The sequence below is a fragment of the Camellia sinensis genome, chromosome 5 (assembly GCF_055761805.1).
Source record: "Camellia sinensis isolate YWXY chromosome 5, ASM5576180v1, whole genome shotgun sequence".
NCBI lineage: Eukaryota > Viridiplantae > Streptophyta > Magnoliopsida > Ericales > Theaceae > Camellia > Camellia sinensis.
In genome coordinates, this window is record NC_138965.1 from 209,555,519 (window position 1) to 209,699,697 (window position 144,179).

General features: G+C 35.9%; 7 protein-coding genes and 1 long non-coding RNA gene across 43 annotated transcripts; 4 read left to right on the top strand and 4 right to left on the bottom strand.

Moving 5' to 3' along the window:
• Positions 1-8,074: 8,074 nt before the first annotated feature.
• Positions 8,075-15,189, top strand: LOC114297017 (valine--tRNA ligase, mitochondrial 1-like). Of its 2 annotated transcripts, XM_082868087.1 has the most exons (5): positions 8,075-8,718; positions 10,917-11,042; positions 11,795-11,840; positions 14,574-14,870; positions 14,945-15,189. In XM_082868087.1, exons 2-4 carry the CDS (start codon positions 10,937-10,939, stop codon positions 14,812-14,814), a joined length of 393 nt encoding a protein of 130 aa, XP_082724213.1. In that variant the 5' UTR covers positions 8,075-8,718; positions 10,917-10,936; the 3' UTR covers positions 14,815-14,870; positions 14,945-15,189. The 2 variants fall into 2 exon arrangements, with proteins under 2 accessions (XP_082724213.1, XP_082724215.1); XM_082868089.1 differs by lacking the exon at positions 8,075-8,718 and having other exon boundaries at positions 10,807-11,042.
• Positions 15,190-17,645: 2,456 nt separating this feature from the next.
• Positions 17,646-20,099, top strand: LOC145790343 (uncharacterized). Its single transcript, XR_014329027.1, has 3 exons — positions 17,646-18,128; positions 18,681-18,722; positions 19,826-20,099. It is a non-coding gene; the product is annotated as an uncharacterized LOC145790343 (long non-coding RNA).
• A 39,616-nt stretch (positions 20,100-59,715) lies between these two features.
• Positions 59,716-64,741, bottom strand: LOC114297014 (uncharacterized protein At4g28440). The gene is made up of 3 exons (XM_028241361.2): positions 64,487-64,741; positions 63,272-63,492; positions 59,716-60,160 (listed from the first exon to the last, which is right to left on the bottom strand). The coding sequence occupies exons 2-3, from the start codon at positions 63,477-63,479 to the stop codon at positions 59,973-59,975; spliced, it is 396 nt and encodes a 131-aa protein (XP_028097162.1). The 5' UTR covers positions 63,480-63,492; positions 64,487-64,741; the 3' UTR covers positions 59,716-59,972.
• A 5,639-nt stretch (positions 64,742-70,380) lies between these two features.
• Positions 70,381-103,161, bottom strand: LOC114297011 (carbonic anhydrase 2). Of its 7 annotated transcripts, none has more exons than XM_028241352.2 (9): positions 101,979-102,097; positions 82,419-82,486; positions 81,801-81,941; positions 80,198-80,246; positions 77,835-77,951; positions 75,093-75,146; positions 73,323-73,408; positions 71,657-71,762; positions 70,381-70,769 (listed from the first exon to the last, which is right to left on the bottom strand). In XM_028241352.2, exons 1-9 carry the CDS (start codon positions 102,027-102,029, stop codon positions 70,614-70,616), a joined length of 828 nt encoding a protein of 275 aa, XP_028097153.2. In that variant the 5' UTR covers positions 102,030-102,097; the 3' UTR covers positions 70,381-70,613. The 7 variants fall into 7 exon arrangements, with proteins under 7 accessions (XP_028097153.2, XP_028097158.2, XP_028097159.2 ...); XM_028241357.2 differs by lacking the exon at positions 101,979-102,097 and adding an exon at positions 83,121-83,420; XM_028241358.2 differs by lacking the exon at positions 101,979-102,097 and adding an exon at positions 82,997-83,144.
• A 3,872-nt stretch (positions 103,162-107,033) lies between these two features.
• Positions 107,034-110,003, bottom strand: LOC114297010 (2-methylene-furan-3-one reductase). The gene is made up of 3 exons (XM_082867856.1): positions 109,535-110,003; positions 107,322-107,645; positions 107,034-107,155 (listed from the first exon to the last, which is right to left on the bottom strand). The coding sequence occupies exons 1-3, from the start codon at positions 109,946-109,948 to the stop codon at positions 107,117-107,119; spliced, it is 777 nt and encodes a 258-aa protein (XP_082723982.1). The 5' UTR covers positions 109,949-110,003; the 3' UTR covers positions 107,034-107,116.
• A 1,146-nt stretch (positions 110,004-111,149) lies between these two features.
• AMSH2 (associated molecule with the SH3 domain of STAM 2) lies at positions 111,150-118,027 on the top strand. Of its 29 annotated transcripts, none has more exons than XM_082867857.1 (9): positions 111,181-111,410; positions 111,533-111,590; positions 113,125-113,286; positions 113,505-113,594; positions 114,594-114,656; positions 114,758-114,832; positions 116,232-116,294; positions 117,113-117,165; positions 117,604-118,027. In XM_082867857.1, the coding sequence occupies exons 2-9, from the start codon at positions 111,549-111,551 to the stop codon at positions 117,776-117,778; spliced, it is 723 nt and encodes a 240-aa protein (XP_082723983.1). In that variant the 5' UTR covers positions 111,181-111,410; positions 111,533-111,548; the 3' UTR covers positions 117,779-118,027. The 29 variants fall into 29 exon arrangements, with proteins under 29 accessions (XP_028097141.1, XP_082723983.1, XP_082723992.1 ...); XM_028241341.2 differs by having other exon boundaries at positions 111,291-111,410; positions 111,527-111,590; positions 113,011-113,286; XM_082867862.1 differs by having other exon boundaries at positions 111,297-111,410; positions 111,527-111,590; positions 113,016-113,286.
• A 1,635-nt stretch (positions 118,028-119,662) lies between these two features.
• LOC114297020 (uncharacterized) lies at positions 119,663-120,448 on the bottom strand. Its single transcript, XM_028241370.2, has one exon. The coding sequence runs from the start codon at positions 120,446-120,448 to the stop codon at positions 119,663-119,665; it is 786 nt and encodes a 261-aa protein (XP_028097171.2).
• Positions 120,449-127,699: 7,251 nt separating this feature from the next.
• On the top strand, positions 127,700-133,940 carry LOC114297015 (protein FAR1-RELATED SEQUENCE 6-like). The gene is made up of 3 exons (XM_082867881.1): positions 127,700-131,870; positions 132,331-132,727; positions 133,104-133,940. Exons 1-3 carry the CDS (start codon positions 131,672-131,674, stop codon positions 133,744-133,746), a joined length of 1,239 nt encoding a protein of 412 aa, XP_082724007.1. The 5' UTR covers positions 127,700-131,671; the 3' UTR covers positions 133,747-133,940.
• Positions 133,941-144,179: the final 10,239 nt, after the last annotated feature.

The window sequence follows — 144,179 nt, forward strand, 5'->3', positions numbered from 1 at the left end:
ATCGAATAATTGCAAAAAAATGAGATCTGTGCAAAGTGAGAGAGAAAGGAAAATTGTAGTTTTGTAATTTTATAAAAGATTTCCACTTATTTGCAATTACTAGTAACTTTTTATAACTAGTTTTTTTTTTTTTTTTTAAACAGTTGTTCTAACTATTATTTCAACAACAATACTACCAAAACCGCTAAAAAAATTGAATGTGATAAATATCAATAAAAGTAACTTATCACTTCGATAAAATGGCGAAAGATATTTTTTTTAAAAATTGTTGAGTTTTTCTCAGGTTGAGATCTCAATATGAGAGAACTTGATGGGCCTATAGAGGTTACTATAAGTTCCGTTTCGATAATCCGAATCATTTATTTCCTAGGACCCTCAATATATATTATTCATGAAAAAAATTAGTTCGATCCAATAACCGTAAATTTTTTATTTTATCTCATTAGTAGTGATATTTTTATAATTAATAGTCAATTTGATAAATTTTTTGTTTTCAAGTGATAGGGCCATCATGTTACCAAGTCATCCTGTCATTTTTTTTTGTGTGCATATTTTACTATTTATATTGGAGTGATATAATATCACTCCAATATAAATAGTAGTTCACTCTAATTATATAGATTTAATTTAATAAGATGAACGGTTTAAATTATGAGTGCAAAACGTGTAGTCATTCAACTATATTGTAGAATCAACAGAACTACGAACACAAAATTAATCATAGAATTAACTATATAGAATAATTTTAACCATACAATTTTACTGAGAAATTTTTATTTTTGAGAAGCCAATGCCTTGTTGTTATTATATGCACAAAAGCTGAAAATCAGTGTGATTCCGCGTCTAATGAATGAACTACATTCAAATGATTTCAAAATCAGACTCGTGAACCTATCAAATATTTTGTAATTTAGTCCTCACCTTTTGGCCTTTAGGCTTTGTTTGGTTGTGGTTACACAATTAATTTATTAACTAAAAAAACTTTTTTTTGTTTAAAAAAAATTACTGTTCATTGGACAAACCAATTTCCTACCAAAATCCCATTTTAAACACTCTAAAATATCATTAAAATGTATACTAAATAAATTAATTTTTTTTAAAAATTTATTTAAACAAGTTAAGAGTTAGAAATGATCTATTCAGATATGTAGAGCAACTTGTGTTGGACAAATGGTCTCCATGTGGCCAGGACTCTGCACTACCAACACTTGCGTTTTTAAATTGGTCATACAGATCCTCAATCCACTCTCACTCTCTCTCTCTCGCTCTCTCTATGAGACGCATACACACACGTCAGTCACAACACTGAAAGTAAGTAACCTTTTTATATATATATTAGATGTTGTGTTGTGTTAGAAATTTTTGTGTGGCTTGGAAAGTTACAAGTACTAACAATTAGAGAAAAATCTCTACTTACTAACATGCTTATTTAGTCATTCAATTGTAATAGGAATAAAAAAAAAAAATTACATAATGGGATGCAAATAATAGACAAAGGGGTGAGATTTATACAATTCTTATCATTTGTCTCTCACATTATGTTTATTTTTTATATATTTTTGGACTTTTTGTTTCGCATTGTACCTCTAAATCATGTGTGAAAAACTAAGAGTGTTTTTTTTTTTTTTGAATGGGAATTAAATTCATTAAGGATAAGTTAAACGGCACTTGCAATGAACTCCATACCTACACAAATAGAACTTACTCTAAATAAAAGGAAAATGAGCAAAGAGGCACACAGACAAAGCTATAATAATATAAAAAATATGATCATTCAAGATCTTAACCCATGCAACATAGAAGCGATCATAAGAGATCATAAGAGTCTCTTTTTGTTTAATAGATGTCAACTACTCTCACTCGTATCCAAATTTAAAAGGGAGAGGATTCTCACCTATGTATCCACTATGTCGTATCATGGATTCCAACAATATCTCTAGTTCACTGTGTGAATTAAAAGTGATACTCTTCCAACTAAAAATAGTTAGAAAGAGAATTATCTTGTCGTAATTCCTTGAGTTTATAACAAAGGTAGTCATACATTTCAGACGATAAAGCCCACTTTAAAGATGTTGCTCTATTCACATTAATTCATTTATAATTTTCATGATTAATTTTGTGATTGATTCTACATCCATATAATATTACCGTAATATTATTGGTATTGTGTGAATGATTTTCCGATCACACTGCCCAACTCAGTATTCAGCTGGAGAACACTGGTAGAATAGATGACACCTGACTAACCTGTAATAGAAAGAGAAGATTCCGGTGATGGTTCGTCCATCCGGAGACACTCCGACGATCAAGTCAGTATATCTCTCAAAGATAGTCAAAAGGGCTTAACTCACTAGACAGAATATCAAAAGCATAAAAGACATACCTTAGACCCATGAGGGTACCTCTCTTTTATAGCCAACATAATCTTAGTCCCAATAGAAGCCTAACTCCAATGGACTTAGGATTACTGCTAATTTTGAACTCCCAGTAGTATTAGGATAAACTCTCTAAAAGTTTTATCTTTACCCAAAATGAAGTCTTCTCCCATTCTAGGACTCTTGTCCCTTATCCGCTTATCTCGGATTCCGACATTCTCGCAGATAACCTCGGCCTAGCCGAGATTACCTCGGCATCATGACCATGACACGTAGAATCTCGAGTGGCACTTCGGTGACACCTCGGCCACGTGTCGTCATTCAAAAAATATGTCTCAACAACTGCCTCCTAGGTTCTATTACCTCGGCATCCTGAGGTGATGGAACCTATATCATTCCTTCCTTTAATCATGACCCCGGTTTAACTTCAACTTGTAAACTTTTCTTAAGTTTCAACAAGTGTTAAACATAATCTCGGTTTAACTTCAACTTGTAAACTTTTCTCAAGTTTCAACAAGTGTTAAACAATAAATTCGGTTTAACTTCAACTTGTAAATTGTCCACAAATTTCAACAAGTGTTAAGCAATGATCTCGGTTTAACTTTAACTTGTAAACTTTTCTCAAGTTTCAACAAGTGTTAAACAATGATTTCGATTTAACTTCAACTTGTAAATTGTCCACAAATTTCAACAAGTGTTAAACAATGATTTCGGTTTAATTTCAACTCGTAAATTGTCCACAAATTTCAACAAGTGTTAAACAATGATTTCGGTTTAACTTTAACTTGTAAATTGTCCACAAATTTCAACAAGTGTTAAACATCATCTCGGTTTAACTTCAACTTGTAAACTTTTCTCAAGTTTCAACAAGTGTTAAACATCATCTCGGTTTAACTTCAACTTGTAAATTGTCCACAAATTTCAACAAGTGTTAAACAATAATTTCGGTTTAACTTCAACTTGTAAATTGTCCACAAATTTCAACAAGTGTTAAACAGTGATTTCGGTTTAACTTCAACTTGTAAATTGTCCACAAATTTCAACAAGTATTAAACAATGATTTCGGTTTAACTTTAACTTGTAAATTGTCCACAAATTTCAATAAGTGTTAAACATAATCTTGGCAAGCTCTTCTCTTCTCGGACATAATCATCTTAGGCCGAGATCTTGTCTTCTGGAATCTCGGATCCGAGATCTGGAATCCGGGATCGGCTTACTTAGGCTGAGCTCTTGTCTTCTCATATCCAGTGTTATCTCGGCTTGACAGGTGAGGTCACCTCGGCATCTTATCGCTTTCTCTGGAGGTAATCCCTCAAATCCTCCTTGGTTCGTCCAAGAGCTCGACTATCTCCAGATTTCAGCCCCTTTGGTGCACTACTTCCTGTGTCATTGCGAGTCCTTTTGGACCTCCCTCCATTGGTTGCGTCGAAACAGAGATCCTTCCCCTGAACATGCCGATGTTCATTGGAGTCAGCTTCCTTGGTGCGACGTGTCCTCTATGAATCTCCCCTTCTTGATTCTCCTCGTTCGACCTCCCTTGAAGGCCGGTGAGAATGTTTCTTGGTCCTATCGTGCTGAGGAGGCGTAGGAGTTGTCTTCTGCCCCCCTGCCTGGGCATCTTTCTTGGCTGCTGGAATCGGCGTGTCTTGTGACGAGAACGGTGGCTGGAGGTCGTCCTCGTTATAATACTTACTTCGGTCTAATTTCTTCGGCACGTCGCCCTCCTGGCCGACGCCCTCTTCTCCGTGATTCATATCACGAGTCTCTTCGTTGCAGTTGTCTTCTTTGACGTCAAGGTCAATATGTTTCTCATTCTTAGTAGGGGTGTCGTTTCCAACCTTCTCTTTCTGTCTGTCTTTGGCCATCTATTCTCCTTTCTTTCCCACAGACGGCGCCAAATTGTGTGAGTGATTTTCCGATCACACTGCCCAACTCAGTATTCAGCTGGAGAACACTGGCAGAATAGATAACACCTGGCTAACCTGTAACAGAAAGAAAAGATTTCGGCGGTGGTTCGTCCACCCGGGGGCACTCCGACGATCAAGTCATATATCTCTCAAAGATAGTCAAAAGTGCTTAACTCACTAGACAGAATATCAAAAGCATAAAAGACATACCTTAGACTCATGAAGGTGCCTCTCTTTTATAGTTAACATAATCCTAGTCCCAATAGAAGCCTAGCTCCAATGGACTTAGGATTACTGCTAATCTTGGACTCCCAGTAGGATTAGGATAAACTCTCTAAGAGTCTTATCTTTACCCAAACTGAAGTCTTCTCCCATTCTAGGACTCTTGTCCCTTATCCACTTATCTCGGATTCCGACATTCTCGCAGATAACCTCGACCTAGTCGAGATTACCCCAGCATCATGACCATGACACGTGGAATCTCGGCTGGCACTCCGGTGACACCTCGGCCATGTGTCATCATTCAAAAAATATGTCCCCACAGGTATACATGTTTCTTTTGGCATTGGACCATAGTTTAATGTTTGTAAACAGTGTGTGGAAAACTAGGAGTATCTCCTATTTTTGTAATAGCCTTACAGATTGAAAGTTTGAAACATGCTCAGAGAAGTGGAGATTCATTTTGTGATTATTATGGCTAGGATTGAGTTTATAATATAATTATATACCCACATTTCTATGCGAAAAGATGCTTCATGTTTGGCTCCCCAGAACTCTCTCGTAGGAATCATCCATTAGACTATTTCACAATCTTAACGACACAATACAGAATTAGATATAGAAAACATATCATTTTTCCAAAAATCTCATATATTCATTCATAATATTCTTGATTGATTCCGTATTTGATTTTTGTATTTCTAAATTTATTGTAAATTAATACAACTCATGTGATATATCAATCCACTTCACATGCTCTGAGTTGATGCACAAATTGGGTTTGCTTGCAAGAAGTTAATTAACCAAATAAAATATCACTTATATCTCTCTCCCCCTATATATATAAATAAACAACATGTGCATGTATATGTAGAAATATTGATGACAATTATATATATATATATATATATATCCCACTAGTTCTTGATGTAGGCTTTCTTTCGTTTCATACATATCAAATAAGTATTAGACATAATGATTCTAAAAAATCAAACTTTTATGATATTTTTATATTTTATGTAGAAACGTTTCATGAAATTTAAACTTCTAATTTAAGATGATTATCATGACTAAAATTATCATTTGGCTAACTCCATGTATACAAATACTTCTCAATATATTTCATACGTTGACCACATGAGATCTTCATTTTTCTTTTTATCAGCAATTTTTATTTTTATTTTTATTTTTATTTTTTTTAATTTTATTGATGAGCACATGAGATAGGCATAGTTCAATTTGTTTGACCTCTGTTTGTATCGAGGTAATCAACATTAATAATCTTATAAAATCACTATATCACTACAAGAATTTACACATTTGGCGACCACTTTTGCCGACCAAAAAAATTTTGGTCGCAAAAAAATGACATTTGGCGATCAAATATTAATTAGTCACGAATGATCAATATTTTTGGCGACCAAATATGAGTTGGTCGTAGAAGGTCACATTTTGGCGACCAAAAATGAGTTAGTCGCAGAAATTGGTATGCTTTTCGCGACCAACTACAAATTTGGTCGCCAAAGGTTACATTTTGGCGACCAAAAAAATTTAGTCGCCAAATTTGTACTTTTAGCGACTAATATTTTAGTCGGCGTTGATTGAGATTTAGCGACTAAAAAAATTTGTTGCCGAAGGTACCTTTTTTGCGACTAATATGATGTTTTGGTCGCCAAAAGTGTTTGGGAGGGAAATTTCAAACAGGGAGGGGGGAAATGAAATTTTTTGGCGATAAAAAAAATTTGGTCGCCAAAGTAAAAACGACGTCATTTTGTACCTGGAAAAGAAAAAAAAATTAAAAAAAGGCCCTGATCTCCTCTTTGTCTCCAACTCTCCCTCTCTCTGTGTTCTCTCTCTCAATCGGCTTGCAACTGCTCAAGAATTGTAGCCAATCCCAGTCCAGAATCCAACATTTCTTCCTCAATCTTCTCTCTCGTCTCCTGATCCTCGGCCCTGGCTAGAGGAGTACACCACACAATCTTCAATCGGTTCTGCAACAAACACTTAACAAGGCTGAAATTATCGAATTGGAGATGACCCAAAAGCTTGGTCTCAACTTTAAGATCATCATCATCAAAACCATTCTGTTCTTCTTCCTCGTCAAACACAACAGTAAAACCCATTCTCTTCCTCCTGTTCTTCTTCCTCGTCAAACACAACAGTAAAACCCATATTATCATCAATCATAACATTGTCTTCTTCTTCTTGGAAATTAGTGATTAGGTTCCCAATACAAACCATCTGATCGAAATCATGAATCGAAATAGGGTTCAACAATTTCTCAATCTCCTCCCTCTTATTGGGGTTATTGTTCTTCAAAACACCCAAAACCTCATTAGCGGCGGCGGCGACTGTTCCGGGAGGCTGACCACCGCCCAATTGCTGCTGTACGAGGCTAAGCATGGCCTCATAGGGACATTACAACAAAAAAGGTCTTTGGTGACGAAAAAGCATGACGAAAAAAAATTTCGTCTCCAAATATATATGTTTCAGAGATAAAAGTAAGATTTCGTCTCCAATTGTAGTATTTTTAGAGAGAAAAACCAAATTTCGTCACCAAATACTTAAAATCAGTAAAACAATAGGAGACGAAAATTTTATTCATCTCTATATTTTATTTTTCGTCACAAAAAAATTCCCGCCCTTGAAAAATTTCGCATAATATTTGGGCGCCATTTTAGAGACAAAAATTTTCGTCACCATTGTACAAATTTTTCCGCGAGGAAATAATTTCGTCTCCTATAAATTTATTATGCAAAACAACTTCATTTCATGCTATAATTGAGAAACACTCTTTGTTTGCCCAAATCAGTCCCTATTTTGCAAAGCCCTCTTTGGGTTAGACATGAATACCTGTTTAAATGGATTTTTCTACCACCATTGCCACCACTCCAACACCACCACCATTTCTGCCGCCATGGATCCATTACCACCGCCGCTACTACTACCACCACTCCACCACCACCTCTCTTCCGCTTTCATGTCGCCATTACTTCACTACCGTTGTGACTCTACCATTATTATCACTACTACCACCACATGTCTTCCACTACCGCCATCACCACTGTACCACTGCTACCACTAACTCTCTTCCACCACCACTCCTACCGTCGCCACTTTACCACCACCACCATCACCTTTATATCACCACCGCTACTACTTCACCACCACCATTACCACTATTGCCACTACTTCATCACTGCTGCCCCATCACCACCACTACCACCATCACCTTTCCACCACCACCACTATCACTGCCACACAACTACCATTACCACCGCTGCCGCTACCATTTTTCTTCCATCACCACTGCTTTACTTTACCACTACCGTTGCTGCCACTCCACTTCCACCGCCGCCGCTCCACTACTACCACCACTAGCACTCCACCTCAACCGAAACCATTTAAATCCCTTTATTAAATAGATGTGTTTGAATCGATTTCGTTTGGTTTCAATTTCAAAAACTAATTTTCAAGTTTCAATCCTTATTTTTTAAAATTTTTAGTAAACTTTTTAAATATTTTAATCATTTTTTTAATTGATTAAAATATTGAAAAATTTCACTAAAAATAATAAAAACAAAATATTAATTAAAAACTCAAAAACAATTTTCAAAAATTGAAATAATTTTTTAATACAAAAGTTATTTTAACTCGTTCGAACTGTGCCCATTTGCCATGTCTAATGAAAAAAAAAACCAACAAATTATTCCCAAAATTCCCCCCAAAATTCCCCCCCGTCCTTTTTCTTTTCCTTCTCTTGCTCGCAGTCGCTCATCTGTCTCTCAGTCGTGCTCAACGGCGTAGGGCAAGAGAGGCGGCGGCATGTAGCGGCGTCCAGCAGCGGCAGCATCTCTCTCAGTCGCTCATCTCTCTCTCTCTCTCTCTCTCTCTCTCAGCAGCATCTCTCTTTCTCTCTTACAATCTACATCCGACTATGAACTGATCTCCTCTATTCTCTATTCACCTCGCCTTCTAGCGATCAATATTTCTCTTTGCTCTCATCCCTATTGCGTCTCTCTCGTGCGAGCCAAGTTGAGGAGGAGATGGACCCTCGATCGACTGAGAATGTGTGGTGGTCCTGTCGAAGGTTGGTGTAGTCGATTCGAGAGTGATGCCAGAGGAAAATTGATGGCTAGAGGAAAATCCAGGGCTACACCAACCACCACCACCACCACCACCACCACCACCACTATATCCACCACCATTACATGATGGTAAGCCCTCTTCCTCTCTCTCTCTCTCTCTCTATATATATATATCCTCAGTTTCTTGGTCACTCTCTTTCTCATCTCCCTCCCTCTTTCTCTCTCTATGTTGGAACTTTTAACTTCATATATTAAAATGTGAATGCGTTGATTATTGCCAGAGTTTGAATTTTATTTTGTGCCCATCAGTACGCTTACATGTAGGGGTGTGCGCGATGCGGGTCGGTGCGGTTTGAGAGAAAAATAGAAATCGTATGGCGGGTGGCGGATTGATAAAAGTGTCACTAGAATTTGCCATTTTTCTTATCAAAAACCGGCGGTTCGGTTGGCAAATAATGGCGGATTTGCCTTGGAGGTTCGGCCGGATTGGCGGTTTATAAAAAATATAATTCAAATTACAAAACTTAAATCAAAGAGTAAAAAAAAGACGAGAGATATCGTGATGTTAAGCATCTTGCAAAGCTTTCTTCTGATGCAGCAAGTGTAGCAACAACATAATAATATCAACAACTATGCCATCAGTTCATTACAAGCATCTGTGGAAGCTACAATGATCAAATACAATACATAAAATTCCCCTCGAGCAGTAATGTAATACTATATTCTAAGGTATAGAACAATAAGCAAACTTAAGTAAAAAAAAAATTTTAGAATCCTATAAAACATGATTTAATAGTGGTGCGGGTCGGTGCGGTTTGGAAGAAAAATAGAAACCGGCGGATTAATAAAAGTGTCACTAGAATTTGCCATTTTTCTTACCAAAAACCGGCGGTTCGATTGACAAATAATAACGAATTTGCCTTGGCGGTGCGGTTCGGTGCGGTTTTGGCGGTTTCGGCGGTTTCAGCGGTATTATGCACACCCCTACTTACATGTGGATGTAAAAAACAAAAAATTCAAACAGAGCAATAAAATTAAGGAAGATCAGATTTTCTGGAGGAATAGAGAACTCTTATAGGACATAATTTAGCTCTACCCCAAGATTGGGTTTGTGTAACCTCCTCCATCAAATTGAATTTTGATCTCAACTCAGATCTTCGCCTTGTATGGCATTTGTTTAGTGGGTTTGGTGCTTTGTTCTTTGGATTTGTTTCCTTGTCTGTTTGGTCTGTATACATGATGTATATATAATATATATGCACAAGGTTAATTACATTTGTAATCTCTAAATATGAGATTTGTGTATTTTGATCCCCTTTGTTTAAACTGTGTCAATTTAGTCCCGAATACATAAAAAGAGTTTCAATTTGGTCTATATGTGTAATTTAGATATTAAAATGAGACAGATCACATACTTTGCTGTCAAAGCCCTAGGTTAGATCTCCCTCTTTGTATTTCTTAAAATCTAAAGATGATGGTACCAGGTTTGAGCGCCCCAATTTAAAAAAAAAATCATATATATATATATATGTATATATTCCTACATATACCATAAGGTGTATGTGTGCTTGTGATGAGTTTCTATATGATCTGCTTCTTCGATCTTTATGTCTCGTTTTGCTTATCTACATATTGTGATCTGCTCATCATTTTTATTTCAATCACTTTAGTTGTTTTTAATTGCTATCTAATTGATATCCCTCATCACAAACCCTCATCAGTATGATTCTATTTGTATGTTTATGTATAATTGTTTCAACTATGTGAAAAATGTGTACAATAGTATATGTGTGTGTATGTGTGTGTGTGTGTGTGTTGAGGAATGGTGCTGTAAATCTATATGTATATCAAAACTTGGTTGGTTCCACAAGATATAAATCCAAATTTGTAGATCAAAACTTACTGCACCATTCCTCTATAGAGCTTTACATATATACGTAAATATATATACACACAAATGTACACACCTTAGTTCCACAATGTTTTCAAGTTTGTATTAAATTATACAACCCACTTGAGTTAGTGGGTTCAGCTAAATTTCTCTGGACTTCGAAAAAAAAGTTTTAAAATATATGAGATTTTACTGTGCTAAATAGGTGTTGGGCAAATGTGAACGCTATTATGGAACTTTATGGTAATAGGAAGAGATCAGATGTAGATTGTGTATGACTATTATTGCTGCTAACCAACTCTGAGCCTTTTTTTTTTTTTTTTTTTTGAGTGGAGAGAATAGGAGATTTGTTTAATAATACTAAAGTTGGGAAAAGAGGTCTATTATTATAATTTGAATATAGCCTTTTTGAGTTTTAATTTGCTTTTATGAACAGTTCTGATAAAGAGGAGCCTGATGTTGAAACAGTTACATCCATGTTGGGTTTCCAAAGTTATTGGGATGCCACTTTTGCAGATGAATTGGCAAATTTTCGTGAGCATGGCCATGTTGGTGAAGTTTGGTAAGTTTTGCTCTGACTATTGTCACTTCTCTTTGATCTTCTTCTTTAGGAATTGTAAGTGGTACTTTACTATCTTTATACAATTATTAAGGTCTTTGTTTTGTACCTGGCGGAAAAGGAGTATCCTTGGTAGTTGCTATTAACCATATATTCCCACATTAGAATTCTTTTTCTTCTTTTTGGTTTGTTTTTGTTTGAGAGAGGAAGTTCAACTTAGTTATCACTATAATGTAGTAATAAATTATTTGAGGATGGTATCAATTTGTAAGTGTGAGAATAAGGTTCTTGTTGTTATTGGCTTGGAGCTAAAGGGTAATCACAGGGCTCTCACTAAATACTCTAACAGCATGATTGCTGTTCTAAGCTTTTGTCATCTTTGATCTAGACTCATAAACAACATGGAAGTTATTGGTTTTAGAATTCCTAAAATAAAAAATTTTGAAGTAGAGAGATTAATAGGTATAAATTATAGTAATTTTTTTTCAAAAATTATCATTACATCCCAAATTATATTCTTCAAACTTTCAATGTGTTTAAGTGATAACCATGTGTGTCCCCCAATTGTTGGAAGCGTGTTTGACACAAACGTGACACCTTAGAATTGTCTTGTGTGTTCGTTTTGTTGAACATTATTTGTTTCTATATATAATGGGGAATGTTGGATTTAATTTTTCTGTCAACCCAATACTTGTACAAAATACCCTAAATACGAAAAATAATTTAAGTACTTTCATGTGAAATGATTTGAGCAGGCTTTCGGACAGCAACCAACTCAGTGGCAACATCCCTCAACTACATGTAAGTAGTTACCATGTTGTTTACTTAGGAAAAAGCATCAGGATTCTCGAGCACTTTTCTAATGGATATGTAATACCCCTATTCCGTAATATGTTAATTGGTCCTTAATATGATGTGATTATGTGTTTGTTATGGTTTTGTATGCCATTATGTGAAAATATGTGGTTTTGAATTTCTATCTGTTCACCGTAGGAATATCTGTTTGATTTTACCACTTCGGAAATTAAATTGGAGGCCTTATCGGCCACAGAACCCGAAATTGATTACGCCATTGTGGTTGGCATAATTTTTAGATCCTACGGTGAAATTTAATTGAAAATTGATTCTGGTCAATTTAAACTGATTAAATTGATAAATTAAGTACCCCATTATTTTATATTAAAATATTTGTTAGTGGGGCTTGTTGTATATTTGCATTGCACTCTCCTTTAGCTCTCTTAAAACTCAACATCTGAGTTAGACAATTGAGAGTGAGAGAGAGGTCGGCCTTAGAGAGAGAAGGGAGAGAGTTGTGTGGTTTTGGCTCAAGGCTTGGGAATCTTGAAGATTAAATCCAAGAATTGACTAGAGTTTGGAAGATTAAAGCTCCTAGGTGAGTAACCAACCCCTAACTTATGAATTTGAGTTGTGATTTCGTGAATTGAAGATTAATTTGTGATCTAGACCATGAAAGGAGTTGGTTTTGATGAATTTGAAGACTATATATGCATGCCTGTATGTATTGTTTTGAATTTGCATATTTGAGCTTGAATTACATAAATTATGAAATTGAGCTTCAATATGTTGTAATTCTATGTTTGTACCATGTTAGTACATGATTATGTGAAGTTTGGACCGAAATCATGCATTTAGAGCCTTTGAATGTCGAGATGAAGCTCAAGAACTCAATCTGGAAAACCCAGATTTTTGATGTCCGCTCGAGCGGGGTGATTGCCGCTCGAGCGGGAAAATCGTGCTCCCAGCACTTTTTGCAGAGTTGGATGTCCGCTCGAGCGTAATATTTAACGCTCGAGCGGGGAGCTTTTATAGACAAGCCTTCCGCTCGAGCGCCCTAATTCACGCTCGAGCGTAATTTTGAGGTAACCAGTACTTTTGCAGGCTCAAGGGTCCGCTCGAGCGGGGAAGTCCACGCTCGAGCGGGGACCCTGTTTTCTGAAACTCTGAAAATGCATTCTGTGTTATATTTTTCCGTTCTCCTTCACTTGTAAGCACTCTTAGGCATGCATTGAGCATTGTAAATGAGTTAACGAGTTAAGAATAAAGCCTAAAGAGGAATATGTGAATTAAAGAACGGATTGAACTGTTAGTGACCCTTTTGTGTTCATGAAATGTGTAGGGTCAAGCTCCAGGGCAAATCCACAAGCCGATCACTGTGAGTAATATCGATATTTGAATGCTTGTGAATGTCCAATTGTCTATTCCCTTATAAGCTTTATGAATTGCTAATTGGGATTATGGACGTAAGTCTGATATGAATAAACATAAATGGACCCAAGGTCGTTTTGATAAACATAAATAGACCAAAGGTCGTTTTGATGAACATAAATGGACCAAAGGTCGTTCTGATGAACATAAATGGACCAAAGGTCGTTTTGATAAACATAAATGGACCAAAGGTCGTTCTGATAGAAATGAGTGGACCGAAGGTCGTTTTGACATGAATGAGTGGGCCGAAGGCCGTTTTGACAGAAAGGAATGGACCGAAGGTCGTCTTGATAGAAATGAGTGGACCGAAGGTCGTTTTGACATATATGAATGGACCGAAGGTCGTTTTGATAGAAATGAGTGGACCGAAGGTCGTTTTGACATATATGAATGGACCTAAGGTCGTTTTGATATGAATGAGTGGGCCGAAGGCCGTTTTGACGTAAACGAATGGGCCGAAGGCCATTTTGATAGAAATGAATGGGCCGAAGGCCGTTTTGACGTAAATGAACGGGCCGAAGGCCGTTTTGACATGAATGAAAATCTGAATGGGCCAAAGGCCAGAATGTTTGGAACTATAGTCACTTAATTTGAATTTCGTATAGTTATATAATTGTTAAATAGAAATAAGAATTGGGCCCAAGGCCGTTTGGAACATGTTGTTCTACATTGCCATGTAACTTTTGTATTTGATTTGATATTATTCACTGGGCGTTCGCTCACGCTCATTCATGTCTTTGTAGGTGAGTCAAGAGAAGTCCCAACCGAGCCCTAGTGAAGTCTGTGAGGAGCAACAAAGGTTTTGGAGAGTCAGCCCTCGTGTCTCACGTATGAGACCCGTCTTCGCCCTTGTGTTATGTATTTATATTTGGTCATGTTGGCGAGGACTTTGTGTATATCTATGCATAGCTGTGATGGGTTGACTTAGTTTTGAATGATCCTGCTTGTATAGAACTTATGTCACTATGTTTCTGTCGTGAGTTATTAACGTACATGTGTCTGGAATGTTATGATGTGCATATAAGCACAGCTCTATGGATAAAGTTTTAAATTTTGCTTCCCTTTTGGCTCCTTTACTCTGATGTGTTAAGTCTGTTTTGGTTTGAGGCCGTAGGTAATCTTAGGATTACTGGCCGGTTACGTCCTTAACCCATGGGGGCGGGTTCGGGTCGTGACAGGATATCTTATTAATTCCGTGTTTTTTCCTTCCTAAGAAAATTTACTTTTCTTGCCATCACCTTGTTTTTGTTGTTATATTCCATACATGATACATACCAATTTATTTATTGACTAAAATGTGACTTGCAGGTCTATTAGCAATAACTGCCAGTGGATTCTCTCCGTGTTGAACAAGGCCATATCAAAAACTGTGACATCACTGGACTCGTATGAATTTTCTGATGCTGCTACTGCAGTATATTCATGGTGGCAGTTCCAGTTGTGTGATGTGTTTATTGAAGCCGTCAAGCCCTACTTTGCCAGTGATGCTCAAGCATTTGCTTGTGAAAGGAGTTCTGCACAAGACACCTTGTCGGTGTGTCTGGAATAACTAATTGGATGATGGGTTCTATTGCTATTTGTTTTGGTTGTTTATCATTTATAATGGTAATAAGCTGTCTTAATACTGGAAAGTAACATCAATTAATGCTGCTCCTCAACCTTTGTTTTACTATTTGCAGTGCTGGACAAATGAGAAAGTAGAGTCTGAGATGGATATGGTTGAGTCAGCCGTGAAATCACTCAGGTCACTCAGGGCATTGATGCCTGCAAAAGAAAGGCAAGAAAGGTAAATGTTTAAATGATATGTTCTTTTGTTTTTCATTTTATTGTAATAGAATTTTTATTTTTGGGTTATTTATTTATTTTTTTTCACTCATGAAAAGCATCTAAGCTTTAGTTGTTTATTCTTTTTTTATTCCTCATATTTTAGGCCAGCGAAATATTCTAATGTTTATTTTATGAAATACCTATTTGCTATGTATACAGTTCCATTTCTGATTATACTACTGTGTAAGCCAAAATTCCTTTCCTTGGATTGTAATGACAATGTTTAAATAGTGAATAAGAAAATAAATCGATACGTAGGAGTGAGATTTTTTGAATTGTTACCAACAAATACTTTGGAAATAATATGTACTTGCCTTTTCATAAAGAAAATTCTATGAGGAAACATGAAGACTGGTTAATACTTGGTAATGGGACATGTCCTATACAGAATTTTGGTCATGGAACATTCTGTGAGGGGACATTGATGAGAATGTTCATTATTATTGTTTATATTTATAGTGCTAGTTAGAATTTGATTTGAATTTTTCCGAATTTAAGTGGTCATATGTTGTAGTAGTGACTGACCTTCCAGCATGATTGACATGTGTTAAACAAAGATGTTGGTGGCCCATCTGAGAAGTTCTGGGGTTTACTTCCAGCATGACTGATTTTGGAATCTGATCATTTTGTTTTCTTTTGAGCCATTGAACAGCTGCGTATGCAGCAAGCTGGTCCTGGTTACCTTGCTGTGGCTACTCGAATGCATTTTCAGAGGTATATTTATCTCAAGTCCATCAGATGAAGTTGTTATCATTAATATTTTTTTTGGTAGGTGTGCGTTGGCATTATCTTTTCAAATTGGAAATAAGAATGCATTGTGAATTTATCCCCCTCATTAGGACAGTTGGCTTGGAGCAGGAGATTGAGAGCTTGAAAAAGAAGTTAACTGCTTGCACTAGAGAGAAGTTAAATCTCCAAGAGGAGCTTTCGGAAGCTTACCGTATCAAAGTGAGGCTCCTTACCTTTTTTCACTTTGTTATTTTTTATTTTTATAAGCACTTGCATAGTCCTACTGCCAACAATCTTTTTGATGGGGCTGACATTTATTTGGACTTGTAAAAACATAATTATCAAAACTTGGTTCATAATAATGTTCGTAGACAACTCCTTTTCAGAAAGTGACTTTGCAACTAAGAAAAGGATTAGAACATTAAAGGTTTTAAGGTCCAAAGCTATATAGCAATGGTTTTTCACTGTTTTATTTCCCTAGGTTCATTATTTTTTTAATGATTATTTCCAAGGAACCTATGTAGAGAAGATACAAAATGGTGTCAATAAATCGACATTTAACATTTTTCTTTTCATTATACTCTTTTTGTGTAATACAGAATATATTTTTTGTTCTCACTCTCTCTCTCTCTCTCTCTCTCTCTCTCTCTCTTTCCTTTGTACCTTAGGATCTTCAACCGTTAGAAGATGCGCTATGTGAGCTGGTTACTGCAAATACGTTGACCATTTCTAAGCTCGTCAGCAAGTTTATATACAAAGGGCATGCAAAGCAAGATAGCTTTCATAAAAGGTAACTTAGTTATTGTTGTTTTACTTCAACCTTTTGTTGGCTCTCATTCACCAATTTGTTTTTATATGCATTTCTAGTGCTTTTGTTGTGGATTTTTATATATAAGACTGTATCATGGACAAAGCTCTTGATTTTAGTGAAATTTATTGATGAGCAGAGTAGAGATCATCAACAAGTGTTTTTCTAGAAAAACAGTTCAAGAAATCTTATCATCACTAGTAAGTAAACATGTCAAAAATTATTCCATTTGTTATATATCTATCCTTCTCAGAAAAAAGGTTAATTATACTTTTGATTCCTAAACTATGCACTACGGATCATTTGGTCTCCAACATTTTCATTATGTCAATTTCATCCCTAAAGTATTAAATGTTTCCTAAAGGGGTCCCGTGCTCGACACCATTTGTATTAGCCATCAGAATCAAAACTCAATTTGGAAACAAAATTGAACTTCGTCATCCAAAAAAGTTATCGCAATAACCTTTTTGCTGAAGTATATCTTTTGTTTCCAAATTTATCCTTGATTCTGAGCTTTTATGGATGATGTCAGCTCGAGAACTACTTTAGGATACATTCAATACTTTGGCAATGAAATTAGTACAATTGAAATGTTGAAAACTCAAATGACAAAGAGCATGTACTTTAGGAATCGAAAGTGCAACTAACCCAAACAATAAGTTTTCACTGGTTCTTTTCTTTTATTTAGGAAGAATAAATGGAAACTGGAACAGAAAAGTGGATTGTTGAGGCAATAAGTTCTTTGAAGTCAGCTTCACCAACAAGTCTTAAAATTACTTTACGATCTGTAAGAATAATAATAAAAGTTCTCTTATTTTCATTGAATTCATTTGGAAAATTCCTTGTTACAAGTGCATTATAGCAACACTTAAGATGAGAGGGCACACTTGTTTGTGTCCCAGTTTGTATTGTGTACCCTCTTACAAGTGTACATAAGAGTAATGCTATACAAATAAAAAATTCATATATAATTTTCATACATAATGATGTGGCTTGTTGTGGATCTTTCATTTCAAAACAAAACACTATTGAAGATAGATTTATTTATAATAATGGCAATGTCACATCATTCTTGTCTAGTTTTTTGTATAAATTTTATGTATGAATATAATTTTTTTGTACATAATGAGCATCTATTTCAATTATGACAAGATGTGGGCACATTTACGATACAATTTTATTGAAGTTACGATCCAATTACATCTGATCATAACTCCTAGATAAGACTACGTCACTAATGGTTGGAGTTATGGCCTGATGTAATTGAGTTGTAATTTTGCATACATCAAACCATAAACTTTGAGGTGTGCATCATGCACTCCCTTGGAAGGTGCGCACTACAGATTCAACCATTGTTTATTTCACTCTTAACATAATCTTGTTTGGTTCTTGATTAGATTAGAGAAGGAAGGGTGCTAAAGCTTGAACATTGTCTCAGTCGTGAATTTACTCTCTGTCGTCATTTCATGCGAAGAACTGTGAACAATGATTTCTATGAGGTATATAGAATCTATCGTTTTCATATATTCTAAAGGATAAAATAGGTGTATGATCCTTAAAACATGTATTTGGTATCATTTTTTATTCTTGAAATTTTAATTTTGTTTCTTTTTTTTTAATCGAATTAATTCTATTTCAAATGGACTATTAAAATCATTAATGCAGTAATAATAAAAATCTACATATAATCCTCGAAGTATGTGTTCCGTGTCACATTAGTTCCCCAAGTTTTTTTTAATTCCGTCACTTTAATTCTTATACACTAATGAAGAAGATAAAGCATATTCTTACAATTTTAGGTATTAAATTAATAAAGTTGTCACTTTACAAAACTCAAATTTTAGGAAACATTTCTGATTTTTATTATTATCCTTTAATGATTTAGATGGTCATCTAAAATTGGATAAATTTGACTCAAATTAGGAACTTTATGAACAAAATTGACAAAAAAGCAAAAGTGACACAGAATACGTACAGAAAGGATATAATTTTATTTTATCTTATTGTAAATTATAATTTTATTTTTCAATCATGTAACATCAAACTTGCAGCGTGCCAGAGCTATGCTAATTGACAAAGATAAAAAGCCCAAGGTACGCACCCAAAAAAAAAAATAATAATTTGCGTGTTACCTTTAGCATTCCTATATTAGGCTACTTGCTTTTGTTTCAACATTAACATTGGATCTTGAATTTGTAGAGAAATTTATTAAGGGAAAAAAAAGAAGAAATAAAAGTTATTTTTCTATTTCTTTTTTCATCCATAAATTTCTCCACAAATCTGAAATCCAAGCAAAGCCTATAACATATATATATAACCTAAGCAAAGGAATGGAGGAAGAAGGCAATTTTATCACATGAAACTTGGTATTATATTAAAAAAGTCAACCTATACCAAACTCATATTTCATAAAAAGTCAAAAAGTACACTTATTTAGAATATTCCAAACCACCTATATGTTTTGGGCTAGTAGCCTAACATGCTATTTGGTAGTCATATTGATTGTTTCTGATCTACATCTCTACAGTTATTTAGAAAAACTAATATTCAGTGTAGAATATAAAGATTGGAATCTTAGAATATAAATGATCATGTAGTATGTAAAGTACTTCAAAGCAAATCTGTAATCAGATATGTAAGTTAATACATGTATTAGTAAATTTGATAAAATCATTAATTATGATCATACGCTCCCTTAACTCAGTTGATTGGGATGTCAAATGTTCCTGACTGGTGAACATTATTGTCATGACAGAGTATATTAGAGAAAACATTTGCTTTACATAAATTTTATTTGACATATATTTTAGAAAAACAAAATGCGGAAGCAGTTCAAGAAAAAAAACCTACTTGTTTATTGTTCTTCTTGACAGCAAACGTAAGAATGACTTATGTTCACTTCTTAATTTGTGCTGTAGTTTCACTTTAATCAAACAATACCATCATACCATGAATCCACAGCACAACAAAAGCTCTCATACACTGAGAAAATGTTAGAATTTTCCCCTCAACTGAAGTTTGAACAAATAGTTATCGTTATTTAGGTTCTTTGGATTGTAGAAGTAATTACAACAATGAAGAGGATTTGTCTACAATATGCCTGAAAAATATGAACTTGTACTACTTTGAACCGTGCTTGTAATTTGATTGTTACTATGACTTGTTTCTTCTTCTTCTTTTGTTTTTGTTTTTACAGTGGGAGCCTCCATAAAAAAGGAGCTGGATGCCCTACATAAAAAACAACAACAATACTGAACAATACTCAACCTTGTTAACACCAGATGTTCTTTTTTTTTGAAATTGATGCTAATTATGTTAGATTTTTGTTGGAATGAATTGTTTTTTATTTTTTGGGGTTTAGAATAGGGTTTTGTGAATTGTTCCTTGTTTTTGGAATCAATGTTGCTGCTGCTGAGTTATGTGTTGAAACTTGGATATAGAAAATTTTATAATAAGACCTGTTTTGATAATGAATTCGTCCTATTTTGATTATGAATTCGCTAAATATTACAAGTGTATTATTTTCCTGCTTTGGCGACCAATTTATTAGTCGCGACAAATAAATTATTTTTTTTGCAAAAAATGACAATTGCCGACCAAGAGTTTTGGTCGCAAAAAATACATCTATTGCCGACCAAAAATTTTGTTGATCGTGGAAACTCACTTTTGCCGACCAACAGTTTTGGTCGCGAAAAGTAACAATTGGCGACCAAACTAAATTTGGTCGCACAATGTCACAGTTGGCGACCAAAATTTTTGGTCGCGAAATGTCACAATTGGCGACCAAACTTTTTGGTCGCGAAATGTGTCAATTGGCGACTAAGAAATTTGGTCGGCAAAAGATGACTTTTCGCGACCAAAGTGTTTTAGCGACAAAATGAATTAGTCGCGGTAATTAAATATTTAGCGACCAAAAATTTAGTCGGCAAATCCAACTTTTGCCGACTAATGAAAATTTTGGTCGCGAATTACTTTTGCCGACCCTCAATAGGCGACCAAACTAGCGACCAAAAAAATTAGTCGCAAATAACTTTTGCCGACCAAAAATAGACTTTTAGCGACCAATTTTTTTGTTGCTAAAAGTGTTAATTGTTGTAGTGTATGCAGATCAATTTAGTCATGCTAATTATAATAATAAAAAAACAGAAGATTTTTATAATAATGTCCTTTTGAAGGTTTTTTTTTATTATCCATTTTGAGTTTTCTGACACAACAAGAAAACTAGTAACGTGTTTGTTTTCTCAAAAAATCAGGGAAACTGTCTCTATCACTCCAAAAATTATTAAATACTTCCCAATTATCTACGTAAACAAGAAATTGTAACACTTAGGCGTCGTTTGGTAACACTTACGTTTTCAGTTTTCTATTTATATTTACAAAAATTTTAAAAACTCAAATAAAAACTTGTTTGGTGAAATTTTTGATTTATAAATCAGTGGTCTCAGTTTATAAATTTGACCAAAAAATGAAAACACAAAAAATGTGTTTCTGTTTTTAGTTTTCAGTTTTTTTTTTTTTACCACCCAACACTAGCCACCACCCGCCACTATTTTCCACCACCGTCTTCCGCCACCACCACCCACCCCCCACTACCACCTGCCACCACCACTCACCACCCACCAGCCACCACCCACTCGCCACCACCACTACCACCACCACCACCACCACCTGCCATCCACCCACCACCCACCACTCGCCACTACCATCCACGGCCCGCCACCACCACCCGCCACCTACTTGCCACAACCACTCACCACCCACCTGCCACCACCAACCACCCACCACCACCAGCCACCTGTCACCCACCCGCCACCACCCACCACCACCACCACCACCATCACCTGCCACCCATCCGCCACCTACCCACCACCACCTGCTATCGTCACCCACCTACCCACCCACCCACTACCACCACCACCACCACCACCACCCGCCACCACCCACTACCACCCGCCATCTGCCACCCGCCACCCACCACCCGCCACCGTCACCCACCCACCCATCATCACCACCCACCACCCACTAACCGCCACTCACTTGCAACCGCCACCCACCACCGGCCACCGCCACCCACTCGCTACCACCCTTACCTGCCACCGTCACCCACCCACCACCACCACCCGCCATCTATCCGCCACCACCACCCACCCGCCACCACACGCTATCCGCCGCCGCCACCACCACCACCACCACCACCCACCATCCGCATCTGCCGCCACCACCACCACCACCCATTCGCTACCACCCACCACTCGCCACCGTCACCCACCCACCCACCACCACTACCCATCACCACCAGCTACCCACCACCCACCGTCACCACTTTCCACCACCGTCTTTCGCCACCACTTGCCATTTCTCACTATTTTTTATATTTTTAAATTTTTTTAAATATTTTGTCAATTACCAAACGTGTTTGTAGTTTATGTTTTTCTAAAAATAAACAAAAAATAAACAAAAACCAGTTTATAAAATTTTTGTAAATATAAACTGAAAACATAAACGTTACCAAACACACCCTTATTAAGTTGGTTATCACTTGTTTTATTTTTATTTTTTATTGATGAGCACATGAGATAGGCATAGTTCAATTTGTTTGACCTCTGTTTGTATAGAGGTAATCAACATTAATAATCTTATAAAATCACTATATGCAGATTAATTTAGTCATGCCAATGATAATGATAAAAAAATAGAAGATTTTTATAATAATGTCCATGTGAACATTTTTTTTTTTTAATTCATTGCAGGTTTTCTGACACAACAAGAAAATTAGTAACGTGTTTGTTTTCTCAGAAAATTAGGGAAACTATCTCTATCACTCTGAAAATTATTAAATACTTCCCAATTATCTACTTAAACTAGAAATTGTAACACTTGTTAAGTTGGTTATCACTTGTTTCTCAACTTTCTAACAAATATAGGTCAGCAACATATTTCGCTTGTAAAAAATTTCATTATTTTGTTAATTAATAACATTATATAAATAATATCATATGATAATTTCTGAGACTACTAAATAATTAGTTGTATAATTGGTTCTCAATGAGAAATTAATAAAGATTTTTGTGATGACCTCAAAGTCTTGATTAGATTCTGAGAATCTCACATGTGCAGTCATTTTCTTCTTAAAAAAAGCCAATTGTGATCTTAATTTGTATTATAGAGAACCCTAACAATTATGAAAATGAATTTACATTATCATATTGCTTTGGAGTTTCTTTAGATGACCAGAACTTCAGAATATCTCAGTGAAGTGTCTCTTGTTAGAGAGAGAGAGAGAGAGAGAGAGAGGAACCAAGATTTATCTGTCAAACAAAAAAGAGGACTTGAACCTTCAATAATACAAATTAAAAAAAAAAAAAAAAAGGGTTCATAGACAAGAATACACTATTTATTTATTTATTTTCAATAATAACAATTGTAACTAAGTTTAGTGAGTTCAGTTATTTAAAAGTTATATTTGTTGTTTTTGTCCATCTCCAGATTAAAGACCTGCAGAGTAGAGGAGAAGAATTAAAGTTCACTACCGTTATACTCTTCCCATGCAAAATTCAAAATTTGGGACCATGCAAGTTTGGAATGTTTTGATGTACTGAAATGTTAGACCTACAAAATTAAAACATTATACTCTTCCCATGCAAAATTCAAAATTTGGGACCATGCAAGTTTGGAGTGTTTTGATGTACTGAAGTGTTAGACAAATTAAAAAACAAAAAGCGTACAAAAAATAGTGTATTATATGATTGAGATTTATTGAGATTTTTTTTAAAATGAAGTGCGCAAAAAATGTACAGTATTCATTGATATCTATTTACGCTGCATTTAATTAGCGGAAAATATTTTTTGAAAAATCTTTGTTGCATTTTTTAATGTTTGGTACTGTAGAAAACGAAAATCAATAGAAACGTTTTCCAAAACAATGAAAATAAATTTATTTGGTCGAAAATATTTTTAACTTTTGCAAGTTAAAAAACATTTTCCATATTAAAACTTACCAATGCCACACCACCATCACCATCGCCATCACCATCACCAATACAACCACTGCCACCTCCACCACCACCACTACCCCGCACCCTTGCAACCACCCCCTCTACCTCCTCACCACCACCACTACCATCACCATAATTGCCATCCCACTGTCTCCACCAATCCACCACCACCACCACTAATACAATCATTACTAGTACATTAATTTTAAGGTTGCAATAAATAAATAAATAAATAAATACTTATTTTTATGCAGACATTATTCGAAAGAAGTTTTTTGCCAAACAAACAAAACGATAGCTGATGGTGTTTTTCTGTATTTAGGATCAAATTGCCCAATCCAACTACAATTTGATGATATAAACACAAATCTTTCTTGCACTAGATATACATAAACTATTTTATTTAATTTTCATTGTTAGACTTGTCTTTTGATTGTGGTCACAAAAGTTGAATGTTTGTATAATTCAACAAAACAGAAAACTGACTACTCTCAAGGTAGAGATGATCTTGTGGGTGATATAAATTAAAAGGAGTTGGTAATATTTCAAAATCAGATTTCCATAACAAAGAAAAAGAACAATATGTGATTGCATGATTATATTTACGCTTTTTTTTCTGTTGTGGGTTGCCTCTATGAATTGCTTCCTTTAAAAAATACATTGGCACATGGTCTGATAGATATGGATTGATTAGAAGACATCAAATTATTGCTATTATTCCGATAAATTGGCGTGACAGTGGAGTTGTTCTTTTTGTTTAATTTTAGGACGCGCATTTTAAATATCAAAATTTTATTACTGCAATGTTCTGTTAATTTGAAAATAATTTGTCAACAAACTTGTTTGTGAAGCTTTTTTTTTATTATTATCATGTTTTTTCTATCACCCATTTGGCATTTGGAGAAGTTATGAACTGTGAAAGGAAAGAATTTTTACGTCTAGAACTATACAAATTAAAAATATATACAAAACTTTTATCCAGAGCAATGGTATGACAGCATTGGATCCTATCATTTGTAAAAAATTATCAATGTGGCTGTATTTTCAAGAAAATTCACATCATTTTAATATGAAATTTTGTACAAATTTTCTATTTGTCAATAATTTTTTATATAATAAATTGGTTGTTTGTTGATAAAAAATATTTGTCTTGTCAATGTATGGCATATTTAAGAGATGAGGCATAATAAATCATTGCAAAAGCATACTAACCTCTCTTGATTAAGGATGACGTAGGCACAAGATGTCACCGAAATCCCTCATCCACATGTCTCCAATGTATGATATGATGAGAATCTCATAATATAATAATTCTTATGCACAATCGATCGTGCGATGAGACTGAGATTGTATTGAAATAAATAAGATTTTGGAGAAGGAAACTTTGTGTTGAAGTTAATTGATGTAAGTAATTATGCTTCTCTCTAGATTGCATTTTTTTTAATACAACTTGTACTACTTTATTCATCAATTATTTTTTTTGGCTAGTAAGAAACAAAAAAATTCAATTAAATATGAGTTGTAGGGTTACCCTCCTATGGAAGGTGACAAAGTAGTACAATAATTCAGAAGTGAGGACCTAGGCTTCATTTTTTTCGGCTGTAAAAAACCCTAGGACTTTTCTTGATGTCATTTTGAGACATGCATGGTCAACCCTCAAGTTTATCATAGCTCACGAGGTTTGTCCAAGCACAGATAAATGCCCTGCCAGTATGAATGAAGACCATAGAAGTTATAATACAGCAAAACTATGTACTCAAAAAAAGAATAATAATAATAATAATAAATTAAAAATTATTTAGAAAAAATAAATAAATTAACGGTCTATATTTATTATAAGTATAACTCACATTCGACTAACTTTAAATTCACATTATAGATATTTTTGAAATAAAATTTAAGAAATTTTTTTTTATGAATCATAACATTTTCGGTTATAATATGATGTATTGTATATTTCATTCATGAAGTGTCAGAACTTCAGGTATTAATGAGCGGTGAAGTATCATGACAATAGATAAAGAAACAAAATAGTACCTCACCCAATATTAATAAGTAGGAGGAATGAAATGGACAACACTTCCAACCTAAGATTATGGTTGTGGAATAACTGATAGGGAGAATTTATTGATCAAAATTTTTTTTTTTATTATGTGGAGAAAATTCATTTTAATTGAAATAACTCAAAATAATTTCAATTTTTATGGATACGCAAGTCGATGTGCCTTGTGTAAGTAAAAGTGTGAGGTGGGGCTTTCACAGAGTAATTTGCATCTTAGTAAAAAAATATAATTATTTATAATTATTACCACTATAATGGATTTTTTTCCTATTTATTAAAAAAAAAACATTTGTATGGACTTGTACTATTATAAAAGTGTATTTATTTTGAGATATTAGTACTAAATTGTATTTTTTTTTCTTTTTTAATCTCGGAAGAAACTGTGTAGCCGTTGGCTACATATTTTGTATAGGCCAATCACAGTTCAACACATGGTAAGATGAGGGCAATACAGGAAGACAATTCTGAAAATCCTATGTGATTTATGATTAGATCAAGATTAACATATTCCAAATCCCAATAAAACAAAACACTCAACCTAAAATCATCAAACACTTACGAGAGTGATTTTAGTTTGTTTGTTTTTGAGAATAAACAATAAATTGACACAAACGATTTTTTACGTGGAAAAAACCACAATTGAAGAGCCTTCAATTGTAATCAAAAACCACGGGCGAACCGCCACTATCAATCCACTACTGAAGTACAAAAAGATTACAAAGAAATCATACAAATCACCCAACACTAGTCAATTTGTCTCTGAATCTTCTGTAACTCTTTTCACCACACCTTCGTCACGGAATTGATTCTGAAGTTGATTCCACACCACAACTTCGCTTGTCGAATTAACGACTGCGTAGACTCAAACGCCTTTTGAATCCTACGCTTTGATCTTCGGAATCCACCGAAGAGAACTCACTTGAAACTTAAGAAGCAACCTCCTTGATATATAAATCTCAATGCATAAGTTCAGAACTCTCTTAAGAACATCAAGGAAAAAGATCAAAAATCTCCCAAGAAGACTTTAAACACAACCCTAGTTTGTTTTGATCAGATCTAGGAAAAAAAAAACCTCTCAAACAAACCAACGTCAGCAGCTTTAAATAGGAATCTGAATCGCGATCTCCGCTCGAGCTCAACATAGCCCGCTCGAGCGGACTGAACAAAAAACTGCATACGAAGAAACAGCGATGCGCTCGAGCGTAGGAGTTTCCGCTCGAGCGTCAAATCACACCCACCAGTATCTGTGCTTGCCCTGTCAAACTACTGTGACCTGCTAATCTACGCTCGAGCTCAAGAGTCTCCGCTCGAGCGTACAGTATAAAAACAGAAAAACAAAGTTTTGAATCAACACAAGATTTTGTCTCCGGATTTGACAACACAGGGACCTAACAATCTCCCCCTTTGTCAATTCCCGGACAAAACTTTTCTAAACAAAAGTCCTTAAACACAAGCACTAGACAAAATTCAAAAACCAATACTAATAACACTCAAAACAACTCTATGAACCAACAAGCTTTCCAATCTTGCCATATATCAATCCATCAATCCAATTCATCATCCACCATTCACCTGTGAAAAAACGAGCAACATACCAGAAAAACCAAAACTTGTGGAACTATATAAGAATATAGCAATGGAACAAAATATCAAAATATCCATTCAATAGAACCAACGGAACAAAATATCTCGGAACAAAATATCTCAACAATATCCAAGTACCATCAACAAAAGATAAGTACCAATATATCAACAATATCCATGTATCAGCAATATCCAGCAATGTCCAGCAATATCCAAACTCTCCCCCTTTTTGACCGGGAATGAAGAAAGCAACATATCAAGCACCAGATGGAGGAGGGGGCGGCTGAAGCGTCAGTAAGGAAATGATGTGATCCAGCTGCGAAGTAGTGTGCACAGCAGTCTGCTCCAGCTGACCAAGACGACCATCAAAAGCGTCAAAGCGAGCATCAAGAAAGTCTAACCTCCGAGTCATAGCCTCCTCAAAATACCGAAACTGATCAGGAAACGAGCTAGGTGGAACAGGTGGAGTAGGATCCTCCTCACCCCCGGCGGCAGCAGCATCATATTCAGCCTCCTCAGCAAGACCAGCAGTGGTACCTGTAGAAGGACCAGCCCGAGAGGACTCCCCCTTAACATGAGCCCGACTCTGTGAGACAGTTTTCTTTGTGAAAGGGCGAGAGGGAGAGGCAAACTCATCATCATCGAGGATAGGAGTCCCAAGGTCAGACAAAAGGCGGTTGATCAAGCAACCGTAAGGAAGGCCAAGCTTGGAATGGCCATGAGCACTGATCATCTTGGTGATAATAAGAGAAGCGAGATCAATAGAGCGGTGATTGGCAATACAAGACAAAATGAATCCTTGGTCTTGTTTGACCTCGGAAGAATGAGTGGTGACAATGATGTTGGCGCAGACAATCAAATTAAGCAGTCTGAACTCCGGAAGAAGTTCAAACTGTTTAATCAAACCGCCCTTAGGCCAATGACGGGCAACCCCACAAAGTTCCAAAGACACCTCATCAAAGTCACAAGTAGGACGATCAGGTACAGGAAATGGATAGTATTGAGGAAAAACTTGCTCAATCTGTAGAAGTTGGCGAATCAAAGCAGGGGTGACAGAAATGGATTTGGATCTAACCCAAGTGGTGAAAGATGGCTCATAATCCCGAATACCCTCCATGTTACAATAGAATTCTCGAACCCAATCGAGATTCTGACGCCCCGAAAATAATAAAACATGGTCACCACCGAGAGGGTCGAACAAAGGACGAATCTTGATGGACTCAAATGTATCGGGTTGAACATTACGTTCTAAATGAACAGTTCGAGTCACAAAAGATTTATGGAATGACTTGGATTGAGAGGCCGACTGAAACCTCTCAGGGTTATAGGTAGGGCGAGAAACGGTAGCCTTTCGGCGTTTTGGAGCAGAAGCAGACATACCGAAGAAGACACTATGACACCCAACAAACCAACAAACCCAAAACCCAACCCACACCAAAACAAAACATTAGTACAATAAACAAAGTAAAAACAGGGCATACCAAAAAACAAGGCATGACAGCATGGTATTGAAGAGCTCATAATTAAGACACAAAATGTGAGAGAAATTGCACAGGATAAGTATGAATCATGAGTAAATCACAGCAATGTATCTAAGCCCAAATTGATACCCACGCAAGGAGACCTCAACACAGATAACTTCAAATACCACAGACACAACACAGAAAAAAAAACACAAAAAAAAACAGACAATCAGACAAAGAAAAAAAATGAGAGAGAGAGAAACACAGACACGACACACAATACCCCACAAAGATACAAACCCAACAAACAATCGAACCAAATAGAACAAAAAAACGAGAAAATAAAAGAGGGTAAAACTTACCAAAGAGTAAATCAGTGGGAAGGAGGATGAAGGGGAGGAGAATCGACCACAATGCAGCCACGCGACAAACCCTAGATCGAGAGAATGAACCAGGAAGAGAACAAATAACTCGAAGAGTCGAGAGAGGGAGTTAAGTATGAAAAAGGGACGCTCGAGCGTACATAATACCGCTCGAGCGTACAATACTGCAAGCAGACTCCCGCTCGAGCGTGAAAAAGGCCGCTCGAGCTCAAAAAACCATCTCTCAGAACTGCCAAAACACGAACAAACTGCTGCAAGAGTGAAAAACACGCTCGAGCGTAAAACAGTCCGCTCGAGCGGAACAAAACCCCCCCTTTTTTTTTTTTTTTTTTTTAAATAAAAAGAACAAAACACACCTAGAAGGTCCTGTAATCAAGCAAGGAGAGCAAGTGAGACTAACCACAAGGACAAGAAAATCCATCAAATGATAAGTCCTGCAAATTTTGAGAAAAGAGATGAAACACCAGCTCAGTAACAACACAGATAGTATGAAATCAAAGCCACACGCATCATGAGAATGCATAACTCAAAAACACACATGAGAGCTCATGTAAAGATGTGTGTGTGTGCAATCCTTGAGAGTCACAAAGCTAGAGTTAATCCTAGTAGTGATCGGATGGCTGGACCTCCGACACGAGTAACTGACTATCACAGAGAAAAGTCAAACCACTAGGAATCACGGGGTATGTGTTAAGTAAAAGCGGAAGCTCCCCCTCAGTTTAAAATTTTTTTTTTTCTTATGGGCACTCACTGGTGGCATGCACACTCAAGAGTATGGATTCCAACCAGAGAAGAATGAAGTCAAAATGAAGGCCTGGTTGGTGCCTCTGAGGTAGCCTTTTCCTAATGCCCGGAGATCATGTACTGAGGGAGAAACCATGGAAGTGAATAAAAGGCGGTAGATGGTTAAGAGACTTAACATCACCCATGATGTACTAGTATGGGTCAATTTCTCCGAAAAAGTACAAGAAACACTGTCAGTGGTCCATAGAGAACTTTGATCACTTATGCGGAAACCCCTGCAACAGTTTAGCTCAAGAATGTGTACAGAATGAGATCACGTAGTAAATGGGTATGGGCATTCAGCATGAGCTATGAACTAAGATATGAAACCAATCTTGTAAGAAACATGAGCAGTGTTCATTTAAAATTTTGATGCAAAAATTACCAGGACTCAATCACAATGAGATTACCACATCTTAAGAATAGGAGTCAGCCACTCACACTCACCTCACGACCATAGGAACCAATCTAGTTACTGAGCATTACACCTAAGGTCTTTCTAAGAAACTCAAATCGAAGAAGATCAAGGGGTTTTGTAAAAATATCAGCTTTTTGATGCTCAGTGGGAATATGCTCAATAACAACAAGGCCCTCTTCCACTAACTCTCGAATAAAATGATGACGAATGTCAATGTGTTTGGTGCGAGAGTGTTGGACAGGATTTTTTGAAATGTTTATGGCACTTGTGTTATCACAGAAAAGAGTAAGAGTGTTCTGTTCTATCCCATAATCATGAAGCATTTGCTTCATCCACAACATTTGAGCACAACAACTCCCTGCAGCAATGTACTCAGCCTCAGCAGTGGAAAGAGAGATGGCATTCTGCTTTTTACTATGCCAAGAAACCAGATTATTCCCAAGGTAAAAACACCCCCCGGATGTACTTTTCCTATCATCAGCACATCCTGCCCAGTCGGCATCAGAAAAACCAGTAATTTCGGCTGTAGTGTCAGTGGAAAACCAAACCCCATACCCCAAAGTCCCATTAACATACTTGATGATGCGTTTTACCGCAAGGAGGTGAGACTCTTTAGGACTGGCTTGGTAACGAGCACAGACACCGACACTGAAGGAAATATCAGGACGACTGGCTGTAAGATACAGAAGACTCCCTATCATACTCCTATAAAGGGTAGGATCAACATCAATACCAGAGGAGTCTTTGGAGAGGTGAAGACTGGTGCTCATTGGAGTGCGTGCATGCTTGGAAGACTCAAGACCAAACTTAGACACAAGATTTTTCGCATACTTAGACTGAGACACAAATATACCTGAAGGAGACTGTTTAATCTGAAGGCCCAAAAAATAAGACAACTCTCCCATCATGCTCATCTCAAACTCATGTGTCATACAATCCGAAAAATATTTCACAAGATGTTCAGCAGTGGATCCAAACACAATGTCATCAACATAAATCTGAGCAACAAGAATATGAGACTTAGTATGTTTCACAAACAAGGTCTTATCCACACTACCCCTTTGAAAATCATTGTCAAGAAGAAATGTAGTAAGTCTATCATACCAAGCTCGAGGGGCTTGTTTCAACCCATACAAAGCCTTGTCTAACTTGTAGACATGATTAGGACATTTAGGGTCCTCAAACCCTTTTGGTTGCTCAACATATGCCTCTTCTCTCAAGTACCCATTCAAAAAGGCACTTTTCACATCCATTTGAAACAATTTAAAGCCAAGAAAACATGCAACACCAAGCAAAATACGAATAGATTCGAGACGTGCAACTGGGGCAAACGTCTCATCATAGTCAACACCCTCTACTTGTGTGTAGCCTTGAGCAACCAACCTAGCTTTGTTCCTAACAACTGTACCATTCTCATCAGATTTATTTTTAAAGATCCACTTGGTACCTATCACATTCATGTCTCTAGGTCTGGGAACTAGAGTCCAAACCTTGTTACGTTCAAATTGACCTAATTCTTCATGCATAGCATTGACCCAACTATCATCTAGCAAGGCCTCTTTAAAATTTTTAGGTTCAATTAAAGAAACATAACACATATGTGATACCTCATCCCGAATCTGTCTTCGGGTTTTCATTCGATCCGAGACACTTCCAATCACCTGTTGAGCTGGATGATTTAGTTTCACCCTAGCTGATGGTTTAAGCTCAGGACTCGCAGTGACAGGGGCAACAGGAGTTATGTCCCTTGGAGCACTCTTTGGACTTGACCTTACCTGTGAAGATGGTTCTGTAACCATTTCTTGTGATGGGTCCACACCTTCTCCTTGATTTTGTGATTCCGCGTCCAAGATTGGAGACTCATCATTATCATCCTCATTTGTTGCTGGAGTAGGTGCACCTGTGTCATCTATAACCACATTGATAGATTCCATTAAAGATGAAGTTCGCAGGTTATAGACTCTAAAGGCCCTACTAGTGGTTGAATACCCTAGAAAAATACCTTCATCACTTCGGGAGTCAAATTTGCCCAAAGGCTCTCTATCTTTGAAGATGTAACACTTACTCCCAAAAGTTTTGAAGTATTTTACATTAGGTTTCAACCCCTTCCACAATTCATATGGAGTTTGTAAAGTGCCGGGCCTTAAATACACGCGATTTATAACATAAACAGCAGTATTTAAGGCTTCAGCCCAAAACTTAGGAGGAAGTTTCTTACTAAGGAGCATGACCCTAGCCATTTCTTGAACAACCCTGTTCTTCCTCTCAACAACTCCATTTTGTTGTGGAGTAATAGGAGCAGAAAATTCATGCTTGATTCCATGCATATCACAAAAATCCGAAAACGAACTATTTTCAAATTCACGACCATGATCAGTTCGGATTCTTATGATACGCCCAATGGAAACACCCTGTTCATTTTGGATTTTAGGGACTAAGGCCTGGAAAGCATCAAATGCATCAGATTTTTCCCTTAAAAAATTTACCCACGAAAATCGAGTAAAATCATCAACAGTTAAAAAAATGTATCTTTTACCTCCGATGCTTTCAGTCCGAGTAGGACCCATTAAATCCATGTGAACTAATTCAAGAGGACGTTTGGTTGTAAAGCTGTTCACCTTTTTATGAGGAGCACGGGTTTGCTTTCCAAGCTGACATGGTCCACACACATGGCTCAAATTCTTACCTAGTTTAGGTATTCCCCTCACAAGCTCTTTGTTGGCAATCTTAGTTAGGTCATTGAAATTCATGTGACCTAATCTTTGATGCCACAGGTCAATGTTACTAATGATGGCAGAGTGACAAGTGAGATCATTAGTTGTAACAATCCCATAGCAGTTATCAGATGTGCGAACCCCATGTAAGACAGTATTTCCTTTTTTATCCAAAATTTCACATTTATTTTTAGAAAACAATACTTCATGATGGGAATCACACATTTGACTAATGCTTAAAAGATTAGCTTTAAGACCATCAACTAGTAGAACATTATCTAGCTTGGGAAGACCAGCAACACTTATAGAGCCCTTACCAATGACTCTCGAAGTGCCGCCATCTCCAAAGGTAACAATTCCTCCTTCATATTTTTCAAGGGAGGTGAAGTAGGATTTGTTACCTGACATATGACGAGAACACCCACTATCAAGATACCACATGTGTGAATCACGTGCTTTTAGAGCAGTGTGAGCAACAAAACAAGTCAAATCCTCTTTTCTAATCCAAATCTTTTTAGTCTTGGTGTTCAGCCTAGACATGTAAGGTTGTCTCCTAACCCAAAAAGTATTAGAATTTCTACCCTTTTTAGACACCTTACCAAAAAGTTCAAAACAGTAAGGACGAATGTGGCCATACCTACCACAGTGATGACAAATAAAAACCGGTTTTACCTCCTGTTTGTTGATTTTTCCAGCTTTCGGTAGACGGAGAGAGAGATCAGCCTGGTCTACCTTCAATTTTCCCTTTGCTTGAGTCTTCTTGTCATGTGAAGTAGAGGCCTGTCCCTTGTGTGCTGTTGCACCATAGCCTAACCCGCTTTTGTCGCAACCCATTTGTTGAGACCCGAGGATGTCTTCTAAAGATTTTGAACCTTTGTTCCACATCGCAATAGTGGCTCTAGCAACCCGAAGCTCTTCATCCTTTTGACAGATTATCTCTTCCAATCTGGCTTGTGACAGCTCAAGACTTTCAAGTTTTTCTTCATATGTGGAATACACCTTCAGAAGTTCATTCCTTTCAGTTTCAGAGGATAGTAATTTTCCACATAAGTCTTGCCTGTCACTCGAGATCTTGACGATATTCTGCTTTGCTGCTACAAGTTCTCCTTTCAGCCTGACATTCTCACTCTCACATGTCTTGAGCTTGAGAGAGAGTTTGTCGTTGAGTTTGGACAAATTCAAGGATTCCTCGTACAGCTTTTCGTAGGCTTGTTGTAGTTCATCGCCATTGATCTCCTCATTATCCTCAGATGTTTCATCATCCTCTTTTTGCTCTTCATTCTCCTTTGCCTCCTCCAATCTTGCAACTAAAACTGAAAAGTCGCTGGATGGTGATGAATGTGAGTTTCCTCTTTCATGGAATTGGCTCAAAATTTCCCATGCCTCTTTAGCCTTTGTGCAACGAACAATCCGTTGCTGTTCTTCAGCAGAAATTGCTCTACGAATAGTACTAAGGGCTCTCAGATTGCTCGGACTGTCAACACTTTCTGTATCTTCTTCAATGGCCTGCCAGCCTTCTGGATCAAAGGCTCTCAGAAAAGCCCTCATTCTGATTTTCCAAAACAGGTAGTTACTCCCATCAAAAGTAGGAGCATGATGCAAGTTCTGACCACGAGCTAACTCCGCTGCCTTTGGAAGAGTTTGAGTGAAAGTGGACCAAAAAGCCATAAAAGCACTATCCCCGTCTTCTCCAGATTCAGGTTCTTCGGGTTCTTGCTCCGACCCGCTTTCATCATCCCAAGTTACAGTGTAGACTTTCTTTCGATTTTTTTTCGAAGGACATTCAAGGGCAATGTGGCCAAACCCTTGACACTCATAGCACTTGACCCCTGGTCCCCTTACAATCTTTTTTTCAGTAGTTTGAGCAAATTTTGGTGGAACAGTTTTGGGTTTGTCATTACTCTTATCTTTTGAAGTAGGGGCTCTGAAATTCGGCTTCTTTTTCAAAAATTTTTTAAACTGTTTTGTAAGCATAGCCGTCATCTCAGACTCTAAATCAAATTCAGTCTCCGGAGGTTTTGCAGTCTCATGAGCACTCGTGAAAGCCATATTTTCTTTTTGCTTTTTCTTAGAAATTTGGTGGGCTTCATAAGTCTGCAAATTTCCAACCAATTGATCGAGCTTGAGGGTATCAACATTCTGAGCCTCCTCAATGGCTGTCACCTTTGGTTGGAACCTCTCGGGAAGGGACCTCAAAATTTTTCCAACAACTTTTGCTTCCGGGATTTTTTCACCGAGAGTGAAACAGGAATTCACGATATCACTGAGTTTTGCATAAAATTCATCGAACGTCTCATCGTCGCGCATAAAAAGGGTTTCAAAGGCGGACGTGAGACGTTGAAGTTTTGCCCTTTTAACAGAGGTGGTACCTTCGTGAATCGTTTCAAGAATATCCCACGCCTCTTTTGCTATTTCACACGTGCAAATTCGACGGAATTCTTCAGGTGTGACAGAGCAGAAGAGGGAGTTTAGTGCTTTGCTGTTCCAACTCGAATTCTGGTAATCGATTGTGTCCCATTTATCAAGGGGTTTAGGAATATCAATCCCATCAACGGTGATTGTAGGTTCACTCCACCCAAAGATTACGGAGTGCCAAACTTTCTCATCGATGGATTTTAAAAATGCTCTCATACGAGCTTTCCAATAAGAATAGTTTGTACCGTCAAGTAATGGGGGTCTATGAGTGGAGTTACCTTCACGAATAGAATCCATGATACTAATCACACAAAATCACACTCCTATAGTTTTTTTTTAAAAAAAAAACAAAGAGTGACCTGCTCTGATACCAATTGAAAATCCTATGTGATTTATGATTAGATCAAGATTAACATATTCCAAATCCCAATAAAACAAAACACTCAACCTAAAATCATCAAACACTTACGAGAGTGATTTTAGTTTGTTTGTTTTTGAGAATAAACAATAAATTGACACAAACGATTTTTTACGTGGAAAAAACCACAATTGAAGAGCCTTCAATTGTAATCAAAAACCACGGGCGAACCGCCACTATCAATCCACTACTGAAGTACAAAAAGATTACAAAGAAATCATACAAATCACCCAACACTAGTCAATTTGTCTCTGAATCTTCTGTAACTCTTTTCACCACACCTTCGTCACGGAATTGATTCTGAAGTTGATTCCACACCACAACTTCGCTTGTCGAATTAACGACTGCGTAGACTCAAACGCCTTTTGAATCCTACGCTTTGATCTTCGGAATCCACCGAAGAGAACTCACTTGAAACTTAAGAAGCAACCTCCTTGATATATAAATCTCAATGCATAAGTTCAGAACTCTCTTAAGAACATCAAGGAAAAAGATCAAAAATCTCCCAAGAAGACTTTAAACACAACCCTAGTTTGTTTTGATCAGATCTAGGAAAAAAAAAACCTCTCAAACAAACCAACGTCAGCAGCTTTAAATAGGAATCTGAATCGCGATCTCCGCTCGAGCTCAACATAGCCCGCTCGAGCGGACTGAACAAAAAACTGCATACGAAGAAACAGCGATGCGCTCGAGCGTAGGAGTTTCCGCTCGAGCGTCAAATCACACCCACCAGTATCTGTGCTTGCCCTGTCAAACTACTGTGACCTGCTAATCTACGCTCGAGCTCAAGAGTCTCCGCTCGAGCGTACAGTATAAAAACAGAAAAACAAAGTTTTGAATCAACACAAGATTTTGTCTCCGGATTTGACAACACAGGGACCTAACAAATTCAAATATTCAATTGTAATCACACACATAGCGATTAGAATTGGTTATTGTGGATCTGCATAGCACTGGATCAGCAAAGAGAAGCAAGATGACGTGGCTTTAACAGTTACTCGTATATTTGAATTCAAAATTAGGAGGGAAGCCTAACTGCAGACATGGCGTAATGGAGCTACCTATGAGAAAATATGATCAGCGATCATGAAGGAATGATTCGAGGGTTAGAAACTCATTTTGACGATTATCATTGAGAAGTATAAATAACAGAGAAGGTCCCAAAAAGAAGCCCCAAACTCAAATCCAAAGAACCAGTTTTTGTCTATTTTATTTCCCTTTCAGTTTACATTTCTTGTTTTTTACATTTTCTGTTCTTCAAATTCCTGCACTACACTGCACTTCGTTTATAGGAGTAGTTTCAAGTAGTTTGTTGCTGTAAACCTCTACGAGGCTGTAATTTGTTGCTACAAATCTCTACGAGGCTGAATTGGATCATTGTAAGTTTTTCATTTTTACTTAATGAAATGCTACAATTGCTCTTCATTTAATTGTTGTTTGCTTAATTCTCCTAAACAAAGCCACCAGTAAAAGTCATCTTCGTTGAGGCTGAAATTACTAAAACATAATCGTCTAATAATTGGTTGGCAATTAATCTTCTGTAAGGACTGATTGATCCTTACTGGCACGCATAAAATTACAATAATAACCTTCGAAAGTCACAAAAAAGCAAACATATATTTTTAGCACGCCCAGTGGGACTAATTGAAATGGCTAGACGTAGGAGACAAGGAGAAAATGAACGCTTGGAAGAAGGTGTGGAAGGAGAGGTAGAAATACCTAATCTATAGGATAATGTGGTAATACATCCTGTGGAAGTACCTGTCTTATCAAAACCTATGGTCGAACAGACCAGCACTTCGGAGCAAGCACCACATGTTCAAAATATTGGACGAGGCCATGGAGTTAGACCATCCACTATTCCATCTACTTAACCAATAAATCCATGGGGAGGCCTAGTAGATGCCATGGGACAACAGTTAATGAACACAATGGAAAGATGGGCAATATCCTTTATGGATCGAATGAATATCCATCAACCAACTAACGCAAGACATATGGAGGAAATTTCAAATATCCCTCAGCAAAGATTGGCTAGAGATAAACAGCCTATGCAAAATAATGGACATACTAATGGTCAAACTAGTAATCAAAACTATGAAAGACCATCACCTCAGTCTTGGTATGAGCCTCTTTCGAGGCCTGTGACAAATCAAAATGCCTCATTAGTTAACAGTGAAACCATGCAAATTGGTGGATCTAGGCCAACACAAGAAAATTGCATAAGGATGTTTCCAAATCCCATGTTTGAAGCCATACCTGGTACGAGGGGATTCACTAATCCTTTGTTCGAATTTATACCCGGGGGGTTGGAAGGGTTTCCTGCAACTAGAAGAGACACAACACCTGTTCCAGCACCTTTCGCAGGATAGGCTCAGAGGGGTCACATTTTCTCTCAACAGCAGCTAGCACCACAGGGACAACCAATCCCAAATATACGTCCTTATGGACCAAGAGGACCTTAGACACAAGGTTTTCCACTAAATCCTGTGTTTGTTCCTTCAGTGGTGATTCAACAAGCACAAAATATGGTCCCTAAGGACCAAATTGTTGATATTGTAAGAGAAATGTATGGACCTATGACTCGGGGGGTTCAAACTCCTGTATATAGGAAACTATATCCAGAATGGGTAGATAGGGTACATGAATACCCAAGAGGGTTTAAAATACCAGACTTTGCTCTTTTTTATGGGAATGGAAACCAGTCAATGGTAGAACATATTGTTAGGTTCGCTGTCCAATGTGGTAAATTTACCAATAATGATTACATAAAGTTAAGACTGTTCCCAAATTCTCTAACTGGGGCAGCTTTTGTATGGTATATTAACCTTACATCTGGCTCTATCCAAACTTGACAACAAATGGAGAAGGCATTTCATGCCCAATTCTTCCAAACGAAGCTAGAAGTTTCTATGGCAGACTTGGCAAGGTTGAGTCAAAGGCCTGATGAGAAAGCTGTTCAATTTATTGCTAGATTTAAAAGAACACAAAAAAAGTATAGAGTCATTCTTCTAGAGCCTGAATTCGAAAGAAGTTTGACTCAACTGAGTTTAGTGACTTAGTGGAATTAACCTATAAGGTGTCTAGGTATAAATCATTACTAGAGGAAGAACAAGATCGAAGTAATGCATCATATAAGACTTATTATAGAGATTCTAACTATGAAATTGATGCAGCACAGATCGTAGGGAAAGAACCTGTGATCTATGAGACATTAATTCATAAGGACATTACAATAGACCAGCAGTTTAAAAAGAAAGACCTTCATAGGAAATATTCTTTCGATTTAACAAAGGCAGATAACATTTTTGATCAATTGCTTGCTGTAAATTTCCTAAAACTACCAAAGGGGGTCAAAATTCCTTCCCTACAAGAACTTAAAGGAAAAATGTATTGTAAATGACATAATTCTTGATCCCATTCAACTAAAAACTGTATTATTTTTTGGGGACAGGATCCAAGAGCAGATTCGAAAGGAGAGTTTAAAATTTCCAGCTAAAGTAGAAAAGGCCATGGGGATTGAAACTAATCAATTCCCAGAAATTGGAGAAGTTGCAGCCAATGTTATTGTGCCAGACTTCCAGAAGATATCCTTGAAGGAATTGGAAGAGGTTAATGTATAAATGCATGTTGCCAGCTAGACTACTGTCAAGAAAGATGCTAGAAGTTCACCAACTGATGGACAGGGCTTTGCAGACCAAAAGGAAGACTCTGATAAGAAGGCACTGGATGGTGACTCTTTAGAGGCAGTTGTTATGCAAAGAATGTGTCCCAGATGCAGGTTGAGCTATAAGTGGCTGAAAGGGCTTCTGATTAATGGGAAGCAGTATTACAAGGATATGCAGAGGCGTCCTAAACCAACCAGTGCCTATAACAAGAGGCCATATCTAACTGGTACTAGGTAGCAGTCATTCATGGCTGAGCCAACAGCCACTAGAGTGCACTCCAAGGGCAAGAGACCTCTACATGAATTCAGACCACCCAACTATTACACAATGGAGGGCAATTATCCTAAGAGGAGACTTGAAGTAGGCTCAAGTTATGGGATTAAAGCCAGAGATTGGCCCCCTAGACTAGCCTCACACAAAAAAGAAAGTGGTCACCTTCATAGAAGGCCTGAATTAAGCCCAAAACAGGGAGTTAGGGCCAAGCAGTGGCCTTCACTACCAGCTTCGAAACTGGCTTCAAAGGAAGAAAAAGACAGTTCGACAACTAAACTAGTGGGGTCATGGGTACCTGGAGTTCTAGATTGGTTTGTCATGCAGAACAAACCTAGAGAAATGTCTACCCAAAGAAATATTGTTGGAGACCAAGGTAGGATGGTTAAACCTCCCTTGGTGGCTCCAAATAATTGGGTGTTACTAAAGTATCCAAAAACAAAATAACCAAATATGGTCCCAGTGATTTCTAGATCCCAAAAGAGGAAGATCTAGCGAAGGTACACTTAGAACCAGAAGGATCTGAAAGAAAGTGGAGAAAGCTCTTTATTGGTCCAGCCAAAGGGCTAGACAGAGGGAAGAAAAAGTCCAAAGTTAGATCATAGTCCAAAATCGACTCCTCAAGACAAAAAGAGTTGCAGCAGAGAGCAATTGGCCAAAGTTCACTCCAAACTGAAAGCCAAAGAAAGATCCAATTTAGCAGGATTGTAAAAGGCTTTGATGGAAAGCGATAGTGAGACAGAGGAAGAAGTTGGCCTAGGCCATAGGAAGAAGATGGTTGAGGAGGAAATGTTTGAAGCCTTCATGGCTAAACAAACATTTTTGGTCGAAAAACCAGCAAAAATAGACCATTCGAAGGAGGTCATTAGTAATAAAGTGCCAGAATGCAACATGGAAGATATTTCTGAAGTAATTAAACAAGTTAGCTTGGAAAAGAAGCAGATACAGCCAGTGGTCCAATTTGGCTCGTTTCCTCTAATGTTAGTGAATATGGTGCATATACTACCACAGGAGTTCCAGGCTGAGGATGAAAACCAAGAAGGTCAGGAGATTGACCCAACTCTAGTTTCTAGTGAGGACTCCCAGGTTCATATGATGCAAGACGAATCCGAAGTGGCCACACCAATGGAAACCTGAGACGAGAGTGAGGAAGAGGTGAGTATTAACCTTTCATACTTTTTTGAGTATCCTATGACATCCATGACACAGCATGTCAAACCCTTGTATAGTAAGGCCTTCTTCGATGGGATACAGATGAACCGGGTATTGGTGGATAATGGAGCAACGGTAAACCTGCTTCTGAAATCTTCCTTAAAGAAACTAGAAAAAAGGAATCCCAGATTAATCCCAACCAGCACAACCATTGCTAATTTCGCTGGGGACAAACAGATGGCTTAGGGTATTTTGCCCATCAACTTGAGTGTAGAAACCAGGGACTGCATGACGACATTCTTCGTTATCGACAGCAATGCTAAGTATAATGCTCTACTTGGTAGGAATTGGATTCACACCAACAAATGTGTGCCTTCCTCTCTACATTAGAAGATAATGATGGCCTTGTGCAATGGAGAGACAGATGAGATCAATGCAGACTCTCAACCCTTCATAGCTTGTGCAGATTTTGCAAAGGCCAAATTGTATACTGAAGAAGTGACACCACTTAGTATACTGAGAAAACCTGATGGATCAGGCGAAGTGACGGCTGATGAGGAATTAGCACACCTGAAGCACTTAGTCCAAGAAAGTGCTAATGAAGAATTTGTCGCCAAGGATGACAATGATGCCTGGTTGTAGGCAAAAAGATAGAACCTAGGAGGCCAGATCTTTGGCTTCAATTAAGTTCTCAGTATTGGACATAAAATCAATAGTCTAAAAGGTGCAAGAGCAAGAGAAAGAAGCTATGGTAGTTGGCAAGCAAGAGCAGCAACAGATCAGGTTTTTTGCCTTTGATAAAAACTGTGCTTTGGACATTGAAACAAAAGTCCAGGAGATACAGGAAGAAGAAACTTTATGGACAGACTTTGTCTGTGAGGAGGAGGGCAAAGATGTTGAATCAAAGAAACTGGGAGCAGGAAAAAGCAAGGAGATTGCTTCGAAGACAGAAGAAATAAAAAAAGAAGCATCAGTGAGTTCTCAGATGCAAGACCCCTTGGAAGAAGTGAACTTAGGGAAAGGTTCTATACAGCAACCCACATATATAAGTACTTGGTTAAATGCTCTTAACAGGGACCAGTTGTTTGTGGTTTTAAAGAGATATAAAGATTGTTTTGCATGGTCTTATAATGAACTACCAGGATTGGATAGGTCATTAGTAGAACATAAGCTCCCTATGTGGCCTAATTTCAAGCCATACAAGCAAAAACCAAGAAAGATGAGTCCTGAAGTGATTCAGAAGGTCAATGAGGAAATTCTTAGGCTCCTCAAGGCAGGCTTTATTAGGACAGCCAGGTATATTGAATGGCTATCCAATATTGTGCCTGTAGTTAAGAAGAATGGCAAAATTAGGGTATGCATTAATTTCAAAAACCTGAATTTAGCAACTCCAAAAGATGAGTACCCTATGCCCATAGTAGATTTATTGGTGAACAGTTCAGCAGGGCACAAGATTTTATCAATGATGGATGGACACTCTGGTTATAACCAAATCTGTATTGCAGAAGACGATATCCACAAGATAGCATTCAAATGTCCTAGGAACATTGACACCTTCAAATAAGTTAAAATGCCATTTGGTCTGAAGAATGTTGGGACTACATATCAAAGGGCTATGAACACTATCTTTCATGGTCTCATTGGATGATATTTAGAGTGTTACATTGATGACATTGTAGTAAAATCTCAATCCATGGAGGAACATTTGTTTCACTTGAAAGCAACTTTTGAAAGAATGAGAAAGTTCAAGTTGAAACTTAATCCTCTCAAATATGCTTTTGGCGTATCAGCTAGAAACTTCTTGGGCTATGTAGTACACAAGAAGTGAATACAGATTGATCAGAACAAAGCCAAAACTATCATTGAAGCCAAGCCTCCATTAAGTAAGAAAGGAGTACAAAAATTTCTTGGATAGGTTAATTTTCTTCGAAGATTTATTTCGAACACTGCAGGGAAAACTAAAGTATTTTGTTCCTTATTAAGGTTGAAAGATGAAGAGGATTTTGTGTGGACAGCAAAGCATCAAACTGCTTTCAAAGGAATCAAAGCCTACTTGGCCAAGCCTCCAGTGCTGATGCTACTAAAGGGTGATAAGCCCTTGAAATTGTATATTACTGTGGCAGAAGATTCACTGAGAGTTTTCTTAGCCCAGGACAATGAAGAAGGCAAAGAGCAAGCAATTTATTACCTAGTAAGTTTCTAAATTCTTGTGAATGTATAAATTCAGCTGTAGAAAAGCTGTACCTTGCATTGTATTTTGCTGCAATGAAACTAAGATACTATCTTTTACCTACAACTGTCTTGGTAATTGCAACCACAGATTTGGTTAAATATATGTTATTTAGACCTATATTGAGAGGAAGAATTGGCAAATGGATACTAGTTTTATTAGAATTTCATCTAGAATATGTCTCCCAAAAGGCAGTAAAAGGATAAGTTTTAGCTAATTTCTTGGCAGATCATCCATGTCAGACAGAAAGCCAAGAGATAATGGAACTTGGTATGGTTAATGTTGAACCATGGCAAATGTGGTTCGATGGATCAAAAGCCAAGGGTCTAACTGGAATTGGTGTGGTGATTAAGTCACCACAAGGGGTAAAAACCACACATGGTTTTAGAGTGCATGAAACTACTTGTTCCAATAATCAAGCTGAATATGAAGCTTTAATAATGGGACTGGAAATACTTATTGGATTACAAGCTCATGCAATTGATATATTTGGAGATTCTCAATTAGTAGTTAACCAGGTAAAAGGAATTTTCAAGTGTCAAAGTCCAAGCTGTAGACATCCCATTTTTGACCGCCCTTAAGACTTGGGCACCACTGATGGTTTACTTGGCGGTGAAAAGTGTGCAGGGCAAAGGTTTAATTTCTTCGGCAAGGAAAGAGCCAAATCCCAAATTCATACCCCCTTTGGACCAAAAAAATATTGACCAAAAGATTTTAGACCTTGAAACCCTCTCTTTCAAAATATTTTTGAAAAAAAGTTCCTACAATGTTCCGAGGCTCGCATTTCGTTAAATGTTGCGCTTTTCGGTAAACTGAGCGAGGACAAAGTGAAAATGAACGAAAGAAAGATGAAATCTTTGAAAAATCTTTCAAAACACCTTTCTTAGGGGTTTAGAGTTGAAGAAAAGAAGAGGAGAGAGAAGAAAACTAGTTGAGGAGAAGTTCGGCATAAATCCGGGTAGGACCAAAACTGCGCGGCTTCACCAAAACAGGCATAACTTTTTTCATAGTTGGAATTTTGATGCAAGGCTTCCACCATTGGAAATCTTACTTCTGGGGCTTCAATTTGGACATAAGAATGACCTGAAAAAGAGTCCAGATGAAAGAATTATGGCCATTTAAAATTGGACTTGGAAAGCAGAATTTTGGCTGCCGACCAGAAAAATGAGCTGGCCGACCACTTAGGTGTCAAAAGTGGTCGGCCGACCACTAAAAGTAGCTGGCCGACCACTTCAACTGGTCGGCCACTTTCCAGCAGATTCCTGAAGATCTTTTCTTGCCAGTTGTGCCAGCTGGAGGGCACAAAAACCATTCTCCATACACGTGTATGAAGGGATGCCTTGGAGCTTCAAACTTCCTCAACAAGCTTGAACTTTGTTTTTTCTATATAATGGAACCTCCTCCCTCATGCCTTAGGTTCAGAAAAATCTTGCTTGAGATATACATATCATCTATATCTATACATCTTCATTTCTCTCTTGTTTTGTGAATTAAAGTGTCATTTATCACACTTTTGCACACAAACACCATACTCTTGGAGCTGAGGTCCCTTGAAGTTGTTTTTGAAGTTTTTGGACTGGTTTTGGTTCGAAAAGTGTGCTGGAGTTGTAGCTTTGAAAGTGTTCTTCAAGGGTGAGAAACTAACCCTTTAAACCCTTATTTTGCTTAAGCTTTTGGACCTATTTGCATGATGATTTAAGCTTAAATTTCTACTGCAAAAAAATTTGATTTTTGGTCCTTAAAATGTTTGTTTCAGGTCATTTTTGTGTTGGGAGTAGTCTACCCCCTCTTAAGCCTTGTTAGGCCTTGTTTTGAGCCATCCCTTTTGGCTCTTGTTTTAGCCTTTGCATGACCTTTCTACCACTGAATTCTAGAGGAATTTCAATGGTGGAAATGGTATTTTGAGGTCCCAAATAGGAGAGGGTCATCCCCTCTCCTTATGTCTTGAATACTTGTTTCATATGCCTTATGTTTGAGCATGTTTGTTCAGCTTATGTTGGCTCCATCTTAGCTTGTATTTGGGGTTATTTCAGCATGGCATACCACAGTTTTAACTTGGTTTTGTCACCTCATGCATGCATAATACACTTGTAGTGTAAATGTTGCAAACTAGTCTTGTATGCTTTATGAAGTAGCATATCTTTCTTAGCTTGTTTTGAGTCTATTTCAGCATGTTTTTGGTGTTGTTTTACCATGTTATACCTTTGTTAAGGTTTGGTTTAATGGCCCCTTGCATGCTCCATACACTTGTAGTGTAATTCCATGAAATAGCCTAATGAGTATCATGCTTTAACATGTCATTCTAGCATGATTTTAGCTTAACTCTAAGAAGCTTTTGTCCATGTTTTAGCATGCTCCAGCTCTGATTTGTGTTGTTTTGGTCATGCATGCCATGCTTTGTATAGCTATAGTGCATTTTAGCTTGTTAGCTTTGTGTATCAAATCCACTAGCATACAATGCTTGGCCTATTTGAATGATTTGGCATCATTTCATATGTGATTTCAGTCCATGTTTCATGGTCATATACTTGCATCTATCACTCTTTCATTGCGCTAGAGGTTTTGTCCTTTATGCCTTAAACATGAATCATTGCATATGCCTTCATGCCTAAGCTCGCGAGCTATCATTTCAATGTGTTTTTAGGGTTATTTTGTCATGATATAACTCTGATTTTTGTTGGCGAAGCCATCTCATGCTTGGTCTTGGTAGATGTAGTGTAATCCACCTTATTTGCCTTACATGATCCATGCTTTATGCCCTTCATGTTAGCTTATTTTGGCTTTCTTCCATACATGTTTTAGACTCATTTTGACATGTTCTAGGACTGTTTTGAGTTGCCTTGGTCATATGCTTCATGTATTGCATAGGTATAGTGCAATTGGCCTTGTTAGCCTTGTGTTTTGATGTCTCTTGCATGCTATCTTTGAGATATTTAGATGATTTGGCATCATTTAATACTTGAATTCAGAGCATGTAACATGGTCATATTCTCATGCATATCACTCTCTAATTGTGGTTTAAGAGTTGTGCATTGTTGCCTCATTTGTGGCCTAGCATGTATGCCATCTTGCCTAGGCCTTTGAGCCCTCATTTTAGCATGTTTTGGTCCTTGTTTTGACCTACTTGAGCTCTGTCCATGGTTGGTTCATGCATTTATGTCATGTATTGCATACCTCCTTTACAGTCCTCTTTACTAGGTTCTTGCTTAAGGACCATAGCATGCGTTGTTTGTGTTGATTGAATGATTTGACATCATTTCATACCTTATTTCAATGCACTTAGTGTTGTTACGCTTCCACATTTGTCACTCTTTGAGCACTCTTGAGAGTTGTGCTCTTATGCCTAGTCAATAGGCCATTGCATTGAGCATGCTTGTCTTGATCTTCATGCCTTAGTTTCATCATTATAGCCACTGATTTGGGCATGACTGAGGTCTGTCCATTTTGGTTTAAGTCCATCGAGCATTGTGTATACCATGTTACATTGCGTTGAGTATGCCATGTTGCCTTGCATTGTGAATGCCATGTTGTTATTTGCATTGTGTATGCTATTTTATTGCTTTGCATTGAGTGTGCATGCCATTGGCATTAAGTATGCTATGTTACATTGCATTGCATGTTTGCATGCTTGCCCCTTGCATGATTGGTTGCATGCTAATGTTGCATGCTTGAGTTACATTGCATTTGTTTGGATTAGGTGTTAGTCCAAACACGAGAAGCGAAGAACATTTTATACTTGAAATGATGAAACGTGCTTTAATTTCCGATCGCCGACGCTCTTGATCATACATGATAGAGTTTTAGGCTTTATGTGATTATGTGTGCATTCATTTCATATTGAATTGTACAACTTCGCCTCTCGGCCATCATGCATCGAGATGCGTGATTGGTGGCCCGAGGGTCGAGAACCACACTCCCTTGAGCTCATGAAATGATAGAGAGGGTGGTTGTACACACATATCTTGCAAATACATTGCCATGTCCTTTTTTGCTCTCTGTTGCAGCAAACTGGAGAAGTGCAGCAAAAAATGGCTGGCCAGCCAGAAAAACTAGTTGGCTAACCACTTTATCTGGTCTGCAGCAACAAAAAGTGGTCGGCAGGTGGTCTTGCACATCAACAACTGGTCGGCCATCCTCCCACAGGTCCCCAAGGTGAGTTGGAAGCTTTCTGGAGCTTGGTGCAAGGTTCTGAGAACAGTTGCAAACAGAGGTAAATCGGGACATTGTGTTGGATTTCTGAACGAGGCGACAGAGCATGCATGCACTCTTCTTCCTCTGAGGACATTATTTTACTGCTTTACTTAGCTAATTTGCTTAGCTAGTTTATGCTTTGGATTCTGTACTTAAGTAGTTAATGCGTTTAGCTGCTTAATTGTTTTGTAATAGTTAGTTAACTTGTTAGTTAATTAGTTTTGTGATGTAATAATTAGTTTAATTAGCTTAGATTAGCTAGTTAGCTTCTTATTCGAACCCTCTGTCGAAAGGGCCAACTATTGTAATAAGCATGCGTGTGTGTGATGCATGTCTTCCAACCCCCATTTATTTCTCTCTTTTACTTAACTGCTTACGATGGTTAATTCTAGGGCATATTTCGATTAGCATACCTTATGCTTTGCATGCGTGCATCCATTCATCTGTATTGCATGCACCGGGCTCAGCGCATCATGCTAACTGCATTGTATTTCAATTCCAATTTGAATACAAGTACCAAGTTGCATTTCATATGACATGATTAGAATAGCCGAGCCTATTTTAATTGCATTCTCGCATGTGTTGCATTAGTCATCTTAACATGAACTAGGATCATGCATGATTTCTAACTAGTTCTTTGTTTTGGCTCGGAGTACACTGTGAGTGTTTACGCTTTAGCATACTACATGTGTGTTAATGTTGCCATGAAAGCATGCTTGCCATAAAGCTAACTGTTTATGTGATTAACTGTTTGAATGCCTGTGGGTGAAGGTTGGATTGTTTGAATTGGAACAATTCATCAAAATATGTGTCTTAGCTTACTTGCGAGTAGCAAACTTCAAATCATTTTCACAAACGAACATGCAATGTTTTGTTCCAACTTAGGCGATCTAGTCTATGCTTGTATGTTGTGCGCATCACATAGTAATTCCAGGTTAATAACCGGAATAAGAACACATGTGTTTTCAAAAATAAAATATCATGCTTAGTACAGGTCGATCTTTGATCGGGCGAGCGGGAGTGCTCATTATATGACCTTCCCCTCTCCTACCCAAGTTCTCAAACTGATGCAACTTTGGTGATGACGGACACGTGGCCTTAGGCACGAGTTAGGGTTTCCTAAATTCTCCCAAAATAAAATATTTAGGTGGCGACTCTGTATCTGGAAAAGCAGTCCACGTCTGGCACTTCTTTATTAAAATCAATTTTTCAAAACGATTTGCCGGATTTGGACTCTTTGGTGATTTATCAGTCTTGCATTGCACTTTGCGAGATTAGATTCAGAACCGTGACATAAGTCCGAACTGTAGTAGCTAGAGAACAAAACGAATTCGCGCCCCTCGCGGCACAGAGAGCGGGAGTTCTCGGAGGCGGTCTACACAAGCATGTTGTCATACTATATTGTTGCATTACATTTGCTTTCTCAATTTCAGATAGCAAATGTGACTTATGTCCCAAGATTCTTGAATAATAAAGCTAATGATGTGGCTCAGAAAGCTTCAAATTTTAGGAGAAGAGATAATACTCAAATGAACATAAGCCAAACAACATATCAAAAGGTAATATCACCCTTAAATAAAAGGAATGTGGTCTTAGAAGTCAATCATAATAACTTACAAGAACAAGATTGGAGGCATCTAATAATACAGTATTTAGCTGGCCCAACTGCGAAAGTCAGCAGAAAAATCAAATTGCAATCTATGCAATACATAATGTATGGTAATGCCCTCTACAAAAGGGGAACAGACGGGTTATAATTGGAATATTTAGGTCCAAATGAAGCATTGACAGCTATGGCTGAGGTTCATGAAGGCATCTGTGGTGCTCATCAACCTGGTGCGAAGATGATATGGCTACTTCGAAGACATTTCTACTATTGGCCAACCATCCTTAAAGATTACATAGAATATGCTAGAGGTTGCTAGGCATGCCAAAAGCATGGCACAATAAGACATGTACCCATAACTGATATGCATGCGGTTGTGAAGCCTTGGCCGTTTAGAGAATGGGCTATGGATATAATAGGAAAAATACATCCACCCTCTTTGAAGCATCATTGTTTCATCTTAGTAGCCACAGACTACTTCACTAAGTGGGTTGAGTCTAAACCATATAAGGCTGTAGACCAAACTAAAGTTATTGGATTCATTAAAGATCTGATCCACAGATTTGGCATCCCTCAAACTATAAATATTGATAATGGGACTATATTTGATGGGAAGATGGTGAAGTCTTTTGTAGCAGAACTTGGAATTAGCCTTGTTAATTTTATCCCCTATTATGCACAAGCCAATGGTCAGGTAGAATCATCCAATAAATCCTTGAAGAAAGGAATACAGAAAGTTGTGGAAGACAATCCTAGGGATTGGCATAACTTACTGTTGGATGTATTATAGGCATATAGGACTTCTCCAAGATCAAGTACAGGAATCACTCCTTATGCTTTGGTATATGGGCATGATGCAATACTACCAGTAGAAATTAACATCATGTCTTTGAAGGTGAGATGCCAGGATCAGTTAGTTCTTGAGCAGTACCATCAGAATATGTGCTTGGAATTAGAAAACGTGGATGAAGTTAGAATTCTGGCATTAAATAGCATTCTTTTCCAAAAGAATAAAGCAGTCAAGAACTATAATAAGAAGGTCAAGCACATTAGCTTTGATGAAGGTGATTTGGTATGGAAAACAATACTCCCAATAGGGATTAAAAGCCATAAGTTTGGCAAATGGTCACCTAACTGAGAAAGACCATATCAAGTTCATAGAGTCTTGTCGTAGGGAACATATCATTTGAGAAATTTGAATAGATATGTACACCCCAAGAAAATTAATGGCAGATATTTGAAGCCTTATTATCCAATCGTGTGAGAAATACAAGAAATATAATAAGTACTAAATGATGAGAGCATGAAAACACTCAAATAATAAATAAGGATTTTATTTCATATTGAGTTAAATACATGCAGTCATAGATTGGCCCAAAAATTAGTACAATGTTTCAGTTGTTCCTTTACAATTGACTCTCTACTCTTAAGAGATGGGAACAACTGAATGGTTGTAGTCATCTGCTGCTTTCGATCAGCCAGCCCTTAGTTAATAATCTGCAGCTTGGTGGCAGTTCGATCTAAAGCCAGGTTGATTACTGTTAACTCTTCTTCAAACTGAGCTTTCTTCTTCAATAGTTGGGCTCAAAATTGGGAGACAGAGGAATGTTGTTCCTTTAGTTCTGACACTTCAACATGTATCTGGGAAACAAATCTCTAGTCTCTCAACAATTTCTCTTTTGCAGCTTCGGCAACATGGCAGATGTTGATGTAAAAGTCAATGGTAGCTGCCGCCTGAGATAAATGATTTGAAATAGTCATGCTGGATTGCTCAACAACCTTGCAACACTGGAGGAAGCCATTCTTGATTATAGGCCTTTGCAAGGCTTCGAAGGAGATCCCTGAGAAGAATGTCAGCAACACCAAACAGCTATCCAAGTTTAATGAAGGCAAGGAAGTCCAACTAGTGGAGGAAGAGCACTCAAAAATTTCTAATAGAGAATCAACTAGGACTAATGACTCAATTTCATTGCTAGTTGTTGGAGTGGTGGAAGGCATGTCCAAAAGACTAGCTAGCCTAGCCTTGAAGATGTCCATCTCATCCATTGACATGGAGCGTGCAGAAAGGACTCTGGTAGAAGGAAGAGACGTTTACATAGGAATAGGAGAAGAAGATGAAGCATCCCTAGCAGTCTCCATAGTTTTGGCTACCAGTAAGTCAAGAGAAGAGGAACTGGAGCTAGATAAGATTAGTGGACAAGGAACTGGTGAGCTACCAGTGTCTTTTTTGTGGGAATCAGTTACCACTGAAAATGAAGTAATAGCTGGAATTTCCTCAGGGGGAGAAAGAGCAACAAGGTTTAAAGGAAGAACAAATTAAGTAGAGTTGAAGGATAGAAGAGGAAAGTATGGAGTTAAGCCGAAAGATAGGGATACAGGAATGTTAAAGGTATGAAGAATGTAGAACCAGAGAGTGGGAGTATTTCTTGAATTGGCTCTGCAGTTTGAGGTCTTTCAACTTCAGATGAAACTAAAAGAGTCCTTATTGAAGGAGAAGACAGAGTAGTTGTTGCTGCAAAAGAAGATATACAAAGTAATGTTAAGTCTCAGTATCAAGAATTTGATAAAGGAAAGTGGAGACACAAAAGGAAATTACTGGTTTCAGAAGTGGTGGCAATGATGGGAGAACTACGAAGGGAATAATGCTCAGCAGTGTGTTGCCTTCTTGTAGTTTCTCTTTGGGTTGTATCAGTAACAGCAGCTTCATCCCTTAGTAGTTGCTGCTGCTGCCTTTTTTCAACCCTCTGGAAAACAATTATTTCTTTAGAGTGTTCCTTTTCCACTGTTTTGGCAATGGCCTCGTGAGTAGGATCTTCGGCCAAGTCAGAAGGAGAGACGGTTATCTTCTTTCTCTTTTTCCCTCTACAGTGGTATTTCTTACTCTTTCTCTGTTTCTTTCTCTACAATCTGAGACTCAGACTCCTCAGGAGTGAGTAGTAGTTTTCTTTTCTTTCTCTGCTGGTGTTTATCTTTGAGAACAGCCAGAGTTTCAGCTCTCTTGGGAGATTTTTCTTGTGGTGACCCTACACCAAGTAGTATGAATATGAAGAAAACAAACAGAAAATTCTGAAATGAAGAAAACCTAAAAATGCATACCCTTCTTCGAACCAGCTCTGGTAACTCTGGAATGAGGGAGTGAGACTGCAGGAATAGACTTGGTAGCTGTAGAAGGAGAGGGGATGGTCCCAGTTTCTTTTGGTTTAGCCTTAGAAGGCACACCTAGTCCTATTAGTAAATCATGAGGATGTATTGCTAGATGCACTTCCATATTGACTGTCCACCAATTTTGAAATCTTTTTAAAACTAAGCCAGAGGGAAGGAAGGGGGTAAATTTAAACTCACTAAAATCTTTCAATAGTTTAAATGTTGCCTCCTCTAGTTTAGGTTTGGGTACTCTCAGGTCTCTAGTTGTAAGATGGATATTTGAGAGACTGCAGAGTGGAATGGGAATTCCTTAGGTAAGCCCAAATTGCGTGGCAAACTGGGAGGGGTAGTATACCTTAGATATGCACTTATAAGCTCGAGGGTTTAAAGTACCAATAAAAAGTTCCCTCAGCAACAAAATAAAGGCCCACATATCCTTGTGCAATTGGTTAGAACACTGTCTATCAGCCAAGAATGTCCTTGGCCAAATCGGTCCTTTATTGGCATCGAAGGGGTAAAAGAAGGTGGCAGATAGGGAAACAGGAAGCTGGTGAAAAAAAGTAAGATAGTAGGCGAAAGAAGCAGGATAAAGGGCAATTCTAGCATACTTTTCTCCATAAGTGCTAGGGTCTTGAACTAAGAACTTCAAGCACTTGGGATGTAAATCAGTGAAGTATCCAAAGAGCCAGAGTTAAAAGCACCCAGAGGGGACCTCCCTGGTTGATATCCAGAGGTTTCTCACAGAATTGGGAGCAAGCTCTATAGACATGGCCTAAAAGATAAGGGGCCAAGGCTATTCGCTTCTTTAAAACAAGGGCCTTCGCAAGTTGGGCAAACTTAGGCATGATTCGTTGAGATGATGTACAAAAGAGAAATTTACATAACCAATATAAAATAAAAGAGAAGAGCTCTTGATCACTCACAGGGACCTCCTTTTTATTCTCAGCCTTTGTAAAGTCACTAAAGAAAGAATTCAAAGGTGGAAGAAACAATTTAACCGAAAGGTCTGGATAGCTAGGTGTAAAGGGAGTACCGAGTGGTGAAAGCCCTAAGAGATAGCAGATATCAAGAACGGTGGAGGCCATCTTACCACACCGAAACTGGAAAAAGTTAAAGGCCATATTCCAAAAACAAAGAACGGCAAGAATCAAAAAAGGGTCTTCAGGAATGATAAACCTGGAAAGACGAAGGGCATCGAGAATGCAGAGCTCTTGTAGGTCCCATTCTCTTGCAGGCACAACCCTGTCATACCACTCCTCCCACTCAACCCTCAATGTTGGCCAGCAACAATGAGGTTGGTTCAGCCTCCAATTTCCCCAATCAAGCCCCCCTTCATACAGAAGAAAGTGGTCTTCCATACGAGGGTACAAAGCGGGAAGTTGGGCGGGAACCTCTCGAAAGATAGGACCAAGGACATATTCTTGTTTTTCGCTGTGGCGAGGAATAAAGAGGCGTCTATCTATGGCACTCGATCCACCAGCTTTAACTTTAGCAATTTCTTCCTCAATACATCTTTTCAAAGCCATTGTTAGGCTTATACATTCGCCGGTTGGTACTTTCAATGAAGAAGACTCCATTGGTAAGGAGCAACAAGAAAAAAAAGGTCAATAGAGATGAAGGGTTTGTGTGTTAGGCAAACGAGTGAATTGAAAGCACGAAATAAAAAGGGTTTTTAAACCTTTCTGTCTAAAAAAATATACCCAATCATTTTAAGTGGGTTGAATTCATAAAAAAGTGTTAAAGGTACGGATACGAAAGGTTTCCCTCAATGTTGGTAATTTGGGAGGGAAATGTATCTCAAATACTAATGTTGGCTTCAAAATTAAATGTTTGGCTTCGAAGCCAAGTTTTGGCGCCAATATCAAGTGACAAACAACTTCAAAAGTAGAAAGTTAACTTCGAAGCACATTCCACACCTAAGGGTGTAGGAATGGCCAGGTATTTGTTTACTTCAAAAAGATTAAGGACCTGCTTTTAGGTTTCTCAATGAGAGTAAAACTTTCGAAGCAAAAATTTGAAATACCTTACAGTTAGAGTTTGTTTGTTCTAGGCTTCAAAACCAATAGTTGGTTTAGTAGTATACAAAAAGAATCACTTTTTTGGAATAAAATAGTGCAATCTTTAAGAGAGGTTTCCATATGTTGGAAAATATAGACTGTTTGTTCAAGCAAAAATTAGTTGATTTAAAACTGCTTGAGTGTATTAACCATATGTTGGGGAATTGGACATGATCAAATCAAGTTTCGAAAGACAAAATTATTGAATTCAAAGCTCTGATTCTAAAAGGAGACCTAAGGCAAAAGTTGTCAATTACACTCCATATGTTGGGAAAATTCAAATTGGGTTTCCAGTATTTCATTGAGTATGATCGAATTAAGTTTCGAAGAACAAAATTGGTGAATTCGAAGTCCTAATTTTGTTTGTTTTTGATAAATGGAGTAAAATCAGACCATGCCAAATAAACAGAAAATATCTTAGCTTTATTAAAACAAAAGCAATTAGATCAGAAGCCTTTTTTGGCTACATATTCAAGTTCATTAAAAATAAGGAATAGAGTAAAAGACAAGGTTATGGAATTTGTTCCAACTATGATTAATGAACTTCTGTTCCTTTTTTATTCTATCTTCTATCTTCTATCTTCTCCAGGCTAGGCTGCTGAAGTTGATATGCTCTTACTTGACAAAAAAGTTTTTCGGCCTTTATTTCAAACTTTGTTTCTTTCAACCCTTGTTCTATCTCATCCATGTCCAAGTCATCCCAGTATGCAGAGTCTTTATTCTTGAAATCATCATATTCATCGATGAGGTTTTCTGCTTCATACCGGGTATGAACTCGATGGGCTGAAATTTGGTCCAAAGATTGAGTGGTGGCCACAGAAATTTGATGCCAATCAAGAAGCAATGAGAGTTGGTCTAAAAACATCTAGAGTTCTGCTTGGGCGATGGGGTTGAGGACATGATCCCGGGTCATAACATCACAAGCCCATCGAAAGTTCTTAAGAGAAACATCATCTTCGAGAACATTTAAGGGCAAGTGAGAAAAGGCCGCAAGTAGAAGTTGAGCTTGATATCGCTGAAATTTAATAGGGTGAGATAGAGAGCTATAGGAGGGAATAAACTGGTCCTCAAAGAGAGTAAGTCTCAGTTCCTCCATCCAGTGAGGGTTTTGCGAAAAAGGAGGTGCATGAATTTCCATCTCGAAAGAATGAGGGAATTGGAGGTTGCTACAATATCGAGCCAGTCAGAAGAACAAAGTTTTGCCTTCTGGGCTAAGAATGATGGACTATACCTTTGAGCCTCTTCTGGACGACGAGTGGCTTGTACTATCTTCGTAGGCATGGAAGATATGTACCATGCTACAAGTAGGTTGTCTTCTAAACGGCGTCGGTGGTCGATGGGTGCATATGGGTAAACCACCGAACTCCGAGCAAAGGGAGGGAAAGTTAAAGGATTAACAAATTCGACAAAATGATGATTGATTCACTCTCTTAACTTGGACTCCTCAGGTTCTGGCCAGCTACTCCAACCAGAAGCCCCAAAAGAAGAAGAAATTGCAGCCTCATCCCACGCAAAAGGTTTTGGGTCCGAAGAAGAGCTTCCAATATCCATATTTGCAAAATTTTGGGTTAAAGAATTATGGACAATAGATTCGTAATCCAAAGGTTGATAATCTGCAAAAGCTTCTATGACTTGAATATAAGAAGGTAGGTAAAGGTGGCTAATCAATGCATAAAGGTTCTTTCGAGGACAAACAGCATTATCAAACAACTCTTCATATGCTTGATCGAGGTAAGAAAATGTTTGCTTGGCCATGAAAGCTGTACTAGTCTTTTCGAATACTGAGATAGTAGGAATGTTCAAAGGATAGAAAAGAATTCAATGCAAATGTTTCATTAATAAATGACGGTTGCATTTCTGAAAAATGCAAAGCTCATGCACGTTCTAAGACGTGGATAAAACACCTTGATCAACTAATATCACCAAGTATTGGGTATATTAGTGCGGGGAGTAATGTTGGCTACATATTTTGTACAGGCCAATCACAGTTCAACGCGTGGCAGGATAAGGGCAATACGGGAAGACCATTCAAATCTTCAATCGTAATCACACACGTGGCAGTTAGTATTGGTTATTGTGGATCTGCATAGCACTGGATCAGTAAAGAGATGCAAGATAACGTAGTTTTAACAGTTACTCATATATTTGAATTCAAAATCAGAAGCGAAGCTTAACTGCAGACATGGCGTAGTGGAGCTAAAAGCCAAAAAAGCCAACAGTAGCCTAGTGTGTTTGGTTTGAGTTTTTTGGATTAAGTTTTTTTTTAAATTGAGGTTTTTGGTTTTTGTATTTTTTTTGTTTTTAGTGAATATTTTCAAATTTTTAAAATTTTAAACATTTTTTTTTACTTTTTTAGATGCACCTTATTTAGATGTATCTAAAAAGTAAAAAAATTATGAAAAAATATTTTTAAAAATTAATAAATACATAAAAATACAAAAAAAATGTACTGAATTTTCGTTTTTTTTTTTTTGTATTTTTGGTATTTAGTGAATTTTTAAAAGGTTTTTTTCACAAATTTTTTACTTTTTAGATATATTTATGTTAAGTATGTCTACCAAGTAAAAACAAATTGCTTAAAATATTAAAAAAATCAATCAAAACAAAAAAAAATACGAAAAACAAGAAAATAAAATTTTTTGAAAAGTATTTTTAAAAAAATAAAGCCAAGCAAAGTGTTGTTGCCAATTTTCAACTCTTAACTTCCTAGTAAGGTACTTAGAATATTGTAGGCTGGTTATATCCTGGCATAAACCTAACAAGTATTCAGAATTTATCTAAAAATTTATTTAGAAAAGCAATACAAGATTAAAATTTTACTCTACTAAAAATAAATTTAGACTACAGTCTACACATTGATTTGTGGATAAAATTCTCAATACAAACTACAAAGCATTGCTCATTATTTTTAAACTTCTTCAACTCAAACTCTACATATAGCATATTTGTTTAGGCTATACAGATCTAAATTAATCCCGTCCTATGCGATTCTCATTTCTCTGCCATTTCTTCTTGAATCAATCTACGTTTGTTTTGTCTCAGTAAAAAATAAATAAAATATTACCTTCTATGGAGTTCGATACATCGGAAAACAAAATTTAAGGAAAAAAAAATTGTAATTAACAAAAAATAATTTTATTTAAACAAAAAAAAAATATATTTTTTAATGTAAAATATACATTTCAGACTAAATTTTTACTAAGCCACCACCACCCCATTTCTCATCATCACTAACATCTTTACCATCACTACTACCTCTGCCATCAATTGCTATACCACCACCACTATTATAGATTTTGATTCCATGCAATAATCCTAACTTGCAATGCTAGTTTAGGAGCCTAAAACACAATTATCATTTTTTTTTGGTTACTTGTTAAAACTAACGATATCAACCAGCACCATAAAGAGACGTATTCTTGAAACCCAGCATAAGAACCGAGAACACTATCACAGCATAAATGGTCATCCCGGAGAACAAAACATCCCTTGCACATCCCGCAAGGGTAGGCACCCAAATACACTAATAAACACAATCTATAGATAATTAAATATATAGGAAATAAAACACATTTCTTGACACCATTGGCGCTCCCAGCAGCCAAAAAATCTCCACTAGCCTAATCACCCCAAAACACAGAACCTGCAATCTCCACTATTGATACTTACGTGGCACAAGATTAAACTACTCTTAAATCTTTAATGATTATATTTTGGACATCTAAACCAACATTGTAAGATTATTACAAGTTAAAATTATTATAAAAAAATCTCAATTTCACTATTGTTACCACCATGTCACCACAACTACCATTACAACAACTACTAACACATTTCAAGCTCATAATTGAAGCAAAATGTTTTTTTTTTTTTTTCCATCTTTTTGTTTTTTTTTTCTTTCTTTTTATTTTTTATTTTTGTATGAGACAAGTGAAAAGTGGTCCTTTTCACACTTATCATGCAACAAATTAAGACGTAGGGGTATGGGTCCCCAGACTCTCTCCCTACTGTCTTTGTAACTCAAATGTACAATCACTTTATCCATATTTGTTCTTATAGTTTTCTGCCCCCTTCTCTCTCTTTTTATTTTTTATTTTTGCAATGGATATATTAAAAGAACCTTCAATGTCCCCTTCTCTCTCTCTCTTTCTCTTTTTATTTTTTTATTTTTTTATGGATATATTAAAAGAACCTTCAATAAAACCTCAACAAAATATCATTTACAGTAATATTACATATCCAAAATATATATTAAAGATATCAATGTGTAATCTAAATTTATACTACTCATCAACCCCACAAAATATTTATTGAATCTCCACCACACTGTCAAATTCTGGACAAACTCATTGGCTATTTTTCAGGGACAAGGTAGTATTAGGCCAACCTACTTCTACATGCACGCCTATTTGAAGCCCCTTTTTTTCTTTTTTTCTTTTTTCTATGGCATACTTGAGACACCCCCACCCTTCACCACAAACAGTGTTTCTATTTGCACAGAATTTAATTATAAAATCAAATCCAATTTTTTTTTTTTTTTTCCTGTGTAATCTAGTTTATGTGAAAGGATTTGTATTCGATTATGTAATCAGTTTTTACGCACTTAACATTTTTTTTATGATAAGACATACTAATAAACCTGTCTCACTAATAATTACGTGGTCATTTTTACCCACTTAACTTTTTCTACAATAAGACAAGCTAATAAACCTGTCTCACTAAGGTTTAGGTCTTGGTAAAAAAAAAAAAAAAAAAAAATTTAAATTAAAAAACTAAAACCACTCAGGTATTAGTGATAAAAGACCTTGTTTTAAGACGAAATTTGAGTGCAGTTCACCCTTTTCTAATGTTGTAGCTATCTTTATTGATACACTTTGTTAGCAAGTAACTACTGTTATTTCAGATTAACTAAGGAACTTGTTTTAAGATGAAATTTGAGCGGGTTCAACTTTTTCTAATGTTATACCTATTTGGGAAGCTAGTTGACTTTTTAATTTTTTGATTTTTTTTTCCTATTTTAGTCTAGGGTTAAAAAGTCTGATTTGAAAAATACTTGACTTTTTTGACTTTTTTAACTTTTTTATGAGAGAAAAAGATAATGATTATGAGTTGAATGTGATGTTTTATCTTATTGGATTAAAAAATTCATTTTTGTCTTTTGTGACTATTTTAGTTTTAAAAAAAAAAAAAAAAAACCCCAAACCCAACCCTCTTCCCAAATCATGCCACGTGGTTTGCATGGTTATTTCAAACTATTTCAAACTAACCCTGCCCATCGTAGAGAAATTTTGCACCAGTTAAAAAAAACTAGAGAAACTTCTTTTTTTTCTTTTTTTTTTTACAAATGAAATGCCAATCAACAACAAAAGATAAAAATGTCTGCAGGATTATGTTTTTTGGGAAAGATATTAATGGTATAACTCATAAACTAGATTATTTCCAGATTGTCCAGATAGTGAAAAGAAAGTAGAGGCTGACGAGGAACAGAGAAAATATTCAGCAGACAAGAATCATATTGATGAAATTAAACATGTGATAAAAGCAACTAAATTTCATGACATTAATCAAACATAATCAAAGAACAACACGGCTCTCCAAAAACAAATAGAAATTGAACAAAACAAAAGTAAATTCGAACAAGAAACTGTTTTCTTAGCATAAGGTCCCCACAAAAACCACAATACTCAAACCAAATATGGAAAGCTCTACTAATTGCCTTCAAATTTGCAATTGTGAAAACAAGTTAGGTCGAATTGTGGCAGTAGGAAAGTAAAGACCAGCTACAAGTCACTACATAACGACGTCCACACGTTCAAACTCGATCAGGGACAAATTGTTATTTTCTTTCACAGAGAAATTTGCAGGCTCAGTGACTTCAACACGACCTGACCTGTCCACTATAAGCTTCATCGATCCCTTGAACATGTCAATTTTCGCATTGTGCAGGTTGATTGTAGCACCCTCTTTCATCAAGTCCACTGGACAAAAGGCATATCCGTGTAAGTGATATACCATATTGAATCAATAAAAATCAAAATATCAACCGTGTCCATGTCTGTGCACAAGTGTGATGAATTCAAAAAAACAATATAAGGCCTATGAAATTGAGGCACTGTGAGTCACAGAGTTCAAATCATGTATACTGAAAGTAGCATAGTTGCTGGAAATTTGGTTATTATTGCCTTGATTTAGTCAATATTCTAGGATTTGTTTGTTCTTATGTAAATATGGAAAGTAAAGGCCGTATAGAATCAGGAAAAATAGGAAAGTAGAAGCTGTCAAATATTAGCTTTAATTAGTTTCCTTTTCTGTTGTAATTGCTCTCTTTATAAGAGAGAATCATGTTCTCATTCTTTAAGTGATTAAAAATATATTCCTTCCTCATATTTTCTGAGTTGGTATCAGAGAAAAAAACACAGCAGCCCTAAAACCATCGTAGCCATGTCGTAAGTCACGTCCGAAACCCACTTCAACCCCTGCCGCTGCCATTCCGGTGAAAAAATCCAACTCCTCCTCCGGTACTCCTAGTGTTTTTTTGGCACAAACAGGTAGAAATCCTAAAGCCTTCTCTTGCCTAAACTTCTCTCCGTGGATCATAGATTCCGGTGCCTCCGATCACATGACTAGTTTTTCCCATTTATTTAGTACCTATTTCTCTTGTTCTGGTCATGACAAAATCAGAATAGCCGATGGTAGTTTTTCACCTATTGCAGGAAAAGGATTTATTAAACTAACTGAGAAAATTAATCTCAATTCTGTTCTTCACGTCCCCAACTTAGCCTGTAACCTTTTGTCTATCAGTAAACTATCTAAGGATTCTAATTGTCGTGTTACATTTTTTGAATCCCATTGTGAATTTCAGGACCAGAACTTGGGGATGATGATTGGGCGTGCTAGGATGCTTGAAGGTCTTTACTACTTTGATGAAGTACCTTTTAGTAATAAAAAAGCTCAGAGCTTTAATAGTACTAGTTCAATCTCTGTTCGAGAAAAAATAATACTGTGGCACTATAGGCTAGGACATCCTAGTTTTCTTTATCTGAAACATTTATTTGCAGAACTATTTAAAGGGATTGATTGTTCTTCTTTTCATTGTGAAAGTTGCATTTTTGCAAAATTTCATCGCTCTACTTATTTGCCAAAACATTACCAGGCTTCCAAACCTTTTTATTTGATTCATAGTGATGTTTGGGGCCCTTCTAAAATCACTACTCTTTCTGGTAAAAGATGGTTTGTTACATTTATTGATGACCATACCCGCTTATGTTGGATTTATTTGATGAATAAAAAATCTGGCGTGAAAACTTTATTCACAAATTTTTACAATATGATTGAAAACCAATTTCAAACCAAAATTGGTATTTTACATTCTGATAATAGAACAGAATATTTCAATGAGCAGTTGGGTGAGTTTTTGGCAAAAAATGGGATTTTTCATCAATCTACATGTCGGGATACCTCTCAACAAAATGGCATTGCAGAACGAAAAAATAAATATTTACTTGAAGTAGCACGTGCTATAATGTTTTACATGCATGTTCCTAAATATTTATGGGGTGAAGCAATTTTAACAGCCTCTTATTTGATAAACAGGATGCATACAAAGGTGTTAACATACAAAACACCTTTTGATTGTCTCAAAACTTTTTTCCCTGACACGAGATTGTTTTCTGATTTACCCGCCAAAGTTTTTGGATGTACTGCCTATATTCATGTTCCCAGTCAATTTCGTTCAAAACTTGACCCCCGTGCTATAAAATATGTTTTTTTGGGTTATTCCTCAAACCAAAAGGGTTATAAGTGTTTCGATCCTCAAACCAAGAAATTTCATGTGAGTATGGATGTGTCATTTGTGGAAACAAAATCCTACTTCCCCAACAATTCTCTTCAGGGGGAGACAAGTGGAGTAGAAGACAATTTTTGGGATATTTCTATCCCACTCCCCAATGTCATTTATCCTACACAAAAACCACATCTGTCTGATAATGATCACTTAGGAGAACCAAGTTCTTTGGTGCCTAGTCAAAAAGATTCTTGTCTAGGGGGAGAAGTACTACAAAATGATCTAAATTCTGAGCTTCAGGTTTGTACTAGGAAGCGATTTCATCTGAGGAATAATGACCCGAATGTCCATCCTAATGACCCGAATGTCCACCCGAGTTCTGGCATCGAAATTTTAGGTAATCCTATTCCTTCTATTTTCGACATTGATGTTCCTATAGCAATTAGGAAAGGTGTCCGAAGTTGCATTAAACATCCTATTGCAAATTACCTCTCCTATCAAAGACTGTCTAAAAACCATAGAGCTTTCACATCTAGGATTTCACACTTGTTTGTTCCAAGGAATATACAGGAAGCATTAGATTTCACACTTGTTTGAGGCACCCTGTGATCATTGCTTAACTTGCCTCCGCAACTCATTATTTTGACCTCACCACACCATTTAGGCCTAGTTTGGCATCTCTAAAAAAATTCAAAAAGTCAAAAAGTCACTATCCTATTTAAGTCACATCATCTTATTTAAGTCACATCACTTCTCTAACACATCACTTCAAACCCAACCCATACCCAACCCATATTTCATAAAAATTCAAAAAGTGCACTTATTTAGATCATCCCAAACTACCCCTTAATATCCAACACAATATCCTAGTTACCTAACGATTGTGAAGGTGCAACAGTTTCCTTGCTCAAAACCCACATAGCAATAAAAGACCAGAGAATGCAACAAGAGTTGAATTGCATTTGAGAAGCTTGAAGCTTCTAGCATGTAACCAGAATAACTTATTAAAATCCTTTGAAGATGAGGCCTTATTGTATTACACAATGTTGAGCAACAATGCTAAAACTCAATTGGCCATTTTTACCTTTATAAACTGCAATTCCATATATTTATTATATTTCACAGTTACAGATATCATCCAACAAACAAAAAATACATTAAAAAAATTGGGTACACATAACACGTGATGTATGACATGTATAGAGAATCAGAGATATCATTGGGGGACAAAAAAAATAGCATCAGGAAGATAATAAGGAATAAATATATAAGCTCAATCATAAGCAGTTTGTATCAAAGCACAAACCTTGATCATTTCTGGCAGTGAAGATAATCATTCCTGTCTCATCACCTACCAAGCATTCAGCAAGTCGCATTTGGCGTCCTTGATTTCCATTGGCACGACCCTTAGGCAGTATCATCTTTGAATTAACAACTTTTACTATGAGATTAAGTCCCTCAGCTTGAGGGCGAAGTTGCTCAACTTTTGTGAAAACTTTCTTTTGTTCATCCATATCCAACAAAACCCTGTTGACAAAAACCAATGTATGGAAAGCTAATTAGTAAAACACAAAGATGTACCTCCTTTAAAACAAAAAGAAGCAAGCAAATCCTAATATGCTTCACTTTTGAAAACCACGGGCAAATAAAAAAGTTCCAACTACTATACACAATCCATATCATAAGAAAAGCAGCAATTTTTGTGGTGTCAGTTACGAACAACTGTGGTTGTGTTGTAGTTATGAAGGGGCACACCATAAGAAAAATCTTACTTACGAACCATCCTGATTACATTACAAACTGATTTCATGTTATAAATTATGAATTTTTGTTACGAATCTATGAAAATAAATAAGGGCAAATTACATATACACCCCTCCAGGTTTGGCAAAATTACAGATACCCCCCTGAGGTTTGAGAAATTACATCCCGCCCCCTGAGGTTTGTATTTTCATAACAATTTACCCCCTGAGGTTTATATTTCATAACAAATTACCCCCTAATTTCTTATGCAAATGTAGCATTCAGGGGGGAATTCGTAATTTCTCAAACCTCAGGGGGGTATCTGTAATTTTGCCAAACCTGGAGGGGTGTATATGTAATTTGCCCAATAAATAAAAACTTCTTTCAACAGTGAATTTAAGATCTAATAGAGATACATATATATATACAATCCCCAATTCAGATTGAGCCTAAAATAACAATGTGTCCGAATTTATCTTTCGAAAACCAACAATCAAACAAAGGTTAAATACACTTAAATAACATACTCAGATAAAAGAACATGAAAATTAAAAAATTTATCAAGACGATTAAACAAACACAATCAGTATTTCATCAAGAGAACATAAAATAACTAAGTTTCCTCAAAATCATTAAAGTTTCAACCGATCAAATCCAAATTGAAAACATCATTCGAACATCAATATATAACAACCAAAGTATTATCACAGGAAAATCAAGATAATGAATCTGAATTTAAAATTTGCATAATAAAGAGCAAGGAAAGGAAATCTATTACAGAGATGAAAAGCGAGAGATCAGGCGGTTTCGTTGTGCCTCGCCTGAGTCGAGGGCGAAACAGATCTGTGTTTTAGAGAGAGAGAGAGCGAGAGAGAGAACACGTTTGAGATGAGGATTAGGTTATGGCTAAGGAAAATATTGCAAGGAAAATGATTTTTTTTTTTAATTAAATTAATTGATTGAATGATGTGATAATATTATTTTTGAAATAATAAATTATTTTTTAAAAAATTATTTAAAATGAAATATATAATATTATTTTATATAAATTTTGTATGTAACTTTAATAATTATATATATGATTCATATATATCAAATTAAGCTTGATAAGAAAAGTTATTTGTGTAATAATTTTAAGGGGTCTTTTGGGAAGTTGGTAAAAAGTTGGCTTTTGACTTTTTACTAAGCTTTTTAATTTTTTGGAAAGTGATTTGAGAAATTGGTAAAAAGCTGACTTTTTACTTTTTAGTTTAATATTTATTTATGGTGTCAAATCAAATTAAAATATCAAAATACTCTTGCCAAACTTTGAAATTCTACGCAATTTGTTGACCTAGAAGGTATTTAGGTAATTAACCCGCCTAGCTTTTTTATCACTTGCCAAATGCAACAATTGCCCAAAAAGCTGAGCCAGCTTTTTTCTGAACCAACAAAAACGCGAGTGTTTTTGTCTCTTCACAAAACGGCACTAAGTAATTGTAAAATGTTGTTGGGTACGCCAGAAATGTAATGTATTATGAAAATACAACAGTGCTACATATCTCCAAAAAAACACAATTTCACAACCCTCACTCACTTGTGTTTGGTCCAGAAAGGAAAGAAGAAAAAAAACAAATAAACATAAAAACACATGATTGGTCCACATCATTTTGAAAGTTATGGGAGTCCCCAACTTTGAGAGTCACAAGCATTTTTTATGAAAATAGATTTTGCAAGTAACAGATTTAAAATAGGTCACACCCATAATACATGCACTCCATTAATTTACATTTTAAAATAGTTTTTTTGGGTAATTTTTTTGAATTTATAAAATTATTGTTAATATTCTATTTTCAAGGGTTACTACACAGAAACAAATTTGGGGACTTGCTATTTGTTCACACAATTTTTGAAGGATTAAGGCTCCGTTTGATAAGCCTCTCAAATTATAATTTCACCTATTGATTTGAGTGTGTTGTTTGTTTTAAACTTTCAAATCATAATTCTACACTCATTTCTCAAAACTCAATTCTAAATATAATCATTACTTTTCAAAACTCATAACCAAACACATAATTCAAAACTCTTTTCAAAACTCAATTCAAATCAATTTTTTAAATATTTTTAATATTTTAATATTTTAAAAATATTTTAATTTTGTTAAGATTTTAAATATTTAAATATGTTACGATTTTTTTAATTTTTTAATTTTTTTGAATATTTTTAAATATTTTAATTTCAAAATATTACGATTTTAATTTTTTAAATTTTAAAATATTTTATAAAAATAAATTCAAACTCGATTTTATAAAAATATTTTTAAATATTTTAATTTTTTTGTTATGTAGTTGGTTACGATTTGAGTGTAGAGTTGTGAAAGTAGTATGGAGTTTCGAGTTATGTGTTTGATTATGAGTTTTAAAAAAAAAAATTAATTGAGTTTTGTTTTATGTGTTTGATTACGTTTTGAGTGTAGAGTTATTTTTAAATTTAAAATATTAACATTTTAAATTATTTAAATTTTTTGAATATTTACGATTTAAATTTTTTGAATATTTATTTTAATTTTTTACTTATTAAATTTTTTAGATTATTTAAATATTTATGATTTAAATTTTTTGAATATTTATTTTGAAAAAAAATTATTCCTTTGTAGTATTTTCAATAAAAAAATTGATTAATATTATTTTCTGTTAATAATAAATTTTTTTAATTGAATTTTAAAAAGAGTTTAGTTATGAGTGTTGATCAGAATTTTCAATAGTGTGAAAGTAGTGTGTTTTGTTATGAGTTATAACAATTTGAATTAAATTTTGAAAACTCTTTCCAAAACTCATAATTAAACAAATTTTCTTACTTCACATGTCAAATCAAACTTTCAAAACTCAATTCCACGCTCAGGGGTGGTTTGGGATGATCTAAATAAATGTACTTTTTGGCTTTTTATTAAATATGAGTTGTGTGTGGGTTGGGTTTGAAGTGATGTGGTAGAGGGGTAATGTGACTTAAATAAGATGATGTGACTTAAATATGATAGTAACTTTTTGACTTTTTTAATGTACACCAAACCAAGCCTAAATTCAAAAATCATAACCAAACAAATTTGCTACACTCAAATCATAATTCCACAACTCACAAACTCAAAATACAACTCATACTCTTAAATCATATTTACAAAACTCTACCAAACGCAACCTAAGTTTCTCTCAAATTTAAATTTGAAGTTGAGAGAATTGGAAAGGATCGTGGACCCAATCACGGCTCATATTTCGATAATTTGAACCGTTCATTTTATAAGACTCTCAATGTATATCATTCAAAAAAAAAAATTAAATCGATTTAAGAATTGTAATATTTTTATTTTACTCCATTGGTTTTCGAAAAAATAGACAAGAAGTATGCTCATGCTTAGCTTGACTTAATTATTTAATATAAGAATATTTAATTTTGATTTATACCTTAATTTTGGCATAAATGTGAATTGTAGGTTAGATTTTAACTAATTAAATTATTTAGTTAATTTTTGTATTATTATAAATTAAAAATAAATATTTTTCTTTTTACTAACATACTTGTACCTTAATTTTTTAGATTTTACCATGTTAACGTAATGTATTGTACCAATATTTGTTCTTGTATTCGCACTTCATAGCTCACGAGATAGAAACAGTGGTGATGTTTTTGGAGGTGTATGAAAGCTGGTTCATTGGAGATTGTTTCAACCCAATATTGTCATAACCCAAGAGATCCTTCACACCCTTGGTTGTAAAAAAGGTAAGTCAGGTGTGATGGTCACTAAAATTGACCTCAAGAAAGCTTATGACCGTATCTCTTGAGATTTCATTTTTCACTCCCTTAAAGAATTCAATTTTAACTTTGATTGGATCACCCTCATCATAAACTGTGTGTTCAATGTCAATTCTACTATAATTTGGAATGGGAAGACCCTACCTAGCATTACCATGGGGAGAGGTCTTAGACAAGAGGATCCTCCCTCCCCCATTTGTTTGTCCTTTGCATGGAAAGTTTATCTAACATGATTAGATTTAAAACTGAAAGTGGTAAATGGAAAGACATCAAGGCTTCTAAGAATGGCCCCTCCATTTCTCATTTGTTTTTTTGCTGATGATTTGATCTTATTTGCTAAAGCTAATAAAAGCAACTGTGATTGTATCATGGAAGTCCTCTTTGATTTTTGTGATATATGTCTGGTTAAAGAATTAACTTTCAAAAATTCAAAATTTTCTTCTCCCCTAACATCCCAAGAAGAGAAGCTTTTCCTCTTAGTTATAGGTATGGCATATCTATTACCAATGACCTAGGTAAATACTTGGGTACTCCCTTCGTTCATAGTAGAATTGGCAAAAACCACTTGAAAGACATTATTGATAAAGTGGCCAAAAGACTCTCTGGTTGAAAAGCAAAAAAATTGTCTTTAGCAGGCAGAACCACCCTTATTAAAGTTGTCACCTCTTCCATGCCTAATCACCTCATGCAAACCATGGAAACTCCAAGGAAAGTCTGTGATCAAATAGATAGGCTGAATAGAAACTTTCTCTGAGGAAATACTGAGAATAGGAAGAAAATCCATCTTGTTAACTGGCAGAATGTGTGCAAATCAAAGAGAAATGGGGGCCTAGGATATAGGAAAACCAGATACCAAAACTCAACCCTTATTTCTAAGTTGGGATGGAAATTGATCACCAATTCTGAAGAACTTTGGTGTAAAATCTTGAAAGCTAAATATCTCAAGAACCACTCTATTTCTAATTGGCCCACTAAGAGGAGAGCATCACACATTTGGAAAAGAAAAATGATGCAGACCACTAATTAGTGGTTGCATTAGGAATGTGGCAGTGGGTCCCACCCACTGCCAAATGTGTTTTGTGTCTTAGTTTTTTTTTTTTTTTTTACTTGCCACATCATTAGTGGTGGTGTTAGTGGTAAAAATTTAGTGGTCTGTAGCATTGTTGTTTGGAAAAACATTATAAGAAATAAGGATGTTTTGAACAGGAACATAAAGTGGAATGTTGGTACAAGGGACAACATAGCCTTATGGACAGATTGGTGGTGTAGGAACCAGCTTTTGTATATCACAAATCAAGGACAACACATCGACATCACCACCAAAGTTAGTTCTATTTTGGACGAAGAAGGGCATTGGGACTTAACCTCTATTCAAGACCTTATAACCCAGCAGGACAAAGATGCAATTCTCAGTATATACAGACAAAGGTATGTAACTTTCAGTGACACACCTCAATGGAAAGGCACTAACAGTGGCAAATATACTATAGTTGTAGCCTACAAAGCTATTATGGAAGAAGATAGAGAGGAAGTTGACTGACAGTTATGGAAAATCAAGGCTTCTCACAAACTTCAGAGCTTTCTTTGGCTTGACATGCATGAGAAGCTCCTTACCAACCATATAAGGCTCATCAGGAACTTATTACACTCTGAGTTATGTCCCAAGTGCCAAGCTAACAGAGAAGACATGCATCACCTTCTTAGAGGCTATATTAAGGCCAAGGCAATTTGGCTTCGATTTAAAAACATTGGCTGGTGGTAGCACAACATCAACACTCATCTACAGGGCTGAATCAAAGCAAATCTGAGAAGCAAGGAGCAAGTGAATAACATTCAGTGGCCTATTATATTCTTGACAGCACTCTGGGGCATTTGGAAAAAGAGGAATCATGAAATGTTCGAAAACCTTTCAAAGCCTACCCATATCAGTGTTACTTCCATTTTTAAACAAGCCATGGAAATTCAGGAAGCCTTCCATAACATCCTGAACCCAAATTTCAGAGATCAACAACTAATGATGTGGTCTTGTCCTATTGTAGGTACACTCAAGCTGAATACGGATGGAAGCTCTAAAGGAGACCCTGGACAATCCGACTATGGTGGACTGCTTAGAGATGAAGTGGGAACCTAGGTGTGGGGGTATTATGGCTACTTAGGCAACTGTACAAGCCTGTAAGTCGAGCTGTAGCGCGTCTACAGAGGTCTAACCATTATCATGCAAAAGGGGTTGACCAATATTGATATCGAGACTGACTCTCAGACAGCTATGGAGCTTATTCGTGATAGTGCTGAGATGAACTCACCCTACAGAGCACTCATTGAAGATGCAAGCTTTCTGTTAAGGAGGTGTCAATGCTCAATCACAGCCGTTCCCAGGGAAGCTAAGCTGTGTTGATGCCTTGGCCAATCTAGGAGTCAACCAACAAGAGCTCACTATCTTTCTAGATGATCCACCTAACTCCATCTTTCCTCTGTTAATCACTGACATGAGGAATGTCAGCTCTAGCCGGGATTAAATTCCCAAACTCTGTTTGCCATCCTCTTTTATTTTATTTCATATGAATCAAAAAAAACAAAAAAAAAAAAAGAAGAAGATTGTTTCAAGTACCTATTGAAACTCCACACTAAAACTAACATTAGTAGTATAGGAGTAGTACCAAGATGTTGATTGGCTCTAGCAGAACAGGTCTTTCAAAATAATTGTGAAATTTCTTTACTAACATGTTCACTCATTCATTCATTCATTCCATTGACAAATCATGTTGAATTGATGACACAATTCTCTTAGCCTTATTTGATTCACATATATTTGCAATAAATACTTTTGAGAAAAATAAGAAGACATTATTAAAATTTAGAAGCAAAGAATCGCACAGAACACTCGTCTTTGCAATAGGCTCGGGTTCAAAACCACAAGGTAACCCGATCGAAATTATAATTTAATAATAAAACCCCAAATTACACATTATGTCAGATGGCTTTATTTTCTGCCAAAAATGTGTTGCTGGCAAAAACATGTACAGCCTTCAGAGCAATACAAAGTTTTAAGAAAATAAAGTGGAGGAGAGAGCGTAAACTAAACATGAAAACACATGGATACTGATGCACACAAATGCAGATTAACAAGGAGTATAGCCATAGTCAAGACACCATAACTCAAAAGAGCCCTTAACAAAGTCATAGTGTCCTCCCTTTATAGATATTGTTTTCTTCGTCACAGCTTCCCTCACAAATGGATATGTCAATAGGTTTCCCAGTGATACATTCACAGCCTCCTGCAATATTTATGCCCAAAAAAAAACAAAGAGTTAATATAAAGCAACTTTTTGAGATTTACTTGCCACAAATCGGTTTAATTTTTGTCTCACTTTATAAGTTTGCTTATTGTTTGGCTTATTTTTGCTTTTAGTAAACGGTTCTCAATTTTGAGTATTGAATATATAGCCCTTGATAGAGTGCCAAAAAAAGATCCATATAGCCGAACCCATTTGATTGGGACACAACTCATAGAATTGACACAATGTTTGATTATTACCTATTACAAGAGCTTTGAACTCAAATCAGTAATACAGAGGAAGAAATATATGATACCTTACCTAGTAGTCAACAAGGTGGTGGAGCTAATACCAACACTTGGTGGTGTTCGGGAATTGGGTTTGGGATTTTTTTTTTTTTTTTTTTTCTACTAAAAGACAAACTTTTTGCAAAACCAAAAAAAATACATCCAAACAAAATATCACATCCAACCCCATAATCATTTCACTTTTTCTCTCACAAACATTACATCCAACCACAAAAAAACCCAACTATCTTCCCAAACATCAAAAAAAATTTATCCAATAATATTATGCAACTAAAAAAACCTACATAAAAATCTACTTCTCAAACATCCACTAAGTTAACTTATAAGACCGTTTAACTTGGAAACCAAAACTATAACTTCTGCTAAAAGTACTACCCACAATGGTACTGCTAGATGTGGATCTTCTTTGCCCAATCTCTGTCCCCTATCAAATCACACAGGATAGAGAGTTTGGAGACAGAAGATTCCTGGCCGAACCTTGGGTATATTACATTCCATCTTTGGCTTTGGTGCGTAGTCCCTGGTTTAATGAGTTTACAATTAATTATCAGTAAGGGACAGTGAAGTGGGTACACTTACCTTCTCACAGTTCGTGCACTGTTCAGCGAAATCCAAGCTGCTGTAATCCGCTTTCACCTTGGCCCGAGCAGGCAAACAGATTTTGACCCAATTCTCTATAAAATCACTGCTAGTTCAAACACAAAATGAGACTGTCACTGAAATAACTTCATTAAGATGAGATTCTCTGAGCTATGATAAATTACTGCATTGCAATATTTGCATTCCATCAGTGATGAGGCTGATCTCCCTCTTAATAATTTATTTATTTATTTATTTATTTATCATGTGAAGTAAGCTATGTAGTTTATAATCAAACTCTTTTATACTTTATATTTTTAATTTTTCAAGCCTCTATAGTAGAAAAGACCAGAATCCATTCGATTGATGCTTTCCTAGAGACAGACTAAAGTCGTAGACCTGAATGACAATGAATGTCTAATTTGATATAGTGAGTGTTTGGGAAGTGATTATTTTTTACGCTTTTTAGTTTTTTGGCTATTTTAGTTTTTGTGTTTGGAAAGATGGGATAAATTTTTATTTGAATTGCTGTATTGAAAAATATGTTTAAATGATGTTTGAAGTTGAAATGACAAATTTATCCCTAATTTTATTTTTTCGAAATTGATGTAAAGGGGCAAAAGTGTAATTTACTATCAGTGGGACAGCCGAAATGGTGACAGTGGTAGGCCGCAGTGCCACTAACTGTAGGCTGCCAAGCTACTTTTTTTCTTCTTTTTTTTTTTATACTAATATAAATCAATGGTTTACCTAATGTTTAAGGTTAAATGGCTTTTTTTCAAACTTAAAGCTAAAATAGCCTACCTACCTCATGCCTTCCCAAACACCGCCTAATTCTTATGATATTTGTAAATTATTTTTTACTGATTGACGAAAAAATCGAACATTGGTGAGAGGGATTGTTAGTGTCTAATACAACAGCTTCTTCGTAGAATGGAAAAAAAAAAAATATATATATATATATATATATATATAAGTCTACCTATGCACTAATCATAAAAATAAAAAATAAAAAATAAAAAAAGAGAAGAATTGCAATTCCACTCCATTGGAGACGCCAATGCCAATTACCAACTCCTCTGCAATAATTTGACATTTTAAAAGATCATGCTACCACAGCATCCAGCCCAGACATTGAGGGATCAAGATTTCATAAGTTTGGGTTGCTATAAAGGGGGAAATTTGAACAAAGTACTTTATAATATTATGGAAAAGCCTATTCTTACATGAAAGTTATACAGAAAATGCATTCATAATAATGTAACAAAATTATTTTTTTGAAATTTAGCGCCATCTTGACAGGTGTTCAATCTTAAAATGAATCGTACAAGAATAATGCATGAATTTTTCATTTATACTTATGACATGGTCCAAAATTCTCCAAGTGGTTTTTTTTCTTCTAAAAGTTGCCTAGTAGCTTTTAAATTCGTTTGGATGCCCCCAGATAGTGTGGAACTATATTCTCATTGGCACACAAAAGTGATTAAAGAAGACAATAACAAATGTTGTCAAGAGCCATAAGAAAAGTATAAACAAATGTTGTCAGGAGAAGAATCTCTATTTGGAATTTCTAAGAAGTTGAAAATAATAAATTAAAAATGCTCTTGGAATATGCTTATACTTCCCAATACCAGTACAAATTTTGAAATTTAAAAAGATGACTTACGTAGCAGTGGTCCCATCATCTGGGATAGACATGAGGCCCTTTATCCCTCCACAACGACTATGTCCAATGACCAGAATAGTCTCTACCTGCACCATATTCTCTTAATCAACATCAACTAAAAATATTGCAACTAACAACGGTCCATGAAGCATTTGTTAAGGATCAATTAGTTTTTTTATTTTTTATTATTAGAATTCTAATACACTTTCACATATGCCATGTTCTTTTGTAAGTTTTTCATATATTTCAATACATTTTTTATGGATCAACATTAAAATTAAACCATCACCCAATGGGAAGTGATAAGCATTCCTCCACAAAAAATAAAAAAATAAAAAAATAAAAAATAAATAAAAAATAAAAAAATTAAACAATACATTGAAAGTTATCAGCTTCTTGCATCTGTTTGGTTGTGTTTTTGTTGTTCCTTTTCATTTTTATTTTTCAAGTATATTTTTTAAATAAATCATCTATTTTGTTTAAGACCAACGTCATAAATAAAAAAATTACTATTATTGAATTAACCTAATTTTTTTTCATAAATGAAATACACGAAAGATTCTACAAAATGACTAATTCAAATCATCAAAACAAGACTCGCAACATATCTTACGAGTTCAAATAATTCTCTCAAAGTTAAAAGTACTCCAATGCAATTATAGCTTATAGAGTACTACCAATTTGTACCGTAGGAATCATTAAATTTACATTAATAATAATTGGTGATCTATATAAATACTTTATTCGTACCTAATAATTTTTCCAATATCAGATAGTAACTAATCATTAAATAACAAAGGCATTAACTTTGGAATTTTCTTTTAAAAAAAAGTGCATCACTTTGGAATTTAGGTGGGCATGTGAATGAGTTGGGGTATTAGAAGCGACAAAGGGTAGTGTGTGGGGTTAGGTTTAATGACTCGGCTTTGTCACGTTGCCTTCACTACCTACAAGAGCTCCCATCACCAAGGGAGCCACCACTATTATAAAGAAGCAGCTAACTTAACCGTGTAAAGGCTGTGTTTGGTTTGCCTTTAAAATTATGATTTTAAAGGTAACATTTTTAAATTATTTTTTAAAATTCATAATTAAATACATAATTTAAAATTATTCAATACTCAATTCAAAAATTAATTTTAAAACTCATAATCAAACACACAATTTGAATTTTTTTTCAAAACTCTTTTGATGATATAGTGTTAAAGATAGTTTAGTGATAGAATTATTAAATTATTTTTATAAAAAATCTAAAAATAATAATTTCTATATTTAAAAAATATCTTAAACAAATATATTTTTTTTTAAAATAACAGGTTGCAATTGCAATTGCCCAAAAAAAAAAAATTGCATAGTTTTGGTTAACCGGCCGGACGTCTGGGAGGATGTCCCGGCGGACAACCAAGTAGACCCAATCTATTCTTTTCAAAATTTAAAATTCAAAAATTCTTTTTAAAACTCATAACCAAACAAAAAAAAAATTCAAAATTCAGCTCACAATTCCACACTCAAATCACAACTCTAAAAAAATAATAACAATTTCAAAATTAAGCCAATCACAACCAAAGTTTGGATGCTAAAACAAGGTTTATAGTATGAAAATTGGCTGAGACACTTAAAATTATTTTTATTGATATGTTTGATAAGTGTTAAATTTTAATTTATCAAATATTTTATTATATATGGTCTAACATTAATGTCATATATATCATTAACTGATTAAAGAATAGTAAATTAGGAAATGTAGCATGACTAGTTGTAATATATTCTCACCTTCAGATGCAACACTGCATATTCAATTGCTGCCCCCATTCCTGAATATTTTGTCTGCATCAGATAATCAAGCAAGTCATGCAAAACAGCAGTTATATGATTGGAAACATTTTGACCACTTCGACATTATTTCAGCAAAATACTAGGTTTGGCAAAAACTTAAGGCCGAATTATAATTATAATTGTGATTGTTATAGTTTGTTTGTTTGTTTTGTTAATTTGATTCTTATAGTTTTAATTTTATAAATTTTGTTATTTCATTTTTTGCATTATATTAATGGAAAAATTACTCATAAATCCTATATTAAAAAATGTTACTCCATCTAGTCCTAAATGTTTTCTTATAAACCATTTAATCCTTTTTTTACATCACAACATCATCATCAAAATAATATCAAACATCATCATCAAAACAACATCAAACATCACAACATCTCAATCAGTGGGTTTTCATCTCTTCGCTTTCTGAGTTCTAGGGTTTTGTGACATCCCTTGGAACTTTCTTGATCCAATGGAGGAAGACAACAGCGCGAGGATGAAGGCGGTCCTGAAGTGGTTCAGTGACCAAAAGGGTTTCGGTTTCATCACCCCCGACGACGGCGGCGAAGATCTCTTTGTCCATCAGTCCTCCATCAAATCCGACGCCTTTCGCATCCTTGGCAACGGTGAGGCCGTCGAGTTCGTCATAGATTCGGGCGACGACGGCCGCACCAAAGCTGTCGACGTCACCGGCCCCAACGGGGCTCCCGTTTAGGGCACTACCCGCGGAGGAGGTGGAGGAATCTAACTCTCTCATCAAAACCTTACCCTACAATGTCAGCATCTCAATCAATTCCCTCTTAATCCCGTACGGGTTCAATCTGATGGCCTCTGAGACTCAACCCCCGTTGGGTCTTAACATCACCAAAGCCCTAATCTGATGATGATGTTTGATAAAAAAAAAAAACGTTTAATCGTTATTTTGATGCTTGATGTTATTTTAATCGTTATTTTGATGTTTAATCGTTATTTTGATGTTGTTTTGATGATGATGTTGTGATGTTTGATGTTGTTTTGATGATGATGTTAATGTTGTTTGATGATTGTGATGTTTGATGTTTGTTTTGATGATGATGATGTTTGATGTTCACAATACCACTAAGGGAAAACAAACATCTACAAAGTAAAGGTTTTGGGCATTTCAGTCGATACCACATTGGGATTTTCCTCATTTATCATTACTAAACAGCACAAAACATAGTGTAACACTAGTTATTTTGTCATTAACATTAACTTGGGACTAATTGGATCACAAGATAAAATGTAGGACCAAATGGGTCATAAGATAAAGATTTGAGATTTATTATTGCATGGCCCTATATTAATTTAGTTTATTTATAACATCAGTTACAGAAATTAAATAGAAAGCATGGGTAAAATTATTCATTTAAAAGAAGATAGACCATTTTAAATTATATGCTAACCCCTTACTTATTTTTAAGAAGAGTAAAGTAAAAATTCAAAGATAAATTTGATAGGAATGTTCGCGGTTCGGTTGCGGCCTGGGAATTTCTAATCTACCATCCGTCCAAAATTAGACGAATTGGAGAAAATCAATCTGCAATCGTCTACTGGATTGATAGATGCAGATTGTACGGATTGACAGATTGGCGGATGGATACGAATTAGTTTAGTGTACATTTTACAAATTTTCAACATATCATAAAACCTGTCAACATAAATTTTTTATTTTTTATTTTTATAACAATCCAATCTGTCTTATTAATAATGAATAAAAATATGTATAATAATCCAATAAACCTCTATCCTAACAATGGCTGCAAAAACTCAAAAGAGACTACCGGACAATTGTTTGAGAGAAGCTGTCCAAATTCCAAAGAGCAAAGAGTATATACATACATACCCAAGTGTGTGTATATATATATATTTGTATTTGTGTATAGGTTTAAAAAGAAAAATAAATAAATAAAAAGTAATAGAATAGTAGGTGAGTATTTTAAAAATAGAATTTGGTTGGGGTGTTTGCAGTTCGGTTGTGGCCTAAGAATCTTTAATCTGCTATCCGTCCAAAATCAAGCAGATTGGAGAAAATCAATCTGTATCCGTCCGCTTGTCATCATACATCCATCCAAAATGCAGTGGATCGATTTGATTCAACCGGTTTTGACGGATCGGTATATCCGCTAAGCACTTCTAAAATTTGATGCAATTAAAATTATATAAGGATTAAATTAACATAAAATGTAAACTATACAAATTATCAACATAATTTGTCCAAAACTTAAAAAGTGACTAAAAACGCTGAAGTGTAAAAAACTATTTTTTAATGGTTAAAGCTTATTACCCAACCCATATTGTATCTTATTAATTTTTTAATTTATTTTGTTTTTTTAATTAACTAAATTAGTCACAACCATCTTGTGAAATGAAGCCACAATGGTTTTCTTGGGAGGAATTTGTAATTTTTATTTATGTTCTCATAAAAAGCAGCTTGTTTGCCTTTTCTCTAGCTTTTAATTTGAGGTCATGCCATGCATATAAGGGCCAAACAAAAAAACTTTAAGCCAAACAGGATAATTTTAAGGGGTACTCAAAAGAAGTCTAATAAAACTATATTAATGGTGGGGAATCATTTTCTTTATGTTAAAGGATAAATAAAAGGAACATTTCAAAATGAATATTGTCAATGATTAGTGCAACATTTTAAAATATGAATAGTTAATTAAGGTTTGTTTGGAGAACCTGGTCATATGGAGGGACCATGCTGGCAATGTTTCTGACAACAAAAGCCTCCCCTGGTTGGAAATCGAGGATATGCGAAGGGCAGACACGGGAGTCCGAGCAGGCAAATACCATAAACTGCATCAATTATCAACAAACATCACACCCCACCCCCCCAAAAAAAAAAAAAAAAAAAAAAAATTCAAATTATGCCAATTGATTGGAGATTATTTTTATACATATAAAAGAAATTACATCAAATTGGTCAATTATAATTCAACGGCGAACTGACACAACATGCCATGGGCATCAACAATGATAGAGACCACTAATTTTGGAACTCTAAAAAAACCACTAATGATATAGCACTCAATAAAAAAAGAAAAAAAATACAACACCAAGGCCAAAACATCAAATCATTCATGGTGGGGCCTACTGCCACATCATTAGTGGTAGCACTAATTAGTGCTCCCACTCATTTTTCCCATGAGCATAGCATAGTTCGTGCCTCCCAATCATGCCTCTTTATAGTCCATGGGCCTAATCCTTTATTTTGCGTTGTTCTTTTGGTGTATTTTAAGAATTGAAAGTACAGTACAAATATATTTAGAAATTCTACTTTTAAATTTTGGTAAAATTTTGAATCTCTAACATTACTCATATATTTTAAGTGAATCTTTTAAATGTGTAAACAATACATTTTAAATGAAACTTAAATTACAAATTTGACCGCAAAATTAAATGTTGATATACTTGTGGTAAATTATTAATATGTCATAATAGTTGAACTTAATTTCCATTAAATTTTATTAAAAATAAATCTTAATAAAATTGTCGCTAAAAATAATTTTTTGTGATTATTTTTTACACATGTCGTTAAAAATTGACAATTAGTGACTTTTTTTTGTTATGATTTTTATAAATTGTCACATTTTTCTATGACGAACTTTTCAAATTGTCACTGAAAATTGTAAATTAGTGACTTTTTATAATGATTTTTTAAAAATATGGTTAAAACATATAATTGGTGATATTTTTTGTGATAATTTTGAAACTGTCGTTGAAAATTAACAATTAATGATATTTTTTAATAGTATTTGATAAAAAAATATATTTAATTATTATATGACCTATTGGACAATAAGTATAGACCTACACCTAAATTTCCTATATACTTGATGGGACAGTTATATAGTTGCTTACAAAATAGCAAATCTTTATATTTTTCTTATTAATTGATGTGTAATGAAATAATGAAACTTTAAAACATGACATAAGATCTATTTTAATAAAGATAATAAATGTTACATCATTCTTATTAATTGATATGTAATGAAATGATGAAACTTTAAAATTTGACATAGGATCTATTTTAAGGATATAATAAATGTTAAATCAACAAATATTTAAAAAAAAAAAAAAAAAACTTACTAGTTTGTATACTATTATTTTTAAGCAATCGGACTAAGGTCTAATGTATGATTGTATTCAAATAATTTTTTTATTTATTTTTTGGGGTAGAAATTTTATGTGGCTCTAAAGAAAACTTTTTATGAGGATAAAAGGTATGCGCAGTACAATTCAGACGGGTTGAGAATAAAATTATAAATCAAATGACGGATTGACAGATCAACAAATCGCGGTTTGGACGGATTAACGAATTAAAGAATATTCCAGCCAATTATCAAACTTTCGTATAATATATAATACTAATTTGTAATATTTTTCATATATATATAACACAAATTAATTTTACTTAATATGATTCATATATATAACTACTAATTTCCAACAAATTTCATATAATAAATTTCTTTCACACTTATTTTTATTTTAATATTTCATAAGAGGTTAAAAAATATGGAAATGGCTTCTGTAGGATTGGACCGTGCTGTTGGGCCCATGGAGACCCACCACGGGTCCCGTTTTGATAATATGAACCATTCAATGTGTAGAACTCGTCGAGTACTATATGCTTAAAAAAAATCACGTTGATTGGATATTGATAGCTATGTGATCAAAACAGATTTTTGTCAACCGTTAATTTATTCACCGTCCATTTTTTTTATACAAAACTGATTTGATCACATAACTATCGATATGCGATTAACGTATTTTTTTATAGGCATATAGTACTCGACGAGTTCTACACATTGAACGGTTCAGATTATCAAAACGAGACCCGTGATGGGCCTCTATGGACTCAACAGTACAGTCCAGTCCTTAATCCAGTCCGATTAAGGACTGGACAGGAGCCATGCCCAAAAAATATATATGCATTAATTATAGTAAAATGAAATAATTTCAAAAGCAAATTATAAAGTGCTACAGATTTAACGGATTGAGCTTAAATGTCAATGGAATGGGATAAATTTATAACTGACCTTGGGGCTCTGGCCTTTGGCAAGTTCGCCATACAACGCACTATTTTTCCTGAAAAAAAAAATATATATATATATATATAGAGAGAGAGAGAGAGAGCAACCCATGAACCCAATAAATGACTTCATAAATAAGGCGATATATGTAACCTGGCAAGGTCCAATTCTCCAAATTTCATGAGCAATGCCCCTTTCTTAGTAAATGGTGATACAATTGTGGTCAGTCCCACAATGTCATTTAATGGCTTTCGCCCATGTATGTTGTTGATTCGGGTCCTTGTTTGGTACTTTATAGTTTGTAAATGAGAATATAAGTTGATATTTTTAATGACAAATATTAAGGTTTCGTTTGGGAAGCTCAACTTGAGACTTTTTTAGGCATTTTAGTCACAAAAAATAAAATAGACTTTTTAATTTAATAAGACAAAACATCACATCTAACCCATAATTATTATATTTTTTCTCTCACAAAAAAGTCAAAAAAATCAAAAAAAAACAAAAGTTCTTTTTCAAATCAGGTTTTTTAGCCCCAGGCTAAAAAATTCAAAAAATCAACCTATTTTCCAAACGAATCCTAAATTCACAATTATTATGATGGTATTAGATAACGGTGATGCTACATGCACTAACTAATATACTAATTAGTGTACTAACACTAGTTATAATATTATTATTGACCCACTAATTAATTACATTACAAATATCAAAAATCTCTTAAATTATATCACATTATCAATTAGTATACTAATTAGTACATTAATTGATACATATAGCATTATTAATTAGATTTTCCATCTCTCACAATGATGGAAGAAAATATTCAATGGTGAAGTGAAAGTGAAGGGTCCGGGGAGAGTTACAGATTCAGCTATTAAAGCTACTAATTTTAATGCTCTATTTAATTTCTAGATGATATGAAGGAAAATGAGAATGGAATTTTTTGTTAAAAAAAATGAAAAAGAAAAATTAAGAGAAAACAGGATCTATTTTTGGAAAAGTTTTAATTTGCTAAAGTTTCAACTAAAAAGATGAAATGATTGAAAAAATAAATTACATAATATATTTTAGATGCAGCATGTAGCTTGTATTACACTTACAATGAAATTCACACATTTCATAATTTAGAATATTTTTCTCGAACATGCGTGTTTTTTTTTATTTATAATTTTAATAAATCTTGTTAACATGTGTTCTTAAGTTAACCTCAAAGATTTGACCTAATAATCAAGACTTTCAATCTAAGAGTGTATTCCTTTTAAGATCTCAAGCTCGAAATTTTCTGGGTGCAAAAAAAAATCTTTGAACCCGTCCATACCTAAACATATTATTAATAAAGTGTAAAATAATTAAATATTTTTTTAAAAAAATATTTCAAATTTATTAATTGAGTCATAAAGTGAATCATTAACTAAAATCCTTTTGTTCTTTCCTTTTTCAGCTCCAAACAGAGTCTTACACATATTTTCATTTCTGATTTCCACCCTTTTTACGTGATTTCAAAGCAGAAAATGCAAATGAGAAGTATAAGGAGCATATACTGGGAATCTCCCAAATTATCGGTGGCAAACAGAAGATTCCAAATACTTTTTAAGTACAAATTACGTACTCGAATTTCTCTGTCTTGAAATGAGCGAAACCGGTTTTGATTCTCTCTACCGGATTGAATGATTTCGCAGCAGTCGCCTCCAGCTCCGCTGTAATTTGCTTGATCTTCGCCGCCGCAACTGGCTCTAGATCACCTTTCTCACTGCACAGAAAAGAGAAAAAAAAATTAAATGAAACTTTAAAAGTAATTACAAATTTATGATTTCAATTATCAATATTTATAAAATTTATTATTAATTTATAATTATTTTTTAAAATATTACTCATTGATTTTTTATTTTAATGTCAGTCCGTGTGGGACCCACTAGGGTGACTTATGGTATGGAAATCGAAAGGACATCTGATTGACACACGTCACTCCACTATTCGTTGCGATTCATGCGAGCGTTGAGATCCAATCCTCTAAAAAAATCAATTTCATCATTTCTGTGAAATAACAAAGGAGGACAGAATTTATGAGATAATTACGTAGATAAACCATGGTTGACTGTTAGAGGCCCAGTGGCTCTTTTCAGATGTGAATCCCGATGGATTAATGATATAGAAAAATAACAGAAATTATAATAATTAGAGAAAGACAGAGACATAGACAGAGACATAGACAGAGACACAACAGTACCTGAGAAGCTTCTTAAGTCCAGCAATGGCTTCCTCGTATGAATCTGTCGCCATGTCCTCTTCCTCTCTCTGCCAATTTCACAAAATTCAATTAAAAAAATTACTCCTACGATCATATAGATGCACATGTGTGTGTGTGCATATATATATATATATAGAGAGCGAGAGAGAGAGATGTAAAAAAAATTCATCAATGAACGATATCTGCAAACGGATCTATTCCGATGACTCAAAAACTGAGACCAGAGCCCGATCAGAAGCTACACTTTCTCGGAAAATTCTCTCTCTCGAATTAACTCAACGAACACGGCAGAACAACAAAATCACTTCCAAATTACTCAATTAACAAAATGAATTCATCAAAGAATTTGAATACGAAAGTCGCAGCAAAAAGACAGAAACAATTACCCCAAAAAAACAAAATCACTTTAAAAAAACTCAATTCTCTGATGAATTCATCGAACACTAACTGAATTTTAATTCAAAAACCACCAGAAAAATCAATCGTTTTGTGGATGAAATAATTGGATCTTAGAAAGATCCATGAAAAAAACTGGTTAAAACAGCACCTGTACAGACCTTTTTTGTTTGGTTCCTAAGAAATTTTTTCCGACTCTGACCACTGTTTGGAGAATAATCCACCTAACTCACACAAACACAAACTATATATATATATACAAATATATAGATAGATGGTCCTAACCATGGTTAACTTGATTGATCGGACAGTTTATCAACGGTTTATCCAAAAATAGAAAACAAAAATGAACGCGTTTACAGGGGCAAAGTTATGGGGTGTGGAGGGGTGTAGGATAATATGGTGAGAGTGAGGTAATGGACGGTGATGGTAGTGGGTGTCATGTTGCAATCAAATAATTGAGAGTGCCAAGTGATGTAGATCACGAGGAGATAATGATCGGACGGTGTAGGACCAGTTCAGACAGAGGGCTGGTTTAGTAAACGGTTGAGATAAGCGTGCGGGTGCTTCGGTCAGCTAAGGCGACCCATGATACGGGCATGAGAGCATGGGTCCGTTGAATTAAGGGAGGCGTTAACTTGTGTGCGGAAGGACTTGATTAGTTTAATTACTCCCTGTTCCAAAATAATGATCTGTTTTAGGGGATTTAACTTTTTTTAGTAGTATAATTATTATATTTAAAAAAATTAATTTTTCAAAATTATCATTTAATAGTATATTTTTTAGAAAATATTAATACCATAATAGTACTTTTTATGTTAATGAATTTAAAAGAATGACGAAATGAAAAATTTATATTATTTTTGTACTTGATTTTTGAAAATGGACTAATATTTTGGAACTGAGAGAGAACTATTTAGGAATTATTTGAAATAATTTAAATAAGTGTACTTGTTTATGTTTTTTATGTAAAAATATATAAAAAAACAGAGAGATGATGTGCTATTTTAGTGCACCACAAACAAGGTCTTAGGTCTTGTTTGGCATATATTACTTTAGCACATCTTTTTATTTGTGTTGTATTACCTTTTATTTGGGTCACATCATCTATCTACACATTGTACATCTTTTTGTAAAAATTCAAAAAATATATTTATTTAGATTATCTCAAATACCTCTTATGTTGTGTTTGGTTGGGGAATTTGAAAAAGGAAAAGGAAAATGAAAAAGGTATGTGAAATGTGAATAAAATATACCTATATTTCACATAGTTTCACACATTTTTTTCCTTTTCATTTTTAAATTCCTTCTTAAATCTCTTAACAAAACACATCGTTAGATTTATTCAACAAAAAAAAAAGCTTTTAGATAATAATTTGATAAAGCCATTATATATATATATATATATTGAAGTTCCATTATAGTCCTTTCATTGGTATATTATAATATTATTAAATTTTTGTCAAATATGACATTTTTAAAATGTGATAATGTGAGATTATTTTAATGTGTGCACAAGTCTTATTAAATTTTTGTTAAATGTGACAATGAGACATTTGTACATTATTATCTTATTAATTTTTTTTCAAATGTGTCATTCTTAAAATGTGACAATGAAACATTATTTTAATATTTATACTAATGTCTTATTAAGCTTTTGTTAAATGCGTCGTTCTTCTTAAAATGTGACAATGAAACATTTGTACACTATTGTCGTATTAAACTTTTGACAAATGTATCATTATTAAAATGTGACAATGGAATATCATTATAATGTGTACACTATTATCTTATTACGTTTTCAAATGTGGATATGCTTCATTTGAAAAAAAAAAATTTAATGTGAAATAGGATTTATGGATTTATAAGATTATTAATGAAATTAAAATGGTCTATATATGTCCCAAAAAAAGTAAGGGAAATATTAATAATATATATATATATATATATTGTTTTCTTCTCTTTTCAAATTCAAGATCCAAATACAGTCCCAATGATGATTAGTAGGAAAATAATGATAATTATAGAGAATTTATTTACAAAATTTCTTGAAATGAATCATTACAAGTATGAAAAAATTTTAATCACTAGAATTTGGAAGGAAAAAAATGACGGGCTTAAAAATTATCTGAAAATAAAATGTATGGTGGTGTTCAATTAAATAGTGTGATTGCAAGTTGCACTTTGAATGAATTTAATTCATACGCTGTATTTTCAAATAATTTTTTCAAAATTCGTAACATTATTATTAGAATTTTTATATAATTTTTTTAAAATAATAATGTACGGTGTTCAAATCTTAAAAAAAAAAAATGTACGATGTCATATTTATAAATGTAATCATACCAATAGACTTTGTGTCTTTCAATGAAACAACTGTAATAGCTTTCATCATTTTGTATTATTTTTCATTTGTATAAATATTTTTTACTTTTGTTAAAAAGTATATCGAGGGGAAAAAAATTGTTGGTGATGGGGAATCAAAGTGAAAGGTAGGTTTAGTAAGGTATTGTACTTTGAAAAATAACATTAAAATTGAAATATAAATATATATACATTATCATTTAAAATTTGATGTTAGACCATCTCCAACGGTGAACCAAAGTTGACATCAGATTTAAATTTTGATGAAAAAGGCTCTTTTTTATGCTCCAACCGTTGCACCAAATTGATATCAAAATGAGAATTCAGCAAAAAAAGCATCAAACTGAGAACAAGATATAGATTTTACCAAATCACTATTACTGACCGTTGAAAGAGATACACTGGTCAACCAGCCGGTTGACCGCCGGTCAACCGATTTCCTTTAAAAAAAGTAGGTTCAAACCGGTAAAAAAAGGTTCAAACAAATTAAAAAAAAAAAATTTGTCTTACCGGTTGACCGGCCGGTCAACCAACCGGTCACCCACCAACAAACACAATTGATGAATTGGGTACTGAAGAGTCTTTGGATGAATTGATTTTAATTTCTTCAGGAATGCAAGCCGCATGCTACGTGCTGATGGTGAAATCCATGTAAACCACAAAACCACACCTCCATTTAGCCACTAGAATCTTGAGGAACTCGCAGCACAAAATTCTTTGGCATTAATTGACCTTGTTGATTTTAAAAGAAGTGATATTTACGCTTATGACACTTCCATCCAAAGACTCTTCAGAAATTATTTACATAGCGTTTAAAGCTGCAAAAAAAAAAAAATATATATATATATATATTTATACTTACCGGTCGACCAACCGGTTAACCCATAAGATTTGATACGAGATTTGATGAACCGTTGGAGTATGAAGTATCAAATTGAGAAAATGACTATTTTTTTATTTAAATTTGATGAAACATTAGGTTCACCGTTGGAGATGCTCTTATGTAGTATAATCGCATAAAATCTTAATCAATCGAACTTTTGTTTCTTTCCCTCCAAATTAATGGGGAATACAGCAACTTATTTGTCACGAAATGCACTTGCTTTCATAGCGCCTAGCGCTCTATTTTAAGGGACCGTATACAAATTTTCTAGCATTATTTTATTTATATGAATGCATGGCCAAAATCCAAAACCCAACATTATCACTATTTTTAAGGAGCCATATACAAATTTTTTAGAAATTATGTTATTTACATGAATAAGTACTGCTAAAAATTTATAATTTAAATATTTAAATTTATCAATAATAATGTAGTAAGAGAGTCAGACTTTATATGATTGAGTGTGTCAAAAAATCAATATTTAAATTTTTCAATAAATAAATTTGAGAGGGTAATTTTGAGTGAAAATTGGGCCGAGCTATGAGACGGACTTTATGACCCAAAGTATGACGGACTGAGTAAAAAGGGCCGAAAAGTTACTCAGGCCCAAGGGAGATAAAGTTACTCCGGTCAAAAGAGATGAAGTTACTTCGGCTCGTGAATTGTTAAGCTACTTCGGTCCGAGAGCAACTTGAAGTTAGATCGGTCTTGAAGGTACATCGTTCTTGAATTTATACCGGCTTTAGAGGTATACCGGTTTTGGTGTTATACCGGTCGAAGAGTCGTTGGTTCGGTCCAAGCACACCATGAGTTGAACAAATGAGAACCGAGATAAGGAAATATAAGCGGAAAGGGCCGAACTAAGGATAGTTCGGCTTACTTTGTGGCTCAGCATAGCCAAGTTTATCTCGGTCGGATGATAGTTCGGCCATGGTGAAGACCATCCCACTTGGTTTAAGTAGTGGGGGGGGTGTAAAAAGATAAGCATTATCTTTTAGGAGCATGAATCCTAGGAGGACTCTGCATGGAGAAATAAAAGTCCTACTAGGATTGGGCCACTCGAAACCTATAAAAGCTCACAAGCATTACCTTGGAAGGGGGTAACATAACACAACATACAATTTTGCTTCCTGAATACATTAAGCTTTGTCTATTTGTCAAGTTTTCTGACTTAGGCATCGGAGAGGTTTCCGGCACACACCCGCCGGCTAGCTCACGTTTGTGTTTTCAGGTGATAAAGCGACGTCGTACGGAGGAGCGTGGACTTAGTCAACAGGATTATACGAGGAGAATTATTTCTTCCCCGTACAATTGGCGCCGTCTGTGGGGAAAACAGACAGAACGAAACCTCTTGACTAAGCTTCTCCTTTTCTCATTCAATGGCACACATTGAAGACTTGCCGCAGTCCGCCGTCGACGGACTAACTCCAGAAGGGGGCGCAAGGCGTGAAGGATTACCTTCTGTCCCTCCCATGGCAGACTTGGAGCCCCAACGACATATCTCCAGGAGGGATGCTAGGGGAAGGCGGAATAACAACCCCCATCGCTCTCATTCACAAAGTCCAGACAGGCAAAGATGGAGGATTGACCCTCAAGCTCTGGAAGACCGCGTAAAAGAATAAGATGAATTAATAAGAAAGATGGCGGCGGACATGGAGGCCTTGAAACGCCAGATGAAGAAAAAAGAAGTGGTGACAGGAGAGGGGCGCAAAAACAAGACGCCCCCTCGCCACTCAGAAAATCGTAGTAGGAATACTACACCCTCGCAAGGAGAGAGCAGAAGCCTCAGGACAGGCGACACTCAATCCTTGTCTTCCAGAACTCGTCACTCTAGGTCTGAGAGGACGAGATCTGAGAGATCGTATACTGAAGGAAGCACGTATTGGCCTTCACATTCGCACCAAACCAGATCTAGACAGGCAGAATTACCCAGATCATCCGACTTACGAACCGTGCTTGAAGAGAAAGCACGATGCAAGGAGGATGCCAGGGCAAGGGATCCACATAGAGTTTCAGCCTTACAGCGGTTGGCTCCTCGGACGCATGGAAGTGTCGAGGTTGGAATGCCAATACCGCGACTGGCCTACGAACCAACGGACAAAGCATTGGCAAGACTACAGACTTCGCCGTTTGTTCCAGCAATCGAAAACGCGCCCCTACCATCAGGCTTCCTTCAACCGAAATTCACTACATATGAAGGGAAGACGGACCCGTATTCACACTTTCGCCACTTTCGCCAAGTCATGGCCGTATACAAGCGAAACGAGGCCTTAATGTGCATACTCTTCCCATCAAGCCTTGGCGACCTAGGCTTGACTTGGTTCGAAAAACTTCCAGAAGGCAGCATAGCCTCCTGGGCTCAATTGGCAGAAGCGTTCGTAACAAGGTTCCGAACAAACACTAAAACCCCGGTGGAGATCGACCAGCTTCTCTCCATCGACATGGGTGAAAAAGAGACCCTCAGATCTTACAACAGTCGCTACTGGGAGACATTCAATCAGATTGGGGACTGTCCCACCAATCTCGCCATCGCACAGCATAAAAGAGGCCTTCCAGTTGGGAACAGACTGAGGGACTCGATCACCATGACGCCACCCCTCACTATGGAAGCCCTGATGGAAAGAGTGCATCAGCACATCAGGGTAGAAGAGGATGGCGCACGAGCCAAAGCAAAATCTAGTGCAACCGCAGTACCAGAAAAGAAGACTTCAGCAAAGGTCAATACAGTAGATCGTCAGAACAAAAACGGACGTGGCAGACAAGATAACGGAGAAGACCCTGATAAAAGATGGTTGAGAATCTGTACTGCCACAACCACGGTGTTCAAGAAACCGATATATCGGATTCTTAGCGAAATAAGAGATGAGCCTTTCGTCAAGTGGCCAGCCAAGCTAGGAGAAGCCCAGAAGGATTATGACAAAAGATCACGGTGCACCTTCCACAAAGAAAAAGGGCACCGCACTGAGAATTGCACGCCATTGAGACAACACTTGGAAGAGTTGGTGGCAGCAGGCCACTTGGACAAATATATTGAAGGAGGGACGCAACCAGCCCCCCAAGATCATAATAACCATCCCAACGGAATGCCAATCGACGCACCGCCTCAAGGTATTATCAATGTCATACATGGAGTTTTTGAACCTGAGCGCGTATGCGAACTCAGAGGATCAATCAAAAAGGCTGAGCACTTTAGAGAAGTGCTAAGTGCCTAACCTGTCACCAAGAAAGGGAAGACAGAGGCAACAAACATCATGTCTTTTTCGGATAAAGACATGGATCGAATATACTGTCCTCACAATGATGCTCTGGTTGTCACTCTCCGAGTCAAAGATTTTGACGTCAAGCGGATTCTGATTGACCAAGGTAGTTCATGTGAGATCATGTACTACGAAACATTCAAACAGTTGAAGCTGCAAGACAAAGACTTGGCGCCTGCAGTTTCTCCCCTAATTGGATTCAACTCCATGCCAGAATGGCCCGTCGGCAAAATAATTCTTCCGGTCAGAGCAGGAAGCGTAACAAAACAAGTGGAGTTCTGGGTATTGAAGGTCCCCTCTACTTACAACATCATCTTGGACAGAACATGGCTGCATGCCATGCGTTCGGTAGCGTCATCATACTATCAGGTAATGCGGTTCCCCAACGACACCGGTATAATTGAAGAAGTCTATGAAGATCAGATCATGTCAAAGCAATGTTTCGCCACGGTGAATGGCAGCCGCGCTGCCAAAGGATATGTTCATTCGGTGGAAGAACCAGAAAGTAATGAACTATTCACGGACGTCGGTAAAGAGGCTGATCAGAAAGCGGTGGAGGACTTGGTGGAGGTAAAAATAGATGAGAAGAACCCGGATAAGTTCTTCTTGCTTGGCTCATCGTTGTCCAGCGCTGAGAGATTAGAGGTCTTGGAATTCTTGACCTCTAACATCGAAGTGTTTGCCTGGACGCCCTGCGACATGCCAGGCATTGATCCAAACTTCATCAGTCACCAACTCAATGTCCACCCATCCGCCAGACCAGTCATTCAACGCACACGCAGATCGGCACTCCACCACGCCGAAATAGTGGCAGAAGAGGTAGGCAACCTACTGGAGGCAGGAGCAATTAGAGAAGTGCACTACCCAAGATGGATCTCCAACACAGTCGTAGTACCAAAAAAGAATGGTAAATGGCGTGTCTGCGTCGACTACAAAACAGTCAACAAGGCGTGCCCAAAAGATAGCTTCCCTCTACCAAGGATAGATCAACTGGTAGACTTAACGGCGGGGCACAATCGACTTAGCTTTCTGGATGCATACAGAGGCTACCACCAAATCGCCATGCATGAACCAGACCAGGAGGTCACATCCTTCACAACACCAAGAGGATTATACTGCTACAAGGTCATGCCCTTTGGCCTAAAGAACGCAGGGGCGACATTCCAACGGATGGTCACCAAGATGTTTGAACCATTGTTAGACAGAACAATGGAAACTTACATCGACCACATGGTGGTCAAAAGCAAGGATGAGAATGACCATCTCAAGGACTTGGGAGAAATGTTTGAAGTCTTGAAGAAGCACAAATTGCGCCTCAATGCATCCAAGTGCGCATTCGGAGTAGGATCAGGCAAATTCTTGGGCTTCCTTGTGACCAACCGGGGTATAGAAGCAGGCCCCTCCCAGATCAAAGCAATCCAAGAATTGGAGAGACCAAACTCAGTCAAAGAAGTGCAGCATCTCACCGGCATGGCAGCTGCGCTCAACCGGTTCATAAGCAAGTCATCAGACAGATTACGACCATTCTTTCAAGCTTTAAAGGCCAAGTTTGAGTGGGATGAAGAATGCGACCAAGCTCTGGAAAGCTTAAAGGAATATATGTCTTCCCCACCACTGCTTGTCACCCCAGTACCTGGTGAAGAACTCTTCTTATACCTGGCAGTCTCTCAGCACGCAGTTAGCGCAGTGTTGGTTTGTACAGAAGGAATCCAACACCTGCCCATCTATTATGTCAGCAAGACATTGCTGGGAGCCGAAACGAGGTATTTGCCACTAGAGAAGCTAGCATTAGCCTTAATGATGGCCTTAAGGAAATTGGCACACTACTTTCATGCCCACACCATAGTTGTCCTCACAGCTTTTCCACTAAAAGCCTTGTTTGAAAGAGCGAACTTTAGTGGGCGAATCTTGAAGTGGGCAGTGGAATTGGGACAATTCGACATCAAGTTCCAACCCAGGACCGCAATAAAAGCCCAATCTTTGGCAGACTTCATCGCAGAGTTTACTCCTGGAAGTCATCATATCTGCCCAGTCAACCTAACTGACATAACCGAACTAGGGACGAAAGTTGACGCCGGAATAGCGCAACCCCTAGTAGAAGATACTCAGTCAAACTCCAAGGCAGACCAGACTAAGGACAACAAGGAAGAAACAAACAAAGATTCACCAACAGTGCAATCAGATGACGAAGGGCAGACAGCAAACATGGACCTTGAAGAAAACACCATCCTTGACCCCACGACATCATCTGATCCCTCCACGTGCTGGAAGTTGTTCGTTGGGGAGATGTGGAAGCTCTTTGTGGATGGAGCATCCAACCGGCATGGTGCAGGGCTTGGCATAGTCCTTATCTCCCCAGACGACCTGGTTGTAGAGCAAGCAATCAACCTTGGCATCCCAGCATCAAACAACGAAGCGGAGTATGAAGCGCTCCTTGCAGGACTCAAATCAGCATACTACATGAAGGCCACCGAACTAATGGTATACAGTGACTCTCTGCTGGTGGTAAATCAAATTTCTGGCGACTACGAAGCAAAGGATGACAGAATGGCCAAGTACCAAGAGCTGGTCAGAACAGAGATCAAAAAGTTCGATGTAGTAAGGATAGAACAAATTGGCAGGGAGGAAAACAGCAGAGCAGACGAACTGGCAGGCTTTGCCTCAATGGCAGATGCATCCACCCCTCATCCATTGCTCATCGACTACTTACCAAGACCAAGCATAGAAGACCCCGAAGCAGAAGAAGTATGTTGCGCAGAATTAGGCCCCTCTTGAATGGATCCCATCATCCTGTTCCTAAAAGACGGCATCCTACCAGAAGAGAAAAAAGAAGCCAACAGAATAAGGGCAAAGTCGCAGCGATTTTGGCTATCTCCATCTTTGGCATTATACAAGAAGTCATTCTCAGGGCCTTACCTAAAGTGCGTTCATCCCAGCAAAGTAGAAGCATTCTTGTTCGAAATACACGAAGGAGTATGCGGAAGCCATCAAAGGGGAAGGTCGCTAGCTTACAGGGCCATTTCACAAGGTTATTGGTGGCCATATATGCAGGCAGACTCAGAGAAATATGTGAAGAAGTGTGAAAAATGCCAGAAATTCGCACATCAAATACATCAACCAGCCAGAGAACTTCTACCATTGACTAGCCCATGGCCTTTCGCAATGTGGGGCTTGGACATCGTAGGACCACTTCCAACAGTGCCCGGCGGCAGGAAGTTCTTTCTCGCGGCAACAGACTACTTCACAAAGTGGGTTGAAGCAGAAGCATTGGCATCAATCAAGGAAAAAGATGTGAAGAAATTCGTCTGGCAAAACATCATCACTCGATTTGGCATACCAAAGGCCCTAATCTCAGACAATGGCACTCAGTTCGACGGCAGAATCTTCAGAAGCTTTTGTGAAGAGTACAAGATAGAGTTCTACAATTCTACACCAGCATATCCTCAAGCGAATGGCCAAGCAGAAGCATCAAATAAAGTCGTCTTGGATGGACTAAAGAAAAGGCTAGAGAAGGCAAAAGGCAAGTGGGCAGACGAACTTTTTCATGTTTTATGGGCTTACCGCACCACACCTCGGCAATCGACAGGAGAAACACCATTCTCCTTAGCTTACGGAATGGAAGCAATAATCCCACTAGAAGTTGGCCTCCCCACAATTCGAAGCAAAAATTTTGATCCAGACTTAAACGGAGAAGCCATAGCTTTAGAACTCGACCTTGCAGAAGAAAGAAGAGAAAGAGCACTGGTTCACATCGCCGCATACCAACAAGAGTTAATCAGAAAATACAACAAAAAGGTGCATCCAAGACAATTCAAGATCGGTGATTGGGTACTGCGCAAAGTAATGGGAAACACCTTGATCCCAGGAGATGGAAAGTTAGGGCCAAACTGGGAAGGTCCTTACAAGGTGGTTGGGTTAGCAGGCAAGGGGGCATACCACCTAGAAGACAAGAATGGCAAGGCAATCCCTAGGCCATGGAATACGGCCAATCTCAAGTTATTTTACTTTTAGCTTTTCTTTTTCAAACATATGTAATTTTTTCTTTCTTCAATAAAACAAGCAATTCTTTTCAGCACAAGTTGTTCTTTGTAAAAGTTAGCTTTAGTAAAGATTAAGTATATTGCAAGCATTTTATTCTAAGTTAGCTGGAAAAACTAACTTAGAGGTTAGCTGGATTAAACCAACACCCTTCCTAAGCCCAGGATAAGGATCCAGGCTGTAGGACGTTTGGTCGGAATAACCAAACATTGTTCTAAGTTAGCTGGAAAAACTAACTTAGAGGTTGGCTGGAATAAACCAACTCTTGTTACTCTTCAGCCGAAGTAAGGGTATGGCTGAAGAGTGGTTGGCTGGAATAAACCAACTCTTGTTACTCTTCAGCCGAAGTAAGGGTATGGCTGAAGAGTGGTTGGCTGGAATAAACCAACTCTTTTTACTCTCCAGCCGAAGTAAGGGTATGGCTGAAGAGTGGTTAGCTGGAATAAACCAACTCTTTTTACTCTCCAGCCGAAGTAAGGGTATGGCTGAAGAAGTGGTTGGCTGGATTAACCACTTTGTACTCCTCAGCCGAAATAATTATATCGGCTAAGGAGTGGTTGGCTGGTAAGCATAGGTTGACCACCTAAAACTGAAATAGCAGTTGAAATAATAGAGGGCATTACAAATACAAGCATACGAATCAAAACCGGAATAACAGTTCAAGTAAAATTTTTCATTCATTGAAAAGCCATTACAAAGAAGGGGTACAGTTCAGTTACAAAGATAAAAAAGCAACAGAAAAAGAAAAAGTACATAATCAAGAGAAAAGTTCTTCAATATCGGCATCAAAAGCTGCATCAGCATCAACATGAAGACCGGCTTCAGAAGGGAGCTCACTCACGGTTGGAAGAGTGGTTTCGGCTAGAACCACGGTTTCACCTGGAAGATCAATAGTCAGGTCTTCCACCGGGGGCTCCAACCGAACTGTCTGGTCCACACTAACAACCGGAGTATCCTCAGAAGAGGAATCTTCATCAGAATCTGAGCCTTCAAGGAACTGCTGCTGCATGGCATCCGCATACTCCGAAAGGAAATTCGGTATGAAGTAGGCTGGAGGGTTGAAGACCTCGGTCTGTTGATCATGACCGAGCTTCTCAACAGCCGTCCTCCAGCCACACTTGAAGAACAGCTCCTTAGCAGCATTACATTGCTTGGCATAAGCATCTTCTGCCTTCTTGAAGCCTTGTTTGCCGGCTTCCTTTACGCTCTCCTTTATTTCGGCATCTTTCTTTCTTTCGAGCTTCACCAGCTCGCGCAGGCATTTGTCCTTCAGAGCTATGGCAGTCTTCTGCCTTTTTGCCTCTGCCGAACTAACTAGTCCGGTCAGCCTGCTGTTCTCAGCTTGCAACTCGGCCATTTGCTTCTTGATGTCTTCTATCTCGGCCGACTTCATTTCGGCTTCTGCCACAGCGTCCCTTGTAGTTTTTCTGAGTTCCAGCACTTTCTTGTGAGTGTTGTAGTTTTTTTGAATTGCCTGGCAAAACAAGGACTTCAAATGAGCCGAAGTAAAAGTTTAAAAAACTAGACAGAAAAACGGACAGAGCTACTTACCAGGATCATGGACTTCGTTGCAGACCGAATGGACTTTAATTCGGTATTTAGCTACTTTTGGTGGTGCTCCATATCCTTGGGGAGGCACACACTCTTGGCCAGACTAAAGGCCAACTGGTGATCTTTTTCGGCAACAACCGAATCAGCATCGAGGACATCTCGGTTGTTGAATGTAAGTTTTGGTGCCCAACTGGTGGTAGTTCGGTTGTTGGGCTCCGGTTGGGGGCTCGGTGGCAGGATCGGTGGAACAGCAGTCACATCTTCGTCAACCAAGCTTAGTTCTGACTCGGTGGTTCGTGCGCGCTTGGTTCGGCGCGATGAAGACGGCTGTTAAGAGGGGAGGGCCACAACGGCAGGCTGTGTTTGGCTGGGTGACGGTACTTCGGGCCTGCTTGTCTCGGTCAGAAGCGCCCTTAGTCTGTTCTTCTTGGCCATTTCCTCTTCAGCAGTTAAAGGAATTAATCTTATTTGCGGCAAGTTTGGGTCCAGCTCTGGGGCGTTTTCGAGAAGAAAGTCAGTTACTCTTGCTTTTCGGCGACCGCTGTACTGGTAGGTCGGCTCAAAGTTTAGAAGCTTAGCCCAACTCCTTTCTTTAAACCGAAGTGCGGCTCGCAAAATCGCAAGGTTGGGATAGCTGTATAAGGAATGGAGGTGGGCGAAATCTGCGAAAGAAGAACTGTTAGTTCGGTTGATAGACTAAAAAACCGAAATAAAAATACAAGGAAGAAGACCGAAGTCAAATTACCAAGCTCTCCCTTTTTCCAATTTATAGGTCGGCCAGGAATTTGGGCTTGAAAATCCTCAAAGTTCCCAGAGACCCAGAAAAAATCGTCGTCATTAAGGTCTTTGTCCGGTGTATATTTAACTATCTTCTCTCGGCGGCGGCGAATCCTAAGGTAATAGACCCACCCATCCTCTTTTGAGCCGATGGAGTATTGATGGAAGATTTCGGCCAGGCCAAGGTTTAGTCCGGTTTGGTGGTTCAGTGCGGCTATTCCCATAATGATGCGGTATGAATTGGTGGACAGTTGGGTAGAGCATAATCTAGTCTGCCTAAGAAATTCACAGATCAATGGTTGGACCGGAAACCGTAGTCCGATTTCTATAATGGATAAAAGGGTGAAGGGGACAAAGCCTTCATTATCCCATGGGATGACATCTTTTTTGGCTAAAGTCAAGTGGACATCATCAGGTATGCTATAGTCCTTCCTGAATTCGGCCATGCCACCAGGGGTCTCTACTAGATACCTATACTTACCCATTTGTTGTATAATTTACGAATAAGTTATATCGGTGCAAAAATTGTGCTCAGTAGCTCGGTTGAGCACGCGCAGGAGTGCCTGGGTAACCTAAGTCTGCAAAGTAGAAAACAAAGGGGTTAAGCACAGATCATTGGACCGTGCTACAAATTAAGAGCAAGGTAAATAAGCCCTACTTCGGCTTTGTGGGCAGGTTCTGTCTCGGTTCGGCAAAATACTTGGTAGTTCGGTTTGAACTTAGGGTACGCAAGATCGGCTTTTCTTTTAAGGTTTGTTATCTCGGTTTGAACAGTGGATTTTTTACTTCGGTTAAGCCATTAGGGGGAGCTTTCTGAGTTTGGTTTAGAAACTAAGAAAGCTGGCTTAGCCCCAAAGGCTTAGCTCGGTTGATGATCGTGGTTCCTAGTCTAAAATGTTCAAACTTCGTTCGGTGATCTTATTTCGGTTAAGGTGAATCAGAAGGTTATTTGTTGAAGCTGCTACCATCCCTACAAGTTCCAGTTCGGTTATTGACTAAAGTGATCTACCTATGTAGGACAAACAGTACCCTAGTTCGGTCGCTACATTATTTTGGATCTAAGACTAGTTTTCTACAGAAGTTCATACGCGCATGAGTTTTGCTATTGTTTTTTCATGAAAGTACAGAAGCAAAGCAGAAAGGGAAGAATATGTTTTGCAAAAATGCAGTAAACCAGATGTATAGAGCAGATACGAAAGCAAAAACAGGGAAAGAAAGTAGATTTGCTTACCAAGATTGAAGAAAAAGAGGACTGAAGATGGAGGCAGTGGCAGTAATGGAGGGCACGAACACAGCGAGCTCAAACTCAAGGCTCAGGAACAAAAGAGAGAAGAAGAAAGGAGTAGAGTAAATGATTGAAAAAATGAAAGGGTGGTTTTGTGAAAAAGGAGAGAGAGAAAAAGCGGCAAAAAATGGGCGGGACTGTTCAAAAATTTCGTGGTACGAGGGCGGCGTGATAACAGCTCACAGCCTATCGGGACCTACCACGTGTCATTGGAAAGTGAAGCGTTACAGTCAGTGATTGAAGAGACGTTTTGACCGAACAAAGCAGAGCCGAGGTAAAATAAGCTCGGCTGGAACGGCTAAAACGATGTTTTAGTTCGGTTGGAAAAGGCTTGAAAACGTCTAGCTCGGCTGGACACTTGGTAATCCCAATCATGCTGTGCAGATGGGATTAAGGGGCAATTGAGAGGGTAATTTTGAGTGAAAATTGGGCCGAGCTATGAGACGGACTTTATGACCCAAAGTATGACGGACTGAGTAAAAAGGGCCGAAAAGTTACTCAGGCCCAAGGGAGATAAAGTTACTCCGGTCAAAAGAGATGAAGTTACTTCGGCTCGTGAATTGTTAAGCTACTTCGGTCCGAGAGCAACTTGAAGTTAGATCGGTCTTGAAGGTACATCGTTCTTGAATTTATACCGGCTTTAGAGGTATACCGGTTTTGGTGTTATACCGGTCGAAGAGTCGTTGGTTCGGTCCAAGCACACCATGAGTTGAACAAATGAGAACCGAGATAAGGAAATATAAGCGGAAAGGGCCGAACTAAGGATAGTTCGGCTTACTTTGTGGCTCAGCATAGCCAAGTTTATCTCGGTCGGATGATAGTTCGGCCATGGTGAAGACCATCCCACTTGGTTTAAGTAGTGGGGGGGTGTAAAAAGATAAACATTATCTTTTAGGAGCATGAATCCTAGGAGGACTCTGCATGGAGAAATAAAAGTCCTATTAGGATTGGGCCACTCGAAACCTATAAAAGCTCACAAGCATTACCTTGGAAGGGGGTAACATAACACAACATACAATTTTGCTTCCTGAATACATTAAGATTTGTCTATTTGTCAAGTTTTTTGACTTAGGCATCGGAGAGGTTTCCGGCACACACCCGCCGGCTAGCTCACGTTTGTGTTTTCAGGTGACAAAGCGACGTCGTACAGAGGAGCGTGGACTTAGTCAACAGGATTATACGAGGAGAATTATTTCTTCCCCGTACAAAATTTATTATAAGTATAATTATATTATATAAATTTATGGGAAATTATGTCTGAGTAAGAGAAAAAAAATTTACACAAATATAAAAAGATGTAAGTCACACTTGCATTCTTACAATTTTTTACTTGCATCTCATTATAAAATCACTTACACCTAAAATATTTTTGTAATTTTTTTTTTTTATCTCTCATTACTTTGAAGTTTGCCCATAAATTTAACAACCGTGCTAAATACCCCCACTGGGGGTCGACCCCCAGTGAGGTGGCAGGCCCTGATTCGCTGAAAATCCAAAAAAAAAAAAAAAAAAATAGTTTTTTGTTTTGGCCAATGGGAGAGCAACAGACATGACCCCCAGTGACCCCCACTGGGGTCTGAGGCATTTTTGTAAATTTAAACATACATTATGCATTTTATTTTCAGAGTACTTTATCATTTGATGTGACTATTGTAGGTAGGAACAGTTAAGAAGGGAGCATCTGGACCACACACATTGGTTTGCAGCTTGAACATAATGACAAACATGGATAGACCACAAAACCAAAGTGAACCAATAAAGCAAATTAGATTGTGATTCTATTTTTACAATGCTAGAAACTAACATTTTATATTTATGAATGCATCTATAATGATGTAACGAGGATAGTAAATCTCATATAATTGAATGTATAATTAATTAAAAATTAATACTTGTCAAATCATATGGATTGAATTGTGAGAAATTTTTTTAAAATTTTCAAACATTTTTTCTATTTTTAATTGACCAACCAACCATTTCGAAAAAAACCTTCATACATGTGTGAATCTAAGACCACTCTCTTACAGATAAAAATAAAATAAAATAAAATAAAATAAAAAATAAAAAAGGGATAGGAGTAGGTAAATTTCAAGCCAAATTGTGGAGGCCATTTTGGGCATCAGAGTCAACTCCCAATCTCTACATGCATGCATTATATTTCTTTTTTTTGGGTCTTCACATGCATTAATTAATTAATTAATTATATATAGTAACAATTCAAAGTCTCGAATCTAATTGATTGACTGTGGTTTGTGTAGAAAACAACAATATATGTTGTGACTAGCCTGTCCAGAAGTTGACTACCCCAAATAAACATAGTTGTGTTTTGAGGAAAACTTCAAAGTTAGGAACTGAAGAAAATATTTTCAAGACATTGAACCGAGAATTAGAAAATTAAGTAATGCAACTTGGAAAATGTAAAAGTATAAAACTTCTTAATCATCAACTGTTTCATATATGTATTATATTGTTTTCTGACATGGGTAGGCCCACAAAAACTATAGCCCATTATGAATAACTCAAGCTTACTACTTAGGGCCCAATACATGATTCAATTAATGAAGCCCAGCACTGCTGAAGACCCATACAGCAATAAGAGCCAATGGCATCAAGACACATGGCAAGAGAAGGGCAAGCCACATCAATAAACAAAGATCTGCAAAGCTATTGCTATGGCACATTGCCATTAATGAAGCCCCTTACAACATTTATTGCGATAACCCCTCTCCGTTGGGACGACACGCCCTCACCCTGAACATGGTAAGTTACAGCATAGACTTTCGGCCAAGGTGACAAGTCGGAAGGGACAACGAAATAATTACTAGAGGATATAAGCAGACGTCGAAAACATGAAGAAGGTTAAACTTTTCTATCTCTACACCATCTCTACACTCCACTTCTCTCTCTCTAACTTGCTCGTCGGAGGGTTCGCTGGGGGACTCCCTGTTCCCCGTTGAACTCTTGTGCAGGTCTTCAGGTGGGCTTGGTCATTCGGACATAGGCTTAAGGAGCGTGGATCAGTCCGACCCGTTCTATCATCACGAACTGTATCATCAGTTAAACTGTTTCATCATTTTCCATTCCAACTCAAGATGAGAGATAAAAGATTTTCTTTCCATTATGTGAAAACTTGGGCAGAGAAACTTCTGGGAAATTTGCTTGAAGATGGTGTCTCCATTAATAATGGATTTTTTATTTTTAAAGTAAAAACTGAAGAGGCTATAGACAAAATTTTGGAAGATGGCCCCTATTACGTTGGGGCTAGATTGATTGTTGTTAAAAAATGACAACTTGGACTAAAACTAACAAAGTGTGAATTTTCGAGTGTGCCGTTGTGGGTGAAGTTGTATAATGTTCCTTTGGAGCTTTGGACTGAAGAAGGTTTGGATTACATTGCTAGCATCATGGGAACTCCTCTTTATTTGGATGAGCCTACGTTCAAGAGAAGCAGACTTACGTTTGCGAGAATATGTATTGAAGTGCCAGCAAATAAAGAGATCCCTGAGTCTTTCAAAATAAATCTTGGTTATGGTGACCCATATGAGATTCAAGTTGAGGTTCCATGGAAGCCTCAAAGGTGTGATGTTCGTAAGACTTTTGGTCATACCACTAATTTGTGTCCTCAAAAGCCAAAGACTTTGAACCCTCCATCTTCCAAACAAGAGTGGAGAGTCAAGGAGACTAACATACAAGTTCCGACTACGTGGGAAGTGGTGAAGAAAAAAGGGAGAGATGATGGGCAAGGTTCAACGACAGTGATAAACAAAGAGGGAGAGACGCAGCGTTTCACTCCATCAACATCTAATACTTTTGATGTCCTTGAATCATATGATATGGGAGAGTTGGGGAATGGAGAATTAAATCAAGAGTTGTTGTGTCAAACGAAGAGCCTAAAAAGTAGAAGGTGTCTATCTCCAAGTGATCCCATTAATGGGGAGACTACAAAGGAGGATAACAGAAGAAAACTCAAAGCGAAACTTCATTACTTGAATAGTGCTAGAGGGAAATTTTGAATCCTTTGTTGTGTATGTTGTGTTTGTCGTCTATAGGCTTAGTTTGTTTCTTTTGAGGGAGTAGTTTGTTTTTGTTTATGTTTATTCTCCCTACAAAAGATGTGTATTGAATTTCATTATATATCTTTCTTTTTTGGTTATAATATGACTTGCTTATCCAAAAAAATTCAAGATGAGAGTTTTGATGTCTATGCAATTAAGTTGATATTTTGTATACTTTACGTGACCTAGATAAAGTTGTTCATGTTCAAGATATAAATAATAAAATTATTTAAATAGTGATTAATAATTGACCATAGTGATTGGAATATAGAAGAAATAAATTTAAAAAAGCAAAAAAAGGGTCATTATTGGAGCAAACAATGGAATAGTTTTGGTTAGAGCAAAACCCATATTATAATCCATAAGTTTCTTCCAAGTTGTTTGGTATTTATATCTATAAAAAGATACAAAACACTATTTAATAGGGTGAATAAGAATATGTTGTTAATAATTGATACACCTAATTAGGAATAAAATAAGAATCTAAATCAAATACACAAAAATACAAAAATTTACATGGTTTACCAAAGAATAAGGCCATGTACATGATCTAGAAAAATACTGCACTTTAAATACAAAATATTAGGTAACAAGGCATAACTATAAAACATCAAAAATATCCTTAGTTTGTGGTTGAGTAGTTACTGTTCAATATTTATCAGAATTCACGCTGCGTACCCAATATATGAAAAGGTTTCTAGGGATGTGAGACTGATATAACTAGAAGTTTCTACATCAAGGATACTCTACTGTATTTGTTATAAGGAAATTGAAGAAGATTATAACACAATTGGAATATTTTAGTAAATGTTTTTTTTCTTCTGCAATTTGGATATCTCTCCAAAATAAAAAAAGTGATAAGAGCAATTACACAGTTTTATTCATACTTGAGCAAGAAATTCAACTCTCTAATGGAATAGTCAGAAACCTTACCGTGACCTTACTTGAACAACATAACATGCACTTTCTGAGTTTTCCAGCCATGGTGACCTCTACCAACTGCTTTATAAACACACACACACACACACACACACACACACACACACACACACACACACGCAAAAGAAGAAGAAGAAGAAGAAAAGTGAAATTTACTAAAGTTGTATTGGATGTTGAAACATCCATGAGAAATTACAGAAGAATTATCATATGGTCATTAAAATTATAAAGAAATGATCATTTCACTGCAATCCACATTCGTTTTATTAAACCAAACACTATCTCTTTAGAAAATTATTAACTAGTTTTAGAGTATCATGTGGTACTATTTATGTGACGTTGTTAGTAAATTAAAAACTACAAAATATACTTGGTGAATCCTTTTTTATTTTCCTAATTACATGGTTCAACAATATTTATTTCCCCTGTAAAGTTTTTAATTACGTCATTAATTGTAAACACTACATAGACAATATCATATGATACTTCAAGACTGCTGAATAATTACTCTACAAAAATTTTGACTATTTTTTACTAATTCAAAGGAAGAATGCAATCTTAATATAATCGAACTTAAAGAGTACTTGAATAATAAAAATACTAATACAAGTGGGGTTTGAACTTTCAAACATGATTTCAAACAAAAATGGAGTTTGGGTCAAACACATTGAATTCCCACTACCATTATTGTATTGCATTGACATACAATTTCAAACAATTAAAATTTTCCGTTATTTAAATTGCGTATTACTCATGAGGTCGGGGTTCCTGACTCCCCCTTTGCCCTCTGAAAATAATTCTTCCATGTAGCATTGATTGATAAAAATCTAAAAACACAAAATTGATTATAAAATTTGATATAATCCTTTCATATGAGGCGAATGAAGATATATATGGAGAGGGAGAGAATACCTAAGAAGGAGTTAGGACTTGAGAATTAGCTTCCCCAAAATTTAGAGAGTGAAGAATTAGGTACAGAGCTGCCAAAATGGAGTCTCATACACCATGTTCCAGTAGAGAGATGTTGAATCACAAATTGAGACACTATTAAGATAAAGATTTTTTTATTTTCTCAAAATTTTTGGGGATGGGATTGATTGATGATGACATGAACCATACTAGTCAGTCATCTCTAATAATAGGGACAAAATCAAAGAATATTTATATATTCCGGAGAACTCACCAAGATTGGATAAAAGAAAGCGAAATGTGAATTAAGGAGTGCTTCATTCTCTTCAGATGAGAATCGCTTGTTGTAGATTACCTCATCTCAAGCTGTGTGCACTGGTTTACCGTATATAAAAAAAAATTAAATAAATAAATATAAAAGAAGAAATGATTCAAAGGCAAACAGCCTTCTTTGAGATCAGCCCACTGTACCAAAGTAAATTATATAATTTACTAAAAAAAATAAAAATTATTTAGGTTTTAGATGGACCAAAGTAAGATTATATAATTTTTGGATGGACCAAAATGTTAATTTCTTGGGTAAATTACAGTAAACTTCTAAAGATTTAGAGAAAATACAATAAATTTTACAATTTTGACATAATTGCATTAGATTTCCTTAACGTTTTAATTCACATACACTTAGTTGTATTTTCATTAGTAATTAGTTGGTTAGTAATATGAATTCATATATTTTATCTTGTTTTATCTTCATGCCTTCGTACCAACCATCTAACTAGTTCTAGTTCTAATCCTTGCCCTTTTAATTTTACTAAAATAAAGGTCGATGTAATTATATTAAAATTATAAAATTTATTATATTTTATTTTATTTTGAAAATTTGTCCAAACTATTTGATACAGCTTCAACTTATAGTTTATTAGTTAAAAACAACTTAATAAATCAAAAAAAAGTTTATTATTTTGAAAACTTGAAAACAATATTTTTGACTTGTGCAGTGCAATCTAGTTATCAACTTTCAACTTATCACCAAATAAGCCCTATATATAGGTTGTGAGATTTTACTCTACATTACACATGTATTAAAAATTATGCCCATCAGGTTTAGTAACAGATTATTGCCTTGCATAGATTCATAAATTTCATCGCTTTTGTGCACAAAATTCATGTACTTTATACACTAAAACATTTGTTGCCTCTGATAATCTCTACTCAGATAAGTTCTCAAATTCAAAAGCTAAATTGGGCTAATAATACTAATTCTAAATGGTTTTTTCTCATGGAATTGGATATATAACCACCTTCCCAGTAGCTCGGTTTGTTTCAATGTAAGAGAAAGCTTCAACAACCTTGGTGAATGGGAACGGTCCCTTGGAATCAACCACCGGCTTCACCTTCCCACTTTCAAGAGCCGGATTTAGTTTTTCCAAGACAGCTCCGCTGGCAGTGACTACAAATCTGAAACCGGGTGGCGTGACAGCACCAGTTAGGACCACTACGCTGCCCCCTTCCTTCACCACCTTCACTGCCTTATCGCCCTGCCCTGTTATTACAGAAACAGAGAAAGTGCTTTGTTTTGTTATCAACTCTGTTTCAAAAATTAGATTGCGGAAAAGTATGCAGCAAAAAAGAAAATTTTGTTTGACAACAGTAGCGTTACTTTTGGATATTACAAATGCAAACTAGTGTGCAAACATTATATCTCATAGGGGTGAGCAGCGGATATACCGATCCGCCAAAACCGACCGAACCGAACCGATCCGCCGCATTTTGGACGGATGCGTGATGATGAGCGGACGGTTGCGGATTGATTTTCTCCAATCCGCCAATTTGGCGGACGGATGGCGGATTTGAGATTTTTTGGCCGCAACCGAACCGCCAAACCGTCAAATCGCGAGCACCTGTAGTAATTTATAAGACTTTGTATTTTCAATTTGTTTAAATATTATGTTTGTGTTTTCAATTGAAAAAGAGTTTAAATATTCTGTTGAAAAAAAGTTTTCAACTTGAATATATTTTTGAATTGAAAAAAATAAACATATTATTCATCTATATTTTTTAGTTTTTAAATCTAACTCTAAAAATAATAAATAAAAAATATGATATATGCTGGTTGATTTTTGTTTTAAAAAACATATGTAGATGTAACAATATAGAGACATTCAATCTCTACTACTGCTCTTTTATGGTTTTGGTGGTTTGAATTGTTATTATATTTTAAGAATCACAGATTGTAATACTTTATAGGGATGAATCATGCTGTAATTGTAATATGTGGATGAAGCATACAGTGATCGTGCTATTCTAAAGTTTCAAACTTTCTTTCTTTGGATAAGGCATACAGTGATTGTAATACTTTTTTAAGTCATTGACTGTAATACTTTTTTTTTTCTTTTTTTTTTTAAGGAAGTGCACAAGTTGAATTATGTTGAAAATTTATAAAATTTTAAACCGCCAAACCGATTCGCATCCATCCGCCAAACCGCCAATCCGCTCAATCCACATCCGCCGGATTGGCGGACGGATGCGGATTGATTTTCTTCAATCCGCCAATCTGGCGGACGGATGGCGGATTGGAAGTTTCGTGGCCGCAACCGACCCGCGCCCACCCCTAATATCTCATATGTGTTTGGCAACTAAATAAGTCACATTTTTGATGAACTTTTTTGTATTTAGTAAAAAAAAAAATTCAATATTTTTGTCAAGATTTTTTACTTTTTAAGTTCTACTAGTCTAAAAGCATCTGAAAACTAATTCCTGTTAAAAAAAAATGAAAAAAAGTTCGCTAAAATGAAAAAAGTCAACAAATAAGCTGTTAAAAAGCAATTGACAAGCCCAACAAATATCACTAAGCAGAGCTTAAGTTTGGAACAAACTAGGAGACATCCTATAAGGTACTTCCAAACAGCATTTCTAGAACCACTGAAGGTAGAACAACAAACATGGTACATCCATGACTATGACATGGTTTTCGAAAAGGTCAGGGTCACTTATGTTGTGTTTGGTTGAGGGATTTGGGAAGAGATTTGGAAAGGAAAATGGAAAAGGTAGGTGAAATGTGAATAAATCATGCCTACATTTTATATAGTTTCGCACACCTTTTCCCTTTCCCTTTCCAAATCCCTCCCCAAATCCCCCAACCAAACACAACATTAGGCAATGTTCCGCGAGGTTAATGTCAAAGCAAATCCCGCTACCATATTTTATTAAATTTAGGACACTTTGTTTAGTAGTGTTTTCATTTTCTGAAAAACACAATACCATCCTGTATCTTAGTTTATTCAATTGGTTAAGAAAATTTTCAATTTTGCTATGATCACACTGATGACTAAGCAACATTTAGTTATAATGCGGTTGTGTTTTCATTTTCTGTTTACTTTTTTTATTTTTTTTATTTTCAGGAAAACATAATATCCTGGTGTATCTTAGTTTACTCAATTGGTTAAGATATGTCAGTAATGACATGATCACACTAACGACTAAACAACGATTATTTATCAACATTATGACTCAACCATTTACTTTAAGAGTCCGAGTCACAAATTGACTTTGCTATCCTTCGCTTCACCATTAGAGAAAAATCATATTTGAAACAATAAAAACAAAAAGAAATAAGGTATTATCTTGTTTTTTAAGGAAATTGGTAATTGTTATATAATCTCACCAACTGTATCGTAGACCACATCAAATTTCTCCGGAAGGTCTTCGAAGTTTTCCTTAGTGTAGTCAATGGCCAAATCGGCACCCAAGCTTTTCAGCAACTCCAACTTTCCAGTGCTGGAAGTTGCTGCAACTCTTGAAGCACCAAATACATGTTTTGCTAGCTGCCTCATTAAAAACACACACATAAATAGTTTGAGAAATAAATAACAAATGCATAAAATTGCAATCATCCAACTATATATCTGAGGTCTAAAGCTAATGTTGTTATGCCAATTTTGTCAACTAGGTCATGTTTGGTTCGCAAATAGGATGAGGTAAGGTAAGCTATAACAAGGAGGGTATTTTAGTTATTTTGCAAGCTTTATCATGGAAAAAGTTGTCCTGCCTTCCCTCGACAAAAATACTCCCACAAAATAATCCAGCATAAGGTTCCTGGGATAAGTTATCATGGGGAACAAAATGTGAACAAAACATGGGATAACTTTACTGAGAGGAAATAGTCCTATACGACTGCGAATCAAACGTGGCATTAGAAGACATATATGAGATTTATTGACGAACTAACCCGATCGTCTCTTTTTTGATCGTTTGACCATGCCCTAATAATAATTGGGAGAATATATAGATTATCAATTCATGACAAAAATCTCAAGAATGTATAATTGATTTATGGAATTATATGTGATTGATTGCCAACTTGTTCGTTTGATTATTCCATGATGTATCAAAGCAGGCAACAGAAACTGAACTATAACAAAAACATACCTGAATTACAAGGGATCCCACTCCACCAGGCCCCCCCAAAACGAGGATAGATTTTCCATCTGAAAACCCTGACCGTTCAAGGCCTTCATAGGCAGTCTGAATTGCAAGGGGAAGACCAGCTGCCTGAGCAAAATCAAGATTCTTCGGTTTCAGAGCCAATAGCTTCTCCTCTACAGCAGTGTACTCTGCAAAAGACCCGAATTGCTTAGGTCCTTCAAGTGCTTTCTCGTTTATGTTCCCGTATACTTCGTCTCCTTCCTTTAGGCTCTTTACTTGGCTGCCGACTTTAACCACCACGCCAGCAACATCATAGCCTGGAACTGTCTGTACCACAACAAACTGTGTGTCATAGGTGAACTAAAAACCTCGGAATGGTGAAGCTTGACAACTCAACTAGCAGAAACAATAGATGAATGAGTCATAATTCTTGACTTAAGAACCTTTGTTCAGCAATTAAATTCAAACAAAATCAACCATGGAGGATGCCAAAGCCACTTGGTATGCAAACTAAGGCCAAGTTTGGGAAGACTAAATAAGTGCACTTTTTGACTTTTTATGAAATATGGGTTGGATTTGGGTTGGGTTTGAAGTGATGTGTTAGAGAGGTGATGTGACTTAAATAAGATGATGTGACTTAAATAGGATAGTGACTTTTTGACTTTTTGGATTTTTTGGAAGATGCCAAACTTGGCCTAAAAGTCACACAGATCAAGCAGCTGGCGGAAATTCAGTTAACAAAGTTTCCACAAACAATATATTTTTCCTTGTTCCACAACTTCCGGTCAAGGAATAGAAATACTGATAAAAAAGATTTATTACAAACCTAAGAATACAGTTTTGAGATGTATATGCCCATATATACTGATATCAACAATGCTACGAAACACAAAAAATGAAAGGTATGACTTGAATTCATCTTGAGTGTGTGTGACCATTGATCAACTCCATACACTTTATTAGAATAGGAAAATGAATCCCCATATATATTATTCATGTTATTGAATAGGGGAATTGGCGGGGAAAGGAAGGAAGGAAAAATAAATAAAAAAAACCACCTCCATATATGGCAAACAACAGAATATTTAATGTTATGTACCCAGTTTCCTAAGTCTGATAAAATTAATATTTAATTTGCAGTAATAGGTTGGATCTAACACATTTATGGCTTTTATATATTCTTTAGAAAAATTCACTTTGCCTTCTTGCATGCTTGTACCACTTTACCTGAACTATCAATTTTAATAATTACCCCTTTAAACTATTGCCATTAGTTCGCTCTAGTTAAAATCAATTAGACTTAGTTCATGTAGTCTTAAGTTCTCTCCAAATTTACTATCTAAAAAAAAAAGGTCTCTCCAAATTTCTAACATAGTATTGGAGTTGGGAGGTCTAGTCTCTGCCCAGCCAGGTCGGTTTCTCTTGTCTTATCCATTACTATTAAGTATTAGCTCCACATGCAACCGGGCTGCATATATAGAAAATGTTAAAGACTTGTCCCACATCACATCTCTATGTCAATGTGGTTCATATAGTCTAAATGTTTCTTATACCTATAAGGCTATAACCAATTGATTTTGGTTTGGATATGTTGTGCAGAAATCAAATGGTTCCACACCCACAATCACACCTTGGCTTAAGAAGGCCATACCCACACAATTTTTCCAAAATGGCCTTTCATGAATGTTAGGCCAAAAAAAAAAACAAACAAACAAACAAACAGTTCAGACAAATAATCAAACACATAGAACACAGGGATCAAATATACTATGCCCAATAAAATTACAGAGTTGAACTTCTCAACTCAACCGCACACCTCACAACAGCTCAAAACAGGATGCATCTCCAAAATTCTAACACATTTCAATATATAAAAAAAAAAATACCAATAAAAACAAGGGAAAAAAGAACAGAAAATTAATATTCTAACACATTTCAATAAGGGAAATTCTAATATACACCCTTTAAAAAGGTGTACCATATGCACCTCTCTTTTTCTTTAATTATAACTAATTTTCTTCCTTTGTTATGATATTATTTTAATTATAACTCATGAGTTTTTTTATTATGTCTCATGTTATTGTGTTGTATTTAGTTATGATATTTTTTTTTATTGTTTAGTTATGAATACCATTTTTCTTTTAGTTACGAGGTTTATGGTGTTTCCCCTTCAATAAAACTCAATGACAAACAGGGGGAAAAGAAGAGAAATTCACCGGAAGAGGCGAGTCGGAGGCCTTGAATTTACCCAATCTCCTCTTGAAATCAACAGGGTTCAGAGCAGCCGCAACAACCTTGATCAAAACCTGGTCATCCTTCACCGGAGGCACCGAAACACCCGAATCGACCTTCAAAACATCGACTCCTCCGTACTCTCCATAGACCCAACCCTTCATCTGAGAGGGCACAGAGGAGCTAGTGGTGGGTTCAGTGGAAGTAGCAGGGGCAGCTTGGGAATTAGCGGATACTCTGAGGGGCAAAACAGGGGATGATAGGGAACCCTTTTGGGAAGAAGTGGTGAGGCTTGTTTTGAGTGTGGTTACTGTGAGTTTAGAGACTGAAAATGAGGAGAGAGAATGTGCGGGGAGGGGGCTCAGTGAGAGAGTAGTGGAGGAGAGGATAGCTTCCATTCTTCTTTTTTGCTCTCCTCTGTTCTGTTCTGTTCTTCAGCTGCTTTATCTGCTTATATCATCAACCTCTCTGTTTCTTTGTATGGTGTTTGTTTGATTTTGCCCATGGTGCTGCCACCTGTCCTTTCCATCAAATTTATGCGCACACTAGCTGAGCCATCCTCTCCCCCCATGACTTTTTTATTTTTAAAAAATAATTGTGAATTAGTATAATGAGAAAGTATAAGTGAAGTAAAAAAAAAAAAAAATTATGTAAAAAATATTGGAGGTAAAAAAATATTTTATATAATGAAAATGTTGTGTAGTTGAATATATTCTGTTCCTCAATGGTTGATGTGTGATAAAAAAAAAATGTTAAAAATTCTAAAAGTTTTATTAAAATTTCTATTAAATGTTTTACATGAGATCTATATGAAACTTACATGGTGTGAGTCTCACACCTATGTAAGATATTTAATAAAAATTTTAATAAAACTTTTAAGATTTCTATCATTATTCATAAATAAATAAATAAATCAAAGTTAATCATCGTCAAATACTCTCTATATCAAGTATAAAGTGACTTTTTTTTTTTTTTTTTATCTCCATAATAATCACTAAAAAAAAAAATCTATACTAGGTTAGTTTGGGAATATACCATACCCACTATATAAAGATATTTGTTTGAGGTGTCGAAGAGTGGTGCTAGGGTGGTGTAGAAGGTTGACCGGTGACTAGGCAGAGTATGGAAGGGCAATCGGCAGGAAAAAGCATGGAAGGAAAAAGAAAAGAGAAGAGAGAGGACGAGTTGATTAAGTATATTGATAAATTAAAAAATAGATTTGTATCTTTTTGTAATTTTATTTAACCCTTATTATAAATAAAATTGTTTCCTATGCTTATTTGTAATTGTTATACCTATGTTCCTATTATTTATTTGTAATTTTCTATTTATTTTAAATTATTTTGTACTAGAAACATGTAAAAATTTAAAAATATTGAATAAATTTCAGAAAAAGGTCATCTAATGATAAAAGAGAAAAAAAAGAAAAAGAAAAAAGAAGTTAATTTTGTTGGTTTTTCTCAACCAGTATACATATTTTTAAAACTTTCTAATTTAAGATCAATTTAAAAATTACGTGATAAAAAATTTAAAAACACTAAAAACAAAAATGAACTAATAATAACAATAAAAAGCAAATTAACCTGAGGTTTTGAAAGTATTTTAGATAAATGACAATTGAAAAAAGTAATTTCAAATTCACAAAGTCAAAATAAATTTGTAGTCGATGCAAACAAACAAACAAACAAAAAAAAAAAGTATTTCCCAAAATACAATATTCTTATTTTCACTTACTTGCCTTTTTCCGGTTTACAATTTTTTCATTTTCTGAAAAAAAAAAAAAAAAAAGGAATAAGAATAAGAAGAAGAAAAAGTGACGAATATTACAAATTGGTACCTGGCGTGTTGGATCATCAGCGAGTCTCTCTTTCTTTCTCTCAAAACTATTTTGTAGATTTGTTTTCCAAATTTTTCTATAAGTAAGAGCCGGTGATCGATTCAATTCCTCTAATTCTTGTTCTTCCTCTTTGAATTAGGAATAGAATTCTAGACACATGAATGAAAGAATCACTACAAAAATCTTCCATTTATATATTGAGGGTACAATTCTCTCTTAAACCCTACCTTCTTCTTCATTATCTTCTTGTTATTGTTGTGGTTTATATGAGATTGGCTATTGCATCTTCACTTGAAAATCCATGTATATTAAGCTGCTGTTATATGTATGTATTTCTGATTTCTGTGTATTTTTTAAACTTATTCAAATATCTGGTCTGGTTTGTTTCTAAACTCTTATGCTCTATTTGGAATGAGATGGAATGGTATAGAATGGAATAATCATTCCATTTGCAATGTATTTTTATCATTTTTTAAGTCAGCCAAACATAAGGATGGACAATTTGATGGAATGAGCATTATATTCCACTTAATTCCAGTTAACCAAACACTACCTTGCTACCAATGGTTCCTGGGACCAACTGTAAACTCAGGTTGAATTTTTTTTATAATTCTTTTGAATTTCAGAGAGGCTTATTTGAATATTTTAGTTCTAAAATTTTTAGTGAACTTATGGAACAATTTTCAATTATTTGTTTTTTCTGTCTCTTTAGAGAGTTATCTATAATATCAATAAAAACCGGAACAATTTCCAGAAATATTAGTTGGGAGGTAATTCATACTTTATCCAATCAAACTATTTATCTGCTTAAAAATATGTCCGCTGCTCATCAAAACCATTTTAATTATTCTTACTGCTGTTTGGTTAACATTTTAGGTTTAGCCCTTCGCTTTCCTTCAGTTTACAAGCTGGACGACTCAGTTGATCTGTGAAAACTAGAAATTAATTTTTATTTATTTAATTTTTCTTTTTGGTTGAAATAGGGGATTTGAGGTCAAAATGGTCCTCAATTGAATTGCTACTTTTTTATTATTTGTTTTTCTTCAAGATATGCCTTTCAGAAGAAAAGATACCCTGGACTTAGGAATTGGAGTATATTTTTGGCTTCTAGACTGCTTTGGAAGATTTAACAAATAAGAGGGGAACATTGATATTATCTCTAAAGATGGCCCAATGAGTTACAAACAAGTGCTAGAAAAATGTAAAGATATCATATTGCTACACGCATGATGAATAAGGGAACCTGATTCTCCTAACTATAGTCATCCCTTAGAATTTGTGCTTAGAAAGTTATGCTAGAAATTGAACTATGTAATTTGATTAGAACATCCTAGGATAGGGTCTTTGTTCATCGATGTCATGACCTTGTGATCTCCAAAACAACAAAACAATGTTACAATATTCTAATTTCATTTCAAGCTATATCTTGTTAACTGTGGCTTTATTACCCCTCAAAGACTGGCATGGCAGAAAACAAAAAACGGAATGCGTAATTTTTCCTTGTTTTTCAATTGGTTCACTTTCCTATGATAGTCAAAACTCCTATATTTCTGCATAAAATTATAATCAGCATGTAGCTTTGGTAACTGGTATCCATGTTAAGCCAGATTACCTCTCCTGCAGCATAGTCAATGAGAAAAACCTTGGTCAGCATCTTCAGTGGATTTTAGCATAGTTGGCTTTCCAATCAAGTCCCTTTGTTCAATCCCTTTTATGGCTGCCAGCTATTGTTTACAGAAAGGCGTGCATACTGTTACACAATCTTCGCCTTCTCCTACAATTTCTTGTATACACAGCATACCACATGTTGCAGAAGTTTCACGTATCACAAGTGCTGATTCAGCAGGTTCTTCATCAGATGGATTGGCAGCTTCTAAAGTCCTTAAAGATGTACATATAGTAAGAAACATAAGAACTTTATATTGCTTTATTCATATTGCCAAATTGTAACGGTATTTACGATTGCCAGTAATAAATCATGCACTTCTCTGCCATATATCTTTTGTACCAATTTTGCAATTCTGTGCAATGTTTTGTAGGAACTGTAAAGGTTCGGACCTTTATGCATTTGCTATGGATTCAAATGGTTAATTTATTAGATTTTTCTTTTTTCTCAGTCAGCACAATTGATGGAGGATTTTCTTGCACTTGCCAGAGACAACACAGACAAAGATTTGGAGACCTGTGGGGTTCTTGGTGCTTTTCTCGTAAGATTTTGCTCTTGCCTGTACATAATATAACAATAAGGCCAATCATAGCCGTATGTCAATCCTCAGATGGCACTTGAGGCATTTGAGATTGCTTTAAGGAACAATATATTCCATGGCTTTATCAAACCCTTTTGGTTTTAGGTAACCACCTTATGTCGCACTGCCATGATGCATGTAACCTCAAATTTGTTTTATAAGATGGGTTTCTCCAACTATGATTAGGATACTACCCTTATTAGGGTTTTTGACTACTCTAGACTAATAGGTAGCCATAAGGGTTGTGAAAAGGCATCCAAATGGTGGGGTGAGTCTAGGGTGGTTGATGAAAGGAGAAAAAGAAAAGAAAGGTTTCTATCTTGTTCGTATATAAGTAATTTTCTGTGTGGCTGGCTAGCTTCTTGTATTCACCATTGCACATTCTATTATTCTTATTATCATCTAATTTATTTTTTTTAACGGCAGTGTGATTAAATCATTTTATTATAGATAACCTGGGTCTCATCCCTCCTCCAAATTTTCAAGTTTCTGCAATCACTTCCAGCAGTTCTATTACAATGATACTTCCCTTGCTACTCCGTTAGCCAACATGTTATTGAATGCCATAACTATTTGAGTTCTGTATTTTATAGATCTTGTTTGGAATTTTCCATGTCAGTTTCCGTTTACCAGTAAACATTTGATCTAGTATAACCCTTTAATTTACAAAGCATTTAATGTGATTCACCTACGGGATCACCATCAACATTTTTAATTTGTGCCTAGTGATCCTTGGATCTCTGGATGTACTTGTTGAAGCTTAGTACAATTCATGTGACATTACAGCATAAAGTTTTGGCCCGAGAGACAAATATATATATACATTTCCCTATTTTGTAGCTTAGCACTCTCTGTCTTCATGCATTATTTATCCTCTAGTGTTGGGGTGCTAATAGGTTGAAGACAATACTTTATTGAGTTATAAAACTAAGTCTTGTTTCCTTCTTGCTTTTTATCCAGAAAGGTGGAACTTTCTACGTAACGACTCTAATAATACCCAAACAAGAATCGACTTCCGATTCTGTATGTTTTTTGGTCCTTATATTTATTGTCTTGATTTAATGGTATATTTTCCTGCATTTGTTATTTTTGCAAGCTGCTGATTTAATTGTATTGATTTATAGTGTCTGGCTCTAAATGAGGAGGAGATTTTTGCCATACAAAATGAACAATCCCTTTATCCTGTAGGATGGATCCATGTATGCATTTCAGCTCCTATCTCTTTTTTCTTTGATGGTTGTATTGTATTACAATTGTTTTGCTTTGCAGGATATATGTATATATATATATATATATATTCTACTACTTATCTGCACCAAGGCTTGATAATGTGCTTCCAATATTTGAGAGGCATGAAAAATTCTAGGGTGCTGGAATCAATTACCACAAATTAGCATCAATAAAGATTGACAAAATTGACTAATGAACAGTGAATAACCCATGGTTCTTTTTAAGTGCTTGAATGTTTTTGGAGCTTTGGCACTGATCAGGACATTAATTTTCTTAAGGTTGTTAGAGCACAACAATGAAACATAAATAATTCATAATTGTGATCAAGAACATAATTTTTTAGAAATGGCTTGACAGCTTGAATTTTATTGCATTAAAGAAACAAATTCACCAACTCTTAGAACAAGCTGAGCCAGAGTCAGTGGCATACACAAATAATGGGGCTTCACGTTAATTCAATTTCTGAACACAATCCTTGGTGGAGCTCTTGAACCAAGAACTTTTAATTGAACGGTGAAGTTAGATGATGGAGTTACCAAAATGATCTGATTTTCCCATCTGTGTTCAATTAAATGCCAGATTTATTATAGTGACATGACATAATGCTGACTTAAATACCCAGAAGAAAAAATAATGTTGAATAAATGAAAATGGGGGAATGCATTACATTAGTAGGCCAAAAAGTTGATTATAACTGTTTATTCCGTTGAAGCGGAAAATGTGAGTTGTTATTCTGTCAACCCTCAACTAGCCTTGATATCAGATAATAACACAGCTAGGCTGCCTATCAGATAGAATACAAGTGTCTGCCTCAGTTGGAATGCTTAACTTAAAAGGTTTTCTGATCTATAGCTACTGGTTAGTAATGCTATTATAGTTTACAGTCCTAATTTTTATCCAATGCACAAAAGAGGTAGCACCTGTAAAGTAATGGGGAAATTACATTTAAGTGGAAACGACATAAAGTAATTGCACTTTCATGAAAGTGTAAGTTGGAGCAAGTGAGAGTTGTGTCCCATGACACAACTTTCACTTGTAATTCCATGAAAGTGATATTATTTTGAGTCGTTCTCATTTAAATGCAGCTACACTTAAAATTATCTGCAAGTCAGGGCTTAATCATGGATTGTTTTCATATTTGTTTTTGTTAATTGGTGAAAACTTCAATTTCTGTAAAGGATGTTGTCATACCACTTGTCTAGTAGCAACAAAATGGAAAATGAATTCAAACTTGTTATTTTTCTTTCTTATAGTGGAGTAATCATAACGTATGTTGCATACTCATCCTATTAGTGTTATCAGTTAGTTTTTCTTTTGTTTCTCCTTTTTTCGTGCTTTAGAAACCTAATATTTTGCTTCTGTTATCAGACACATCCTTCTCAAAGATGTTTCATGTCATCAATTGATTTGCACACCCAGTTTTCATATCAGGTAAAACTGATTTTGTATTTAGCGAATGCCCTTCTGTCTTGGGAGAACCTGCATTTTTCATCTCGTGTTATACTCCGGGAGAAAATATCCTATATGAACTATGAAAAACAGGAGCCCATCACGGGCACATGCTGAAAACAAAGCGGGGAAATATTCAAAAAATACTTCTTAAGCTTGTCACTAGGTTCTTTCATATTGTCCTAATTTGATTAATCTAGTCGACCAATAGACCTGGATTTATAACTAGAGATCTCCATTATCTGCATTTTAAAAAATTTGGATAAATTACACTTGACATCCTGTAGTCTGTATTTTGGGGCAAGTTTCACTTTCATCATTACAATTTCAATTGTGACAAATTGGACTTTTTATTTGATTTCAATTTACTTCCATTTTGCATTTGGGATTTGGTGGGAAAGACATAACTCAGGGCCACATGGCTTGTTTTGGCCCTGTGGAGTGCAAGTGGATCCTGCAAGTCTTTGAGACTCACCCCAAACTACATGGATCTAAAATGTAACCTACCTTAAATTTGTAATACAATGATCTGAATCCACTGGGACACCTAACCTGACTGAATGTTCTATTCTTTTCTACACAAGTAAACTTGTTTATTTCATTTTTTGCATGTATTACAGTTTGTTTCATCTCCTAGGAATAGATGTTTCCTTTTTTTGGTATCACTCTTTTATGTTTCCAATTCATGCTATGCTGAACTATGCCTTTTTGCCTATAAGAGCTATGGATGCAAGCTTTCCAATTTTGTTATCTCACATGCTCTTTAACTACCTTTCTCACTTTTAATTTTTCTTTTCCAGATGATGGTACCCGAGGCGGTTGCCATTGTCATGGCTCCCACTGATAACTCAAGGTATGTTACGTTTGCACAAAGTTGTTTGGTATTTGCATACTTGGATTTAAAAACCAATAGTTTTTTGGATAAATTACATAATGGTCCCTAAAATATAGTACCTATTTCATTTTTGTTCCAATTTTTAATATGTATCAATTGCATCCTTGAAAAACACACATTAATTCAATGTGATCCCTACCCTAACTGCAATCTAAAAGACATACGAAAAATATTTATGTCCGCCTCACATCAAGTATTTGAAGGGCGTTGGGAGAAATTTATCTCATTTCCCATCTATCCAAATCTTTGACTTTCATTACCGAAAGCCAAATAGGTAAATGTTTAATGCCTTTCGAGATTTGTTGTGAGGCTGACGAAATGGCCTTTTGTTTTACAAATGAACCATAACTGGATTTCACCACCTTCAGTTCACTTTTGGGTATTGATATATTTCAGGGCCTATGGAATATTCAGGCTATCAGACCCCAGTGGGATGAACATCTTAAAGGAGTGCAAAGAGACGGGTTATCATCCTCATCGAGAACCGAGCGATGGGAGTCCCATATACGATCACTGCTCCAATGTCTATGTTAATCCAAATCTGAGGTTTGAAATATGTGACTTGCGTTGATGAAGCCGTGATCTGCAGCAACTCTGTTGGTTATATATGCATTGTCAAGCATGTTAATGTTTATGGTTGAACTAGCATGAAACTGCGAGAAGACTTGGAAGGTGTAATGTTTTTTTTTCTTCACAGGTGTATTTCAGTAGTGGATCATCTACCCTAAGTATATGTTCTCAAAATAAACACTCTGTATGTTCTCAAAATGAACACTATATGGTTGAAAAGGGTGAAGTAATAGAGACCTGTTTATTTGTAGTCGGATCTCAATGTGATGTTTATTCTGTCACGTGCCCAAATGAAGTGAATAATTTTTCCTTTGTTTCTCAAAATATGTATTTAGAGAAAAAATTTTAAAAATATATTTGGTTGAAATTTTTTTTTTTAAAAAAAATCTAAATTTTTCTCTCTATTACTCATCAATCAATCATTTTTTTTTCTTTTCTCTCTCCTCAAATATATTTTCTCTCAAACTCATCTATTAAACAATAAAAAAATATCAAATCATTCTAAACTATAAAATTATTTTCAAAATATGCATCTAAATAAATTTTTTAATTTTCTAAACTCTCTAAAAAATTATTTTTAAAATAATATCTCAAAACACTAATCAAACAAAGCCATATTTTTTGGCAACAAGTCTCTGGCATTTCTCTTTAGACTATATGAGTTATGGGACAAGCTTTTTCCAGTTTAGTCTGAATGAGCATGAAGTTTGTGCTCTAGATGCTCGCTACATTCGTATTTTTTTGTAAATTAATGGTTTAAATTTGTCTACTTGCAAATCTAATATTAATATTACATCAAAGTAAAAATCTTTCGGTTCAATATTTATTGGGTTAATAAATAAACAAAATTTAATCTTTTATTTAGAAAAAGTGTCAAACTAAGGCCAAGTTTGGCATACACAAAATAATCTATCTTTTTATCTTTTTTTCATCATATCACCTCTCTACTTTTTTACACATCTTTTTATAAAAAAATAAAAAATATATTTATTTAGATCATTCCAAATAACTACGGAGAGAAGCCATTTTTATGAGATTATTGCCATCATATAGACAAGCTCTTCAATAAAAAATTATATTATAACAATGGAGTGAAAGGCACAGTTACATTTAAGCTATGTTTGGTTTTGATTTTTTTGACTAAAAAATTACAAAAGGTGAAATTGGTTATACAAGTCAATAGTACAAAATGTCATACTTCTAAATCATAATTATTAAACTTTTTCTTTTATAAAAGTTAAAAAAGTCAAAAATAAAAACTAAACGAGGCTAAAAAAATCAGACTAAAATAGTTTAAAAAATCAGACTATTTTAACTCTTCCCAAATGAAGACTTAGTAAATTCTTCATGAACAATCTTTTAAATGTTTTTCATTTTATTTTATTTTTTTTGGCTTATTTTGAAATTTCGTTAAAAGTTATTTTTTAACTTTTAACATATTTTGAATAACATTATTTCCTTACTTTTCTATACGTTCCAAAAAATTAACTTTTAACCTAATTCTCAAAACAAATCTTTATTTTCTGTATTTTTTTTGAAAACAAAACAATGAAAACTCTCTTTTAAAGTTTTTCAAAAAAAGAAAAAAAAAAAAGTAAATACAACCAATGAGCTACATTTGAATTTCTGTCTCCATTCAATAACAATTGTGTGCTGTTTTTTTTTAGGGCACTCCCATACCCTGGATGTACAAGTAATAAATTTGAGTACAAAATGTGTAAAAAGTGCAAGATTAAACTTTAAAAAAAAAATTTAAAAAAAAAATACACCTAAACCCAGTCAATTTTCATATACATCCATCGGAAAAAAAAATATTTTAAAATTTTTTTTAATCAAATTACTCCAACCCAAAAATAAAATAAAATAATGAAGCCTCGAGTTGTGCTTAAAACGGGTGTACGTTCTTGCTTAAACCGCCATGTACGCTGGTGAAGAACCCAAACCCCTCAGGCCGGTACGGTAGGTACGACCGCCGCCGATCCTCCTCTCTCCACGCTCTGTTCTTAACATAATGCATCTCATGCGGCGACAACGGCGCCGTTTTCTTCCCCTTCTTCACCACCTTCCCTTTCCCTCCGGCGACCTTTGTCTCTCCGGCGCCGATCTTCTTCTCCGACGATCCATCGCTCTTCTTCAAATTCGCACCATTCGAATCTTTGTTCAAGAACACGAACGCGTCTCTTCCATCGCTACTGCTTCGATTGACGAGTTCTCGAAATCTCCAGAACTTCGAAAACCCGGTCGAATTGCTCTTCTTGCAAGCCTCCGCCGAGGCTTCGACCGCTTTTCCGGTCCAATTGCAGTACGGACCGGCCGGTTCGGCCGGTTCAGGTTCCTCTGTTCCGACGAAGACCTTCGGAGATCGACGAGGCAAATCGTCCGAATCGCTGCCGTAGAGAAGACTCTGGTCGAACAAAGGAAAAACTGGCTTGATCTGACCGTTCTGGAACGCATCGTCGGCCGAAATCGGCGATCCATCGGTTCCTATACACGCAAACGAGAATTCCTCGTCGTCGTCATCATCATGGTCTTCATCTTCAAATTCTTCATCCGACGGTGCTGATTTCTCGATTAGGTCATTGAGTTTGATTTTGCCGCTAAAATCTTCGGCAACTTTAGCTCCGATTTCTTCAATCAAGGTTAGTTCTGATTCTTCTATCTTCGCCTGCATTTTCAATTCTTAGTACTCTCTCTCTAAAAGTATGGTTTGTTGTGTTTCTCTCTCTAGAATTTTTACTCGAATGGATTTTGGTTCTAAAAATGTGTGGATTGGGATTAAATATGGGTTGTATGGTGGCTACGCGTTTGAGAGAGAGCAAGTACGAAATTTGGGTGATGTTGGTTTAAACGGACTAAACTTTATTTGTTTATTATTTTTGGGTTGTTTGGGGGCAAAGAAAGTAATGAGAAAATGACACAAGATTTGTTTGTTTGCTTGTTTGTTTATGGGTTCAGATGGGCATATAGTATTTGGTATTTAACCTAACTAGTTAAGCATTAGAGATTACTTGTGTTGCAAAGTTTTGACCTTTGGTTTTGACGACGTCGTAGTTATTAGAACTTAAAAAATTTCTTCATGCCTGGTTTGTCCACACGGCCACGTATGTTAATCAGTTGAACTTCTAGAAATGTATGACTTTTATTTTTCTTTTATTTTTTTAACACGATCATTCTCAACCTATTATAAATTATAAATACACCTTCTTAGTTTTGTTTAAAATATAAATTATTTTATATAATTTAAAAAATTATAAATATTCTTTTTAAAAAAATTATTTAACAGAATTAATTAAAAAAAAATTCATAATCATTCTTCTATATAATAATAAAATTATTTAAATTATTAATTAAAACATATTTCTAATATCATTAAAAATTGTTAATTGATTTCATGATTTATTAATACAAAGAGGCATTTGTAATGAAATTAAAAATCTCAATGAGTGGAATTTAATTTTCAGAGCCACGGGAAGTGATTCACATTTCAATCAAAACTTAGGAGGTGTGTTTGTAATTTATCATTTTCTTTTCTTTCACTTTTCATTTTCAACACATAATATTACCTTTCGTTTGGGATGTGGTTAATTTTTTGACTTTTTAACTTTTTTACTATTTTAATTTCGAATTAAAAAATCTCGTTTGAGGTGAATTTTTTTTACTTTTGTTTGAGAAAAAATAAACTAATTATAGTTTGAATATGACATTTTGTCTTATTGAGTTTTTATGGCTAAAATAACCCAAAAAAACCTATGCCAAACATATAGTCTTAATATGAGCATTTTTTTTAATCACTAGATTATGATTTATTTTAATTTTTTCATAAGAAAGCATGATTATCTTAGTTTATGAAAGGTGAATTACAAATACATTTCTTGAAACTTGTTTAAAATACAAATTGTTTCTTATAATTCAAAAAAAATTACATTTCGTCCCTTTTAATAGATTTTAATCATCTCAAAAATATTGTAATTAATAATTTTGATAATTTTATTGTTGTATAAAAAAATAATTAGGGAATTTATTTTTTTTTATTAATTTTGTTAAATAAAAATTTTTGATAAGAGATTATTTGTAATTTCAAAATCACAAAGAAAAATTTGTATCTTAAATAATTTTTAAAAAGTGTGTTTATAATTTATCTTAATTTAATTATAACAAATGAATAAGTAATTTGGATGAAACATCGTGTGAAGGATGTTGACAAGTGGGTGCAACACCAAGGAGTAGGATTTGTGAAAAAAAATTTAAAAACTCACAATAAACTTGTTCTAATGACATCAACTTTTTAACAAACTTGAGAAACTTTAACCATTCGATTACTTAAATAACTTGTGATAATCCGCTATGCATGGTATGTAAAAAAAATTAATAATATATTTTTATACAAAATAATATAAATAGTTAAATTTTTATATGCAAATTATGAAAACAAAGAATATTAAAATTTACAATTTAAGTCTTATTGTTAATATAATATTGCTAATTGTTTAGATATAGATGCTTTCTCTTTTCACTTTATTCTTTCGGTGATTACCAATCATCATTTGGTATCCAATGTACATTTCCTCTCTCTATAAAGAGAGAGTTCATTTCTCTTGTAAAGATACAACACATAATATACAGAAACCATTTTGCTCTCTAGCTTCTCTCATTCATTGCTCTCTAGCTTCTCTCTCAAACTAAACTTTCATGGTATCAGAGCACATCAACCTGTGCGAAATTTTCTCCTGAGTCCAACGGCACCAAGCCCGTTCTCAGAAAAGCCAACACGCGCCCACACGCGCCACCCTTAGCCTCTGCGCGTCAACACGACCGCCACCACTCTCACACGCGCCCACACGCGCCAACTCCTGTCGCTCACTTCCGCCACGCGCCCACACGCGCCCACACGTCCGCGGCTCCCATACGCCGCGCCTGCTACCGTACGCGTACCGTGCGCCGCTTTGCTAGTGTGCACCCGCGTGCGCCAAACCAGCTACCGTGAGCCGCGCCTGCGCCTGTCTGCTAACGTGCGCCGTTGCCTTCCTGCTAACGTGCTCCTCCCTGCACTCTGCTAACGTGCGCCGCTGACATCATTGCTGACATCATCTCTGTCCAGCATACCTTTCCTTGCTATTTTCGACCTTCCGGACTCACTGGTACACTCTGTTTTACCTAATTTTGCTCCTACGGATCTATTTCTATTACTTTAACCCTACTCAACTAGTATTATGGATCGTCATGATGCCTCCCATCCCATTTCCGTCATTTTAAATGGTTCAAACTATGTTCTGTGGGCCCAAGCTATGTCCTCTTTCCTCAAAGGCAAGAAGCTCTGGCGAATTGTCACCGGGGATGTGGCTAAACCAGTAAAAGACAGTGCCACTACTGAAACTCCTGTTCATACTGCTACATATGAAGACCGACTTGAGGAATGGGACAGTAAGAATTACCAAATCATTACCTGGTTTCGTAATACCTCTATTACCTCTATCAGTCTTCAATTTGGCCGCTTTCAGCTTGACTCTGTAACTACTCCTGCGAAAGACATCTGGGAGTTTTTGAAAGAACGATACCAGACTACTGGTCTTGCCCATCAATATCAACTTCAGAACCAACTTCACCGCATGCGCCAAGAATCCACTCAGTCCATTAATGACTTCCTTTCTCAAATGTACTCTGTTTGGGATCAGCTTGCTCTTTCCGAACCAGCATGGCATGACCCCGAAGATGCCGTTGTATTTACTATCCATCGCAACCAGCAAAGGTTGGTGCAATTTCTCATGGCTCTTACCTCATCCTTTGAGCCCGTACGTGCCTCTCTGCTTCATCGCCATCCATTGCCCACTCTTGAACAAGCAATTTCTGAGTTGCTATCCGAGGAGACTCGTCTCGGTACTCTTCAAACTCATCATGTGGACTCTGTTCTTGCCACTCCTCTGTCCCGGCCATCATTTCCCCAGCGGACTACTGCTTGCCTCTACTGTCAGAATCGGGGCCTTCCTTCAACCCATCTCCTGGTCCATTGCCCCGTCAGATCCTGCCGCTACTGCAACAAACTTGGTCCTGGTCATCTGCAACAGGATTGTTTTCGCAATCCCTCTCGCTCATCCTCCAATAGCCACTCCTCTCGCGGTGGCTCTTCCCGGGGAAACTTTCACCGTTCCGGCAATCAGTCTCATCACACTGCTGCTGCTGCTTCCGGGAATCAGTCTCATCCCACTGACACTGCCACCTCTGCCGGGTTCTCTGAGTCACCTACTCCATCTACCCCTCGCTTTTCTCCAACAGATGTAGAGGCCATGCTCAAACAGCTTCTCTCCCCATCTGGTACACCTCCTCCTACTGCTTTGTCTGTCATTCTAGGTAACTCTTCTTGGTATTTTGACTCTGCCTGTTGTAATCATATGACCTCTAGTTCTACTATTTTTTCTTCCTTATCTTCCTCTCCTCATATTCCCTCAATACATACTGCTGATGGTTCTCTCATGTCTGTTCGTCATGTTGGTACTGTTTCCACCTCTTCTTTATCCATACCTCACGTTTATCATATCCCTGCTCTTACCTTAAACCTTATTTCCATTGGTCAATTATGTGAACTTGGTCTAACTGTCACATTTTCTGCTACTAATTGTTTGGTACAGGACCCTCAGACAGGGCAGACTATTGGGATCGGCCGTAAGCATGGACGTCTCTATGAACTCATTCACCTTCATGTTCCTGCCTCTCCTCAAATTGCTGCACCTACATCTCCTTCCTCATTATCTCCCTTTCATCTTTGGCATTGTCGCTTAGGGCATATTTCTGTTAATCGCTTAAGGTCTTTGGTTTCTAGTGGACAGTTGGGTCATGTAATTCCCGATAATTTCGATTGTATACCCTGTCAACTTGCCAAACAACCTGCTTTATCATTTAATAAAAGTACTTCTGTTTCTCTTGCACCTTTTGATCTTATACATTCGGACATTTGGGGACCCTCACCTACTACTACTATGGGGGGATCCCGCTATTTTGTTGTTTTTATTGATGATTTTTCCCGGTTTACTTGGCTTTTTCTCATGAAACATAGGTCTGAATTGAAACACATTTATTATCGTTTTGCACAAATGGTCCACACCCAATTCTCCAAAACCATCAAAATTTTTCGCTCTGACAATGCTATGGAATATCGGGATTCAGATTTTCTTTCCTTTCTTCAGCATCATGGTACATTGCCTCATCGTTCCTGTGCTGGCACATCCCAGCAAAATGGCCGCGCTGAACGGAAACATAGGCATATTCTTGACACTACTCGCGCTCTCCTTCTCTCTTCTTCCTGCCCTGAAAACTTTTGGGGAGAAGCTGCCCTCACTGCTGTTTACACTATCAACTGTGCTCCTACACCTGTCATCCATAATCAAACTCCCTTTGAACGTCTGCATGGCACTCCCCCTCCGTACGCCAATCTCCGGGTTTTTGGCTCTGCCTGCTTTGTTCTACTTCAATCCCATGAACACACCAAGCTTGAACCTCGCTCTCGTCTTTGTTGTTTTCTTGGGTATGGCATTGAACATAAAGGCTTCCGCTGTTGGGATCCTCTCTCTAAACGTCTTCGTATCTCCCGCCATGTCGTTTTCTGGGAACACCAAATGTTTTCCTCGCTATCCTCTTTTCACTTACCCGGACTTTCCACTATTGCACTATTTACTAATCCTTCCATCGATCTTTTCTCTGCTGATTTTGATACAGGTTCCTCCTCCATCGAGACGCCCTTGCTCACCCCTGATCCTGTCCAGCCTGCTCTACCTGAAGGTCTACCTCTTGCCACCACACCTCCTTCTCCACCGGCTCTTCCTCTCACCGATCCTCCTCCGGGTCGACCACGCCGGGTAACTCAACCTCCTATCCATCTTCGTGATTATATTGTTGGATCTGCTGCCTTCTCTACTTATGAACCTACCTCCTATCGTGAGGCTTGTACTAATCCTCTTTGGCAGCAAGCTATGACTGATGAACTCCATGCCTTGGATAAAGCTCATACTTGGGATCTTGTTGATCTTCCTCCTGGCAAGACTGCAATTGGCTGCAAATGGGTTTACAAAATCAAAACACAAAATCAAGACTGCAATTGTTGATCTTCCTCCATCTTCGTGATTATATTGTTGGATCTGCTGCCTTCTCTACTTATGAACCTACCTCCTATCGTGAGGCTTGTACTAATCCTCTTTGGCAGCAAGCTATGACTGATGAACTCCATGCCTTGGATAAAGCTCATACTTGGGATCTTGTTGATCTTCCTCCTGGCAAGACTGCAATTGGCTGCAAATGGGTTTACAAAATCAAAACACATTCTGATGGCTCTATTGAACGCTACAAAGCTCGTCTTGTTGCCAAGGGCTTCAACCAAGAATATGGCATTGATTATGAGGAGACATTCTCTCCTGTTGCTCGGCTTACATCTGTTCGCAGTTTACTTGCTGTTGCTACTGCTCGCCACTGGGGGCTCTTTCAGATGGATGTCAAAAATGCTTTCCTCAATGGTCATCTCCTTGAGGAGGTCTACATGCAACCTCCACCTGGGTCCACTTTTCCACCTCATCAGGTTTGCAAACTACAGCGTGCTCTCTATGGTCTCAAGCAAGCACCTCGTGCTTGGTTTGCTACGTTCAGTTCTACCATTCTTGCCTTCGGATTCACCTCTAGTCCCTATGACTCTGCTCTCTTTATACGGACTACTTCTAATGGTACTACTCTTCTTCTTCTGTATGTGGATGATATGATTATCACTGGTAATGATACAGCTGGTATTCTCCACCTCAAACAATTTCTCCACCAACAATTTGAGATGAAGGACCTTGGTACTCTTAACTACTTCTTAGGCCTTGAAGTATCGCATGATTCTACTGGTTCCTATCTGTCCCAGGCCAAATATGCATCCGATCTTCTGGCTCGTGCTGGTCTTACTGATTGCAAAACTGCCTCTACTCCGATTGATCCTCAGATTCGTCTCACTCCTCTTGATGGCACTCTTCTCTCTGATGCTACTCTTTATCGCCAGCTCGTCGGCAGTCTTGTCTATCTCACAGTCACTCGTCCTGACATTGCCTATGCTGTTCACATTGTCAGTCAGTACATGTCGGCTCCTCGCACTCCCCACTATACTGCTCTACTCCGCATCCTTCGCTACCTCAAAGGCACTCTGTTCCATGGTCTTCACTTCTCGGCTTCTTCCTCTCTTGACCTACGTGCTTTTTCCGATGCTGATTGGGCTGGGGATCCTACGGATCGACGCTCCACCACGGGATTCTGCTTCTTCTTAGGGGATTCTCTTCTTGCTTGGCGTAGCAAAAAACAATCTCTCACTGCCCGCTCTAGCACCGAAGCTGAATACCGAGCTCTTGCTGATACTACTCAGGAACTTCTCTGGCTTCGCTGGCTCCTTGCTGATATGGGAGTTTCTTCATCTACTCCTACCCCTCTCTACTGTGACAATCGGAGTGCTATTCAGATTGCTCACAATGATGTTTTTCATGATCGCACCAAACATATTGAGATTGATTGTCATTTCATTCGCCAGCATGTTACTTGTGGAACTGTTCATCTTCTTCCTATTGCTTCAGTCGATCAACCCGCTGATATCTTCACTAAGGCTCATCCTCCTGGCCGCTTTAATGATCTTGTTTCCAAACTCAACTTGGTAGATGCTTTCCCTCCTTGAGTTTGCGGGGGGCTGTTAATATAATATTGCTAATTGTTTAGATATAGATGCTTTCTCTTTTCACTTTATTCTTTCGGTGATTACCAATCATCATTTGGTATCCAATGTACATTTCCTCTCTCTATAAAGAGAGAGTTCATTTCTCTTGTAAAGATACAACACATAATATACAGAAACCATTTTGCTCTCTAGCTTCTCTCATTCATTGCTCTCTAGCTTCTCTCTCAAACTAAACTTACACTTATAATTTTATCACAATTTATTTATTATTTTTTAATTTGTCTCAAATTTAATCATGTAATTTTTTATCCCCTTGTTATAATTGCAAACTTACGTGAGCTCAACCCAAGCAATTTGAGTTAAGCTTAAATTTTTTTAAAGATTAAACAATATAATTTTTAATTACGTGAGCATCTATACAAAAATTCAAAAATTTAAATTAAATTTAAGTGGACTTGGCCAGAAATACCAAATAATTTAAGCAACCGAAACAAAATTGTATATATAAATATATAAATTATTTGCTAATTTATTTTTTAAAATAATAAATTAAATTAATTAAAAATTTAATATTAATGAACAAAAAAAAAACAGTATAGTTAAGATTTCTAATAGAATTTTTCTTGGAAATATTTAAAATACATATTTTAGAAAGGGATCTTTGAAAGAGTTGTTTGGAAAGTGTCATATTAGCTCACTTTTTTATCTTTTTATTTTTTTTTCGGTCACATCACATCTCTACTTTTTTTATATATTTTTTCATAAAAAGTAAAAAGTATACTTATTTATCTTTTTTGGATCATATCACATCTCTACTTTTTCTATACATATTTTCGTAAAAAGTAAAAAAATATACTTATTTAGCACTTCCCAAACAACCACTAAGTTGATATTAAAAAATTTTACTTTTTATAGTGGCATAAATAATTTAAATATGCTTTTTTAGAAATCCTTTTTAATTTAAAAATTACAATAAAATATTAAATAGAATAAAAATAAATTTCTTACCAAATAAAAGTATTTGAATAATAATAAAAACAAGGTAAGAAGAAAATTTAATGGGAAAATTAGTGAAATATCGCTTTTCAACTTTGTGTAGCAGGAGAGATACCAGATATTTGTTTATTAGCTAAGGTCTCTTAACATTTTCATAGAAAAATTTTATTCGACTAAAAGAAATTTTAAATTTCTCTCATATGAGAAATCAGAGAAATTTTTCTATGAAAATTGAAATTTCTCTGATTAAGGCAAAATTTCTCTAAATCGAATTTTCTCTATAGAAATGTTGAGGGACCTTAACTACTATGAAAATTAACATGGACAGGTCCACAAAGGCTATAGCCCACTATGAACAACCCAAGTCTACCACTTAGAGCCGAATACATAATTCAATTAATGAAACCCAGCACTGCTAAAGCTCCACACAGCAATAAGAGTCAATGGCATCAAGACACATGGCAAGAGAAGGGCAAGCCACATCAACAGACAAAGATATGCAAAGTTATTGCCACGGCACATCGCCATTAATGAGGCCCCTTACAGCATTTATTGCGATAACCCCTCTCCGTTGGGACGACATGCCCTCAACTTGAACAAGGTAAGCTATAACATAGACTTTCGGCCAAGGTGACAGGTCGGAAGGGACCACGAAATAATGACCAGAGGATATAAGCAGACGTCGAAGACAGGAAGAAGGTTAAGCTTTTATATCTCTAATCTATCTCTACAATCCACTTCTCTTTCTAACTTGCTCGTCGGAGGGTTCGTTGGGGGGCTCCCCGTTCCCCGTTGAACTCTTGTGCAGGTTCTCTGGTGGGCTTGATCACTCGGATACCGGTTGGAGAAGCGTGGATCAGTCCGACCCGTCCAAGTCTCTTGTAGTATCATCAAAAATATTGGATTTTTTTTTTTTATATATAAAATCTTAATATCGGGGATCTTAAAAAAAAATTCTCAAATTTAATATAGTATTTTCATTTAATTTGAAAATAATTCTAGATTGATAAAAAAATTATCACGTATAACCCTTTTTTTTTTTTTTAAATAAAAAAAGTTTAATGTCCAATCACTTTTAATTAAAAAAAAAAATAACGTTTCTTTCTAATTTATTTTAGCAAAAGCTATTTTTTAACAAATTGAGCCAAATATATCTTTATTCTTTATTTTAATTTCTTTAATTGATATCTGAGATAATAAAAAAAATTAACAAAATTCAACATATTTGGCAAGTGGTAAAAAAGGTTATGTTTTGTTCTTTTGTTATTTAAAAAAAATATATATTAAAAAATATAAATCCATTTTAGAGGTGTTATAACCCATTAGGTCTACAAAGGAATATTATAACCTGATTAGTCCCATAAATTTTTCTTTTTATTCCATAAGGTCCATTTTTCTAAATTAATATGTTTACCTGGATTATTTTGCCCCCGTATATATATATATATATAGTGTTAATACATATTACGAACCTGTTTCTTCGCTGATTCAGTTTGGCAGTTTCTATTTTACGTTTTTCATCATCATTGCAATTCGGAGGGATACGTTTCTATTTTCCATGCTCGTTCCAAGGTTTAGATGTGCTAGGGTTTCATTATTGCTGTTGTAGTCTGATTCTGTGAATTTCGAGTGAAGACGACGAAGAGGAAGGTGTTCGATTGTCACATTTTCTAGACTATAACTAGTTCAAATCAGTTGTTTTCGAGTTTCTGAACAATTGTAGGATAGCATAATTAAGGATAGTATCAATTTGGTTATGAATACATATTTAGTTTATGGTTTCATTCATATGATGGATCAGAGGCTCTGTTTTTTGATTGATATGGATCGGATGCTTTGTTTTTTTAATTATATGCATTTTACGTGGTCCTATGGAGGGGAGTTCATTCAGATTATGAGAAGAATGTGTAGTTGTCATTTTACTTTGATGTATCCATAATGAGGCTCTGTGTGGATGATATAATTCAGAGTATATGTATCAATGTGAATGTTTACATTTTGTTAATGTGGAATATGTGAAGAATGTGGATGTTCTCATTTTAAATTGATGTTTACTTAATGAGGCTCTTTGTGTGTGATATAATTCAGAGTATATGTGTCAATGTAAATGTTGACATCTTGTTAATATTGTGTGAAGATTGTTGATGTTCTCATTTTACTTTGATGTTTGCTTAATGAGGCTCTGCGTAGGTGATATAATTCGAAGAATATGTATATGTATCAATGTGAATGTTCACATCTTCTTAATGTAAATTATGGATTTAGCACTTGAACTGTACACATAGTCATCTAATTTTTGCACAATGTGAATATTCATATCGACTTTGATTACTGTTCATTGTTGCGTTTTTGTGTGTTTTACAGGAGATGGATACTTTTATGATGTTGGTGTGTACGTATGATTGTAGTACGACTGTAATAAATGTTGCCCGCGCATTGTGTTATTCTCGTTTGGTGGAGTGTTTGTGTGAAAAATGGGATGAGTTGTCTGCTGGTTCTATTTCATTGTTCTGTAAACTACTGGGGATTAATAGGTGTGATTTGGACAATGAGGAAGAATTTCAGAACATGTTACTGCTTACTAAATCAATGGGGGTACAACATGTAGAAGTTGTGGTTGAGTTAAAAAGTGATATTGGTCAGTCAAGTGGCTCGGGATCGCTGCATGTAGTGATTGAGGAAGAAATTGATGTACTACGAAGATTTTGCCACCATAAGGAGAATGTGTTGTTGTCAGCCCCTTGGACAAATAGTATTACGTATGTGGGACAACGGTTTGTTGGAGGTGCACAAGAATTTCGTGAGGCTTTATGTAAGTATGCCATCCAATAGGGGTTTCAGTTTACGTACGTCAAGAATGAGACAACAAGAGTTACTGTTGTGTGTACGCTGCGTGAGGAGAGAGACTGCTTTTGGGCTATACATTGTAAACCCCAACAAGCAAATGGTTTTTTCTACATCAAGAGGTTTAGTGATGTGCATAGTTGTGGTACGGATGTCCGAACATCGAAGAATCCGTGAGTTAGTTCAGATTTGGTGTCGAGTACTATATCTGAAATTGTAAGGGACAAGCCGTGTGATGTCGTGACTATTTTGAAGAGGGATTATGGGCTAGATGTGAGTTACCATATCGTATGGTTAGGTGTGGAGAAAGCAAAGGCTGGTATTCATAGAGATCACTCATTATCGTTTGATCAGCTGCGGTGGCATTTGAATGCTGTGATGCGGTACAATCCAAGGAGTTATGTCAATATTGACTATGATGTGAGTAGTCAACAGTTTTGTCATTTCTTTGTGTCATTCGCTGCGTGTATTTCTGAGTTCAATTCTTGTCGGCCTTTATTATTCCTGGACGGAACATTCCTTAAAGGAAAGTACAAAGGTCAACTACTTGAGGCAACGGCAAAAGACGGAAACAATGGTTAGTATTTTTTTTAGCTGTCTATTTATGTCAATATTCACATTGAGCAACATAGTCTGGACAAATAAGTGATTGAGAAATTATAAGTAATGTGAACATTGACATTAGTATGCACTGTTGTGAATGTTCACATCTATGTCTGCTTATGACAGTAATGTGAACATTCACATTATTATACATTGATGTGAATGTTCACATCAGTGTATACTACTGTCAGTTGATCCATTAATGAACAGTACTGTGAATGTTCACATTATCAATGACTCAACAATCAACAATGAATTATTAATGGTCGTTAATGAAAATGTTCAGGTCATTGATGTTTATGAACTTGAATCCAAAAATAACAATAGTAATAGGGCAATGTAGATATAAACATTCACATGACTTGTTTCGTTTATATTGTTTTCTATTCACTTTGGAATATTGTGAACAGTTGTATATTAACGTTGTGTTGTAGGTATGTTTCCTGTTGCATTTGCGATTGTTGATTTAGAGACTATGGCCAATTGGTCATGGTTCTTGCATGAACTTGGGAAGGTTGTTGATGGTAAGCGCCAGATTATTTTTATTTCGAATCGTAATCTTAGTCTATTAGAAGCAATGCCAAAGATGTTCCCATCGGCTCATCACGGTTATTGCTTACAACACTTGAAGAGCAATTTAAGAGACCGAATGAAAGGAATTGATAATGGATTCAGGGATCACCTACTAAGTAGTTTGGGTGACTATGCTTACGAGCCAACTGTGGTAGGGTTCCATGAAAAATTTACAAAATTAAAAGAGGAGGGTAAACAACGAGCACATAATTTTTTCAAAGACTTGGCACCTGAGCACTGGGCAAATTCATACTTCAGGTAATAATAGTTTCGTAAAGTGTTCCATTTGTCAAGTTAGAATGGTAGCGATGTGAATTTCCAGCTTAAAATGGTAATAATCTTCCAATTGTGTTTCATGTTCAATGTAAATGATGTGAATGTTCACATCTGCTAATGATGACTGATGTCAATGATGTGAATGTTCACATCTGTTAATTTGTCAAACAGTCATGCAATGTATTACAGATTTGAATGTTCATATCTGTCATATTTTGTCGTTGTTAACATTCAAATCTGTCTATCATTTAAGTTGATGTTAATGTTCACTGCGAATGATGTTAATATTCACATCTGTCAACGTTAATGTTCAGACCTGTTAAATTTCGTATTGTAAAATGTTTGTGATATTGTGCAGGGGCTTGCGTTATGGGGAGATGGCATCTAATGCGGCGGAGTCATTTAATAACTGGATTAAAAAAGCACGTAATCTTCCTATCACTCAAATGGTGGACACAATTCGTACTCAGTTGATGCGGCAAATGTCTGCACGACGTGACCAAACAAACAAATGGAATGAGCTTATTTGTCCTACATTCGAAACAAGGCTTATGGATTCGTTCAATGACAGCAGGTCTTGGCAAGTTAGCAAAGCCAATGAGGATGTGTTTGAAGTTCATTCGACACCATCTGTTACAGTTGATGTTGCGAGGCGTACATATTCTTACTTTAAATGGCAAATCAACGGATTCTCATGTGACCATGCTATTATTGTCATTCAGAAGAGCCGCTACAATTTCAATGATTGTGTGGAACATTACTTTCATGTAGAGACATATCGTGCAGCCTATTCGGGTGTCATATTCCCTATACCATCGGTAGAGAAGCCGCCTTTTGATCCCATGGACTTCACTATATACCCACCAACTGTGAAAAGACCACCCAGAAGGCCAAAAAAGAATAGAATCCCATCAAGGGGTGAGAAACTGAAGCAAATAAGGTGCGAGAGATGTGAGAAGTTGGGGAGCCATAATCGGAAATCATGCAAGGAGCCGATATAGGATGTACATTTTTCATTTCAACATTGTGTTTTACATTGGATTCTTATAGTCATTTTTAAAATAAGATTGTGTTGTGTTAGCAAGCAAAATAATAGTTTGGCAAACTTAGTATTTCATTTGTGTTTTTTCTTTTTCTTTTTGGGTACGAAACTGATATTTTGTTAAAGTTATAATGATGAGTACATGATGTAGACATTCACACTTACGTAAAAGAATCATATTATATGAAAACTTGCATATGGGTTGAATTTTTTTACCTTATTGTTGTCAATGTTGTCATGAATATAAGCTGTGATGTAAACTTTCACATGCATAGAGATTGACATGGTGTGAACATTCACAATTGTTATGAATGAAAAGAAATGTGAATATTCACACCTCTGTATGTTATCCATAATGATGTCATGCAAACAATGTGTACATTCCTGCACAAAGTATGTGTATTACAGAAAAATCGGGTTCCAAAAATCGCATCAATTATGCTCATCACAATACGGTATTATGAATATCATAAGTGAATATGAACATTCACATTATTATAGTAACTGTGCACATTCACATCTGCAAAACATTAGTGCATATGAATATCATAAGTGAATGTTGACATTTGGCAGAGAAGAATAACATTCACAACTGTTATAAACAAGAACAAATGTGAATATTCACACATGTGTATGTGATCCGTAATGATGTCATATAGACATTTCTGCAGAAAATATGTGTATTATAGAACAATCGGGTTCAAACCATCGCATAAATTATGCTCATCACAATATAGCAGTATGAATATCATAAGTGAGTATAAACATTCACATCAGTGTTACAACTGTGAACATTCACATCTGTAAAACATTAGTGCATATGAATATCATAAGTTAATGTTCACATTTGGCAAAAAAGAATACCATTCACAACTGTTATGAATAAGAACGAATGGGAATATTCACATGTGTATGTGATATGTAATTATGTCATGTAGACCAAGTGTACACTCCTGCACAAAATCTGTGTATTATAGAACAATCGGGTTCAAACAATCACATAAATTATACTCATAACAACACAGCAGTATGGATATCATAAGTGAATTTGAACATTCACATTAGTGGTGCAACTGTGAACATTCACATCTGTAAAACGTAACAACACCAAAGGTAGTTCAAAATTCGCAGGTGGCTTTTTCCCATTAATAGATATTGTATCACTGTTTTACATTCAGTTGTTGTGTCAAAATGTCAAAGCATTCCATATTAACATTCATATCGAGTGTTGGTTAGTTTGTAGGTGGACACCCCTCACCTATAAGTTTTAATGAAACTCTGATTTCTTATGATTCAAAAAATTATGTACTAACAAATCTCGTAGTCCACACCATTCTGAACTAGTGAGGCTGCCCACAATTTCTTCATGGTATATGTGCGCCCGCATGATGTAGCATACTGTAGGTTCGCAGTCCACTCTGTAAAAGCGAAATGGTTTTGATTAGCAGTTGACATGTATGTTTGCATAATGGTTGTGGAGGATTTGTAAAAAATGTATGTTTGCATAATGATTATTGAGGCTTACGAGTCGTCGCCTTGCTGAGGACAGACATCAACTGCTATGATTGGTTGTGTTAGATTTTGGCCTACTAACTTAGTGCATAGCGGTGATGACTCGCCAATAACGCGCACGACATGCTCGATGTACTTCCTCTGTGTAGGGAATTTCAAATTAGGCACCAACAAACATATGTGTGTGTACAGTCATTTAATGCATGAGAACAAGTCATATTTGTGATAAAAAATAGCCACTTACAACTTCTTGTGCTTGGTCGATATGCGAGTCATGTATGCCTGTCCTTGGACGCAATGAGTTGTAATGCCTCCACAAATTGTCTTTAGCATCATACACAACTATCATCTAGTGGTACTCATGATGCAATGGGAATAGTAGGTATCTCTCTCCTTAGTAGTTTTTGACATGTGCATCAATGTGTTTACTCCTTTTGCAAGGATGGTACTCTCATATCACTTTCTGTACACATTAGACAAGTAATTAATGGACTGATAGATTTTACCAAACACATGCTCGTGAAGATGAATGACGCTTCATCCGAAGTTGGGTTGACCACCTCTTGTTATTCATGTAATAGTTCGGCATATGCATCTATGAGCTGCACAAACATGGGGTCATATTATATTATTTGTGGTAGGTGAAGAATGTGTGTCTGTGGCTATAGGTGTGTGTGTGTCTCTATCCGTATATACGTGAAGAGTGAATCATGTTTGTAATGGCATACATTGATGTGTATCGATTCCTCCTTGATAAGGTTAAGAATGTCATCAAAATACACATGTGTAGCCTTTGAATCTCCTTTCTACACCAGCAGCCTGTACATTATGAACAAACCAATGTGCATATTTACATTGCACAGATCTAAACAAACCAAAACAAATAAGCACAGTGATGAATATTGACAATTATGGAATGTGAATGTTAACATTAGGTGTTTGTACAGCCACTTACTCATCGCTTCCACTCTTTTGTAAAGCTTGGACCTTTTGCTTGTCTTGTTTGGACATCTTGCTCCAGACTTTGAACTTGTTGGTCAAGGTTAATTTTTTTGGCTGCTTCGCTGGTGGGTGTTTCTCCGCATCTTCAACCATTTCGACTGTATGGGTCTACTTTTGGCCAGGTAAGTCTGGGTACTGGAAGTCAGGCAAGCGATGTTCTTTTCGATCTTTTTCCTTTATACGCTTCACCCTAGAAGGTAGGCTGATATTGTGTTGCATTGGGCTAGGGGGTTGCTTCTGTGCCACAGCCTATGTGACAATGGGGACTGACTGGTCATCGTAAAGGTCTTCAAGAATTGTTTTCTCACATTCTAAGTCGATGACCAGCTGCGTTAAGTGTTTTATTTCTTCATCCTTCTGCTCCATGCACTTTTTTATTTCGGTATTCATGTTGGGTGGGCTGGAATGGTTGAACAATTTATGTTCAAGATCAGCCATGATTCTTGCCCTTAACTCCTATGAAAATTGAAAGTGTTTGTACTTTGCTTCCTATTGCCTTATGACGCCCCAAGCCTTCCTATTTTCTTTGATAAACACATCAATGAAATCAGGTTGTTTTGTATTTGGTATGACAATAGCTCTGTCATCATATGGGCTACTGAATGGAATGTGAATGTCCTCATCACTGTCCTTTAGCTCCACCCCATCCCCAGAAAAGTGGGAGTTGCTGCCATTGTGTTGTTCTTCCTTGATGTCAGATAGGTTGGGAGATGTTGTAGTTGGTTCATAAATTTCGGGTTCCATCTTCAATGTTTTACACTTGAACTTTTGTAATTCTGTTGGGATTGCAAAGAGTTCACCGGCATTAAATTGAAAATTAAAAAATTATGTTACTTAACGTATATATTTGGGTGGTGTTATAATGTGAATGTTTTGATCAGTAGTTGAAGGCCCTACCTCATTAAAACCCAAATCAGCCAAAGAGGTGGTTTTCATCTTCTTTTGTAAAGCAGTCAGATCTCACTTCACACAGCGAGGAAAAACATTGGGCTTGTGAGGTTGTAGGATAGTTGTGTGCTCACACAACCAATACTTCAATAAAACAACAAACACATATTGTTATTTACCATTTGCATAGTAATGTCAACATATGTGAACATTAATAACAGTGGCACTGTTGTGAACATCGCAGTAGTATATTATGAGTGAATGTGAACATTCACATCAGTGATTCAGATGTGAATATTCACATCTATGAAACATAAGTGCCTATGGACATTCACATCAGTGGCACTGTTGTGAACATTCACAGTAGTATATTATGAGTGAATGTGAACATTCGCATCAGTGGTTCAAATGTGAATATTCACATCTGTGAAACATAAGTGCCTATAGACATTCACATCAGTGGCACTGTTGTGAATGTTCACAGTTGGCTTAGATGAACAACACTGAAGGACATGTGAATGTTATTATTTGACAACATGGGTACTTACCATCAATAACATGACACGGCCGGTGACTTTTGCTGGCTTCTTGTCATTTTGGAAAATGGACGATGTCAACGTTGTTCTAATTTGGTTGGCCCAATCATATTCTTGCATGCTTTTCAATGGGACCATATGTGCGTAGTAGCCCCATCCTATTGTCTCTCCTCTTGTTGAGAAAAAAATCTTTTGGCAAGCATACATGCACACTAGTTGGGCGACTTCTTCGTTGTCATCTTTCTTTTTGCCTTTCAATGCCTCGATCAAAAGGGTGCATATCCATTTTGAAGTCAACCGGCTGACATTTTTGCATCTTTTGTTTATAATGCCAATCTTTGGTTTCGCACCATATGATATGTCTATCGGCTTGCTGCCACAGTCCACACCAAAAATCAGCTTGATGTCGCTGTTGTGTATGTTCATCTTCTTCTCCCCAATGTAGAAGGTATCTTTTGAAGCTTTGTACATTTGTAGGACATGCACAACAACATCATCATACTTCATGTATTTGTCAAGGTCGATCTTATTGTATCTCAATGCATCTAACAAATTCCAAAATGGTGTTTGTTGCAAGCAGCTAAGCTGTACTTGTGTGAACTTGGTGCTTTTCATTAATTTCACCAGTCCGGTCATGTTAGATCTATAGTTCACATGGCACATGTCGACATTGGTGCTAGTATTTGTTTGTGGGTTTTCTTCCTTGACATTGTACTCATCTCTCTTTCTCTTTAAGGTTTTCTTTTGTGTAATATCTGCAAAATGGAGCATTTTAAAAAAATTAAGTCAAGGCTCATGTGATTAGCATAGTGGAACAAATGTGAACATTCACGGCATTGCCACTGATGTGCATGTTCACAGTTGTGTGCATGGGTGTGAATGACCAGATTTTGTGTGTGGATGTGAACATTCACATCTATACATGGATGTGTATGTTGACTGTGTCAGCACAAACACAATGTACATATTGTGTGAGTATGTGAAAAATAATGTATTTTTATACAACCATGAACACCATTGAAGAACATGTGAATGTTAACACAAACATATAAAATGATGGATCAACTTATTGGATCACCATTAACAATCAACAATACCAACAAGGCAAACATTCACAATAGGGAGAAAAAAATCTAAATATCCTTACTCATTGGCCCAACATTTTCAATCCATGTAAATGTTCACAGTATAGAACAACAGCACCAATAATATATGATTTTCAAAAAAAATTCAGTCAATGTGAATGTTCACATCTTTCTACAACAAGAACAATAACATAATTTGCCAAACATTTTCAATCCATGTAAATGTTCACAGCATAAAACAACAACACCATTAATACCTGGTTACCCAAACATTTTCACTCAATGTGAATGTTCACATCTTTTATCAACAGCAACAAAAACAGAATTGGCCAAAACATTTTTCCAACCATGTGAATGTTCACAGCATTAAACAGCAACCGAATAACATCTGGAAAAATTTGATTATTCAACCATTTTCAATCAATGTGAATGTTCACAGCTTTCAACAACAACAACTACAACGGAAATATTTTGGAATGTTCATAGTTGTGAACACAATGTAATGGCAACTGTAATGTTTTTGACTGAAAAAACCAATATAACTAGGGATTACGATTGAGGGGTTCAAATTAAATGTTAGGATATGAACAATATGGACTCCTATATATTGTATGTATAGAAACAGGGGATCTTTGTAAAAGTTCACAATGTTGGTTGTTGATAAAGAGGTTTAGGGTTTAAATACACGAATGAGTGAAATGCCTACGTTTTTTGTCCATTTCGACGAAGAAGATGATGAGACCACGGGACGATGCGACGAAGGAACGAAGACAGTCTTCTGGGCGTAGGGACGACAAAGAAGATGATGAGACGATGCGACGATGGAATGAAGACAGTTTTCTCGGCGTTGGGACGACGGAGAAGATGATGAGACGATGCGACGATGGAACGAAGACAGTCTTCTTGGCGTTGGGGCGACGGAGAAGATGATGAGACGATGCGACGATGCGATGATGGAACGAAGACAGTCTTCTGGGCGTTGAGGCGATGTGGAATATGGATTTTGATTTTTGACTGTAGAGGTACTATGCGTGATTTCCTGCGCAAGAATAGAGAGGGGAAGAGAGACGGTTATTACATTCAAAGAGAGAGAGCCGCGTGTTTGTTTGAGGGTTTTTATGGTCTTTTTGTATGAAATGGACCTAATGGAATATTATAAAACACTATGGGTCTTATGGAATAACACTCTTAGATAATGGATTTACTGAAAAAGCACCCTAAAAAATACTATTGTTCAAGTCCTTATAGTTTAGAATAATTTAAATTTTTTATAAAATTTAAAACAAAAAAAAGAAAAAAAAACAGTGATTAATAATTCGAACACATATATTTAAAACAAATTATATTTAGACCAATAATATTATGACACATCATTATGACGCATGTGAATATTGATCTCATTCTAATTGTAGTAATATAATTTGAAGAAGAATTTAAATTTAAAATTTTATTTTATAATTTAATCAATGATACAAAATTTAAGGAATGAATATTAATTTCATTTCAATTATAGTAACATAATTTAAATAAGAATCTAAATCTAAAATTTTATTTTAAGAATATAAAATTAATTTATAGACCAATTATATTGTAACAAGTATTAACAAAAATTAAACAAAATAAACAAAAAATTAGAAAAATGAATTACAACTTTCAACCTTAATAAAATGGCAACGTTTTGGAATTATAATAGTATATAGATATGTAGATCTATAGATAAATTATCCAATAGATCATTATTTAAAGCTTATAACTTGTAGCATAAATTATTATATTTAAATTAATGGATTGCTTTTCATATTTAGTGCCCTTCAAATTTGAATATTGAAATGGATTAGTATACTTTCTATTTTTTATTTTATATATTTGATATACTTTTCATTTGAAAGTCATAAATTAAGAGATATTTATTTATTTTTATTTTTTTTTCTTAAATGAGAGTTATAGAGGATTTTTTTTAATTATTTAAAATCAAAAAATAAAAAATTTTAGTTTGAGATATTGGAGCTCCCATAAAATTTGTGATTAGAAACTCCATTTTCCTTATATAATATATAGATTTTAAAATTATTCTATAGGTCAATTTTTTTATATCAAAATTAAACGGCTAACATTATCCATAGAGATCACATATCTATAAAATATAATACTATTGGGCAGCTATTCCTAGCTCATGTCATGTATTGTATGTGATATATGTATGGTTTCTATACTAATCCTAACCAAATATATTTCATATATTTATAAAATATTAGGTTACATTATTAAAGAATGCCAATAACATATGGTTGCATCCATTGTGATCTTGCATTTATTCATGTATACACCTCATCAATGATGCAATTGATGTCCCAACTTATCATTTAAGATTCTGATCTTACTTTTTTGAATTGAGTATCAATCAAGCTCTAAGTATAAAAAGCCAAAACAGAGACTTGAATTAACAATTGGCAAATAATTTATTCCTTTTATATTTTCTTCACAATACTTGTGGCCAAAGTTTTGTCACACATTCTAGAAAGCAATTTTGAGTTAAGCCAGAGTTCACATGATCATCTTTTGTAGCATATTAACCAATATATTATATTAAATTAAAAAATTAACAAGAGGAAGTCAAATCACTAGAAGTGCTATAAAACAAAGGGATCAACATTTATATCCTAACTTGGGCGTATTAATCCATATTTAATCCAAATAATAATGAGATTTTGCCTAAGTCTAATTTAATCCCAAGTTTTCTCACCCAAGTTCAACTTCAGTTTAATTAATTTTTGAATTAGGCTGAGAGTTGCTCCAAGAAACATAAAAAAGAAAATTATTGAAAGAGATTCAAGTCTAAGGAGTTGTTTGAAATGTCCTAAATATGTGCACTTTTTGACTTTTTTGGATCAAAAAGTTGAGAAAAAAAATATATTTGTTTGGGTTAACTTTTTGACTTTTTATGGAAAAATATGTATTAAGAAATTGTATAAATTAGTGTGTAGGGGAAAATTAGGATTGGGAGTTGTGCAGCTGTAATTTTTTACTTTTGGTAAGTAGTGATAACTTTTTAATTTTTTGAATAATTTTTTGACTTTTTGACTTTTTTTTAACTTGCCAAACTTGGCCTTAATTCGAACTTCAATCCACTTCCATAGATGGAAAATAAAATTTCTTCCAATTGTAATGCACACTACAACATATAAAAGTGTTAGAAATCAAATATTTTGGTCTTTAAAATTGAAAATTTTGTTGCAAATGACATTTAGAGACCAATTTCTATTATGAGGATAGTCGCTAAAAGGTCGTCCTAAAAAGTCAAAAACAAGGCTTTTAATGAAAATTTTTTGAAAATGTCACTAATAAATAGACTTTTAGAGACAAAATAATTTGGTCTTAAAATGATTTTTTTTTTAGATAAAAAATTCCGTCCCAAAAGATAATAATTCATCATTAATGTCTAATTTTCGTTGCTAAAAATATAATAACAGCACTTTTCGCAACAAAAATATTTTATCCTTAAAAATAATTTTGTCCTTAAATTTTGAACTCTAAAACCTTAATTTTTTATAGTGGTAATTACTCATGTTAAACTTACATGGTTGTGTACTTAAAGTTGTTTAGAAAGTGTTAGATTAATATACTTTTTTATTTTTACAAAAAAATATAAAATATGAATTAAGTTTAAAATACTGTGATAGACCGATGATGTGACCCAAATAAGATTTCTCCCTTACCTCAGCAACTGGACTCGGAAGGTGGTAACTAGCTTTGGTGAAAACTCTTTCAACAATCCATCCTTGTAACTAAAATAAAATAATGTGTTAAAATAATATGTCAAACAAAGTTATATTACTAATTGTTTGGATTGCCTTTGTCATGTGTTAGAAAAAAAAAAAAAAATATACTAATTAAAAAACTAATTAATTTATCAATCACTTATATTGGGTCAGGCAGGTTGGTACACGTTTTGAAAATTTTTAGTTCTACTCTTTTTACTAATAACAATAATTATGAAAATTCACATGATAATACCCTGATATGTCTCTTGACGTTTCTTTATGACCGCCACAAAATTATGAATTTTACTTTTTTTTACTAATTGTAACATTTTTAAAATACGACGTGATAATGTGATATTTTGAAAAGTTGATAAAAAAAATAATTTTTTTGATTTTTTTGACAATTTATTGAACAAAAACTTGGCTCCTTTGACTAAAAAAGTTAACTTTTTTAACTAAAAAAAGTTAAAAAACTAAGGCACTGTTTGGAACGATTCTAAAAATCGTTTTCTACGATTGAGTTTGCATATGGTGTTTGGATAGAGTTGTGGAATTAATTTTTCACAACTCTACAGAAAACTCTGTCAAACAGAGCGCGATTTTCAATTTTTTTTTTCCAAATTTGACTTAACTAGTCGTTCGGCCGGTTGACCGAAACAGTAAATTATTATTATTTTTTATTTTTATTTTTTTTTTCAATTGATATGTTAATTTTTATATATTCAAAAAAAATATTTTCTGAATTTTTAAATTTTTTTTATGTATTTTAAAATAATTTTGAGTTGTATGTTTAGTTATGAGTTATAAACTTTTTATCAAATATTAAATGTCATATCAAAAAATCTCCACTCAATTCAAAATTATTTTTAAAAATATTTTTAAAACTCTTTCACCAAACGAATTTTTTACATTCAAATCATAATTCTAAATCTTACAAACTCAAAATACAATTCATACTCTTAAATCATAATTAAAAAATCCTACCACACCCAACCTAAAAAACTCACTTTTTTAACCTCTTCTCAGAGTGTCCCAATATCCTACTATGACTCGGAATTGAGGTGTGGCAGTTGACTACGACCATTAACACTACGCCTACCCCGTAGAATAGAAACCTTCGTTGGAGGTGACATGGAAGTTGTCAACGGTCAACCTTTCTTTTTATAGATTGTTCAATTAATAGGATGTGACTTCGGCGGTAACGCTTCATAACGTTTGACAAATGTTAAAGAGGTGGTATGAAACTACCGTTGATAACATCTCGTGGTGTTCGGCAACTTGAGTTTGAGATTTTTTTTTTTGATTTTTTTTACTATAAGATAAAATTTTTATAAAATCAAAAAAAATAAATGCAAATAAAATATTATATCCAAGTTCATAATTATTATTTTTTTTTTATAAACATCACATCTAATTACAAAAAATTTAATTATCTTTTTAAACACAAATTTTTTTTTTCTCCAATTGTGTGGGTGATTTTCCGACCACACTGCCCGCTTAGTAACCAGCTGGAGAGCACCGGCAGAATAGATGGCACCTGACTGACCTGCAACAGAAATATAAGAATCTCGCGGTGGTTTCAACCACCCGGGGGCACTCCGACGATCA

Bases quoted from the DNA above. Each gene is read 5' to 3' on its own strand.
- LOC114297017 (XM_082868087.1), top strand. From the start codon at position 10,937: ATGTTGAAACAGTTACATCCATGTTGGGTTTCCAAAGTTATTGGGATG. The intron at 11,043-11,794 runs GTAAGTTTTGCT...TGATTTGAGCAG, and splicing joins GGCCATGTTGGTGAAGTTTG to GCTTTCGGACAGCAACCAAC. The intron at 11,841-14,573 runs GTAAGTAGTTAC...TGTGACTTGCAG, and splicing joins GCAACATCCCTCAACTACAT to GTCTATTAGCAATAACTGCC.
- LOC114297020 (XM_028241370.2), bottom strand. From the start codon at position 120,448: ATGCAGGCGAAGATAGAAGAATCAGAACTAACCTTGATTGAAGAAATC.
- LOC114297014 (XM_028241361.2), bottom strand. From the start codon at position 63,479: ATGGATGAACAAAAGAAAGTTTTCACAAAAGTTGAGCAACTTCGCCCT. The intron at 60,161-63,271 runs GTTTGTGCTTTG...CCTTTTGTCCAG, and splicing joins CACTGCCAGAAATGATCAAG to TGGACTTGATGAAAGAGGGT.
- LOC114297010 (XM_082867856.1), bottom strand. From the start codon at position 109,948: ATGGAAGCTATCCTCTCCTCCACTACTCTCTCACTGAGCCCCCTCCCC. The intron at 107,646-109,534 runs GTGAATTTCTCT...GTTGTGGTACAG, and splicing joins CCTCCGACTCGCCTCTTCCG to ACAGTTCCAGGCTATGATGT. The intron at 107,156-107,321 runs GTATGTTTTTGT...AATTATTATTAG, and splicing joins TGGGATCCCTTGTAATTCAG to GGCATGGTCAAACGATCAAA.
- AMSH2 (XM_082867857.1), top strand. From the start codon at position 111,549: ATGAAAGAATCACTACAAAAATCTTCCATTTATATATTGAGG. The intron at 113,595-114,593 runs GTAAGATTTTGC...CTTTTTATCCAG, and splicing joins GGGTTCTTGGTGCTTTTCTC to AAAGGTGGAACTTTCTACGT. The intron at 114,833-116,231 runs GTATGCATTTCA...TTCTGTTATCAG, and splicing joins ATCCTGTAGGATGGATCCAT to ACACATCCTTCTCAAAGATG.
- LOC114297015 (XM_082867881.1), top strand. From the start codon at position 131,672: ATGCGGTACAATCCAAGGAGTTATGTCAATATTGACTATGATGTGAGT. The intron at 131,871-132,330 runs GTTAGTATTTTT...GTTGTGTTGTAG, and splicing joins GGCAAAAGACGGAAACAATG to GTATGTTTCCTGTTGCATTT. The intron at 132,728-133,103 runs GTAATAATAGTT...GATATTGTGCAG, and splicing joins TGGGCAAATTCATACTTCAG to GGGCTTGCGTTATGGGGAGA.
- LOC114297011 (XM_082867853.1), bottom strand. From the start codon at position 102,170: ATGGATGTTTCAACATCCAATACAACTTTAGTAAATTTCACTTTTCTT. The intron at 94,852-101,978 runs GTAAGGTTTCTG...TTGTTTTGCCAG, and splicing joins GTTGTTCAAGTAAGGTCACG to GCAATTCAAAAAAACTACAA.